Source organism: Mesoplodon mirus (assembly GCF_964341445.2).
Source record: "Mesoplodon mirus genome assembly, chromosome: 2".
Classification (NCBI taxonomy): domain Eukaryota; kingdom Metazoa; phylum Chordata; class Mammalia; order Artiodactyla; family Ziphiidae; genus Mesoplodon; species Mesoplodon mirus.
Window position 1 is genome coordinate 153465191 of NC_138977.1, and position 124952 is coordinate 153590142.

Here is a 124952-nt window from a genome sequence, read left to right on the forward strand (position 1 = left end):
TTGAGGCAACAGGTATAAATACTAAAAGCAGGTAATGATAGTGAAAAATTTGGAAAGTTGCTGTTGACAGAGATCAAGTGGTTCTAGAACTCTAGTTATACATTTTCTTACTGATCATTAGAAGCTACCACCTACATCTTTTGTGCTGCTGTCTCCAGCTCTAACAAATTAATAAGTATTTAAGGGGCTTCCCTGGTGGCGCAGTGGTTGAGAGTCTGCCTGCCAATGCAGAGGACACGGGTTCGAGCCCTGGTCTGGGAAGAGCCCACATGCCGCGGAGCAATTAGCCCCGTGAGCCACAATTACTGAGCCTGCGCGTCTGGAGCCTGTGCTCCGCAACAAGAGAGGCCACGATAGTGAGAGGCCTGCGCACCGCGATGAAGAGTGGCCCCCACTTGCCACAACTAGAGAAAGCCCTCGCACAGAAACGAAGACCCAACACAGCCATAAATAAATAAATAAATAATTTAAAAAAAAAATAAGTATTTAAAACTAATGTCGACATTCTACAGTGTATTTCTGCTTGGCTTAGCAGCTGCCAACAAATGTTAGAGAAATATCTCACTATAATATACAAAGGGTTATTCTTACAACACATGGGATATTTAATTACCATCTGAGATTTTTCAGTAGAAGCCTTATGATAGTTTCTCAAGGACCTCTTCCGTTTATAAGCTTCCTGCCTTTAAAAAATAGATAAAAACAAAAAAATGTTTTTCCCAGTTCTATCAAGGCACAGATAAGCTGCACAGTGTTGTCTCATACTAATATAGTCATGAATTTATATTCTCATTAATTTCTTTATCCAATGCATAAAACTTGATGAATAAATGACCAACATGTCCCAATGTATATGTCTAAGGTAGTGATTTTAATGTAAAAATGAAATTGAATATTTAGTCTGTCTTGATATTTGTGCATAATGCCTCTTAAAATTTTGACCCAGGGGTTTAGGGTTCTGCTCTTTGCCTCATCTTCATGTGTAAATTGCCTGGATTAGAAGCAGAAAAAACAAGGTCACCATAATGTAAATTAGTGCTATTAAAACAGTGGTCTCGGGCCTCCCTGGTGGCGCAGTGGTTGAGAGTCCGCCTGCTGATGCAGGGGATGCGGGTTCGTGCCCCGGTCTGGGAGGATCCCATGTGCCGTGGAGCGGCTGGGCCCGTGAGCCATGGCCGCTGGGCCTGCGCGTCCGGAGCCTGTGCTCCGCAACGGGGGAGGCCGCAACAGTGAGAGGCCCGCATACCGAAAAAAAAAAAAAAAAAAAAAAAAAAACAGTGGTCTCAGGAAAGGGCAAAATAATAACTATAATAATACCATTTAATTTTATGGTAAGCATTATGCTAAGTACTCTACATGCATTATTTCATGTAAAAATCACAACAGTCCTCTGACAACAGTAGTGTTTTTCTCCCCATTCTACAGATGAGGAAATTGAAGCTGAGAGAGATTAAGTAGTTTGAACAAGGTGATAAAGCTAGTTAAGTGACACAATGGGATTTGAATTCAGTTTTATTGACTTCAGAGACCATCTTCATAACCACTACATTCTGTATTGTCATTAAATATACCCACACCACCTCCTCTATCTGGAATCGGTGCATCTGAACTCTGAGAATGCAGCTGAGAAGAGTAAGGAAAAAAAGGATGCAACATGTCAAAAGTTTAAGGGCTGCGACTTCCCTGATGGCGCAGTGGTTAAGAATCCACCTGCCAATGCAGGGGACACAGGTTCGATCCCTGGTCCGGGAAGATCTCACATGCTGAGTAGCAACTAAGCCCATGCACCACAACTACTGAGCCCTCGTGCCACAACTACTGAAGCCCGCGTGCCCTAGAGCCCGTGCGCTGCAACTACTGAAGCCTGCACACCACAAGTACTGAAGCCCACATGCCTAGAGCTCATGCTCTGCAACAAGAGAAGCCACTGCAATGAGAAGCCCGCTTGCCACAACTAGAGAAAGCCCACACACAGCAACACAGCCAAAAATAAATAAATAAAAATAAATAAATCTCTATTAAAAAAAGTTTAAGGGCTAAAACTCAAGTACTTTACACAGGAAATGTACTTAATCTCTCCTTCAGTACTATACATGTACTTTTACTTTACTTATAGTGTTAACTTGCTTGGTAATCTGAACACCAAGTTTACAAAACAGAAGCAACAAGAAAGGTGATAGGGAGCATCTATGGAAGGTAATTGATAGAGCCATGAGAGCTGACAGCTTAAAAGTTCATAAAAGTAATAAAAAAAAACAGGTTAAAGTATTTGGACTCAAGTTCTAAGGATCTCTGTAAGCAGCAAAGAAGCTCTGACTGTCACAAAACTGTAGCATTATACTATGCCTGGTGTGTAATGAAGTTCTTACATCATCAAGAAAATGTGTAATTATGTGCAGGGTGTTTCATAGAGTGGTAGAAAGAGTGTTATCTTAAATTGATTTTTTTAAAAAAAGAATATTTGCTTTTTAAAGCAGCAAGGCCTTGATTACCTCAATACCTCAGTGGTAGAAATAAAACCTTAGTTTGTGTTGGTGCTGCTGTTACTTTAAGTTGTTTCATACAAAAGATGTCTCATTTTAGAGCTAAAGAAACCACGGTGCAAGCACCTGCCTCACTGTCCAAATGACTCCCTAAAATTCTGAATAATACAGTTTTACTATACTTTATTATTTTGTCAGGTGAGTGGTACAAATAAAAAATAAGAACCCAAATAATTCAGGCATTAATCTGGGATTGACAACTCTTAGTTTAGAACGCACTCTGAAGGCTTAATTGTTGAGTAAGGCACATCATAATTTTCCTTCTGGCCCACCAGAAATGGAAATTGAACTATGTTAGAGGGTCAAATATTCACTGTAGAGGAGAAAAAATAGGAAATGACTACCAGCTAGGAAATTTTCCTGTTTGGTAATTTATGTGCTTCCTACAGTCTCTGGTTCAGATAAGTGAGTGATTAACTAAGGATCCATGTCCATCACATTATTTTCCTACTGAGCTACGTTGTTGTAAGCATATACTACTAGCGACAGAAACCCTGTCAAGTTCCAAATGGGAAAGAACTCTGCTTCAGGCATGTCTGGAGTGAAACAGCTCAGGATGAAACAATGCAGAGAGTGTTTCTCATTTAAGGATTTTAAAAAAAGAAGAAAGAAAAAGTTAACAACAACAACAAAATCTTGCCTGTCACAGCTGCTTAAATTACCTAGATATTTTCCCTTTCTCCCAGCCTTTTTGTTGGTTTGTTTGTATGTCTTTAAATAATTTATTTAGTGTTTTTAACACATTTTCAGTGATCACACGATAGTCATTTATTCACATGAAGAGGATATCAGTTGGAAATCAAGGTTAATAGGTGGAACTGGAACCATACGGTTTCAAAAGAATAGAGTATGCTAAGCCTTCTATTAGGTGCTAGAAAAGAGGGCAGAATGCTCATGTTATGTAGCAGGTGACATTTAGTCAAATAGGATCACAATCAGGCATTGTGCACAATGAGACCATGAGATTTAGGAAATAAAAATATTTGATTTGCATGTTTTCCAAACTGAGTATCTTAGATGAAAATGCTCTTTTAAAAAAATAGATTCTTAAAGGAGGATATTTCTGGTAGAGACATGGGAGGCTCAGCAAAGGAAAATACTCTTTCAGGGTGACTTGCTAAGGAAACAAAGTGTGTTTTCTCTCTACTTTGACCAGGGAGACAGTGTTAGATCCTGATCAAGGACACAGGGTCCTAGTTTATGAGGTATCAGATTCACTGCACAGCTTGAAGATAACGGTTCAAAGATAATGCTATGTTATGGGCTATTGTGGTCTTATCACTGGAATCCTAAAAGAGGTGCTAAAATACAAAAATGTAATCTAAACACATAAAGCTTCCAAAATGTTCACTTTTGGAAGAAGAAAAAATATTCACACAAATATAATTTTCCCATCATTGGGAGAATTATGACTACATTTTTTCTGAGGTCAGTTCACTCATTAGAAATAAAAGACAGATCTTCTGATCCTCCAGGTTATCAACTATCAATTAAAGCAAAACTGAATACAGAAAAATCTGAATTAACTCCACCATAAAATCTTTACCAAAACTTCTAAGAAGTATCTACTTGAAATGGGCTTCAACTCCTTTTCATGCTGACTTCTGGTGTAACCAAAGTCCAAGGAGTTCAAGAGAAAGGAAAGAAAAGATAAGCAAAAGGACTAGTTAATGCATAAACTGAATAATTCAAAGCCCCAAACAATCCACAATTACAGTATTAGGTTGTGTAATTTGTAGTAACAATGTCTTGGCTGCAAGAATGATATTTAATTGGAACACTTTGTGAAATTTTACTTTATAACGTTAGAAAGATTTCAAATATGATTTTTTTTGTAAAGTAACAATAGCAAGCTTAGAAAATCACTTTGCTTCAACTCTAACATCCTCTTAAACTATAATTTATTACTTAACCAGGTGTAAAATAAAATGTTTATGTTTAATGCTGATTTTATTTAAATAATTAGAAGAAATTGATTGCTGTCCAAAATTAAAATAAATCAGGCAATTTGCTTACAATCTCATATGTTGAAAATAAGTAAAAATTCTGTTCAAACATACAAAGGGAGAATTTACCATTTTCATTAGAGAAAAAATTATGTGGGGGAAAGAATAGTAATGTCAGAAACAGAGAAGTCTCTTGGGTAATGTTTTAAAAATTAAATGCTTTCATTCAAAGATTTTTAAAGGAAACATAAGCCATCCAATTTGGAAGAAATCAGGTTCTAAGTTAGTACATTTTTCATTAATTTATCAAAATTCATTCTTCAAAATTACCAGCATGGACCACACCAATGATAAGTTAAATGCCTACCAATGTATTATATCAATAACAATAATTTTAATATTCTAATCATTTCATAAAATTGAGCTAAATGTTCTATCCAGATAAGAGAAATTACTTTATAACTGACCCAACCTGTATGATTGATTGTTTTAACCCCAAATATCTTCTGGGGCTGCAGGAAAAAAAAATCTGTCTGTATTGAATATTGAAGACAACACAGTTTACAAAGCACTACTTTTCCCATTTTGGTTTCTAATGAGTTACCCAGTGATTCTTCAGGTTACTTTTACTTGAAAATCTGCAGTGAGACTGCTTGAAGGAAGAAGCAAAAGCACAATACGTATTTGTCTCCGACGCTGAGTAGGTGATTAGTTGTAGAGATTGTAGAATGAAAATCTGTATTTTTTCCTCTACCTTTTGAAATGAAGTATGACTATCCATCAATAACAGTTTGTTCCTCTTGATCTTACTTTGAATTCCAGCTTTCACTGAGTCAGCTCCATTTGGTGTGGTGGATCCGGAGCTCTTTGTTGCCATAATGGATAAGCTGATGGGAGAGAATGGGACTTCTCAACTCCCCCAGCAATGGGCCATGCCCCATAGGAGGGGAGATGAAAGCTACACTTCATTCCCTGGTGACTAGAGCCTTTATCACTGGATGATGAAACACAGCATCCTTGTTCTGTGCCCATATACATCTGGGGCTCCTTTCTCCATGATGTTGGTTGCAATGACCCTATACAAGAGAAAAAAGACATTTCAGCATTCGTATCACTCACAATGTCCAGCAAGACAGACCCTAATAGTAGTGGCTGGAGAGTAGGCCTGAAATATGAGACACAAATGAACCCATTTTCAAACCATTCTGGACCCAATTTTTAAAAAATTAAAATAGTTTTGGTTAGTAAGATGATTCAAAGGACTGTGCTACCTGACATTGCTACTTAGCTTTCTCTGTGTACCTCCTCTGTCCCCATTTGGCCCATAAATGACTTGAGAACAGACCTCGGGTTTTAAATGCACTTGCATTCCTATCCCCTAGCTTGGTACTCTGCACTTAACTTGTACCAGTTGATGTTGGCTGAGGTCAATGAATATGGTTCTATGGAGGCACCACTAGTATAGCCTGTGGCTTAATGGGTTTTCCAGGGTAGAGAAAGAATTGGCTCAGAGCCAATCTTGATCTTTTATCTCATTTCCCACTCTACCTCCCCACTTCCAATCTCCACACGCACTTTCACAACAGGCATTTATGAGATGGCTGGACATGACTGCGGATATGATCACTCATATTGGGAGACAGGTATTATGAGTGGCTCATAGAGAATGGGTCAAACTGTTTGCAATAGAATGAGTAAAAAGAGAGAGATTCTAACTTATTCCTGAGTATTCAGCTAACTGAGTCCTTAGTTCTTGTCTGAGTTTAACCATACTCTTTTAATTGTGCTACTGAATATCTTACAAAATTACATTATATATACCTCTAAAGGGGATTATCTTCATAACGAAGAATTATTTGCTTTTAGCTCCTCAAGAAAAAGTACTATGTAAAACAAGATATTCCATTACATTCAAAAATGCTACTAATAACAACAAAAACCCAAACAACATTTGAAAATGCTAAATGCTTTCATTATCCCGATTAATAACACTTGTAATGATATATATACACATATATAATATTTATTGTAGTTTTAGTATTCAATTCTGAAGCATACCTTAATATCCAGAGCCTTCCTCAAATTAGGAAAGAAAGTTATACTGAATTTGGGTTACGTGGCAACACATGTATGAGAGGGGGATTTGGAGTGAGTTTTTCAAAACAAGAAGCCTATGTTCTCTCTACGAGGAAGTCTGAGGAGAAGAGAATGGTAATAAGCATATTTATGAAGGGCAAATATCAGAAAATATAAGTGGGGCTGAAGCACCTCTCATTAGCAGAGGAACTGGTTTTGTTGGCTCAAAGTTTCTCTGAACCTTTCTGAAGGTTTATGATACAAAAAGCATATTCAACCTCATCCTCTGAGTTAGGAAATACAACTATGATATCTGAGACCCAAGCCCAAGAAATTTATCTTAATACAACTCTTGACAAAAGTATTATGTCGAATCATACGTAACTCCATTTCTACTGGAAGCAGATTGAGTTCCAGAACAGCCTGAAAATGTGGGTTGATTTTACAGCCCCTCTCACAGGGGTCTGGCTGGATTTCATAGACGGCCAGGCATCTGGTTGAGGGCTAGCTCCTGATAAGACTTAAATACTCGCAAATCCCTAGGAGAACCCCCAGATCAACTTAAATTCACAAGAATCCTTCCTTCTAAAACATGGAACACATTTTCTTGGAGCCACTTGCAATTTCACTGGAACCATACCTACAGCTGCCAATATAGATCCCGAACCCCAAGAATGACCTCAAAACCCAATCTAAATCAAAATAAGGAGTGACTCGTTGTGTGCTTGCTTAAGGGGACCTAGCAGACTGCTATGTGACCAGAGTTTTCAGTGAACATGGTAACCTCAGGTAAACAGGAATCTAGTCTAAACATATTTCTCTAAAGTTCTATGGCATTCCAATACAGCCAGCTGCTCACACAGCTTATATAATTTCACTATTCACTGTTTCTGTGTGTAGATGAGACTTTTCACATTCAGGGAAACATTCAAGATCCAGGTAAAGATAATCATTCACCAGGCTCCAGGGAAGAAAACTGGCCAACATCTGCCACCAGGCCGTCCTTGAGGGCTACAGGTTGACTCCCATTGCTGAAGTTTTGATGTTCCTTTATAACCACAAACTGCAGCAAACAAAAGGGAGAGAGAGGACATTGTTAAAATCCATAAATTATCTCAACATACGTTAAATAAAATCTATGGCTTCATGTCCACCTATAGAAGGTAAAAGCCAAAAGAAAGGCCCTGTCAAATTTGTCTCTCTGGCTAACTAAAGATTCAGTTTTCAGTTAGAAAGCTTCTGTTACTCTCTGTTAAAGCAACTAGCACTACCCATACATGAATCCACAAGTGTTCTAAGCATTGTCCACAGGCCAGACGAATAATATCTCGCACATGTATGTGCTCCAACTTTTCAAATGTGTGTGTGTGCTTAATTAGGAAAATTCACTTAAACATGCCATCAAGTTCTGAATAATCTGGGCTCATTAGTGGGTAATAAGAACTAATAATGCAACTACTATTTTGCAGGGATCCATGAAATGTCTTTTCATGCTTGAACAGCTTGGGAACCAGAATTCTAAAAGGCAGTCTCAGAAAACAACATTATTTCTCTTTGGTCAACAAAATGATTATTTTTGTCATTGTTTGAACTGTCCACATTCGATTGGGCACTTGCAATGCAGGCTAACCAGAGTTCACTGGCTCACATTCACACCAGGTAGATTAGAGATTAAAGTAGATCAAAGATAAAAGGAGAGAAAAGAAGTGACCCCATGCCCCAGGATGAAGGATGCAGTTTGGTGAAGTCCTTCCTTGCCAATCAGTAACCCAGCAGAGAGACTGTCCCAAGGTTCTGAACCAATGCTCTACTGGTTCAGAAATGTACCCTCCACATAATGAGCCCATAGCTCAGAAATACAACGAGGAAGAGAGAATAGAAAAAAATCTCCTTGGTCATATTTCTCCTTGAGAAAAACATAGGAATTAAAATGAGTAGAGTCGATTAGGGAGAGAAATGTTGGTGAGAGAATGGTGGATCCTCTGAATACGTTTTCATTTTCTTATTTTCCACAACACTAATCACCCTTCTCCACCTCCTCCTCATTGATGGTCTCCCGCAGTAACTCATTGCAAAACTAATACATGATCCACTGTTTAAGGGCACATGACCATTTTTCTGGCTCAAGTTAAAATCCAGTCCACTGCACTGCCAGTTTTCCAACCACATGCCTCTCTGCCAGAAGAACATAGGTTCCAGGATTCTGGCCTGGGTTGGGGAAGGCAGCTGATGGAACCAAATTTGTTTCTGCTGCTTCTCCTCCTAGTTTGGGTGCTCAGCTCTCTCCCACTCACACTGATATCTGCAGCAGCAGTTGGTGTCAACGACAGTTCTGATGGCTGGGAGACTGAACCTCTTACCACAGCCCTGAGACAGCATGCTGCTCATGACAGCAGCAAGTGTTTTTGATTTTTAAAGAAATAAGATACAGATTGTGTTTCTCCTTCTCTCCCATGATTTAAATAAGATGAACTAAACTTGCTACCCAAAACCTGAAGGAAGTAATATACAGGCTGACAGTGAGATCTGGAAAATTAAAGAGTCCACAAGTCATGAAGGTTCAAAGAACTGAGGACATTCTGTAACTAAGTCCACCCAGAACCACATACTTAGGGAACCTCCAGAGACAGGAGGGATCTTAGAGCTCATGTAATCCAAACTCCTTGGAGTCCTGATGAAGAAACAGGGGTTCCGTGACTTGCTGAAAATTAGCCAACTGGTTAGAAGAGTAAAGCCAGAATTGACATTTCTTATTGTATTTCTGTACTCAAGTTCCACCAAAAAATAAGTATACACTGAATGCGTACAACAGGCAGAAACAGATGGTCACTTGTTAGTCAAAAGCATAGCCACAGGAAAGCTGTTCTCTGAAATATACATGAAGTAGAGGCTGGAGAGTGGGAGAAGTGATGTGGGAAGGACCCCAAATGATGCCTTTGCCCCTTGACAACCTCTCCCTAATAAACTTTTCCCTACGTGCCCACAGGTTTCAATTCCCCACGGACCTGCCATATAGTCCAGCCTCTTCCACAACATATACCACAAGTGATACCAACAACACACACTGAACCAGTCAAGTTATCTCTGACGGGATTCTGAAAATGGAAATTCCAGCAATTTCAAGAGAGCCTGTCCCAAGTCTGCCCTCTAGTGTTCTAAGATCAATTGCTGAAGTGGATGATCTATGAAGCATTTTGAACTTCGCAATTACTATGCTTTTTGGAAAATATACAGGGTTGCCAGATAAAATACAGGATACCCAGTAAAATTTGAATTTAAAATTGAACTTTCAGTATTAGCATGAATTTAACTAGGTGTCCTGTATTTTTATTTGCTAAATCTGGCAAATGTTTTGCTGCTGAAGTTTAAGGACTTAAAATGTGTGTGAGAAAAGAAATTTTAACAAAATTAGGAGCATAATCTTGGGTTTTTAAGACATCCATCTGAAAGGGATCGCCTAAAAATGGGGAAAGACTTTTCACAAACACATAAAAAGCCAAGTTATAGCAAGAAAGTACATGCTAGAAAAAAGATCCCATAAATGTCTCGTGCATTACATTATGGCACTAGTTTAGCTTATCTGATTACTTTAATTTAGGACACAGTTCCCCCACCCTCACTGCCCACCCAGGACCTCCCACTTGCTGTGGTGTTAGGTAACATTAACACCAGCTGGAAGCTATAATAGATTCCAGTCTCTCTGAACTCAGTGAAGAATGAGAAAAAAAAATGAACTGGGATTAACGTAAAGCTTTACTGCTTTACATTTCTTGCTTCATGTAGTTAATTTCTTGCTTCATGTACTGTGGTCACATTACCCAAGGTTGGGGGCAAGAGGACATCCCAGCCTCGTCATCTGAAGGCCTGATACTGCTCACATCTCTGCTCGACTCTTCATAAGGATTCTTTGGATTTTTCGATAGCAGCTTCTGAGTCCTGCCATAGAGCCAAAATATCAGACAATCTCAAAACAAAATAAAACAGTAGCCTACTCAGTGATGGTCAAGGACAACTACTTTTGCTACTGAAATTTAGGTACTTAAAATGCATGGGAGAGAAGAAGTATTAAGGAAACTAGGAGACTAATTTTGTGTTTTAAGGCATCCTTATCTGCATTACTTTCCAGATGATGCTTCACTCTTTCCAAGGTGCCGTGACAAGGGGTAGGAGGGCGTGGGGTGGGCGGGAAGCCATGCATTCATTCATTCATTTATTCATGGACATATTGATTGAGTACTAACTATATCCTAGGCCCTGTCCTAGTCCTGGAGACATAGGAATGGAAAAACAACACAACAAAATCTCTACCTAAACGGACTTAGAATTTGTGGGGAGGGGGCGCCCATGGAAATAGTGCCACAGCAATTGTGTGACACACACTATCTTAGCTTCATTTTACAAGTGAAGCCAGTGGGACTGGAAGATAGTAGTGATGAACCCAAGGCACACAGCTACCAAGGGCAGCCCAGGAGCTGGGTCACAATGCTGTGCCAACTACATATTGGCACCTGCCATCTACCTCTACAAGGATTATATCACGAGCTGCAGCAGCTGCTGACCTTCAACACCCACTGAAAGGAGTTCAGTGCGGAGATCAGGAATGAGGCACTCTGTGCTCTGCGAAAAACTGGCAGAACAGGTCTTTAGATAATTAGATATTCTCAGGAAAAGATTTTATGAGCCCAATTCTTGCATCTCCTTGTATCTAGCAAAGCACTAAGATCCTTCATGGTGACGTCACCTCCTCATGAGTAGCAGTAACCTTCACGAGACTAGCAGCAACCTTCCGCAAAAAATATGTGCTTGATTGCCTGTACTCCCCCTTCACCAAAGTCACATATATACCGACCTTGCCCCCTTCCTCTTTGGAGCAGTTTCTCAGAGCCATCTGAAATGCTGTCTTCTGGGCTATAGTACTCATTTTGCCCCAAATAAAACTTAACTCATAACTCTCACGTTGTGCTTTTTTTTTTTTTTCAGTCGACGGATGCAAAGCCTAGGCTCCTTCCAGGTTTATGCAAGGCATGATGTCATGCCCTGGGGGAGGGGGTGAAAGGGAGGGAGATCTAACGTGAAAGTGGGATCCCTGTCCTCAAGGCATAACCTTGAGAGGGAGAGAGACAGGTACATCACATACTGAGCAGTCATTTAAGGGAAACCAATGAAGGAAAGGTGGTGGGGAAGACCACCAGCCAGCCTCAAGATTCCAAAATAATGCTGCTATCCCGGAGCAGATGGCATCTTAATTCCCTCTAGGAGTGTAACCCTCAGTCAAACAGGCCTGTCTGACCATTGGAGGAAGGACAATAAGGAAGGTAGGGGCTGCTATGGAAGCCCCATCCCAGGAGCTGTGAGTTCCATGAGACAGATGGAACCCCATCAGGAAATAGTGTGGGTTATTATTTTTAATCAAAAGCATCAAGGAAAAAAATTGAAGTGGTTAATATAAACAGTTCCAAAGTTGCAAGTTATAGTTTGTGACATAATACTTCCTGTTGATTTTTTTACAAAGCAGTCCTTCCAAGAAATAGTTTTATTTTTATTTTTTACCTTCCAAGAAATCGTTTTATTTTTAAAGTCTTTTTTATTGAATTTGTTACAATATTGTTTCTGTTTTATGTTTTGGTTTTTTGGCCGCAAGGCATGTGGGATCTTAGCTCCCTGACCAGGGATCAAACCCGTATCCCCTGCATTGGAAGGCGAAGTCTTAGCCACTGGACGACCAAGGAAGTCCCCAAACAAGTTTTATGAAGTAATAATATTACAATACTTTTAAAATTATTTAGTTCCACAAACAATCTTTTCAGAGATACACAAGACAAATAGTGTCGGACAGTCAATCTAGACAAAACAGGTCAGACTGACACAAAGGGAGGAATAACTGATTTTAACTCTGTAAAGAAAATTGCTAAACACACCTAACTGATAAACCCAATTATAGATCTGTATTTATTGGTGTACATTAGTGACTTGGCAATATTTAAACTGGCAGTTTTAATTTGAACTTAGCAGCATATTACTTACTATGTCATAGTCCATAAAATAAGAAGAAAAAATACCTAATAATTACAGTACACTTGGACTTGTTTCTTCCTTCCATTTTTCTCTACATTATTTGCCAATCATCTACTTTCCTTTTGGCGTTCTGTCCAATGGGATGAAACGGTGATTATTCAATATTCTTCCTACAAATATCCAAGATATTGATTGAACACCAGGCTAAAAAGTACAATGGTTACTGATGAACCACTGAATTAAAATTTCAAGTTTTTGCCTGAGAATCCTGTGTCTCAAGATAGAAAAGGATTTGGAACGTGTGACTCCCTGGGGAAGATTACAGTTCATGGAAAATCATAACAATAACAAAAAGCATTTATTAAGTCATATATGCCAGACAAACTACAACGGTGCATAAAATGCTTTTCTGTATTGAGGATAGTGGAGGATGCTGTCTTACTTTTTAAGAAAGTGGAAAATGAGCAAACAGTGTGATGCCCATTCCTTCACCCTAATGTAGTGGGGTTTTTTTTTAATAGATGTGTAAATATTATCGTTCCACAGTTCTAAACTTTTAACTTGAAATGATTAAAAACATAAACTCCAAGGACCCGAAACTTCCTTCCAAGTTAGGGAAGATAACTGAGTTTCTTGAACAGAAGTTAATACTTTGTGGGAAATCAACTCAATGGATGGCACCCATGAAAAATTATAGTTATACAGGCTGGGGATGGTGTGAGAGGAAGCACATGATGCTAAAAGAAAAAAAGTGGAATATAAAAACGTGTGAGGTTAAATAACAACCCAGTAAACTACATAGGTTTATGGACAAAGACTGGAATGGAACAATAAATCCACTGATGTTTTAGAGCAATGAAATCCTGGACCATTTTTTGTTTTCTTTTACTGTTACTCCAGTTTTTAAATGAAATAAGTGTGTAGAAGCAGCTCATCTCAAGAAGCCCCTGGGAGGAGCTAGAAGGAGGTTGAAAGTTCCAATGGAAGCAAAGTCACCTGTATTTCTGAGCCCCGCACAGCCCCAGGAGCAGTAGTAGAAGCAGCACCACCGCGCAGGCAGCCACCGCGGTGATGCTCCGCTGCCGCCCGTGGCCGGCATGGCGCAGTTCCCACCACTTCAAGTCTCGGTGCTGACATCGCTCCCCGACGTAGCCAACGACACAGCTGTGACAACATACAAACAGAGGTCAGCAGTGAGTCAAGGCCGAAAGCGCTTATATTTTTGCACTCAATATCCAGCCGTCTCTCAACCTCTGCATTTCAGCTTCAGCTCTTTGGACATATGGAAAATCCATCAGGGGTCAGTTGAAAGCACTCTAATTTACAAGTTAATGCAACACAGACTTCCCCCATTGTTCTGTTGGCCCTGGGATTAATGGGGGATTATTTGCATACCGCCTCTATAAGGCACTGCAGAACATTGATTAAAGATCAATTTCTGTTAGGCTAAAATCCTGTGAAGCTTCCTCTAAGACCAACATAAAGCAACCCTGCCCGGAGAGCCAAGGGAGTTTTTGAACAAATGTTCAGCCAGACTGCAATGAGTATAGGTCAAAGGGAGGAAGAATTCAAGGCAGAGTCTTTCACTTGAGACCAGGTTGTAAAAGAATGTTGAGTAGTCTCTGAACTGGAAGCATAGACTAGTCTGCAGAGGAAATCATTTTTCCTTCTTTTTTAAAATCACAGACTCAAAAGGACTCGGTGGTGACACACAAGCATTTGCCTACTTCTTCAAGGGAGAAAAACTAAATGGAGGAAAAGAGGCATTCACCAACATCCTGCTGTTTCATTAGTGAAATTGTTACTGGAATTACCAGCGGGCAACACAGGCTGCGAACCCTTTAGATGAAAGTAAATGAAACAATGCTGCCATCTACTGGGAACACATGCTTCCAAAACTCTCAGGATCTTGGGTAGAACTATATTTATTATTCTTTGTAAGAGCATAAACTTTAAAAATATTCTATTAGAAATTTTGTGTTGCTCACTTGTTAGGAATTTCTTCACCTTGGCCCTGGATCTACTCTCTGTATGTATATCCATGTCCCTACTTTGTTCCAAAAGGAGGTAAAGGAATGAATACACAGAGGACTGATACCAGTCCCCATGGGGGGAAGAGGCAGCAAGGGAAAGGCGTTAGATGAAGCATGCATCATGGATGAAGTCATGGATGAAGGCCCAGCAGATCTCAAGTCTAGTCCTAGTTCTACCTGAGTTGGTTATAGGAGCTTTGGTGAGTCACTTTCAAAGACAGCAGGGAAAGTAACTAGTGTTTGTTATGCACCTTATGTTTCTGATATTGTACTAGGCACTTTTACTCATTTTATTTTTGATGGCATATTCCCATTTTATAGATGAGGAAAGTGAGATTCAAAGGAGTTAAGTAATTTTTCACACAGTTAGTGAATGGCAGGTTTGATTCAAATGGTTCTCTGATTTCAAAGTCTGTGTTCTTTCTACTACATTGGGCCACTTCCAAAAAGAGTTTTAAGTTCCATGCACCTCTGAAGAACTATTCTTCTAGAAGTGATCCTACCAGAGAATGCAGGATCTGAGTGTAGGAAGCATAAAGGACCATCAGGCTATTCCCGGCTTTCCTGGATGCTGTTTTAATGCTAGCTGTCCTTGGTTATAGATGTTTACTATCAATGTCTACCAGCCACTTTTAAATTGTTTAGATATTAATAGGCCACATCTCCAATCCTCTCATAGATCTTAGGGTCTCAAGGAATATGCCAAGCACGTGACAAGAGAACTGGGAGCCCAGGAGGCTGCAATATCAAAGCCTCTCAGCCTTATAAGGTCCAGAGCAATCAGCCAGCATTTCACAAGGGCAGGCCAGGCTCCACTAGTTCTTTAGGGTTTTTTTTTTTTTAAACATCTTTATTGGAGTATAATTGCTTTACAATGGTGTGTTAGTTTCTGCTGTATAACAAAGTGAATCAGCTATACATATACATATATCCCCTCCCTCTTGCGTCTCCCTCCCACTCTCCCTATCCCACCACTCTAGGTGGTCACAAAGCACCGAGCTGGTCTCCCTGTGCTATGCGGCTGCTTCCCACTAGCTATCTATTTTGCATTTGATAGTGTATATATGTCCATGCCACTCTCTCACTTTGTCCCAGCTTCCCCTTCCTCCTCCCTGTGTCCTCAAGTCCATTCTCTACATCTGAGTCTTTATTCCTGTCCTGCCCCAGGTTCATCAGAACCTTTTTTTTTTTTTTTTTTTTTAGATTCCATATATATGTGTTAGCATACGGTATTTGTTTTTCTCTTTCTGACTTACTTCACTCTGTTATGACAGACTTGAGGTCCATCCACTTCACTACAAATAACTCAATTTCATTTCTTTTTATGGCTAATATTCCATTGTATATACGTGCCACATCTTCTTTATCCATTCATCTGTCGATGTACACCTAGGTTGCTTCCATGTCCTGGCTATTGTAAATTGTGCTGCAATAAACATTGTGGTACATGACTCTTTTTGAATTATGGTTTTCTCAGGGTATATGCCCAGTAGTGGGATTGCTGGGTCGTATGGTAGTTCTATTTTTAGTTTTTTAAGGAACCTCCATACTGTTCTCCATAGTGGCTGTATCAATTTACATCCCCACCAACAATGCAAGAGGGTTTCCTTTTTTCCACATCCTCTTCAGCATTTATTGTTTGTAGATTCTCTGATGATGGCCATTCTGATCAGTGTGAGGTGATACCTCACTGTAGTTTTGATTTGCATTTCTCTAACGATTAGTGATGTTGAGCATCCTTTCATGTGTTTGTTGGCAGTTTGTATATCTTCTTTGGAGAAATGTCTATTTAGGTCTTCTGCCCATTCACAACCCTTTTTTCATGAAACATTTCACAGCACCGCTGTTGGGAGAACTTGGGCTGAAGAAGACTTGCCCCATAGGGTGTGGGTTGGTTCAAAGCCAAACCAGAATGAATGAGGACCTCTTCTGTGCTCAGGAGGTTTGGGGTCCTCTGAGAATCCCCAGAGCGGGGAATCTGTGAGGAGGACTTTGGGTGTGGAGACTTCCAGTTCTCACATCCTCTGCATCCCTGGGGCAGCCAGCGGGTCCTGCACCTGAGGGGAGCTTTCGTTGCCTCCAAACAAGGAAGGAAGCGCATTCCTTTATTAATGTGCTCACAATGTTAAGAACACTCTGTGTGGAATGATGCCTGTGAAGCGTTTCTAATAAAAGCTGGACTGGGAAGCACTCCTTAGAAATGTGTTATTATGGAATTAAAAAACTACAAGGTGAGGTCATTGGGGCGGGGAAGGAGGGAAGGGTTGGACATCTGATTAAACCACACTTTTATTAAATATAGAATTCAAAAACAAAGTTATGATCCAGATTAATGGGAACTCTGGTGATATTTTAGATGTTGCTTTTTGATTAAAGGTCCTTAAATTTAAGTGTTAGATCCCACTTAATTGTCATTTTGTAGCAACTCGTGTTTGAAACATTATTAGGGGAATATGATATATTCATCAGGATTTAATGACAGAAAGGAAAGCAGTCTGCTAAAGAGTTCACAAATCATTTAATGAATTGCTGCTATCAGGTCCAAATGAAATTAACGTGCTGACTGCAATAGGCAACCCTGCAGTACCCTTCTTCTTATTATAATGTCCTCTTTTTTTTTTAACATCTTTATTGGAGTATAATTGCTTTACAATGGTGTGTTAGTTTCTGCTTTATAACATAGTGAATCAGCTATACATATACATACATCCCCATACCTCCTCCCTCTTGCGTCTCCCTCCCACCCTCCCTGTCCCACCCCTCTAGGTGATCACAAAGCACCGAGCTGATCTCCCTGTGCTGTGTGGCTGCTTCCCACTAGCTATCTATTTTGCATTTGGTAGTGTATATACGTCCATGCCACTCTCTCGCTTCATCACAGCTTACCCTTCCCCGTCCCCATGTCCTCAAGTCCATTCTCTACATCTGAGTCTTTATTCCTGTCCTGCCCCAGGTTCATCAGAACCTTTTTTTTTTTTTTAGATTCCATATATATGTGTTAGCATATGGTATTTGTTTTTCTCTTTCTGACTTTCTTCACTTTGTATGACAGACTCTAGGTCTATAATGTCTTTAATAACCCAAAGTTAAAGTATCAGAGAGAAACACAAACCATTGCTAGGACACTTATTTTCATAATTTCATTATCTGTAACAACAAGAAACCATGAACAGGTAAAAACAATTTGATTCTTATTATCAAAATCAAGGATGATTAAGTACTAAATTTATCTTAGGTTAGAAAATCACAGCATGAAATATGAACATGAAAGCAGATTTCTATTAGAACTGAGTCAGTTTTGCTAATATTCATGAGCATTTTTCACTGTGTCTGTTTGTGTCAGGCTGATGTGATTTATAATGCAAGGCCATATACTTTGTCACAGAATATAACTTATTCTTCTTATAATTTAGACTATGTTTCTGCTGATTATTAGTGATAAAATAATCAAAGCCTCGAAGCTTATAGCATCTTTTCATGAGGATCGAAGTATTTCATCATTCCTTCACTAGGCACAGAGAAAATTATCAATGAGTCAGGAGTTCAGCCATAGGAGACCTATTCATTTTTCAGTATCTATCAATTCCCTCAGATTGCCTTCAAATTATGAAAGTAATTAAAAGTAAGATTTGATACAAAACTAGATCTTCTGGGTGTGGTTTTTACTAAAAACTGAGGGGCATGGTTTCTGAGTGAGTACGGTGGGAACACCTCAAAGTTCCAGGGCTTCCTTGAACCCTCTCTTCAGGTTGACACTTAGCCCATCGAAACCATCACGGGGACAAAAGCAGAGCAAAGGCAGCCATGGCTGCATCCAGCAGTTGTTACCAAACAACAAAAATGTAAATGCCAACTATTAGGAAGTAAAGAGGGAAAAAATGTGTTAGTTTTGAGCATTGAAGGCAAGAAGTCCAGTGTGAATATATATAACACTTTTCAAAATTCAGAAACATAGCATTGATGTGCTCTATCTATTTGGCAGAAAATAAATCAAAGTTTTAAGAAATTCTCTCAGTTTAATCCCCAGCCTATACCAGTAGTAACATCAAGTTATTTAAATAAGAGGGAAAATAACCAGTTCCTTACAATTAATATTTACCACTAGCACTGGGTTAGGGGCGGGGGGTGGTGAAACATGCAGGAAAGGTGTAATACACACACAGAATTTATGTATGTAAATATAGGGTTACATATATAAATTATATATTTTTCCCTATGGAAAAGCCTAATTATAGAAAAATCTCAATATAGGTTTTCTGAATCTGCTAAAAGTTATGGGCTGCAATATCATTTCTCTGTGCCATCAGAAAAATAGCTTGACTTACTTGCAGGCATAGCTGTCGACTGCTTCAACATACATACACACACCGCCATGGAGGCAGTACCCATCATGGGACGGGGGACATTCGGGGTAAATATTTCTCACAGGAGAGCGGCCATCCTCCCTGGGATGAGAGGGTGGAGTCGAGTCTAGAAGAAGCAAAGGCATTTCTTTTACTTTCTGAAGTGATTGGGGTCTTTCAGATATCAATATCAGGAAGTAGTTTCTGTGAACAATTTGTGAGATAGAACAATAGTTGTGATTTAGAACAACAGTTTCACTTTCTTAACCAGACCTCGTGTCCTTCACCATGGAGCCAGCCATTCTTTCCTTAGGTTCAGCATTATTTGACATAAAGCATGTTGGAAGCTGTAAGAGAATGGTCAATCCCAAGACCATATGAATTCCGAGTACAGATCTCATTATAAAAGCACATCCATCATCCAAAAACACACGCTGTGTGAAAAAGCAGTTAGCTTAAGAGTGCCTCACTGAACAACAGTATCTCTTTATAGCTTATAAACCACCTACCACTACACAGTCCACTACCCCTAGTTTCCTGGGAGTCTCAAAAATTTCTCCCACACGAGACTTTCTTCTAAAAACTATTTAAGTTGTAGGGGAGCCCTCCAAGACAAGACTAGCAACTTTGACAGAAAGGAAATGTTACCATAACAGAGGGGATGCCGAAGTGGGAAAGTCCGTTTTATTGAATGGTTTGCTGCTCTTTAAAGGGAAAACATTAGGGTGTATAGCTGATTATATAAATATTAGGAGTCTTTCAGTACCTTTAAGAAGAGCAAATTATTTGAGAAAATAATATGCTAAAAAAACAGAGACCCGGGCCTCCCTGGTGGCGCAGTGGTTGAGAGTCCGCCTGCCGATGCAGGGGATACGGGTTCGTGCCCCGGTCTGGGAGGATCCCATATGCCGCGGAGCGGCTGGGCCCGTGAGCCATGGCCGCTGGGCCTGCGCATCTGGAGCCTGTGCTCCGCAACGGGAGAGGCCACAACAGTGAGAGGCCCGCATACCGCAAAAAAAAAGAAAAAAACAAAAACAAAAAAAAAACAGAGACCCGAGCAAGTGCAGAACCTTCTTTCTCAGGATGTTTTCTGCTTGCAGAGCTGAGACAGGTAAATAGCTGGCAATGACTTAGCTGACCCTGGCTTCTATGGTCTATGAAGCCAGCTCCCCTTCTGGGTACTGATGGTAAGAAGATACTGCTGTTATGGGGGAGGGTTCAGGAAGCAGGAAGCGACAATTATTAACATTTTTTAAAGTTCTAATTCAGATCAAGAAATACTGACTTTTTTTATAAAATTAAATGCAGTTTTATTAAGAATTTCAAATTACATATGTCAAATTTCTAGAATGGAATAGAACCATTTTGAAACTGGAGAGATGGCATAGATGAACACTGATATTCCTTGAAACTCCAATTTTATTTAAAACAACAATTCCTCTGCAAACCATATTCCCTCTTATATAACAAGATGAAATAGTATCTACCTCTTCACTTAGGCAACAGCTATTTCCTAAAGGAATGGAAAAAAAAAAAGTAGTGATTTTGCTACTTCTTTAAGTTCATTAAAAATGGGATTCTATCTTTAGATTAAAAATTTTAAGTTCAGAAAAGGCTTATTTTAAAATCCTTGAAAGTGATTCAAAATGCTAAGAGTCCAGACATCCTCCTCAACCTGTCTAGCCCTGCAGAGCTTTTCCAGCAGCCCCCAAAATCAACACTACAAATCAGGACATTAGCTGCATAGTTAAAGAGAACCACCTGTGTTCCCACCTTTATTGAATTGTGAATAATAAAAAAGGATTTATTCCAGATGCTATTAAATTAAGAAAACTTGGGCCATTTCACATTCTCAACCACAGCATCAATCTAATCAGGAAAGTAAACTCACCAGCCTGATTGAACTGAATGATTTCTAGAAGCTCTAATGGAAATACAGTTGGGTACTGATTTTTTTCAGAATCAAGTCCCTCCCCTTGGATCTGGACCACCCACCAACCTACCAGGGCAAATCCGTCCAGGTTCAGACAAGTTGCCAGCACATGTGCAGGTGTAGTTTCCCTCCGTATTTGTACAGGCAGCATTTTCCCCACAGGTGTGCACACCCAGTTGGCACTCATCAATATCTGTCAGGAAAAGGGAGTAGGAAAGAGAAAAGTAGGGTGCAGAGGAGAACAGAGGGTGGTATAATTGGAAAACCCAATATTCTGGAAAGGGAGCATCTTCAACTTCTGTCATGCCACATGTTCTCAGAGCGCTATACATTTGTAGTTTCAAAAATTCTATTATAAATGTTGGAGAGAGAGATGGACTGGGCCCCTTGGCTGCATGCCCATGCAGGTAAACTCCTGACATGAGGCTGGAAGTTTTCCTACTGCTTGGAAGGAAAGGAAATTTCCCAGCCCATGTAGCTCAGTGGGAAAGTTGGAGATGGTAAACTATCTCCAGGTAAACATTTAGTAGTTCAGATCATATCAAATTCAACATTTTTGCCTTTTTTACATAAATATGAACAAAGTCATCACTTTTTTCCCAACCACCCATCTTTTATTTTCTCAGTTACCACCACCCTAACCTTTAGGTCCTTCTTCTCTTCAATTTTCCATTGCTGTAAGAGGAGCAGCCTTACAACATTCCCTGCATCCCATCTCTCCTCCGTTTCTCTCCTAAACACCAGTGTCACATTAATCTTCCCAGACCACATCTCCCGTCACTCCACCACTTGACTCAGATGCTGCCAGCAGTTGTCTGTTTCCTAGAGCTGTGCTGCCTAATATGTAGCCATCGCCATTTGTGGGTATTGAGCACCTGAACTGCAGCTAGTCCACACTGAAATGTACTGTAAGTGTAAAACACACGCCAGATTTTGTAGATGTAGTACCAACTATGAAAGAACATAAAATATATCAATAATTTTTATATTATAGATAACTAATGAGAACCAACTGTATAGCACAGGGAACTCTACTCAGGGCTCTGTGGTGGCCTAAATGGGAAGGAAATCCAAAAAAGAGGGGATATATGTATACATATAGCTGATTCACTTTGCTGTACAGCAGAAACTAACACAACACTGTAAAGCAACTATATTCCAATTAAAAAATAATGATGATACTAATAATTTTTATATTGATTATACATTAAGCTGTTAATATTTGGGATATATATTGAATTAAATAAAATATTATTAAAATTAATTTCACCTGTTTCTTTTTGCTTTTTGTAATGTAGCTACAAAAAATTTAAAATTACATATGTGACTGACATTATATTTCTCCTGGATGGTGCTGCTCTAGAGAAGTAAAACCCCAATGCCTGACTTTCAGATTCTAGTTTTCCACAAATATAACTCAATTTACCTGTTATGGACAGAATTGCATCTCCCCAAAATTCATATGTTGAAGCCCTAACCCCCAGAGTGACTATATTTGGAGACAGGACCTATGAGGAAGCAATCAAGCTTATATGAAGTCATAAGAGTGAGGCCCTAATCCAACAGGATTGATGTCCTTCTAAGAAGAGGAAGAGATACCAGAGGTATCTCTCTCTCCCTCTCTCACTCTCTCCACAAGCCACAGAGGAAAGGGCAGGTGAGTGTGGATCAAGAAGGGGGCTGTCTGCAAGCCAGGAAGAGTCCTCACCAGGAACCAAATCTGCCAGCACCTTAATCTGGGACTTCTGGCCTCCAGAACTCTAAGAAAATAAATGTCTGCTGTTTAGGCCACCCAGTCTACACAGTACTTTTTATGGTAGCCAGAGCAGATGGAGACACCACCTTGCCAGACTCAGTTTCTGTTCTCCTTCACACAGTATAGACACACAGTCTATACTTAAGGCTCTAGGCTTTTCTCTACCCGCCCCCCAAATAAGACCTGTGATATGTTCATGCCTGGGATGCTCCCCACTCCTTCACATTTCTGCATAAAAAAAATGTACTTATGCCCCCAGTTCCATCCAAAATGCTACTTCCTCCATGAAGTCTTTCCCAATACCTCAAACAGATATGTCTACCAGTTCTGAACTTCCACTTAGTTTTTACTTCTCTTATGATGCATACTTTTCTTCACCACTTATCACAGCCGCATTTCTTTTAGATCATATTCTCCACGTAAGCAAGGACTGCCTTCCTCATCTTGGTATTCCTCACAGATCCTAGCACTGTGTCTTGGCACTAATAGGGGTCAATTAAATATTTGCCACATTGAATCACTAACATGAATAGCCCAAAGGGAGTCTTTTTTTTTTTAACTGACATCCTACTGCAATCTCTATGAATTATCACCTTGAGAATGAGAGAGAAGCAAAAACAATGATGTACTGTTGGCCAAGAAACACAACTACTCTTAAGAATAACAACAACAGTTTTATATAGCACTTATTGTGTGCCAGGCATGGTTCAAAGCACTATATCTACTACATCTCTATATCTACTATATATACATGGGGCTGGGGGACAGTGTGGAGAACAAGAACAAGCTCAGGGCTTCCACGTGGCCCGAGACGCCATGCCAACCAGGCAGGCTGGGCCATGACACTCTGCTCCATGGAAGGAGATGGGTGAGTAACAGAGTGAGAATCCAGAGTATAATGAGTTTAAACATCCAAGAAAGTATACCTTCCTTTTTCTTCAAAGTAAATTAAATATAAAGCCTGTTTGTCTAAATTTTCTATGAGCCTGCTTAATTAGAGCAGTGACATTTTCCCAATTGACAGCCAAATATGTGCTTAAAAGAGCCTTTACAGATGTCTGTGGACTCCACAAAACTAATCTGATAAACGTCTGATTTAAACCAACCAGATCCAGAAAATTGGTAGTTATGACTGATATTTCATCTTTAACCTCAACATGTGGGAGAAAGCAATGCCATTTTAGTTTGTTATCAAGGCATCTGCCCCTCACAGTGAAAAGATTTTTATGTTTTCAGAAGGAAAGGAAAATACTGAAAGAGACATGTTAAAGCCCCATAAAACTTGAGATAACTATTTTACTGGGCCAAGATGGCTTCAGGCAGGTCTTCACTTGTAGGATGACGTTGTGTTACACCTGGAATAGTACTTGACATCCACTAAGTGAACTCCCAACCCAGCAAGCCACACCCAGACCTTGGCAGAGGATGGTGATTATGAAAGAGGTCTTAATCATTCCTTGCTTGATTCTAAATGTCAACGGCTTGAACTTATCAAGAGCCAGCTGTGAGCCCTTTCACAGAACCACTCCTCCTTCCCTTTACACACAGCCGTGACCTCCAACAAACCCACATCAGCTCTGCAGTTCACCATGGTTCAATTGCCAAATTCAGTGACAAAGAAAATGCTGTCCAGTTCCCCCCATGATGGCTCGAGGTGTGGAGTTATCGATGAGGCACTGATGTCACTCAACCCCCGGAGAAAGAATTAGAAATGCAGAGGGGAAAACAGCCTCTGCAGAGTGTAGAAGCTGACTAGTGTGGTCATGGCCAAAGGGCATGAAATTGACTATTTACCAAAAACTGAAATATGTCAGTTTGAACAGATCACACAACTCCTCTTTTAGTCTTAACGTGTGTGTCACCGCAATTCTCTCCTGTCTTTTCTCAGCCCACCACACCCAGTGTTTGGTGATTCTCCAAGGCCTGCCTTCACCCTTGGCCCTCTGCACACAGCTCTCTTACCGAGGCAGTGGATCCCATCTCCCTGGTAGCCTTCTGAGCACCGGCAGACATGGCCACCTTCAGTATTGATGCACTTGGAGGAGGTGGGAGGGCAAACTGAGATACCCATCTGACATTCATCTATATCTGTGGGCAAAATGATGAGCTAGTGAAATACACAGGCAATCCTGGTATAAAGGAAAAGAGTAGGAAAGGATAGTATAATCTTACATACAATCATCCAGCCATTTACAAGTACTGCTTGCAAATGTGATGCAAACCCTCCATCTTGGACTTAAAGTTCATTTCTGAATCAATTTTTACAGATTTCTCAGTGTTTCATTAGTGTAAGTAAATCACTTTGTGCCAGAGTTTCAGACCATAAGAACATTTGCAATAATGGCTATCAATGTAAAATAGTAACCCATCCAGCAAAACCTATTTAATAAACTAAAACTTATGACCTAAGCCTCTGGGGGGAAACACTGTGTTTTTATTGGAATTGGGGAGTTTATAAATTTGGCTTGAACTCAAATTCATGCTTTTAAAGCTAATTATAAATTCTTCTCCTTGGGGCTTCCCTGGTGGCGCAGTGGTTAAGAATCCATCTGCCAATGCAGGGGACACAGGTTTGAGCCCTGATTCGGGAAGATCCCACATGCCGTGGAGCAACTAAGCCCATGCGCCACAACTACTGAGCCTGTGCTCTATAGCCCACGAGCCACAACTACTGGGCCCACGTGCCACAACTACTGAAGCCCGCGTGCCTAGAGCCTGTGCTCCGCAGCAAGAGAAGCCACCGTGATGAGAAGCCCGTGCACCGCAATGAAGAGTAGCCCCAACTCGCAAAGACTAGAGAAAGCCTGCACGCAGCAACGAAGACCCAACACAGCCAAAAATAAAGTAAATGAAATAAATAAACTTTTTAAAAAAATCAATTATATTAAAAAAATTCTTCTCCTTAATGTCGATTGTCTATAGCATGGAATTTTAATATAACTCAATGTAATATAACAATATGTTATATGTTTCTTATTTTCTATTCATACACCCATTACCTTTCTAGCTAATATCAAATAATGTATTCAATCCTCAGGGTAACATAAATACTTCTGGAGATTTTGAATCAGTATGATCTGAGAGAATGTTTCTGATTCACTATTTTCCAGATATTATGTGTATTTGGATTTTGCTCTTACCAGAACACAGTTTTCCATCTCCGGCAAATCCTTTCAAACACCGACATGTCACATTCTCTCCCTCTGAAACACACCAAGCCTGTGCACTGCATCCCAAGGTACTACAGTCATCATCATCTGCAAACAGCGAGAACCCCACAGGATTATTTCCAGACCTCAGAGAAGAAAATGGACTTCAATGTTTTGCATTCTACCGAAAATTCCAGTACTTCCTTTCTCAAGTTCTGGGGCAGGTTAACCTCCAAATAGAAACACTGTGCTGATCTGTAAGCTCTATCTATATTAAAGGATCCACAAACCATATGTTTCTGTTTACATGCTCTCAACAAATCTTTAGTCTTAAAGAATTATGTGGTGTTCAAAGACCCCCGTGTGAACTTATTTATAATTTTTTAAAGCATTTGCAAATTTGAACTATACAATTGCTAGGACTAAATGGACTCAAACTTCACAAATTGTATTGCTTTATTTGAGAATTCCCAACCGTTGTGACATACAAAAGGGGTCAATATATTCTTGTCTCTCAAAGATAGGCAACTAATATGTAGCAAGTAGATCTGTGTACCAACATGGCAAAGAGATTTAATCATAAAAAGATTTATTGTCAATTTACTAAAATTATGTTTGATATGTAGTAGAATATGTATGTCAAAATGTATGTTTATTATCAAGATTTATGCCGTGACTTGCAAACCTCCAGGCACTTTTTTTTTTCAATTTTATTATTTTTGGCTGTGTTGGGTCTTTGTTACTGTGCGCGGGCTTTCTCTAGTTGCGGCGAGCGGGGGCTACTCTTCGTTGCGGTGCGCAGGCTTCTCGTTGCGGTGGCTTCTCTTGTTGTGGAGAATGGGCTCTAGGTGCACGGGCTTCAGTAGTTGTGGCTCATGGCCTCTAGAGCACAGGCTCAGTAGTTGTGGTGCATGGGCTTAGCTGCTCTGTGGCATGTGGGATCTTCCTGGACCAGGGCTCAAACCCGTGTCCCCTGCATTGGCAAGCGGATTCTTAACCACTGCACCACCAGGGAAGCCCCACCTCAAGGCCCTTTTACAGAGTCATGAACCATACAAACTAAATGCTGTAAATGGATCATTTCATTTCATACTCCAATGAAATGCAAATGCCCCAGAAGACAGAGTTGCCTTTTGAGCCATAAACATGAGCAAGTTTTTTTTTTTTTCCTTTGGCTACTTATGTATATAATCACTCTCCAAATGCCTCCTCTCTGTTGGAGTTGGGGGTACCTCACATACCACAGTAGGATATAAACTGTCTTCTGTCTTTTCACTGGTAAATTTGCTCATCTGAGTATAGAAGAGGACAAGAAACCCTCCAAAGTTGCCCATAAATTAAAGAAAGTTAAATGATCTAAATAGGAGTCAGGTGCCATGTGAATGCAGACATCGGGTAATTGCGTTTGATTTGCTTAGCTATTTGAGTGAGAAGATTTTTCTTGTGGGAACACAGGCCTTTCATGCTTGCTTGGTCACCTCCTGTCACTCATGACTCTTTGAGATGGATACGTTCAGACTAAATCAATTATCCATTGGATTCAGCATTTATTTGGAAGACTAGCTCCCAAATCACAAGGCTATTCAGAGTGTATGGTGGACAGTATCAAATTACCCAAGACATTTTAAATCACTTGCGGAATTATCTTAAATTAACATATGATTCAGGATTTATTTGGTAACTTGCAAACCCCAAGGCAGCTTTGCATAATGAAAAGCAATGGATGTGCAGTTGCAGGAGGGATGAGCCATAGCCAAAGCTCCTTCTGCCACAAACTAGCTCCAAAAGGAAGGCATGCTTATGCTTCACGTGCCTCTTCTCTAAAATGCAGATGACAGTTTCTGTTCAGTCTACTTCACATGGTTGTTGTAAGAACTTGAAGAAAAAGTGATTTTTAAAAGAATCTTTTGAGAACTATATTTTATTTACATATCTAGATAAGAATGATAAAGAAGAAGAGTATTGTGACAGCCTGAATCAGAATTAGCCTTATCACACTAGAAAAGACTCCGGGGTCTGTTTGTAAAATTAACAAAATTAATTCATTTTGAAGTACCTACTATGTGCCAGATCCTAATGAGGGCCAAAAATACGGTGGTGGAGAATATAGACAAGGGCTCTGTTTTCTTACATGATTATTTATTGAAGTATAGGTCTAATAAGCACAATCAAGAAAAAATATTGGGTTCCAAGAGAGCTGAAACAACTCTCGCCTCACCTAGTCAGGAGACTAGGAAAGGCTTGCTGAGAAAGAGCATATTAAGCTGAGATCTGAAGGATACACAGGACTTGGGGAGGTGGGGTTAGAAAGAGCACTGTAGGCCGAGAAAACAACACCTGCATGTTATAGGCAAGGCCCATGTAATGGGAGCAGGCCATAGAAAGCTGGGGATAGAAGGGCACAAATTGAGGCTGGTGAGGTGGGTACAGGCTAGTTTCTCCAGGGCTCAACAGGCTACGTTAAGAATTTTACATTTTATTCATGAATTTAGAAGAATTCGTGATTTTAGTGAATTTGACAATGAAACTTTTTAGGATTGAATCTCTTTGCCATGTTGTACACAGATCTGCTTGCTCCATATGACTCTGTGTCTTTGGAGAATAAAAAGATATGGACCTAAAGTCTAACATAAAGTTTTCAATTGTTTTTTTAGTATAGATACTTGTTTGAAATGAAATTTCACAACAAAATATAAATAAGACCCCTTAGCCTAACACAGGTAGAACTCAAACTTTACAGGCTAAGAAAAAATAGAACACAATCCAGGGAGGGAAAGATGAGGTAATCTTCACCAAGACAATCAATTTCATTTATTCCGCACGAGGCAGAATACAGTCTCCAGGCATGAAGCCAAACACAGCCTGTTATATATGTATTCCAAATCTTTAACCATTTTGTCACTCCCCCATGCCACCCACGTGGCCTAATTTACTGTCTGTCATTCACCTTGGTCTTTGAGTCCCCCAAACATTAGCCTTTCAAAATATCCTCTATGAACCTCTAGGGATCCCTAGTGACTTTGAAAAGGTTCTCTATACTGCTAATATATATTATGTATATTGTTTTATTCTACCACATTGTCTCCACATCTGACTATGATCTTGGAGGCTGGGGCTATATTTAGCTAAGTATGGTATCACCAGCATTTAGCACGGTGTATGGAAAATAAATAGTCACCAAATGAATAATATTCCTAACGTGACCATGTTTCCAGTAATTCTTTTCTTGATATGGATTAATTACTTGGTCATAATTTTCAAAATCTTTGGTCGAGTCACTAACTTCACATATCTTAGTTTTCAAATCTGTAGAATGATAGATTGTGATAAGGGTCAAATTAGAGGATATACTTAAAGGACCTGGTAAACTCTAAAGCTCCGTAAAAATTATTATTACTAAAAATATTCACCTCTTTGGATTTTATCAAAAATCACACTGATAAAATCCTATAAAGAGGGATAAGAGGTCCCAGGGCCTCGAAAATTGTAGTTTGCTGACCACAAAAGTTGTGGTTAAGTGTATATAATGCCCTAATGTGGAGTTCTCAGATTTACTTTTAGCCACATACAGTGTTAAAATTGTCTCACTCAGAAATATAAATAAATAAAATGCTTCAAAGCAGAGTTGCACTGATTGAAAGGCAGAGACTTAGCATGAAGAATAGGTGGGGTTTGCAGAAGCTTTAGGGCTGAGCTAAGCCCAGTTTGAAAACCACTGGCTTCATAAGTGAACACAGAGTATAAAAGAATTAGGTTCCCTAAAGTCGTTACATACTGAATAAATTATTTAGCATTTTGGTGATAAATGGGCAATATATTATAGAAGAAAAAAAAATCTAACATTTGCTGTTTGTGGACTTTCTGGAGCAGCTGAAGCAACCAGCCTATATTTGCTTATCAGCTACCATCTGCTTTTCACATTGACAGAAGTAAAGCTAAATGGGCCAAACACCAAAAATACTAGGCATGGATGGAGATACACCCAAATCTGTCCTGGCCTATTTTTCACTTTTTTTCCAAGTTAGAATTCTTCAAAAAAGATTCAGTCCAATGACCCTCAATGAGTAAAGTTCATGTCCAGTCTAATATGGAGCCATCTTCCTCAGATAAACCATTCAGAAGAGAAGGACCAAAGTTTGAGTCCAAAGTTTGTCTTCACTAGCTTTGTGTAGATTTAGTCAACATTAAGTTAGAGAGTTCATTCAGAATTTCTGATTAGTAGGATGGAAATTGTTGGAACCAAAGCTGTATTGGAGAACTCATTATTCATACCTGACACCATGATTTCAGCCACTAGCATATGTTGAGATTCTGTAATATTATCTTCAAGCTCTCTACTGCTGGGTAAGATGTCCAACGGTATCACTCCATTACTCAGATCTGCTCCACTACCTATTGAAGGCCAACGGATACAATTAATTTACCTTTTGTGATTCAAGAAATGTTTGAGTTCATTTATATTTATGGCTGTTTGTTGGTTTTGAGTTCAGACTCTTTCTCACAGTTGGAGGATTCAGAAAAACTGCCAGGGTCTTGGTGGCTTAGAAAACCTTCTCTGCTACACTACACCCTCTCAGCTTCACTCCATGCACTTATAATTGAGGGTGAGGAGAGCCAGTAGGGAAGAAAGACAGGACTCTTCTTGGTACTGGCAAAACCAATAAAAGTAGAATATCAAAATCCTTATGAACATAACCAGCTCATAATCACTGCTCGCCATTACTGAGGACAAATTAGTGAGATGATCTCCCCAACCTGCCTTTCATATATACCCCTTCTCCTTTAGGCTGCTTATAGCATTTATTTTAGCCTGATTTTGCCAGTATTTAGAAATGTGGAAGGGCATAAACAAGCTATAATTTAACATAGGCATGGGACCTATGCAACTCCCCAGAACATGGAAGAAATGGATCCCCTAAAACACTGTGTATTCTCTAAGTGTGGGCTATGGATCCCTGGGGTCTCACTGCATGGCATCTAGAAGGTCAAAACTATTTTCATAAAAGGCAAATAACTGTATTGTTATTTTCACTGTCAACATTGATAACTGATGGGGCAAAAGCAGACATGGGTGAAAGTGTGGTGCTTTAGCATGAATCAAGTCATGATACTAGTAGCATGTTCTCTACTGTGGTCATGTTCTTCACTGCCACACACACACACACACACACTCTAGTTTCACCTTTAAAAGCCCATGATGGAGCAGTAAAATTACTAATTTTTAAAAATCTTGACCATGGACTACCTGGCTCTTTAATCTTCTGCGTAATGAAATGGGAAGCAACACATAAAACACTGTGCACACACTGAAGTTATGATGGCTGTCTGGAGGAAAGGCACCTGTGAACTCTCAGAGATACGAGCTAAAACTAGGCTCTATTTTTATTCATTGAACATGATTTTTACCTGAAAGAATGTTTGATAAACTATGTCATTAACATTTGGGGATTTGATATTTTCTCAAAAATGAATGAAGTGATGCTGTCACTTCAAGGAAAATTAGCTCACAGTGCTTGTTGCCAGTAATAAAATTTAAGCTTTCAAGTGGAAAGTAGAATTCTGGAAAATTTTCCACAAAAAAATTTTAACAAAATCCAGACACTCAAAGACTTTTCTGATGAGTTTGATAATAATAATTAGTTAACATTATTGTAGGTACATTAATGTGATATTTGGCAGACTTGCGTAACTCAGTCAATCAGTATTTTTAAATGACCAAAACATGATGCAACAAAATCATGCATGGCAAAAGATCCATTCAAAGTGCAAAACAGAACACTGGGTTTTAACATAGCAGAGGACAAAAAGTTCATCAATATGGCTACAGATTCAACATTGCAACTAACTCTAAGAAACTACCACCTGTCTAGTTCTGATATATATAATATCAAAAGAAGATATACAAAAAAGTCCTCTGAAAAGGCTATTAAGCAATCTTCCCTTTTCCAGCTCCATGTGTGTCTGATTTTCTTCATAGGCTTCAAACAAAACAACACAGCAACAGCTTTAACAGAGGGGCAGATGGGAGAATCTGGCTGCCCTCTATTAAGTCAGATATTAAAGATATAAATGTAAAACAATGCCATTCTTCTTACTACATATTTTTGTTTTGAAAAATAGAGTTATTTCATTTATTTTCATAAAAACATGTTCACATATAATGGAATATTACTGTAACTTTAATAGAGATATTACAATTTTAGTCTTAATTTCTAATATCATAAATCTTGATAAATATAACCCACACAAACAAAGACAAGTTTTTCGATCATTTTTAAGAGTGTAAAAGGGTTCCGAAACCAAAAAGATTGAGAATTGTTATCCTAAGGCAACAATTGATAGAAAGTTCAGAAAATCCAAAATATCCAATTCTGGTGCATGGATAAATTAATCCATTTATTTGCTGTCAATGTCACCTAACATATCATGCCTATTGGATAAATATGAATTTTTAAAAAAACATCTAAAATAAAATTTAAGTTCTCTTTGGTATAAGATATCAAGAGATGAATCCAAATACACCTTACCTGTTTGGATGCACATTCAAGGGAAGTAAATCAGTACTACTGTTTACATGTCATATTAGATCTCTTCATCCTCAAAGTCACATTTAGTTTTTAAAAACGTGGATCACAAGCCTTGTTGGGCTGGATTCCCTACATCTGTTTGGTATCCTAAACTTATTTATTACAAAGGACTTTGCTTTTCATATAAAAACAGTCATGTAGGGCTTCCCTGGTGGCGCAGTGGTTGAGAGTCCGCCTGCCGATGCAGGGGACACGGGTTTGTGCCCCGGTCCGGGAGGATCCCACATGCTGTGGAGCGGCTGGGCCTGTGAGCCATGACCGCTGAGCCTGCGCGTCCAGAGCCTGTGCTCCACAACGGGAGAGGCCACAACAGTGAGAGGCCCGTTTACAGCAAAAAACAAACAAACAAAAAAAAGGCAATCATGTGGCAGGGGGTTTATATATGACTACCTCTAAAATTGAGGCCATAAAACTTCTAAACAAAATGTATTTGAACATTCCCTGAATTGGTAAAATACTGGCATTTATTTCCAAGGATGGGTTACTCCACCAAAAATGGGGGGCTGGAGCACTGGAACTTAAGACTTTGAATATTATCTTTTGTTCATTAATTTTACAGCTAGAAGAAGTCAATTGAATTTAGTTTGTAATGAGGAGGCCAAACTCATCAGAGGGGGGGAAAAAGATAGCTTGGCATCGCTAAAAGCAAGGGAGCTTTTAATAATACAAAATATTAAAAATTAGCACAAGCATAAAAATCAATGTAGAACAATATTCCTGAGCTAAAGTAAGATAATTTGGCCCCATAGTTTATCATATTACCTGCCAATATCTGATGGCCATTCAGAGCCAGACACGTTTTTCCATCTGGAGCTTTCACAAAACCTTCACGACACAAACACTGAGCAGTTCCAAACCTCTCTTCGCAAATATGTTCACAGCCTCCGTTTTGATGTAAGCAGGCATCTGTTCCTAGCAGAGAGGAGGTACATTCACAGATGGGCTTGGAGATGAAAAGGTGTAAAATCAGTGTACAGCTTTGGGGGAAAGAAACTATCTAAATGGAGCTGTTTATATCAAGAGCCATTTCAGAAGAGTTCCTATAAAGAGCCACTGGTTCTAAGATAAGCTCAGAATGTTATTACGTTAGGAGTATTTATTGAGTTTAGCCAGTACCTTTGTTCAAGAAGCTATTTGGGAAGATAGGACTCCTATTTCCTGACTTATAATCTAGTCAAACTGACAAAGCGTGATTCAGAAAGAAGAGTTACTGTGGGAAACTAAGTGGCTTTTCCATCTGCTTACCTACTCCTGGCTGAAGCTCACTCACTTGCATTCTCAGGAGGTGGGGAAAAGCCCAGTGTAGGCAGAAGCTTCCACTGCGGGTTTCTAAATCACTCCCCCCACACATCCCTGCCCCTGTCCTTAGTGCCTTTAACCCAAAAGTCTTTGAAAGGGAGCAAATAAGTAAAAGCTACTCAGGAGAAGAAAAGTTGAGGTTGGAGGGATAAAGCCCAAACTTATTACCAGACTATCTTAGTTTAAACGAAATCCAAATCTCAGGAGATCTTAACATCTACCCAAATTAGTGAGAAGTGCAACACACACCCCCTTCCCTGCCGTCAAACAATTAAAATAGTTGCAGATGCCAGTCAAAGAAAGACTGTGTCCAGTGTACCTGGTTTTGCCAATGGATGAACTACAACCAGTGATGAGGGCTTCAGCATGCTGCCTCGGAGACGTACCCTATTTTTGCCAGTCCTCTTGTTCACCCTTATTACCGATGGCATAGTCCAATCAGAGAACCACACATGATCCTCAAACACAGCCACAGCAAATGGGTGACCTGGAAGCAGTTGAGATCCATTATAAACATCTTGTCTTTGCCATGAATATTTTTAAAAGGACAAGGCCTGAAACATATACCCAATTCCTACACTAAATCAATTCTTTAATACAGCTGCTAAGCAATGTATGAGCCACTTCCTTGAGCCACCTACATCAAGGAGAACCCACATGATGAGGGAACCTCTTCTTAGAATGGGAGCCTGGTGGTATGAAGTCCTAGCAAAGCCCATGGTCATCCAGCATTCAGAGAGTGGGAGAATGTGGGTGATTGACATAATACCACCAATAAGAAGGAGACCAGGGCTTCCCTGGTGGCACAGTGGTTAAGAGTCCACCTGCTGATGCAGGGGACACAGGTTCGTGCCCTGGTCCGGGAAGATCCCACATGTCGCGGAGCGGCTGGGCCCGTGAGCCATGGCCGCTGAGCCTGCGCGTCTGGAGCCTGTGCTCCACAACGGGAGAGGCCACAACAGTGAGAGGCCCGCGTACTGCAAAAAAAAAAAAAAAAAAAAAAAAAAAAAAAAAGAAGGAGACCAGGGCAGGAATGTTTCCGTGTTCAGTGATTCTGTCACTATTTATAGACTAAACAACTTGACTGGGTAAGTTGGGTAAGTTATTTTACCCCTCTCTGCCTTAGGTTCTTTGTCTTTTGAATGGCAGTAATAAGTAGTAGACTAAATTTACAGGTTGCTGTAAATTGAGATTTTTACAACATTTAAAAAAATCTAAGGTAATTGAATAACAGCCTCCTCAAATCCCATCTCCACCAATATATTTCCTTTCCTATCTCTCCTCTTAACTAAAATTAGTCCATTGACTGTGCTCCTGCCTTCTCTAGGACTTTGTTCTGTCAATTACTCCTTTCATTTACATTAATTCTCTTCTATTCTCTTCATATTACCAGCTTCTTTCCCTTAGCTGAGTAATATATTCCGGTCTCTCCTATCTTAATTCCCTCATCCCCTTGACCCCTCTAACTTCTTTTTGTCTCTTTCCTTCCCTTCTCAGACAAGTTTTTTGGAAGTTATTTATTATCTGCTGCTTCCATTTTCATGTCTCCAATCAACCCCTAAGTGGCTTCTTCTGATCCTACCTCAACTAAACCCACCTCTCCATGCCACTGAAACTGCTCTGATAAGATATTCCAGTATTTAGGGAAATGTTTTAATATACTATCTCAAGTGGTTAGAGGCTAAAGCTAAGGACCCCTAGGTTTGGAAGCTTTTATCACATCCAGTCACATTCCCCAGGCCAGTCTTTTTGCTAATGAACAATGGATTTGGTGGATTAGGGTGAATGTCTCCCTCTACTGGCAGCAAACTCGAACGATTTTTCCAGGTGAAATGAATCTCCACCCATCATTATTGACCAGGGCCATTAAGATTCATTTGGGTCTCTAGCCGTTGTCCCAAATTAAAACCATAAAGGCAGGAAGGGAATTTTCTATATAGTTATTGTTTTGTTTTGTTTGTTGTGATAAAAAACACATAATACAAAATTTATCATCTAAGCCTAAGACTTAACCCACAGTTTCAGTCATGTTAAATACATTCACATTGTTGTGCAACCAATTTCCAGAAATTTTTTCATCTTGCAAAACTGAAAATCTATACCCATTAAACAACTTCCTGTTTCCCCCTCCCCCTAGGCCCTGGCAAATACTATACTACTTTCTGTTTCTGTAAGTGTGCCTATTCTAGATACCCTAAGTAAGTAGAATCATACAATATTGGTCTTCTGTGACTGGCTTATTTCATTTAGCAAAACGTCCTCAGGGTTCATCTATGTTGTAGTATGTGACAGAATTAGCTATTGTTTTTCAACACAAACCCCACATTAGATATAATCTTCCTTATTGTTTGTTTATAGGAGAGCCACAGTTGAAGTACCAGTAGATGGCACTGTAATGGTGAGAACGGTTATTTAGATGTTCACATAACAGATTATTTGTATTTGTATTTAATAGGAAGTTGCATTAGTCACAGATTATAGCAATACAAATTATTTACAAAATATCTCCTATGCTTTTTTGGTTTAGAATATGTTGTCTTTACATTCTAGTTAGGAATTTCCAAATCCCTTTATACCTCCAAATATCAAAACTATAACTTTACATTTATTTGGGAGATGTATTTTTTAACAATGTACGTCTCCCCTACTAGACTACATGACTTCACAGGAACCATAATTGTTTTACTCTCCACTGTACCTCCACTTCCTATAATGGCACATGGATGATAAAAGTCTACAATTGTACACAAGCTTATAATTTATTGTGAAGTATGTCAATTTTTAAAGAAGCTTGGAAGTATGTAAAATTTTTAATTATATTTCTCTTGATCTATTTAATGTATAATACAAATCTAGAAATTCATTACCAAAGAGAAAGGGCAAAATGAATACCTTACATGGATTATTAGTTTGTTAGCTTCTTCCTAAAAGAGAGAGACCATGTTTTTTCAGCTTCCCAACCAACCAGTTTCTAAGTTCCCAAAGCATCTCTAACATCACCCTGGCTTTCATTTCGACATCCAATCTGTTACCAAATCCTCTCGGTTTTTCATTCACAGTGATTTTTGTAATATTCTAATCCTCTATTCTACTTTTTAAATGGCAATCTTCTAGCTCAGGCCTTTATTAACTGTTGACTGAACAATTATCATAACCTCCTAACTCATTTCCTTCTCTCCAAATTCCAATCCAACACTTATACTGTTACCTAAGTGGTTATCCTGATATACCAATATTATCAGATACATTTCCTACTTAAGAATATGCAATGGCTCCCTAGTACGTTCAGAATTAATTTCAGTTAACATATTCTGGCAGTACTAACATACAAAGACCAATTTTTGCAGCCTTATCTCAAATGATAATGTTTTATCACCATCTATTTACCACATGGTCCAGTTCAAATACTGTCTTTGCAGATTCCCTGAGTCAAAATGAATCTCCTACTGCTATATAATGTCATAACAGTTTGTACTTCTCTTTTAACAGTTAGCATAGGCTACAGTGTTTCAAAACTCTTTATGAAAATACATGACACCCCATGCAAAATCTGAAAATATAATAGGAGGGAAAACTGTATTAACCTTTGCACATGAATGGCTAAAGGTGATACTATCACTTGTGAAAATGACATTTGAGAAAACATAAGAAATGATAGTAGCTGAACAAGTTCTTATTCTTAAAGAAGTTTTAAAATGGTTAATATTTTCATTCTGATTTTAAGAAACCTTGGCAAAGAGAAATGATTATGCATCACTATTTTTTATCCAATATTCCAGTGTTAAAGTAATCTTTGTAGCTCATAAATCTCTGGAGAAATCTGTTAGTTTGTTTGTCTGTATTCCTTTCTCACCATATGTTTAAGGGTGTGTGTGTGGGAGGGTGGTGAGTGTGTGTGTGTGTGTGTGTGTGTGTGTGTGTGTGTGTAAACACATTTTGTATTTAACACTCATCAACACTCAATCAAGTTGAAGAAATCACCCATTCCAAAGCCTCACCTACATCGTTCTGGGCAAGTCTTTGGCGTTTTGAACCATCCAGATTGGACATTTCAATCACAGACTGCTTGGCATCGCACCAGTACAACTTGTCAGTTAAGTAATCAATTGTTATTCCACTGGGCCAGACCAGATCCGAGCTAGCTATAACCAGTCGGCCAATGCCTTGAAGGGAAGAACTTTCAATTCGTGGATTAATCCCCATCTCAGTCCAGAATAGTCTCCTTTAATCAAGAAAGCATACCACAAATAAAACTTGCAAGGAAAAAAACTTCTTTTATTCTTTCATTATGAAAAAATCAATGTAAATCACTTTAGCATAAACTAAAGTGGTACACCAAGGAATACAGAAAGTATAGCACTGAATATTGGACACATAATTTTCAAAAGCAAAACATTACCTTCTCTATGTACAACTTGGACAGAAAATGCTGAATTAAGGCTCAGATGATTGGATAAAAAAGGAATTGTTAGCTTAAAAACTTGTAGTATATTACTAATCAAAGGTGTCTGAGTGCATATTCTTAAATCAGTGTTTCATGCTACAAAAGGCAATGGAATCTTGCTAGCCTGTCCCTCTGCTATGCATATGTAAAACTTTCTGTATGTGTAAAATTACAACGTAAAGGGAAGAGCATATTTATCAATTATCCTATTTTATACTATGTACTCAGTTAACTTGGTCAATTTTAAGTTCTGTAAATCAGGTGCTGAGGCACATTTTTTGAACTCAATATGGTTCAATATCTTTTCACTGGTTTGTTTAGAGATGGTTACATTCTCATTGTTTGAATCACGTGGCTGGCTCCAAATTAATTATCTATTTCTACCAGTTTATTATTTCCCACAGACCATCATAAAATTTCCATTATAAATAAAATAGAATGAGCTTTTATCCTTGATTTTTAACTAGGAAGGAATTAGTTATTCTCCTTAACTTAATTCTCTAAACTTAAACCAACATTTGTCACTAATTCACAATTAACAACATAGAGCCTCCTAATATTTCATGATTTCTCTTCCCTCTTCCCTAAATCTACGAATGACCTATCACTGGAACTCATGATTTTTCTAAATAGAATTCATAAGCCATGCAATCCAAATATCATCCTCTCTCAAGAAACAATATAGTTTTTAAAGAAAGTACATAGTGTAAGGGGCTTATGCCTCATTGATTACAACCCACTTCTTTTCAAAAAGAAATTGAATTTGCTTAAAATGAAAGGGTATCAAAACAATAAAGTTTTCTATGGGAAAAACAAATCAAAAGACATTAAAAGGATGAGAAATTTATGCTAGCCATACCATTTCTGAACATTTGAACAAATCTCATGGATTTTCTTGGTTTCTGATTCCACTGAGCACCTGAGGTCTTAAGACAAATTTTGGACACTAGCACATCAAACATAAACTGTCCTATGACTTCCACAGAAAGGGCCTTATTTTCACAAATACTTACTTGGCCATTGGATGAACAGCAAGTCCTCGTGGCTGAGAGATGTCCTCCTTAATGATTATTTCACGATACTTCCCATTTAAATCGCTCCCTTCAATGAGAGATTTCCTAAAATGCATGTAATATAAAGGGGCTTTTTATATCAACTTTACTTTTTTTTATCAAGTTTACTTTTTAAACAAAAATACTTGTTTTCCCTGTTGATTACTGAAAAGCAAAATACGCATTCTAAACTCCCCTATCACAGGTGTGCACATGAACACACACACGTCAGGAGTAACACTTACGCAAAGTCTATTGTTTTTTTTAACACAGTGTTTAAATTAGTTTCCCAATATTTATCCCAAGCAATTAAAATACACCGTGAAAGGGTAAGGTAAGGGGGGTCTGTGTCAGTGGCCTGGCAGGGATAAAGCCAGGAAGTGCAAATGCCACCATCCCTTTCTCTTCACAACCTCCCAGCTCCTGGCAGAACCAATAAAAGCCTCAGCCTGGTGTTCACAGATCACAGGGAGGAAGGAGAGTAGACCTCGAAGGGCCACAGAGACAACCAACACAAGGACAGTAGGAGAAGACTTACACTGACTTTAATTTTCTTCCATCTGATTCTAAGACAAATGGGAGTACTGAAATACTCTTTGCTACTCTTTACATTAAAAAATAATAATAACTCTTTGGAATCTGGCAAGGGAGAAAATTCTTGCTTTCTAATTTTTCCATTTATTTGTCAAACAAATCTTGATGATCAAATAGATACTTCCTCAGCACCTAGTGTGTGTCAGGGATTGACCTAAGCACTGGAGATACAATAGTAAACAAAACCCAGCTCTGTCCTTAAAGAGTTAGAGATCAGCTGGAGAGCAAAGGGGAGGGAGACCGAAGTGGGTGGGGAGGGAGGAGGATGGGCAGGGAAGAGAGGGAGAGGGAACTGCAATGCAGAGACTGTAAAGAATGCGACTGGCAGACTCAGTGCGGGTGGCTTGCCGGAGTGCACTGTGAGCCCCAGCAGGTTCCCTGAGCAGGCAGGACCACAACAGAGGAGATTAAAAAGAACCTCCCTGGGCTTCCCTGGTGGCGCAGTGGTTGAGAGTCCGCCTGCCAATGCAGGGGACACGGGTTGGTGCCCGGTCCGGGAAGATCCCACATGCCGCGGAGTGGCTGGGCCCCTGAGCCATGGCCGCTGAGCCTGCGCGTCCGGAGCCTGTGCTCCGCAACGGGAGAGGCCACAGCAGTGAGAGGCCCGTGTACCGCAAAAAAAAAAAAAGAACCTCCCTTCCCCACCTCGTTCCACCTGCCCAGAAACACAGGGCAAGACCAGTCCCTCCTCTCTGTGCTACAAAACGCTCAGGAGACCTTCTGCAGGTGGCTTGTTCAAGTGCCCTTTCTAGATGGGGGCCAGGGCTTGATCTTCCTCATGGACCATATGCAGGAGGGAGATAAAGGTAAAATTGGCTCAGGGCCTGAGCTGGGCCAAATACACTTTGCAAACTACCAACTTGGGGCAGTGGATAATTTGAAATCATTTATACTCCAGCACCACTTTTAAAAGATAATTTTATTCCCAGATGAAGTGGAAGGTATTTTTGAACTCCATGTGCCAAATTCACTCAGTCACAACTGTCACTGTGCCTGTTCCCTTGAGGGAAGGAATTCTGAAGCCACTTGCTTGTGACCAGGGGAAATAAAACTGTCAGTTCTGATCTCATTGTTACATCATCTCTAAATTCTTACTGTTCTGAGCAGGAGTAAGGTGATGAGAATTGAGACCGACATAAGCTCCTGACTCTGAAGCTGTCTCGGGCAGGATTGCTGGAATTTACTCTCAAAGCTCCCCAAGGGGGTCACCCAATAACACACTTCTATTTGATTCAGCCACAAAGCACATCTTGAACTCCAGTGTTGGTCATGAGACAGCAAGGACAAGGGCGGACATTCGGGTTCACGTGAGTTCAAGCATAACCCTTAATCTAGGAGCGTATCTTTCTCTTCATACTTGTTATCTAATTGGTCTCAGTGCCACCACTGGGATCCTCTAAACCCACCCTATTTCCAGGGCAAGAGTTGTCCATCCAGAACCCTAGGAGAGTGATTTTTTACCTCATGGTAGTTTTTGTTACCTCAAAAGGATGAGCAAACAGATATATTGTTTCCCTCTTGATTCTTTTTTACTAGGCGTTTGACTTTGGGAATCAGGATTCCTTAATACTAAATAATAGCACTGTCAGCGGAATTATCAATCTGCTTCCTTCCTAGAGTTAGATGTTAATTTGAATCTGTCTTTTCCTAAGCCAATGTAAACTGTAAGCATCCATTCTGGTTCTTTTACTTGGTTAAGAGTTACTATATAATCTAATATCACAAGCTTGGAATCCCAGTTATTTAAATCCAATTTCTAGCTAATATGAAGGTTTTCAAACTATAAACCTTTCATTTCCAGACAAATTAAAGGTTTTCTCTTAGCAGCTGCCGAGGACATGAGAAAGGCTTGTTATTACTCAAGTCAATGAACTAGAGAATTTGAGGTCTGATCCTCTGGGATACGGTGGTGCCTGTCTATCTCCTGAAGGCATTGCCTCAGCAGTAGGTACTAGGGTGCTATTCATCAAACACGTAAAATTAGAAGTGCCGTGCAAATGTGGGAAATATGGGGAGACCCGGCATGCTTAGAGGGGCCAAAAGTGCCAGACATCTGCTGTCCTAATCAACGTTTCCTAGAACAGCCGTGCACAAGCTCTGTTATTATGCGCAGCTAATATTTTAAATGTCCTTTTAAGTAGGTTCAAAACAGAGAAGGCCATTATTAAGATTTTTAGCATTGTTGTAACTGAAGTTGACTTTCATTTGTTATGTGACACTGGGTCGAGGACATTTAACTGACCCTGGTTGTAGAGGGCAGTACGTACTATGATTATTAAAAACACAAGCTTTGGAAATGGTCATCCTTGAGTTCATATTCCAGAACCAGTACTTGCTGGCTGCTTGAACTTAGGAAAGTTATTTTACCTCTTTGATTCTCAATTTTTTAATCTTTAAATTGGGGATAAGAAGACTTACCTTTTGGGGAGTCAATATGGATACAAAGCTCTTAGTGCAGTATCTGGTGCATTTCAGTTATTCAATAAATGAATAAATACCCAAAGGATAAAGTAATGGAATGAAGGTATGGTTAAATGAATGAACAAATGACTGAATGAATTATTTAAAATATACTCACTCTGGTTATAGAAATGCCATATTATTGATAACTGGGCACCACATCATGCATCTGGCTCATGTTTAAAAGTCTGTTTGTTTCCCATGGGTTATCCAGACCAAAAGAGATTTTCTGGGACATAGAAAGCCTACCCTCAAGCACATAAATCCGTTCCCTGGGACTTCTTCCTCTATGTTGGGACCACTGATTTCAGAGGTGAAACCCTAATTAATTCTCTCTTCTTTTACTTTAACAAGCTTGCAGAGGTGCCAGCAGTTTGGGTTGGCCACCAGGTCACTCCATAGCTTTAAGTTACTCTGAGAAAGTATCCCAGAGCATGGAATCTCTAACCTTCTTCTGTGAGGTACTCCATGGCTGGCTCCTTCTTGCTCAGAAGCAGGAAGTGGGCTCTCATTAGCACACACAAGGGATGCAGCCACTTCCTTCTTCCCCCTTCTCCTGCCCCATTCTTGGGGCTGACAAGGCCACACATGCACACACGCACACACACACAAACACACACCAAGTGCAGCCGTGCTTCCTGCAGCCCCAAGAGCAGTGTGCCCAGAGGACAGACACACCACAACTTCTCTCTGGTCCTGTTGTTGCCCATCAGAGGGAAACAGGCCATCTCTCCCACCCTGAGAGCCAACATGTGGGTTCTAGCAAGACTTGTCACTTAAATGTTGTGCAACCTTGAATAAATCACTTAGCCTTTCTGAGCCTTTGTTTCCCCACCTGTAAAATGAAGGGGAAGTTGATCCCTGAAGCCCCTTCCAGAGCCCCCTCTGGGAGTATCCATCCTTTATTTGGCAATTATTTATGCATGACCTTATGATATTTCTTGTACTGAGATTTAGACCAAGCATTTGTATTAGTTTTCCCTGTGTACATGTGTCTTATCTCCCTGGCTAAACTGTAAGGTGACTGGAAACATGGAGCGCTTCTCATGCTCCTGTGTATCTCCCATGCTACCTAGGAGAGAGCCTGATCCACAGCAGATGCTCAGAGAATGCTTGCTGATTATATCCAGACAGGTTTTGTGTTTCCCTGATTACAACCAATAGCCTGAAATGCAAAAACACATGCTGCTTTCTTGGTCCTCAAAACTTGCCCATGGATACAGACCTTGATGAAAGATAGAGTCTTGATTAAAAGGAGGAATGTCGGTTTTCCCTGGTGGCACAGTGGTTGAAGGTCCGGCTGCCGATGCAGGGGACGCGGGTTCGTGCCCCGGTCAGGGAAGATCCCACGTGCCGCGGAGCGGCTGGGCCGGTGAGCCATGGCCGCTGAGCCTGCGCGTCCGGAGCCTGTGCTCCGCAACAGGAGAGGCCACAACAGTGAGAGGCCCGTGTACCACCAAAAAAAAAAAAAAAAAAAAAGAGGAGGAATGTCCTGTTTGGTGGTGGGGAGGAGGTGGAGGGACTGTGGAAAGCACTGGGGGCATCTTTCCTCCGATCCCAGTCAGGTGCCCAGCGACATTTTCCTGTGTTCAAAGTGGAGGATGAAGCCAGCTGTATTACCTGTCCAATCACTCCCCTCCCATGTGGCTTAAAACTGAAAGAGGAAACCTACCCTCTGTCTGTCCAATAGAATTTACGGCCAATCCAGTCTACAGCAAGACCTTCTGGCACACCTACTTCTTCCTCAATAAGCCTTTCTCGCTGGGAACCATCCATATTTGCTCTCTCTATCCACTTTAGGGCTGTATGGGCAAAGTATATCTACAAAAGAGAACACAGGCATTTCAGTTTGATTTGTTTAAAAACTTAATGTGGAATATATACAAATGAGGTCAGTAAATCTTTATATTATACAGTACAATAGTTAAGAGCTGGGCTTTGGAGATAGACACACCTGGAACTGAACTCCACCTCGGTTGCTTCCCAGACATGTGTAAACTTAAGCAAGTTTATCAGGGTCTCAGAGGCTGTTTCCTCATTGGTAAAATGGGGATAATACTATGAAGCGCATTCGTTTTATATATATAAGTTCTTAGCCTTGTGCCTGGCACATATTTCTATTGCTATGGGTAATTTGCTTATCTTTGATCATTGGTCAATAACAAAGCCATCATACTTGAACTCTAACGGCTTCTACAGCCTGAAAGGGAACAAAGATGAGCAGTTTAATGGGGGCTGCAAGCTGAGCTTTAACTTCTACTGCTTGATCCACAGGATTCCACTTCGCTGCAAGTCAGGAGACACAGCTTCCTCTCCCAGTTTTGACACTTATTTGTTTGATTGCCTTGGTTAAAGCATTTTATTTATTTATTTATTTATTTTAAAATTGAAGTGTAGTTGATGTACAATATTATATAAGTTATAGGTATATAATATAGTGATTCACAATTTTTATAGTTTATGTTCCATTTATAGTTATTATAAAATACTGGCTATATTCCCTGTGTTGTACAATATACCCTTGTAGCTTATTTTTTACATAATAGTTTGTACCTCTTAATCCCCTCTGCCTATATTGCCCCTCCCCACTTCCTTTTCCCTACTGGTAACTACTAGTTTGTTCTCTATAACTCTGAGTCTGCTTCTTTCTTTTTATATTCACTAGTTTGTTGTATTTTTTGGATTACACATATAAGTGATAACATACAGTATTTGTCTTCCTCTGTCTGGCTTATTTCACTGAGTATAATACCCTCCAAGTCCATCCATGTTGCTTCAAATGGCAAAATTTGACTCTTTTTTATGGCTGAGTAGTATTCCATTGTGTGTATATGTGTGTGTGTGTGTGTGTGTGTAGGTACCATATCTTCTTTATCCATTCATCTGCTGATGGATACTTAGGTTGCTTCCATATCTTGGAAATTGTAGATAATCCTGCTATGAACATTTGAGTGCATGTATCTTTTTGAATTAGTGTTTTTGGTTTTTTTCTGATATATACCCAGGAGTGGAACTGCTGGGTTATATTGCTGGGTTTATTTTTAGTTTATTGAGAACCCTCCATACTGTTTTCCACAGTGGCTGCACCAATTTACGTTCCCAATAACAGTGTACATGGTTAAGCCATTTAATCTCAATTCTCTCAGCTATAAAAATGACAAAGTCAGACTAGGTATTTGCTAAAGTTCCTTTCATCTCTAACTGTAGATAATTCCATTTTAATTAATAGATTTTGTCCAACAGAACATACCCTGAAGATGCAAAGTTCTTTTTCAGTCTAGTATGCAGACTATCGAACAGGTACAAGAATAAAAAATTGCTATGGGTTAGCTGACAATTTAATGATAGCATATGTGGAATATTAACTGTGAGTACATATATGTACATAAACCTATCATCAATAATGAGAATATTCCTAAAATGGTAATTAAATAAAGGATTATCAGCTTTCTGGATAAAATAGAAAAGGTTCTATTCCATAATACAAAAATGGGCACTTATTATATTAAAAATTACTCTGCTAGTGCTCTGCTTCTCACTCAAATGTGTACACGAATCACCTGGGAATCTTGTTAAAATGCAGATTCTGATTCAGTGGTCGCAGTGGAGCCTGAGAATCTGCAGTTCTAACACGCTCCAGGTCATGTTGATGTCACTGGTCTAAGGACCACAGTTTGAGAAGCAAGCAAATGAGAACATTGACCAGAGAAATGAAAAACCATGAATAAGCCACATGACTTAAAGTTCATTTTAGGTTTCCTTATTCACCTAGTTGTAAAAAATACTGACTGTGTGGGAAAAAACTAATTTGGTAATAAATGAATCTTGAACTGATTCTATTAATTTTTTCCTGTTAATATAATTCTTCTATGGAGTCAAATAGATTCAGTTCATAGAAAAAAAAAAGAACTGTTTGCTAGTATTTAATTACAAAACTTCTATTTGCAAAAGTAGTTATATTTGGCTATCAATCCATACCAATTAAACACAGAATCAATTTGCTTCACTCTGTCTCTTTTGGCCATTTACCAGAATGTTTCAAATCAGGAAGAAACAAAAGCACAAGTTTTAAAATTCTAGGAATTAATGCACCATCTAGTAACAACTAAATCATTATGGAGGGAGATTAATAACTATGTAACTTCATAATTATTGGCTGATTCATCTCCAGAAGATACTGTAACATATCATTTCAAGCACATTCTAACCTAGCATAAAGATAACAAGAAATTAAAGACCAAATCGTCAGCTGATTGGGTTGATAATTTAGAAATTCTAATGTTTATACAAAAAAAACTTCATGTAAAATTATTATATAAATAATGTTGTGTTAGACTGCCATTCACACATGAGCTGTAAAACATGTTTCTTGGTTTTCATGGTTAGGAGGTCACTGAATTTCCTCCCTTAAGGACATGTATTAAATGCAAGTTAGTAATCCATACTTCCTATGCTGCACCTCAACCTCCTATTTCTCCCAAAACACAAATAAATAAAAACCTATTTATGGTGCTCTTCCTGTGTGTATGGCACTGTGCTAGCTTCCTATTCTTATTTCCAAAGAGGAAACTAAACTTCAGCTTCTGTTCAAATTATCCCCAATAAAATGGCTGAATCACAGCAAGGAACAGGGTAGGGTTATGATAACAGAAACATCCTTAAAACTTTCTCAAGTGATGTTTTAATATCTACATTTAAATTTTTCTTTGCCTAATTGTTCTGAGCTTAGCAGGGGATTTTCAAGTAACCCAGGTCATCTGTTAGGATAAAATCCTCTACTCTGTCCTTAAAGCACAGCCACATCTGTTCAAGCAGCAAAACCATACCTTATTTTCCACAGGGTCATGATCTAGGGCAAAAACCATTCCTATTTGCTGGCTGAGCAGGGTTCCATAATCTGTTCCATCAAAATGCATGTGTCGAATATCTTGAGAATTGGCAAACAGCAAAAACGGTGGTGGTCCTAATAACCAAATTTAAATATGGTTGCATTTAAAATATGCCTTGGAACCCAAAAGGCACTTCTGACCCTTCCCATTCATTGTACCCTCTTCCTTAATTTCTGCAGTACTTGTTTCTTAATTTCCCACCTGTACGGTGTAGGTTAAGACAGGCAAGAAGACTTCCTTTTCCATGAGGTGACTTATGGCCAGAATTTCATCACTGGTTTCCTCCCTGTCTAGGTGCCTGCTTTTAAAATGCAAATTACTTATAGAAGGAGACAGTGTTAAGTAACAAACATCTTAACTAAATGATGTAAGTCTTATGCTGTGTAATCTCCTTGATTCACACATATTGAAACATTATTAGCAGACTGTATTAATTCATGTCCAAAAAATACCCTCTCTGGTCTGGACAGTTTTAAAATGGAGGTATCATTATGTGAGTTAATAACTAGACCCCTGATAATTTTCAGAGCTCAGATTATGCTATATTAACTAAGGCCCTGAGAAGTTAAGGGTACGGGGGTCTAAGGCAAGCTCTGTAGGCTCATCACTATGTTATCCCAGGTTACAGGCATAATGAACCTCAGGAGAGATTAAATCAATTTGGCATAAATCTAGGATTTCCAAGGCTGTTGAAGGACATGAGATGTAATATCAGAAGATGAAAAAATAGTTGAAGCACACAACTTCATATTAAATTTTGTCATGAAAAGGACAGAACTTGTCAAAGTATTATGATTATTACATTTACCAGAGAGATAAAAATCAAATCAATCTACAAAGATTTATTAAATGCCCCTTAACTATAAAGTGTTTTAAGACTATTCTGGTTATGACTTTCACATATACTGGAATGCCATACCTGATGTTATAGTAAATCTTTGCTTAACACTAATTAACTTCAAAATGTTCCTCAAACACAGAATTATTATTTATTTAATGTTAATTTATGTTATTTATATTTATAATGTGATTTGTTTTCCATTTCTAAAAATTAAAAAAATCAGACTTTCTATGCAGAAGCCAAAAGCAATTTAACACTTTCTAAATAAAATGTTGTTTTTCACATAATCTTTTTTGCAGAGACACACTTTCAAATGTTCACAGCACTAACCTGAGGCTGTACAGCTCTTTTTGTCCAGTTGTAGGTCATACCCCGGAGTGCAGCCACATTCCCAGGATACTGGGCTAAGAGGGATGCAGAGCTGGCTACATCCACCATTATCGGGAGATGAACAACCTACAAAAAACAATTCCTTGGTAATGATGTTATGGTATTAAAAAAATATCAATTTTTCATCAAAATATTAAGGTGAACCAAATATATGTTGCTTTTTAAAACCATTTCCACAATCATTCATACTGTCACAATCAAGCTTATTTTTCAGAGATTAGGAGGAAAATGTCACCATACTCTACTTCCCTATAACCTGACATCTTCAGTGTTAATCCTTCACATCCCAATGACCCTTGTCTTCTTGTTCTATCACTGAATTTGTGAACAAGCACACTGGCAGCTGGCTGGAGTAAAAAATGCATTTTGATGAGTTTGGCAGCTGGTCTAATTCTTCCTAGTGATTAATATATTTTTTTCTCTCTCACATTTTTGGTCTCTTGACTTCTTTTGCTCTTTTTATTTAAAAAAATGTCACACATAACTCTTTGCTAATTTTGAGTTATAGCCTTCACTCTATATGCTTAAGTCTCTATGAAGATAAAAGTAGGGAGGTATTCATAGGTGCAAGGGACAGGCTAAGCACTCCACATCCACCATCTTGTTTAATGCTGGTCACAAATCCAGGAGGCAGGTATCATTAACCTCTACAGATGAGGAAACTGAGACCAAAAGAGGGCAAGTAACTAGTCCAAAACAACACTGCTAGTAACTGGTAATGCTATCTCAGGGCTGTCTAGCTTCAAAGCTCTTGCTCATACCCACTACACTATGGTATCTAAAAACAAAACACAAAAATCTTATTTAAATCCATATGTTAATCCATTATGTAAATATCTTTCAATGTGTAATGCTGGAAAATCTATTCTCCTTTGTCAGTAGATGGATTTTTAGGTGCCAGTTAGAAAATTAATGTTTTCAAACAAACGATAGATAAATAAACTTACCACTACAGGTTTTCCCATCTGTCTCAAGCACTGAGCCTTCAGGACAGAAACATATGGGACCGTCTGATGTCAGAACACAATCATGACTGCATTCAGACACATTGCTTGGGCAGGAAATTAATTCTAATTAATGAAAAATGAGGCCAAGATTAGTGTTAAATCAGATTTGTGGAAATTTGGTAAATTCAGTTGCTAACAAAAAAAATGATATCTTGAAAAGAATAAGTTAAATAAAGATTGAACATTTATGAATTGTTGTGGTAATGGAGATATAAAAATAAAGAAAAAGGTTCAAATCTAAAACAAATTAAAGAAGGACTTCTAATTTTGGAAAATGACTCTAGTTTCTTCAAAGTTTCTTCTCTGACAATTAATACTTTTTAAGTTATTAGTCATCAAAATTCCAAAATATTTTAAATGGAACTTGGGCAAATGATTCTCAAGTTCATCTGGAAAACAAATTACATGTGTAAGAAAACTAAAAACATTGTGTAACTATGGTTAGGTGTAAGAACAGAATGAGAGGCTCTAAAAAATATCAAAATGTATCACAAAGATGCAATAATTAAAACAGTGGGTAATGAGTACAGGAATAGACCAAGAGGATAATATCAATAGAACCAGACAGAAAGTTCATTTTATTTTTTTGCAATTTGTAAAATTTATTTTGTCACAATTTCAAATGAAATAAACAGTTTGCACTTAACTAACAAATTTACTTATCTAACAAACAGTTTCTCAATGGTTTGGTTTGTCAGGAACCTTGTAGATATCTGGTAACTCATTTGCTTATGGTTCTGCACAGCTATAGATAGAATTCAGATTGCCCCAGTCTAAATGTCAAGGTTTATATCAAGCACAACATTTTACAGTTTCTTTAACTTTTTAAATTAAGATATTATTTTCAAAGAACAAGGCCCCAGTTTACATCATTACCTTAAAAAAATGAAGATTTATTTCAATGGAAGATAATTATTGTGAAAGCATTTTTTTACTTGAAAATTATTTTATGTAAACTTACGTGGATTTTTTTTGCATCAAAATATTCCCTGATAGTATTAAAGCAGGTATTATAAGTTTTTCAGAATATACCTTATAAATGAAATACAGTTATAGGAAAGATTGGAAAGCTCATTTTAGAAAAGACTCAAGTACACATAAGAATATAGTATGTGATAAAGGTATTTTAAATCATTGAGCATGTGGAAGATCATCCAGTAAATGGTAGAGAAATAAATGAGTAATACTTTGAGGCAAAAGCTAAATCTCTACCATATACCACACATCAAAATAAATTCCAAGTAAATCAAATATTAAAATGTAAAATATATACCATAGAAGTTCTAGCAGTTTTGACAATCAAGTGAGATTCTGTGTGTCCTACTAGGCACATAATGGACTCTTTATCATCATGCACTTGAGAATATCTGCTCACAGATAAACCACATGGTATTAGAAGAAGGGCAAATTCCATAAACAGTCACAAAGGTAGTGGGTAATATCCAAGAACTTCATTACCATCCATCCATTTTTCTGTGCCTTGTTTCACAAGCACATATAACATCCAGACTAACATATTCTCCATCATCTGTGAAGCAGTACTAGACAATATACATGAGATTTTTTTTTTTTTTTTTGGCTGCACTGCATGGCTTGTGGGATCTTAGTTCACTGACAAGGGATTGAAACCTGGCCCCTGGCAGTGAGAGCACCAAGTCCTAACCACTAGACTGCCAAGGAATTCCCATATGATTTTAAACATTTGTTTCTACTTAGCTATGTTGGTAGATTCAATAAGAAACCCATAAGAAGGTATCTGAGTATGTAATCCTAAATTTGAATTGAGAATGTTCATATAAACTCATAATGTATTTCTCTTTTTAGAAAGTGTTTTCCTAAATCTGATGCCCTAAAACACTCAAAACAATAACTGACTTTGAAGCAGGTTATGTTTTCTAAATACTATTTCTCATAAAAAGGAAGCAGTGGCCTTGAGAGATTGCTGATTCTAGGTCTAGAACATGGAATGTACAAGACAAGCCTGGAAAATATGTCCTACCAGGTAAGAGAAAACTATCAAAGACTACTGGGGTCTGGAACCCATTTGAAGATTCTCCCACCAGCCAAAGAGGAGACAATCTGCTCATTGGTAAGAATAACAACTGCAATGGGTTGAAACATATAAAAAATGTTAAAAATCCAAGAGTTCATAATAATACTTACAAAAAACAAAAAACAAATCTCCCCAAATCATTGAAGTCACCATCACGCTGATGCCAAAACCAGACAAAGACATTACAGGCCAATATCTTTGATGAATTACAGGCCAATATCTTTAATGAATATAGATGCAAAATGCTCAAGAAAATATTAGCAAACCAGATCCAAAAGCACATAGAAAGGATCATACACCATGATCTCGCTGGATTCATTCCAGGGTCACAAGGATGGTTCAACATATGCAAATCAATCGATACGATACACCACATCAACAAAAGAAAGGACAAAAACTACATGATCATCTCGATAGATGAAGAGAAAGCATCTGATAAAATTCAACATCCATTTATGATAAAAACTCTTTCCAAAGTGGGTACAGAAGGAATATATCTCAATATAATAAAAGCCATTTATGACTAACCCACAGCCAATATAATACTCAATGGTGAAAAGCTGAAAGCCTTCCCATTAAAATCTGGATCAAGTCAAGGATGCCTACTTTCACCACTTCTATTTGACATAATATGGAATTAACAGATGCACACTACCATATATAAAATAAACAACAAGCACAGACAACTATATTCAATATCTCAATATCCAAAAAACTACAATGGAAAAGAATTTTTTTAAAAAGAATATAGATATATACATATATATGTGTATAACTGAATCACTTTGCTGTACACCTGAAACTAATGCAATATTACAAATCAACTATACTTCAATAAAAACTAAAATTAAAAAACCCCATTGGCTACCTTTGGAAGGTGTTAAAGAACCAACCCATTATCCTAAATATAAGTAAACAAAGAGAAAAAAATTCATCATTTATACTGCCTTAACTGTAAGAATTGTATCTTGAAGTCACCAAATAGTTAATGAGAGAACCTTCTTTTTATAAAGGTATTACAATTAATGATTAAAAAGAAATATTAGAACTAGATATCATCATTCAAATCCCCTGATGAAATAATGAATCTAGGAAATGAGTGTTAATGGCCACTACAACGATTCCCTGAAAGATGACTGGGCTCTTTCTTGTTCCCAGCAATCTTGGCAGCTGCTCTTGGTTGGAGGCAGTCCCACCCTAAGGCAGAAAAATGGTGGCCGAAAAGAAGACGAAAAAGTTGCTGGGCCTGATCGACTCTACGCTCCAACTCGTTATAGAAAGTGGAAAGTAAGTGCTGCAGGTACAAGCAGATTCTGGAAATGTTCAGACAAGGCAAAGAGAAACTGATCATCCTCACCAACAAATGCCCAGCCTTGTGGAAATCTGAAATAGAGTACTACACCATGTTGGCCGAAACTGATGGCCACCACTACAGTGGCAATAATATTGAATTGGGCACAACATGTGGAATATAATAGAGTATGTGTGTCACTGGCAAAGCCTACTGGGGTCCTCAGGAAAAATAAGATGGAATCTAGGTGATAAGATAAGGTCTAACCTCTTCTTTGGGCTTAGTCTCGTTTCAGTTGCATGTAGGGGGCCGTGTGCAGAGGCCTTGCGCCTAACACATGGGATCAGAGTTCCCAGCGCAGAACTGCTGCACCTGTTACTGCAGCTCGGTGGGCCGTATGCAGAAGCACTGTGCTCGACCCCTCAATTCAACATGGCAGCGACAGCCGTGTGCAGAGACCCTGCACCCAGCACTGCGATCTGGAGCCTGAGCAGCACGCTTGTGTGTGCGCAATGGGAACTCCGCCCCCTCCCAGCTGTGGAGAACCCTATAAAGCAGCCCTGCCCACGGCGTGTCAGGGGAGCAGGTACTATGGAGGTGAGCTCACATCTCTCCAATCTCTGGTCCAGTAATAAAGCTTTCCTTTGCTTCTGAACCAAACTCGGTCTCGTCCTATTGGCACTAGCGATGCAGAGCAGGAGGACCCTTGTGAGGACTGACTGGAAAGGGTCAGTAACATGCACACTGGCTATTATTATTATTTATTATTTTTTTTTTTTTTACTTTTTCGGTACGCGGGCCTCTCACCGCTGTGGCCCCTCCCGTTGCGGAGCACAGGCTCCGGACGCGCAGGCTCAGCAGCCATGGCTCACGGACCCAGCCGCTCCACGGCACGTGGGATCTTCCCAGACCGGGGCATGAACCCGTGTCCCCTGCATCAGCAGGCGGACCCTCAACCACTGCGCCACCAGGGAAGCCCACACACTGGCTATTATTGACCCAGGTGATTCTGACAGCATTAGAAAAATGCCAGAATGGACTGGTGAAAAGTAAATCATGCATATTTTTTCTTCAGTAAAACTGTCCAGAGTTTGTTTTTTAAAAAAAGAAGAAGAAAGACCATTGGGGAACTTTAGAACGGATGACAGAGGGGGAAACAACCAGATGTTAGGTGTCTCCTGATGGAAGTATAAACATACCAATGAAGTATTATTGTCAAAATTTCAAAGCCTAATCTGATCAAGCTTGCAGATCTAACTACAAGTTTGAGAAGGACAGGGACATCTTAGAAGTGTGTTCAGTAAAATCCAGAGTGTGAGAAACTCTGCAGGAAAAAAAGTTTCTTCAGCAAATACTTGCAAGGGAAAAAAAAGAGGAGAGGGAATCTGTAGGATAAGAGAGAGAGGTATCAGCTAATATCAGTATAACACACGGAGCTTGTTTGGATACCTAGTCAAACAAATCAACTGTTGAAAACTTTTTAAGATAATCTGAAAACTGACTAGATACTTGATGTTATTAGGGAATTATTATTAATTTTTTTAGTTGTGATAATGATATTGTGGTTATACCTGAAAACTGACTGAGTATTAGATATTAGGGAATTCGAGCTAGTTTTTTGGATGTAATATTGTATCATGATTATGTTTTTTACATGCTTACCTTTCAGAGGTATATAAACAGTAAAATATATAAATACATGTTTGTCGGAGGTTTTGATTTAACAGGACTGGGATAGAGTCTGGTCATTCGCATTTTAAAAAACAAACCAAAATAAAACTCCAAGTTACTCCTGATGTATACTATTGACCGAGGACCACCAACGCAGATCATAGCCACCTTAGAAACATCAGTGAAAATGAAGGAAATAATGCAATAAATACTTGTTGTGACTTACGGTGACACCGTTTCCCATCAGGAAGCAGAACAAATCCTACAGGGCATGTGCAATAATAGGATCCAGGGATGTTTTCACACCCAAGAGTACAGCCATGATTCCAAAAGGCACACTCGTTGACATCTACACCATAACAACAGTAAAACAGTCAGACGGTTATTTTTGAAAATAAATTGTAGTATCACTAATAAGTCAGCAAAAAGTAGGGTATCTCACACCTCTATCTGCTGTAACTGACCATGGCAAGACTGTTTTTGCTACTCTAACAAAGGGTGAAAGAAATTAGTTCAAATATCATGAAAGCCATGGTTTAAACTGTCACAGTTTATACTTTCAAATACAGATTTTCATATTCAAATTACTCTTGGGATAAAGTAGTACTATTTCACCTGAAAAGATATAGCCATTTAAGGCAAGGACCCTAGAAAGTTCTCGACAAGGACATGCCTCTGCTTTGCTCTTCAGCTTTCTCAATGCTGACAGGAGCCCTTCACCTGAACGTGGGAGCATTCCCTAGCAGTTTTACTCTGGCTGAAACCCAGCCTTCCAGATCACTGTTCTATGCTATGGCTGTCGCCCACTAGTCCCACATAAGCAGGGGGCTGCAGTTAACAGGCAGATGCCAGGTTTACCTGAAGTCTCACCCCAACTAATTCCACTGAATGTACATTGCAGCCATTGGATTCTTTTCATCAGTAACTCACTGGACGTCCCAGGAGAAAGGACACAGCATTTCTCCTTGGGTTAATTACATCGGACCTGGAGTCTCACAGTAGGACGAGCCCAAGTTAACCAGCCAAGGTGCAGTTTCTCAAGATTCCTACCAAACAGTTATGTGATAAGATGTGGGAGTCACATACCCTTTGAGGATCTTATGGGAGCTACGGAACTACTTTCCTAAAAAATCTGACAATACGGACATTTTGCACACCGTCAAACCCATAGAACTCCGTAGAGTCCACTCAGAGACTCCCTGCCTTATGTCAATCCCTGAGTAGCCTCTGAAAGTATCCGATCTGGGAACACAAGATATAAAGGAGACCTGAAAGTGTTACAAGTGCTTTAAAATTAGGGAAAAAATAAAATTGCTTTTCTGGGGGAACAAAGGAGGAAACTTGAAATTGGTTTCACATGGAGGTTCTGGATTGCCCACTGAAGACCAGCCACTGGCCAAGGTGGGCTGTGCTTGCTCACCACACATTACCTTCACAGTTCTTTCCATCTTGGCTTAAAGCATATCCCTCTGCACACATGCACACATGGGACTTAAGCTCTCGACCACACATGCTGCTTCTGCAGTTACCTTTCCTCAGTTTGCAGAGTTTCTGATCTAAAAGAGAAGGCGGTTAATTTGGAGTGGAGGTGTGTTTTGACAGGGGCAATGCACGATCCCCTCATGGCTCCTAAGAACTCTAATCTTCCCGTGACATCAGCAGGGATGTTGTCTCACGGAGGTGGCACTGCTCTAGGGTCAAACATTAGCCCAGATTACTCAGCCTTCTGAAGCCCATTTATTTCTCTAGTTGTATCTCTCCTACAGTAGCTCTCGGGATAGGACATACTAATTACCTGGAGATGTCATTCCTTGGGTTACAAACACTAAGCACAACTTAATAGCTTTTTCTTTTTGACCTGCTTTTATCAAAAGTATTTATTTATTTAAAAAATAAATAAGGCAATAAACAGAAATGCTGAAAATGAAATATCTGTTTAAGAAGCAAAAAAGGCTGCAAAATGAAGAACATCTCTTCTTAAGTATAATATTTATAGGTCAGATCTATATATTTATCTGTTTTTAGGATCATTATGTAAAGTACAACTACTTTCAGACAGTATATACCACTGCCACATGTCTTATCCCCAAGTTTCTGAGTTTACTGCTGCCGGCATTCCATGTGTGACAAAATAGCCCAGGGCGAATAGTAAAATCTGCTCAGTAAGGTAGGCGCTTGGATTAAATTAGCCAAATACATTGAACAACAAATGGCCAACTTGGTACCTTTGGTTTTCAAAGCCAGAGTCAAGGGCTAAACTAGTAACACATATAGCCCTGTTCGAATTTTGTTCCTTCTCAATTTTGCCAATTTTAATAATGACTTTGTGAAATGCTCTGGGAAATACAGAGGTAAGCTTGAATTTGAGGGCAGCTCTCAAGGTGCATGTAGTTATGGAGGCCAGAGCTCTGGCAATAGGTGACGGCAGGGGAAGAGGACCGGGGTCAGGCACCAGGAGACCTGGCATAGCAGAGATCAGCGAGAGCCTGTGAGTAAGGGGAGGAGCCCACTAAAAACACAGGCTTGCTGTGAAAGACACAAGAAACAAGCCAGCGAGAGCCTGAGCACAGTAGTGCACGAGGCTGAGACTGTCCCCCATGCAGGTCTGTTTCTCTGGTGTCTGTCTACTTAGAAAGGTGCCCCTCACTCTGACTCTACCCCTTTCCTTCTACTTCAAGTTACTAAACACTTTTCTTGACCGACAAAGCATCACATTAGAAACATATTCTTGCCCCCTTGAAAATGTTTCTAATGTACCTTGAGACCACCTGGAGGGCATGTCACCCTCTAGAGATTCTGATTTGATACATCAAGGGAAAGGCTCACTTACCGGAATCTGGAATGATTCTGATGCTGGAGTCTTTACACCACACTTTGAGAAACACTGACCTAAAGTACTAATGGAATATCCCACTTTCACCTCAGTTATGTACACCTCCTTTTAGCTAATCTGCGTTATTTCTTCAGTTATTTTAAACTTGTTTATTCAGATCTCTTGATAGAATTACATGCATAATTATTTAATACTGTTGCAATATTATCAACTAAGTTAAGATTTACAGTGAATAGTTTTATAATTAAAATAAATTTTTTAAAATTTATTTATTTTTGGCTGTGTTGGGTCTTCATTGCTGTGCGCAGGCTCTCTCTAGTTGTGGTGAGCAGGGGTTACTCTTCCCCGCGGTGCGCGGGCCCCTCACTGCGGCGGCCCCTCCCGTTGAGGATCACGGGTTCTAGGGGCACAGGCTTCAGTAGCTGTGGCTCGTGGCTCTAGAGTGCAGGCTCAGTAGTTGTGGCGCACTGGCCTAGCTGCTCCGTGGCTTGTGGGATCTTCCCGGACCAGGGAATGAACCCATATCCCCTGCACTGGCAGGAAGATTCTTATCCACTCTGCCACCAGGGAAGCCCTACACTGAATAGTTTTTGGATATTGATTCCAAAAATTTTGTTTCTTGTCCATGGTTTTTATGCCAATTATGCATGTTTAGTAACATTGTTTTTCATGTTCCTACACGCTTCATATATCAAAATTTTAATTAAGAAAATTAAAAACAAAATGACCCCAATTTTTAAAGCAAATGACTAAAGTCAGAAACTCACAAATGTACTGGAGACAAAATGTACCTAATTCAAATTTCTAAAAAAGAGTATGTGATTGTTTCAACTGTATTTTTTATAACATTCACAAATGAACAACAACAAAAATCCAGAAAGGCCTGATTAATAGCACCTTTTAATAGCACCAAAGTGCTACTACTTTCTTGAGGTAACCAAAAATTGAGAGATTATGCTTCCTGTAAATATCTCCTATAAAAATCTTTCCAAACCCAGTATGATAGACGACCACTGCATTAAGAATTGGGAAAACTGAGTTCTGTCTTCATCCTGCCTTTTACATAAAATCACTTTATCCCTTTGACTTCAGATTCCATGAAATAAAAGTGTTGAAGTAGATATTCTCTGAGATCCCTCACTTAAAAAAATTATGGTTCTATACAGAATCAAGTGTTTGTTGTAAATTCCTCTAAATTTATACCTATAAAGATTCTCACACCTTAATACTGGCTTATGATATGTTAACGGAGATTCAAACTGACTTACGGAGAAAACAATTAATGTCTAGGGTACAGGAAATTGCTCTGTTCTTCATCTAGATCCAATGTTATTTATCTTTTTTTTTTGTACTTTTCTACTACCTCTTACCTGTTCTTCTGTGTGTTCTTATTATCATCATCAACATCACCAACATCATCACAATTCTCTCTATATATGTATATATCTTTTTCATTAATCAGTAAGCTTTTGAGGATAAAACATGTATCCCATTCACGTTTATAGTCCCAATAGCACCTAACCTGGTGCCTTTTACAACACAGGGGTGCTACAAACATCTGGAACACATGCACAAAAACCTGTGATCATGAAACCTGCAACTTAGCTCCTTTATTTGGTTTCTCCTTGAATTTCCAGTCAACCTCAGAGTTAGAACTCAAATAGATGGTCAGTATTCTTTCCACTATACCATACTGATGATGGTTTTAATGATACTTATTAACAATATACATTACTATTCAATGATGAACATAGGCAGGAAAGCAATCACTATTCGTCTCTGAATGGCTGTGCTGATGATGTGACCTGAATTCAGACACTAAACACTTAAAAGGTCATTTTAGGAAGAGGCAAAACATAGGGGATTGAGGGCTGTATTTTGTTTAATCTCCTTAATCTGCTGTTCTTTAGCTTCAAATTAGGCTGAAGCTAGCACGCAGAATGCTGCTGCTGACCTCAGGTAACCCCCCTCCCAGAGCCCAGCAGTGGAACCTAATTACCTTTGAGCTCAAATTAAAGCTCCTAAATCATGGAGTTTAATGTCCACCACCAACTGCGCCTTCAATAACTGCCCAAATCACAAGCTCTCATGAGCTCTGCTATAGCCAAGCAAACTATAGATCTTACCCTGGCGCACTTATGAAACAACACACGTGGGATTCCCAAGCCTGCTTCTTTCCACTGATCACACATTTCTCTCCACCTCAAATTCAGTGTCAGACTCACCTCAACAACAAAGCCTTTCTAGTCTCTTCCATTTGAACCCATTCACTTGAATCATTCTTTTAACTAAACATTTAGCACCCCCAACAGTTAAAAATTTGAATAACATTTTATAAAGCATTTACATTATCACATGTAATTTTTATAACAAGCCCTTGAGTTATGCAGAGTAATTATTGTCTTCCATTTTACAGATTAGGAAATAGTATCTTAAGGATCACATATAGTTAATAAGGGGTAGGAGTGGGACTCGAGCTCAAGTCTTCAATGACAGACCTCATCTCTTTAATGTATATAATATGTGTGTTTGTGTATATGTATATACTTATGTATATATATAAAAAATATATATATATTTTATGGGGTTTTATAGAAATATATATATTTATATTATTAATATTATATATTGATATAGACCACTATATACTGATACATAATAAAGTTAATATATTAACATATTAATATGTTATGCTATATATTTTATGTATAATAAAATATATAAATTATATATACAATATATTTTTCTATAAATGTCTATGATTTTTGTTTTATTTATTTATTGTCTTTTTCATTAGTGAGTTCCCTGAATAAATGACTCCCTCACCTTCCCCAAAAAACTTCCCAAACTGTGTAATACAGAAGTTTATTCTTCTTTGTTAATAGAAAATAAGAAGGAAGAAACGAGAGTGGTTATTTTGTGCTATTGGAATTCCTAATTATAGTAAAAAAAAAAAAATCACTTAGCCAGAACTTAGCTACTTGGTATCCTTATCCATCTAAACCTAAGAATCAGAAAGTAAAGAAATCGGGACTTCCCTGGCAGTCCAGTGGTTAAGACTTCTCCTTCCAATGCAGGGGGTGTGGGTTTGATCCTGGTCAGGGAGCTAAGATCCCACATGCATCAGTAGCCAAAAAACCAACACATAAAACAGAAGCAATATGGTAACAAATTCAATAAAGATTTAAAAAAATGGACCACTTAAAAAAAATCTTAAAAACAAAAAGAAAGTAAACAAATCAACAGCCTCTGAGCAGTTAAAAAATAAATGCCTTTTACTCTCAGATGCACCCCTCAGGCGCACTCAGTCTTTCCTTATTTCAGACCTATTTCTGAGGAGCTTGGCCAGTCCACAGCATGAAGATGCAAACACAAGGTGTGAAGGTCTCCGCTCCCATTGCTACCACCCCCATCCACAGTGCATTCCCCACTAGCAGGAGTGGTTACATGATTCCGATGTTCTTTCTTGCTGAGCGCAGACACAGCCTCAGCCCAGCATTCTAGACCACCAAGGGTTAGTTACTGGTCATGTTTCCCACAGCTAGAAGCCTTATCTCAGGTCTCCTCCTGGAGAAAGACGGCATAATCTGAGTGTGAAAATGATAGTAACTGCAATGAATAAAAACATTTCAAATATTTTTTACATCCTTGAATTCATAAAGATGCTTTTTTTAAAAGAAGGTCACCTCTGGAGGATACACTAACCCTTTATTCTGAAAACAGATAAATTAAGGGAAAGATTAAATCAAGCATTTAATTTACCTTTCCTATAAAAGATGCTCCTCAGGGAAATCATAAAGCTGATGTGGAAAAGTTATTCAACAAATAAGCAGTGATAGAATTAGAATGTCATTACTTCAAACCTCTAATGAAAAAATGCCTCTAAGCAATGACAATTAATAGCTTGTAAAGCCATTACACAAAAGGCTGATAGGAAACTCTATAATGGACAGACCAGGCTGGTAACACCTGAACCACTGATGAATCTTGAACATCACAAAAAGAATGGAGACTCAGCCACTACGTGCCCTCTGGCATGGTCACTAGGAAGCATGCAGTACTACCCACAGTACCACCTATAAAGTACTCTTGCAAAAAATCTGAATCTGATAAGGCTTCTAGGCTAAAACTACCAGTGTATAGGAAAAACAGAATCATGTTAATGACACCACGGGGATAGAATCTGAAAAATCCAGAATGTGGGAAATTCTAAGGGACAAATGATCTGGGTTCCTCAACAAATGAATGGCAGGAAAAAGTCTCAGAAAATAAAGAGGCCACAGCCAGGCATATGGAAACCAGCAAGAAGCAAAAGACAACAGCAAGAAAGATAGAAAATTGATAAAGAGCCATTCCAAGTATTTAAAAGGCACTTCACATGGCAGCCATTTGGTGTCAGGGCAAACCTGCATTAAAAACACAGCTTTGGGCTTCCCTGGTGGCGCAGTGGTTAAGAATCTGCCCGCCAATGCATGGGACACGGGTTTGAGCCCTGGTCAGGGAAGATCCTACATGCCGCGGAGAAACTAAGCCCGTGCGCCACAACTACTGAGCCTGAGCTCTAGAGCCCGCAAGCCACAACTACTGAGCCCACGTGCCACAACTACTGAAGCCTGCATGCCTAGAGCCCGTGCTCCACAACAAGAGAAGCCACCACAGTGAGAAGCCTGAGCACCGCAACGAAGAGTAGCCCCCGCTCACCGCAACTAGAGAAAGCCCACGTGCAGCAACAAAGACCTAACGCAGCCAAAAATAATTAATTAATTAATTAATTTAAAAAAGAAAAAAAACCCAGCTTTGCCTCAAATCAGTCCTATTCTTGCCCCAATGACGTGTATCTTTGTAAATGTGACCCTCATCATTAAGAAAATGTCAATAACTATCTACAAATATGTTAGGAAGTACAGAAATCCATAATTTGCTAAGATTTCTGTAATTAAATAACAGAGCTTTGGGTGTTTGAACTGATCATTTAAACTATATGAAAACAGAATATAAGTGTAGATGAGGGTATGGAGAAATTGGAATCCTTGTGCACTGTTGCTGTAAATGTAAAATATTTTTTTACATTATACTGTTTTCCACAGCTTAAAAAAAATCTTAAAAACAAATCAACAGCCTCTGAGCAGTTTAAAAATAAATGCCGCTGTGGAAAACAATATAATTGACCTTCAAAAAATTAAAAGTAAAATTACCGTATGATCCAACAATTCACTTCTGAGTATACGTTCAAAAGAATTAAAAGCAGCATCTCAAAAAGATATTTGCAGACCCATGTTTGTAGCAGCATTATTCCCAATAGCTAAAACATGGAAGCAACCCAAGTGTTTATCAAAGGATAAACAGATAAGCAAAATGTGATATATACATGCAGTGGGATATTATTCAGCCTTAGAAAGAAAAGAAATCCTGACACATGCTACAAAACAGATGTATCTTGAGGTATTATGCTGAGTGAAATAAACCAGTCACAAAAAGAGGAATATTGTATGATTACACTTATATGAGGTCGTTAGAGTAGTAGTCACAATCACAGAGGCAGAAAGGAGAATGGTGGTTGCCAGGGGCTGAGGAGAGGCAGAAATGGGGAGTTCTCATTTAGTGGGTGTAGAGTTTCAGTTTTACAAGATAAGATTTATGGAGATTAATGGTGGTGATGGTGGCACAAAAACTGTGAATGTACTTAATGCCCCCTAACTGTACACTTAAAAATGGCTAAGATGATAAATTTTATGTTATGTGTACTTTACCACAATATTTACATTTTAGGAAAAAATTATGTGAACGAAATAGTCATATATCTAGGATGATTCTTTTCTAGAGGTATCAAAAAAACCAAGGTTTTACAGTAGAAACCCCAGCAATGACATAATCAAAGTGAATTAGAGTCCCACCTGGGCAGTTTTAGCTACACTAGTCACTTCCATAAGCAGGTACATTTCTAGGTGGAGACAGTTCTCCTTCAGGAACTCTCAGAGTTAAAGAAATTCAGCAACATTTTTCTGCATGAAATGAATGCAAAGTATTTTAAACAGTGTTGATGACAGATGTGCTTCATTTTCCAAAGAAGGCGCTTTTGAAATTCTCTTATGAGCTTAAAACTGGAATCTACATTTTAAAGAATCACAGAAGAAAGCAAAATTGTTTGCACCTTTTACAAAAGAACATCTGTGAGCAGTAAAACTATAGTTGCAAATTCTCTAAATGTTGAGCTTGAAATAATGCCATCAACACTGTATACAAAGAAGTTCCCACACTGGCTCTGAGATTCATATACAGTCTGTCCTTTGTATTCATGAGTTCCACACCACATCTGCATATTCAACCAACCGTGGATCAAAAATATTCTTTAAAAAAATTCCAGAAAGTTTCAAAAAACAAAATTTGAATTTGCCTTGTGCCAGAGACTGTTTACATAGTATTTACAACTATTTACATAGTATTTATATTGTGTTAGGTATGATAAGTAATCTAGAGATGATTTAAAGTATAAGGAAGGACATTAGGTAATATGCAAATACTACACTATTTTGTAAGGGACTAGTGCATCCTCAGATTTTGGTATTGGCCAGAGTCCAAACAAATCCCCGTGGATACTGAGGGACAACTCTAACAGCATAGGTGTCAGGGCAGCCAGGAGAACACTGTTGCCTAATAAGTTTAATCATGACAACAAAAATGTGAGATCAACTCTGTGTCTCTTTTCAGAGCACCAGAGGAGGAGAGAGAGAGAGAGAGAGAGAGAGAGAGAGAGAGAGTGTGTGTGTGTGTGTGTGTGTGTGTGTGTGTGTCAATGAGAGAGAGAGAGACAAAGAGAGAGACAGAGAGAGAAAGATTGATTTTCTGAGTTCCTGAAGTGGAAAAAAATTTTTAAAGAGAAAGAAAATAAGGTTTGGGCCCCATAATCTGTTCAAACTGAAGCCTTTAACCACCAGCAGGCCATGGATAGACAAGAATATGCCAAATGACAGGTTATCCCAAAACAATTAAGGCAAACCTAAGATAGGAAACTATAGACAATAGTGAGAGGGTAGCTGGGAGGAAGCATGGTGTCAGTCTGCCTGGGTTCAAATCTCAGGTCTACCCCAGTGTGAACTTGAACAAGCAATTGTGACACCTCTGAACCTCAGCTTTGTAATCTATAAAATGGTACTAATAATCACACTTAATTTGTAGGGTTGTTGTGGAGATTAAATGAGATAATGTAGGAGAAGCCCAGACCAGATCATTCTGCACCCAGTCAATGGTCATGACTATTATTTCTAAGAGCAATACAACCTGTGCCATTTTTCTATTTCCTACACAGCAGCCCATGTGACTCCCAAATCTATTACTTCTAGCCCAGACCTTTTTCCTGAAAGCTAGACCACTTAATGAAAAGAAAGAAGAAAAAGACTGAAGCATAAAAGAGTCTAAAAAACCCTTAAAAAGACTCTCACTAGAGTTAAGCTGCAAAGATCTGCTGCAGAGAAAACTGATTTAAAACACCGGGATTTATTCATAACTATACAAAAGGAAGCAGGCTCGCTGAAGACTGTCTGGCCAAGGGCAGGGGCTTACAACAGGGAAGAAAGGCAACACGTATTCAGATATTAAATATCTTTAGAACTTGTTCCTCGTGGCATTATTTAGCAGGGAGAGGGTACCAAAGGGTGTTTTTCTCAGTCTTTTTTTTTTCCAACTATGGTTTATTAAATGTCCTCTAGGCACTGAGAGTACAATGGAGAGTTGTATTCTGTGTCCTCATAGGACAAAGGAAGTTGAGGAAGACAGACGATTACAGCAAAACATGATAAGTGCCCTGTGACAGGGGAAATCTGCTATTTTCTGCAAATAGCTACTGAGGCTCTGAGTGAAGAGGTCAGGGAAAGTGTTCCTGAAAGAAGTGATATTGGAGCTGTTTCTCAGAGGATGAAGAGTAAGCCACTGCCGAGAATTAGAAAGAGTGCTCCCAGGGAGTTCCCTGGTGGCCTTGTGGTTAGGATTCAGGGCTTTCACCGCCATGGCCCAGGTTCAATCCCTGGTCTGGGAACTGAGAGCCACAAGCCATGCAGCCAAAAAGGAAGGAAGGAAGGAAGGAAGGAAGGAAGGAAGGAAGGAAGGAAGGAAGGAAGGAAAGAAAGAAAGAAAGAAAGAAAGAAAGAAAGAAAGAAAGAAAGAATGTTCCAGAACATGCCAAAAGGCTGGAGGAGAGAGCAAGCATGCCTCCCTGGAGGAAATCAAATCTTTGAGGATGGCTGCAGCCCAGACTTTAATGCAGAAAATAGTGAGAGTGGAAGCTGAGAAATGAACGGGGTACCCCGTGAACCAGTTAGATAAAAAGACTGGGTTTTATTATTGGCAATTTAGAGTTGACAACTGATTTTAACCCAGGAATGACACAATTGGGTTCTTCATTTTGAAGGGTGATACTCCCTGCAGCACGGAAAAGGGAGGTGGTGGACATGAATTAAGTGGACACAAATTAAGTGGACACCAGGGATGGAGGACTCTGAGAGGGGCCCAAGTGGTTAGATGGTAGGTAGTAGAATTGTCAGGAGATGGAGATTGATTTCATGGTGTTGGAATGAGAAAGAGGGAGTTAAGGGCAACTCCTAGATTTCTGCCTGTCGAGGTGGAGGTAAAATGCTACTCACCAAAGTAGGGACACTGGAGGGAGAGAAACTGGGGAGAAGGGAGGGGAAAGTGAGTGGGTCAGTTATTTCCTTTGTTCCTGAAGCATTTGCAAGAAATCCAAGTAGAAATGCTCAGAAGGCAGGTAAACATGTGGGCCTTGCGAAGAAAACTTGTGCTGAGCCTGAATGTGTACCTCCGATGTGGCCCCAGCAGGACCCTGATCCTGGAGGAAGCAGACAGCAAGAGAAGGCACCAGAGTGACTACTCTCAGGAAATAGGTCAGAATCATCAGAAAACCAGCCTGATGCCGAAATTGTGGCTCTACTACCTCGACTTGGGCTCATCAATCTGCTGCATCGACCTCCTCTATAACCAGCCAATCCTAATGGACAAGCCGTGGACAAACAAGGACTTGTTTAAACTGATACATTACTCTTCCTTGTGGAGCTCTGTGGCTTTGCCTTTGTTAGCCCCACCCTTGCCCTTGGTCTTCATCAGGGCTGCTCCCTTTTGTATATTATGAATAAATCCCCAATGTTTGAAATCACTTTTTTCTGCAGCTTAGCTCTCGCTATGCCTCAGGTCCCCCCACCCCACCCCTTCATTTGTCTATATCTCAAGAAAGAGGTCTGGACTAAAAATAATATAGTCAGGAGTCAAACAGGCTACTGCATAGGAAATAAAATAGAAAAATGCCACAGGTTATACAGCCATTAGAGATCAACAGTGCACATAACCGTCTGAGTGGTTCTGAGAAATCACTTGAGAAAAAAACAACCTACTTAACTTTATTTAACCCAGTCTGTCTAAATCATCTGACCCTAAAATGTTTCTTCCTTCTAAATAACCCTTACAGAACTAGTGTTTGGAGAACATTTTGATAAATGATAGTTTAGGCATTTTTCATGAGGTAAGTTTGTTGGTCCTCTTATTTGTATAAGTACATATACTTTATAACAAAAATAATATCAACCAAGTTACATGATGTTTCTCAGCTATCTCCTCACTGAAGTAGTCTCACTACTAAATGCCTTGCAAACCAAGGTACTACTACTATTCACTTTGCCAGAAGAGCTACAACTGTAAGCCTATTCTTCAGCAGGAATTAACCAGCCTCCAGAGAAGTACATCTAAATGTGAAGGCTATCAGGTACTTTGAGAACCTGATGGAAGTTAGGTACCATCTCCCTAGAGGCACAATTGCATATCTTCATCTAACATATACAATCAAGGGCTTCACAACCCTAAATCTCAGGTGAAGAATTTCTGCTGTACATGGCACTAAAACAATTTAAACCTATCTGATGATAGCCAAAGTAACAGTGCTCTTGAAATCAAAAGTCCTTTGCACTTGGACCTCGTATGAAGCCCATCCTTTGATCAATAACTAAAGCCAGTATCTCCGGTGACAACTGCCTTCTAGATTCCAGGTTTGCCTGTAGCTCTACAGCTGGCACCGTCTTTCCCATCAAATTCTATTATTTGTCACATTGTTCTATAGTGCATCATGGTAGATTTTCTCCTGAAATTCATGCTTTCAATATCCTATTTGAACTTCCCATCAAAGAGGCCAAGTAATACTGAAGGACTCTGAAGAGCTTACCTGTTTATGGTAGAAAGAACACTAAACTGACAGACAGGAATTTTTTCCAGAATCCATCATTTACAAGGTGTGTAATCCTGGAAAAGTCACTCTATTTCTCTAGGCTTCATATTTTTCAATTATGAAATGAGTACAATAATTGAGGACCTTTCTGTCTCACAATGTTGCTGTGACAAACCAATATGATAATGCCCAAGAAAATACTTTGGAAATTATGAGGTTACATATAAGTGTAAGAGATAGTGATGATGATGATGATGATGATATCTCTAACTACTGTGAATGAGACCAATAATTATTTATTCATAGTATTATAGTTGTTGGTTCTAATTTTATTGTGAGTCATCACCACTTGGACAATAAGTTGTATTTGAGCTTGAGTCGAAATTTCCCATGTAAGGTAACTGGCAGTATATCAGATTCACTGCCTTTATGTGTGGAATATGGTCACCATCTATTTTATAGTCTTGCTACTTGGTTGTTGTTCTTTAATGTTGTGCTCAAGCCACAGTTGAATTGTTTACCACAACTCTTGCTTTTTAAATTCAAATAAGTGAATTAAAAAAAAATAACTTGCCTGAACAAATGTTTCATCTCTAGGAATTTGTCCTTGCAGTTTTTCATCTCTTGCATTGAAAGTATAGTCATTACACAAGTTAAATTATAGTTTCTATCTAAGTTTTTTAAAGAAATAGATGAAAAGCATTTGTATTATTAGTAACTTGCCTGAGGATATAAGAAATAAGAATGTCAATTCCCCCTAGATTCTAACCTCCCTTTGACAATCTCATGCCTGTTCTCTGTTCAGTCCCTACAGCTCTCTTCAGGATCTATGTCCAGGGTGGGTACAAACCCATTTATACACTAATTGTGGGAGGCACTCATAGCCCCTACCATGTCCCACATTGTTACCAAATCCTAGTGGCATCCAACAGGTAGAAAGAAAACAAACAATTCCATCTTTATTTTGGAAACTCACAAGGCTAGTTGCAGATGAAATTAAATATATTTTAAAGCCCTCTTGAAATAAAATTTTTACATAAAGGCAGATGTTAGTGTAACATAATTTATGTGGTATATAAGCCATATCAAGACAGCCTACTTTAAAAAAAAGATTATATGTGAAGGAATTTGTATGCCTGTTAGCATAACTGACATTATCTTGGGCCCTTACAGTTTCTCCTGTCCTTCTGCTGGCCCTTCCCAGGACTGTGCTGTGCAGCGAACCACTTCTCTGTCATCAAGGGCTTTGTAGGTAATAATCATAAGGACCAGGTAGCCTCTACACTCTTTTAGTCCCAAAACCATGATGAAAACCTTCCCTGACATATTCCGGGCACCCATGAGTCTAGTGACCCATTCATAAACATTGTTTCCAAGCACGTACCCCCATACCCCAGGTTAACTATAAAATTGTCCCAGTGGCCCCTCGGCAGTGCGGAGTACAGCTGTGAATGCTTCCAGATCATTGTCTGCCCAGTTGCAATCCCACCCTGTAAGTTACTCTATAATAAATCAATCCACTGATTATACGGAGATGCCTGCCTCATTTTTCGGTCTTAAGATGCTTCCTCAGTTCAATGGGCACTTTTCGTTCCCTTCGTCCTTCAACAGAATTCAGAGAAGACTACATTTGAAAGTAGAAATTTGGAACTATGACTAGATTCAGTTAATCCATTTATTTTACTAATTCTTTATAAATAAATAAATAACCACTGAATATAGGGTGGTTTACATCAATCTGTCCATCCATCCATCTGTCAGATATGGTCCCTGCATGCATGGCATTTATAAACAAGTGGGAGAGAAAATCAAAAACAAAGCAAAGTGGTATGTAATTCCACGTTTGATGAGTTCAGTGACTATCTATCGAGAGAAAGATAGGAGGTCAAGGGGCCTACTTTGCTCAGATGACCAGAGAAGGCCTACCTGAGGACATGACAGTTAAGCTCAGAGCTGGAGAGAAGTCTAGGCAGAGAGAAGAGTGACTGCAAAAACCCGAAGGTATGAAGGAGCTTGGCATGTCTGAAGAACTACACGAAGACTTGTGTTAGAGTCCAGTGAGGGGAGGAGGAAAAGATGCTGGATCAAATTGGTCAAATATCGATAGGCCTGGTTAAATGTTAAATTTTGATCTAAATGCAAAGGAAAGCTTTTGAAAGATTTTAAGCAGTGGGGGTTAACAGATCAGATTTACTATTTAAAGGCAAGAGGCGAAAATGGAAAGATGAATTAAGTAGCTGCTACAATAGGCCAGACAAGATATGCTGGCTGGGGCTTCCCTGGTGGCGCAGTGGTTGAGAGTCTGCCTGCCGATGCAGGGGACACGGGTTCGTGCCCCAGTCCGGGGTGATTCCACATGCCGCAGAGCGGCTGGGCCCGTGAACCATGGCCGCTGAGCCTGTGCATCTGGAGCCTGTGCTCCACAACGGGAGAGGCCACAACAGTGAGAGGCCCGCGTACCGCAAAAAAAAAAAAAAGATATGCTGGCTGTTTGGACTATGGTGGTGGCAGCTGGGGGGGGGGGCGCGGGGAGTGGACATTTGAGATGTATTTAGGAGGTAGAATGTAAAGGATTTGGCAGTACATTGGAAATTGAGGGTGAGGCAGTGGGAGAAATCAATCATACTCCTAAGTATCTATCTTGAGCAAGTAGGCAGGTGGGGACTATGCCTGACCCTGTTTGAGGTCAAAGATGACTCACCAGGTGCCCAAGGATCACCCTCTGCCTTGGGCTGTACGAGTGGATGCACTACTTTAATTCCACCAGGTGGTACAAATGATGGACTGAGGTTAATTTTAACCATATCCTTCCCAGTGTGCTTGTTAGCTATCCAAATTGTCTTCTTTTTCCATGTTGAATAGAAAATATGATCACCAAAAAGGGACATCGCAAAAAAATTGTGCCTAAAAACAACAGGGAAAACACATAAAGAATGGCAGAACATTTCTTCTGGGCTTATTAAAGTTTCACTTCATTTCAATTTATTGTCTGGATTTTAATCACCTACATTTTCAATTGTTTCTCATTTAGGGTTAAAAACAGATATTAAGTTTAATTTTTTCTTTATGTAGACAGAGTCTGAATTAATAGGATACGATTTTTAGCTCCAGATCCATTCTCATTATTTTGCCTCTCAGCACATAAGTGTGGTGAAAATAAAATAGGGAAGAAAACAGGAACAGGATAAGAGTGGACTTCAGGTTGTGTCAATTTTGCACACCTAATTGCTGCCTCCTGCCACAAGCTAGAGTCAGTTGCTGGCAAGATAGCAAATCAAATGAAAGACAGATGCTTCACAAAACATATGACATAGTAATTCCAAAAAAGAATAACTATAACCAGCATGTGAAAATTTATTATATGCCAAATACTCTGTTAATTATTTTTATTTGTGTTTCTTTACTTAATCTTCACAATAATCCCAAGAAATAAGTCCTATTATTATCCCCACTGTATGGCTCTCAGCATAACTGATGCCATCTTGGGCCCATACAATTCTTCCTATCCTTCCGCTGACCCTACCCAGGACTGTACTGTGTAGTAAATAACTTCTCTGTTGTCAAGGGCTTTGTAAATAATAGATATTGTTTAATAATCATTAGGATCGGGTGGCCTCTATCCTCTCTTAGTCCCCATAAAATGATGAAGACCTTCACTGCCGTATTTCCAGCACCCACAAGACTTAGGAATAAATCTTAACTGAGGAATGCACTTCCTGTTTCCAAGCACATATCCCCATACCCTAGGTTAACTGTAAAATTGTCTCAGTGGCCCCTTGGGAGTGTGGAGTGAAACTACAAATGCTCTGGATTGCTGCCCACCCAATCCCACCCTCTGAGAAAGTTACCCTATAATATACTGATCCATTGCTTGTATGGAGCTGCCTGCCTTGTTCTTCAGTCTCAAAATACCATTTCAGTTCAGTGGGCACTTTTTGTTCCCTCCCTAATCCGACACCCACATTAAAGGAAACAGGATGAGAGAAGTGGTGTAACCTGCCCAAGTCACTCACCTAATAAATAGTAAATCTGGGACTTGAGCTCAAGTTTTTGGACTCCAAAATCTGTACTAAACCACTACACCAGTTTAGCTGACAAAAGTAAAATTCATTTATCACATAAACTTCAAATGGCAATTGTGTTATTTTATACCAAAAGCAAATCTTACTGTGTGCGATGTTTGTTAAAATGGACAGAACCTCCATCGTAATCACAGGAACAAATATGAGAACTGCTTCTTTCTCTATGGTACTGAATCCAAAAAAGCCGTTTATCAAGCATATCCAATGACACAGCTGTTATTTTCTCTGATGTCTCTAACAGAAGCTTCACTTCCACACCACCGAGATCTGCTCTGTGAAGGCTGCCCGCCACCTCTGAAGACCAAAACATAAACCTGAGGGCAAACACATCATGTAGACACATAATTGAATGTAAGGTCACTGAAATGGCTGACTTCTCTCAGTTTTTCAGTAATCCCCAGATGTCTGCACAGGACAAGTTTGACTATTTTGAATGAAAATTCAATTCAACAAATATTTATTGCCCTGTTATGGCAATTCCGTGTGATTTCAACTTAGAAGGAGAATTACGCTTCTCTAGCAGGAAACCATGATAGTCAAGAGTGCTACTGGTAGAGCGAGCCTGCCTTAGTTCAAACCCAGGCAAACACCCTATTGAAAATGGTGTTTGTGCATTGTAAAAGAGAGTCTTGGCCTCAATCAGGAGGTCTCTTTAAGTCAAAATGTTATGATTCCATGAATTTCAGATTTTGAAATATATTTCAATGTCCAAAACCAGCAGAATTTACCTTTCTACTGGATCAACTGCTATATTTGCAGGATATTTTAAGGCGCTTAAGAGAACACGGGAATTGTTTCCTTTCATATCTGTTACTGTAATGATTCCTTCCTGTTGATTTGACCAAATAAGTTCTTCATTGATCCAATTTATTGCCATTCCTGAAACATTTTTCTCTATCTTGCAGATTTTCTGTAAAATCAAATTTTAAAATTGTTATTAATATTTCCCCATTCACAACAAAATTGTTTTTATTGTTATGTATCAAAGTTTATTCTTTTAAGTTCTTATCATTTTTGTGCATTCCCAAAATTTAAATGATAAACTAGTCATAGATACCATGCCATTATTCAGATGCAGCAATATTCATCCTCCCATGTGAATATTTCTGGGCATAGTATTTATATCACAGCTTTGAGATGAAAATTTATTCTATATTTATTGAAATTAGGCAATCAGCCATAAAGTATTAATAGTTTCAACTATACTAACAGTGGAATTTCCATGCTACATTAAGGTTAGTTTTTTCAATTCCATTTGCTAACGGATTTTTCCAGGTTCTCACCTGAACCCAATTCCAAGCTTTGCTAAATTCTGGCAAGATTCCCTTGGAGTTTGTGCATAGGGGCATGAAGTAGATTAATTTCTTCTGGCCCCTCTTCCTCCCTTTATAAAGGGACCTTCCAGGTCCCTCCCTTTCTAAAAGTCCTCAGTGCCTTCAGACTCTGTCCCCAGGATCTGAATAGCAGGGCTTTTCTTTATGCTCTCTCATGATAAAAACAACTTAACCAAACCTCAGTTATCTCCTAGTTCCAGCATGTGCAGGTAAACCGGTCCTCTAGGTGTGTGGAGGGTGAGAGATTGGAGGAAGCCCTGATTTGTACCATGGCAGATTCCTGTGGTGGAAATATTCCCACAATCACTGATTTTCAGCTACCAATGTGAAATCAGCAAACACAGAGTTGGGCAGAAATCAGTCTCAGGAGTCTGTGCTATTCCTACATCCCATACAAAGTAATCTAGCCAATCCATTTAACTAATTGCTAATATATTAGTTCACCCCGGTAAATTGTTTGCCTTTTAATGGTTGTCCTTTTTAAACAATGTTTTAACCCAAAGCAGGGACTAATACTAGTGGATTTTAGGCTTCAGGCCAATCCTTTCCTAATGACTTGCCACAAATTCCACAACTATTTAATGTTTCTTCCTGTTCTCTGACAGGAAACCCTCCAAATTCTTAAACTCACGATTTTGAAACTAGTCTACAGATGGCTGGAGAGTAATGAGTAGCCATCTTTGTTAAAAGTGAGATTAGTAAGTATTAGAGATGTGATAAAACAGATTAGTGCCTAATTGAAGGCTTTAAGAATAATTGGAGGGAGAAAGTTGTGTTTAAAAAAAAAAAAAACCCAAAAAACAAACAGCAGGCACTTTGTGTTGGGAATAAATGCTTAAGGTTTCTCTGGCCACCTGCTCTCTGTAATCCACCTCCCAGGAGAGACCATTCCTGCTGGGACTCATTTAAGGGTTCTACTAATTAAGAAGAAAGATAAAAGATCTTTTGTATGTGATTGAAGCAAAATATTTTATATCTATCACCTGCTTTATTATTTTTTTTCCAGAGTGCGAACACCTTGAGGATAAAAAAAAAAAGATTTTCTTCCTAAATATTAGGTGCAAAAACCCATGACAGAGATTTTAAACAGATGAGACAGGGTTTCTCAACCTCAGCACGACGGACATTGGGGGCCTGGTAATTCTTTGTTGTGGGGGACTGTCCTACATATTGTAGGATGATTAGCAGAATCCCTGGCCTCTAGCACATCTTCTCTTTTCCCCAGTCCAGTTGTGACAATCAAAAATATTTCTTGACACTGCCAAATGTCCCCTGAGGGGCAAAATTGCCACCAGCTGAGAACCACTGGAGTAGAAAATAATCATGTAAATAATCTGTTTTAACCATAAAATGGTGATCTGGCTTAATAAACTTACATCTTTTCAAAATTACATTGACATCCTCCTCACTTTCTCCTGTTGGGGACTTCTGAATATCAACACCACATGCATGGGCTTGTTCAGTAACATGATACCACAGATGCAGATTAAATAAATACCTACATATGCCAGATGGGTATTTGCAATGTAATGTAATTTTCACTTATCTATATGTTATGAATTTGCTATATCATATTTGACAGCCTGTTCAAAAATCCCTCAAATGCCATGGGAAATGGTACTTTACCTCTTGGCTTGTCCCATTCAGAAAAACTCTTTGCAAAAGTTGTCTTTCTAGATCGACCCAATAGATTCTTTCTTCATTGTAATGAAAATCCATGATCATGGACACGCCAGCATCTGCCACCAATTGCTCATGATTAGTTCCTTCTAAGTCAATCCTAAAGATCCTGTTTCCATGCGAGAAAATTAAGAAGGGTGCAGGACCTGCATGGGAAGAAAGAAACCAAACAGTATATTTTCAACGATATTTTATCTGATTAAGACAAAATACTTCCCCATGACAAATAGCACAAGCAGAATTAATTTTTTATTTTTTTTTTTGTTTGCACAAATTTTTTTGGTTGTGCTGCATGGCATGGCATGTAGGATCTTATTTCCCCAACCAGGTATCAAACCCATGCCCCCTGCTTTGGAAGTTTGGAGTCTTAAACACTGGACTGCCAGAGAAGTCCCCACAATTAATTTTTTAAGTCCTGCTTTTACATTTTAAATAAATACCATTGTTTAGATAATAAAGACTTCCTGTAGGTGTTCACAATTAATTTTGTAAATAATTTTCTCCACAAATTGATTGTAAGAAATGAACACTGACAAATTATGAAAAAAGAAATATTTGAAGAGAAAGACACTTTCTAGCTTAATGTTATTTTTATGTTCAAAAAGAAACTACCTACTGTATTCTATTGTAAAGAGGGTCTGTATGAATGTCAAATTTCATTATGTAAATTGGAAATAAAATTTCAGATATTACCGTTTTGGAAATGGATCTCCCTCCTCTAGTCTTACCTTATGAACACAGCATCCAGGTTACTGACAAAGAAGAACATGGTGAAACCTAGAGGTCTTGAGCGGAATCAGGAAAAATTGAAATGCTGTCCATGAAAGCTCTGAAATATTTTGTCCCTGTTAACATTGCCACATAAAATTTACGACTCCCAGTTAAATTTGAATTGCATGTATATTGAATGGGACATCCTTTACCCTAAAAAAGTATTCACTGTTTACCTGAAATTCAAAATTCAAGTAACTGAGTGCCCTAAACTTTTATTTGCCAAATCGGAGTAGTGGACCTCAGTGGATCTCTTGATTCCTACAAGGCCTTGCCCTGTATCCTAACCCTATGCTTGGGGTCCTGTCCTGTTCCAGGTGATGACCATCTACCCACTCAGACTCCCAAGTACTCAACACCTGCTTGGGAAGCTGATACCTCTCTTTGGAAATCTCAGCAGAAATTATTGGCCATCCACATGGAGCTTGCCTCCAATGCTCCAAGACGATGTCAGGGCACCGTGTCATACTCTGCAGCCACGGTTAGCAAGGGTTAGTTTCCTTGGTCTTTCCGGACTGAGGATGAAGAGGCTTCTGCCACTCTGCCTTTAGATAACTATTCCAGTTAACCACTGGGATGAGTGGGGAATTGCAGAAGAATTCTAACACATTCTCACTGCCCTGCTGGGCTGACTCCATTCTGTTTTAATATTAAACCGTAATAACTTAATGTGACATAATAAATGTGTTTACTGTTCTAAGGATTTCAAATGATGATGAATTAACATCCTCTTACTTGGGGATTATGTTCTAGAGTCAGAAACACTAGCTCCACTTTAGAGAATATATTGGAATAGAGATACAAGAGAAGGGAGAAGTGTAAGATCATGAGAGTTTTGAAATAGGTGCCTTTATAAATGTCTAAAAGAATTGGCTCAAATCACTCTTCCCATATCTTTTCCACAGCACAAGACCCCGGGCAGAGATGTGTAGGACAGCCCATTCTCTATTGCCATTCTAGCTGTAGAATCAGAGGTATCACAGGAGAAATGGAAAGGGCATTAAACTGAGAGCCAGGAGGCCTGGTTTCCAGCCCTGGCTCACTAGTTTCTCTGGACATCTCACAGGACCTCCCCAGCCCATATCAGAGGACTACTGGGGAAAGAAAATGAAATTATAGATATGAAACTATTTCATTATTTGTGAAGCACTACACAAATATGATTTGCCATTACTTATTCCCACAACCAAGGTCTCACTACGTAGGGTTGTACCACTGTTCAGGTTTGAACCCGTGGACTGGAATGTCGCTATAACTCATTTCTCTTATAGCAATGTATCACGGAGAAAAGGAAGGCATAGGAAAAGACACCCTAAATAGACAGCTACTAATCTGTGGGTCACAGATTGCTGCGGGCCTGTGGATTTGTTGCCAGGAGTCCTCTCTTTGAAATGTGTATCATGCATGCTGTGTAAACTGAATAGATGTGTCAATACATGTTATTAATTTTCTAATGCATTGATACATTGATGAGATCGATAAAACATTTGATTCATTCCAAAGTACTATTAAATAGGTTTCCAGGTAAAAAAAGGAGAAAGGAAAAGCACTCTAAACATTTTAGACAGAACATAGCATAATGCTTTGTACATAGTAAGTACTCAAAATTTTTTCCTAAATCAATAAATTAATGAAGAAATAATTGTATTTTTAATTTGTCTGGGCTTTTTACCAATATGAATGAAAACATAGACACTAGCAAATCTACCAAATTAATAAAAGCAGAATCTATTCTATGTTGACATTTTACTAACAACAACAAGAATAATAATAACAGACTTTCACATCCTGGTCTCATTTATTCTTAATATAACACCACAGGCTAGATGGGCCAGATATTACAGTCAATGAATCAAAGAGAAAAAATAAATCTGAAAAACACTTAGATCCATAAGGCACAGACCATAGCATTAACTTCAATAGCTTTTCAAAAAACAAATATTTATGAAAATACTAAGTATGAATAATGAATAAATTTTATCTTCAGATTTTTCTCATTCACGGGTGAATCCTAGCATCCAGTGTTTTATCATAGCTCTCAGAACTAGAAGACCCTACACATTACCTAGTTCAGTGTTTCCCAAAACTGTTTGTTCAAAACAATCACACAGGGTTTCCCAAAACTGTTTGTTCAAAACAATCACACAGGGTGCTCTGTGTGCACACATGTGTGTGTGTGTGTATATGTGTATTTGTGTGTGTGTGTGTGTATCTTTTGCAGATCCCTTCTCTGGAAATTCCATTTCAGTAAGGCTGGGCTGAGGACTAGGAATCTGTTTTCTGAATAGACAATCCAGGTGATACTTATATCTTGGTGAATTTGGAAATTGTAGATCTAGTTCAGATGAGGAAATTCAGCGACGCTTCCCGGAGTCCCACCTACAGTTGATGGTAGAGCTGGAATTAGAACCCATGTACTATCCTCTCAACACAGTACTCTTTCCTGCATTGCTCTGGGTTATGTGTCAAGACATTACAATCTTCATTTTACTTCTGTAACAGATTTGTATTCCACCTCCCTCAAAACACCATTCCTACATTGTCAGCATCATTTTGTGTAAACCAGGGCCTGGGATGAATATCTGTGAAAATGAATTGTAATATGATTTAAGAGAGAGTTAAAGACTTTGAGCATTAGGCCTGGTGAAATAGTCATTAGACTGTAGGACACTGGAAATGATAAATAAGTTAGTGTTTTTTCAAACCTGTCAAAGACTCTATAAACACTGGTATGTGGTACAATGTGTGGATTTGTCAGCAGGGTGTGCACGTTTGAACAGCTAAACTTTCCCATGTCAAAACCCGCAGCATTTATTTTGGGTGCAGTTCAGTGAGAAGGAAGTGCATAGAAAATCAAACATCACGTCTAAGGAATACAAACCCAAAAACAGCAAACAGGTCACAGCAAATCAATTGGAACCTCTGACTTCTCAACCTGGGGATTAGTAGGGGATCTTCAGGAATTAGAAAGGAGTCCAGAATGTTTGGAGCACATTGAAGATCTGGGGCCTCCATAGCACAGAGATCAATTATAAAAAGAAGTTTTTGATTGAAAGGGGTGGGGATGTGGGTGGCAGAAACAGAATACTTCACAACCATCACCCCTTCATCTGCTCTGAGTCTGGAGAAGCAGCCCCACCCAGGGAATTGAGAAGAGAAATTGACTGTCTTCTTTGGGGCTTGGGGGCAAAAGCTCGTGGGACCTGGTTTACAAATCAAGGATACTGGCAGGCATGTTAGCAAGACATGCCAACACTTAGTCTTCTCAGGCCAACACTGCCACCTGCCCTCACCGCCACAGGTTTCCTGCTCTAAATCTGGAAGCAGACTGAAGAAGGCTCACAGGACAAAAGACAAAATGGAACTCTGGATTTTCAGGATTCAATGACACTATGAGAAAAGAATGTAGATTTAAACTGACGGGCCTGATGTAAGAAAGCCTGACACCTCCTCACCTGCTCCTACCTAAGCCCCTGATAGGAGTCATTTATTCCTAACTCCCAAGGGGCTGACTTGAATAATATCTGGGTTTTATGAAGTGCAGAAAGTTTTATTTCACTCTAAAAGGCTATCCTCATCTTCTTTTTTTCAATTCCTTTTCCTTTTCCTAAAAGGGCACACATTTACTTTTTGAGAAATCATGGCTTTCTTCTCAGCTTACTCATTAGGGTCAAAATTCAGGACAGATGAGATAGAAGCCAGGTGATTCAGAAATAATACATTGAATACAAACAGCTTATACAACTCAATAACAAAACAACCCAATCAAAAAATGGGCAGAAGATCTAAATAGATATTTCTCCAAAAAAGACATATAGATGGCCAAAAAGCACATGAAAAATGCTCAACATCACTAATTATTAGAGAAATGCAAATCAAACCTACAGTGATGTATCACCTCACACCGGTCAGAATGACCATCATCAAAAAATCTAAACAATAAATGCTGGAGAGGGTGTGGAGAAAAGGGAACCCTCTTGCACTGTTGGTGGGAATGTAAATTGATACAGCCAGTATGCAGAACAGTATGTAGGGTCCTTTAAAAACTAAAAACAGAACTACCGTATAACCCAGCCATCCCACTACTGGGCATACACCGAGAAAACCATAATTCAAAAAGTCATGTACCACAATGTTCATTGCAGCTCTATTTACAATAGCCAGGACATGGAAGCAACCTAAGTATCCATCAACAGATGAATGGATAAAGAAGATGTGGCACATATATACAATGGAATATTACTCAGCCATAAAAAAAAGAAACGGACTTTATTTGTAGTGAGGTGGATGGACCTAGAGTCTGTCATACAGAGTGAAGTAAGTCAGAAAGAGAAAAACAAATACCATATGCTAACACATATATATGGAATCTAAAAAAACAAACAAACAAAAAAGGTTCTGAAGAACCTAGGGGCAGGACAGGAATAAAGATGCAGATGTAGAGAATGGACTTGAGGGGAAGGGTAAGCTGGGACAAAGTGAGAGAGTGGCATGGACTTATATACACTACCAAATGTAAAATAGATAGCTAGTGGAAGCAGCCACATAGCACAGGGAGATCAGCTTGGTGCTTTGTGACCACCTAGAGGGGTGGGATAGGGAGGGTTGGAGTGAGACACAAGAGGGAGGAGATATGGGGATATATGTATATGTATAGCTGATTCACTTTGTTATAAAGCAGAAACTAAAATAAAAAAGTCTGCAAATAACAAATTCTGGAGAGGGTATGGAGAAAAGGCAATCCTCCTACACTGGTGGTGGGAATGTAAGTTGGTGCAGCCACTATGGAGAACAGTATGGAGGTTCCTCAGAAAACTAAAAATAGAATTACCATATGATGCAGCAATCCCACTCCTGGGCATATATCCACACAAGACTATAACTCAAAAACCTACATGCACCCCTATGTTCATAGCAGCACTATTCACAATAACCAAGACATGGAAACAACCTAAATGTCTATCAACAGATAAATGGATAAAGAAGATGTGGTACATATATACAATGGAATATTAGCCATAAAAAAATGAAATCATGCCATTTGCAGCAACATGGATGAACCCAGAGACTATCATACTAAGCAAAGTAAGTCCGAAAGAGAAAGACAAATACCATATGATATCACTTATATGTGGAATCTAAAATACTACACAAATGAACATATCTATGAAACAGAAACAGACTCACAGAGATAGAGAACAGGCTTGTGGTTGCCAAGGGGCAGGGGGCCAGGCAGGAGGGAACAATTGGGAGTTTGGGATTAACAGATGCAAACTATATATATACAGGATGGATAAACAACAGGGTCCTACTGTATAGCACAGGGAACTATATTCAATATCCTGTGGTAAACCATAATGGAAAAGAATATGAAAAAATATATATATGTATAAGTGAATCACTTTGCTGTACAGCAGAAATTAACACAACATTGTAAATCGACTCTATGTCAATAAAATTTTTTTAATAAGAAATAATACATCTAGAAAGGTGAGCCAGGAGATGTGAACTTAAACTGCTACCAAACCAAAATTGGGTCCTCTTACCTGTGCACAGTAAAGCCATTCTACAGACACCAGGTTGTGATTTGAAGGAAAGTGCAGCGTTTATTGTAGGGAGTCATACAAGGAGTCCAGGACAGCCAGTACTCAGAAACCTTGGACTCCCCCATGGGTTACAGCAAAGCATTCCGGATGCGCAGGCTCAGCGGCCATCGCTCACGGGCCCAGCCGCTCCGCGGCATGTGGGATCTTCTCGGACAAGGGCACGAACCCGTGTCCCCCGCATCGGCAGGTGGACTCTCAACCACTGCGCCACCAGCAAAGCATTTTTAAAGGAAGGTGAGGGAATGGCATCCCAGGCTGTGTGATCAGCTCGCGCACAATTCTCTGATTGGTTGATGGCGAGGTAACAGGGCGGCGTCACAGGGGTTAACTATATTCATCCTTAAGCTCCAACAGGTGTGTGCTGGGGGCAGTGCTGTGTGCTCACGGTCATCAAGTAGTTAATTTCTTCCATTTGGTGGGGGTATTAGCATCTGTAAAACAACTCAGGAAATGTGCATCCAATACTGTTATCTAGGTCCTACAAAGAGGAGCTGAAGCAGAGAGGAGGGGGGAGGGGTCTGTCGTGGGACGGCCCCATAGGGTCCTGCTCAGTTACAAAATCTTAATTCTGCAAGGAAAGCTCTGAAAAATGTGAAGATTGCCACGCTAGTCCTTGAGTGGTGGTAGAAATGAGTCATCTGGAGCAAAAAATAGCCCCTTCCTGACCCTCAGCCACATTCTCATTATCAAGCTAAAGAGAATCCATTACCAGGTGCTCAGGATAGTAACTGAGGCTAGCAAGTTCTAGAAAATTAAACTTGTTCTTTTCAACAGAGCCACTCAGAATCTTTAATGTGCTATTACACACTTTGATTCTCCAAGAAGGTGGGTGGTAAATACCATCAGAATAGTAACAGCCAACATTTTGAGTGTTCTCTGGGGTAGCACATTAAATGCATTATTTGATTTAATTGGGTAACGTTAGGAGGTAGATGCTCCCAGCATCTTCATTTTACAGAAAAAGAAACTGAAGTTTAGAGCCATTAACTTGCTACAAGTCACATGTCCAATACATAACCAACTGGGGGTTTAAAGCCATGTCTTTCTGATCACAGATTTAGCTTTTAAACATCATGCTTATCCCAAACTGAATTCATCAGGAACTCATTGTTTAGCGTCTTGTAGTTCAGCTCCGTCAAGGAACCCACTTCAGGAAGCTGACCAAAAGGCTGGATTCTCTGCATCCATCCATGTTCCAGGAACTAATTAGAAAGTGGGTCTCTTTCAGTGGATTCCTATAACTACATCACCTGGATATTTTTAAATCTAATTCTATAATATGTTGCATCCCATATATAATGTATTCCCTGGGTTCCTTGACTCATGGCCCCTTTTTCTTCATCTTCAAAGCCAGCAGTGTATCATCTTCAAATGTCTCTCTGTTTCCATCGTCTTCTTTCTCCTTTGACATTCTGGCCTCCCTCTCTTAAGGATGCTGGTGAGTACATTTAGGATTCACCTAGATAATCCAGGATAATCACCCCGTTTCAAGATCACATATGTGAAGTCCCTTTTGCCATGTAAGGTCACATTCACAAGTTCCAGGAATTAAGACATAGATATATTTGGGGGCCATATTCAGCCTAAAACAGTTAACAATGGTGAACATCTTTTCATGGATTTATTTATTATCCTTATATCCTTTTGTTGAATGTATCTGTTTAAATCCTTTGCCCATTTTAAACTGGTTATTTATTTTCTTATTATTGTATTTGAAAGGTTTTTAAAAAATATATGTTGGATACAAGTCCTTTGTCAGATACCTGTTTTGCAAATGTTTTCTTCCAGCACACAGCTTGTGTTTCCATCCTCTTGACATTGTCTATGGCAGAGCAAAAGTTTCCATTTTGTTGAGGTACAATTTATAATTTTTTTCCTTTGTATATCATGTTTTTGGTGTCATTTCTAAGAACTCAACTCCAGGACATAAAGATTTCTATGTTTTCTCCTAAAAGCTTTAAACTTTTACATCTTAAATTTAGATCTATAATCTATTTTGAGTTAATCTTTGTATAAGGTGTGTGGTTTAGGTTGAGATTATTTTGCTCGTGGATGTCTAATTTATCCAACATCATACGTTGAAAAGACTATCCTTTCTCTATTGAATTGCTTCTGCACTATGTCAAAGATCAAATGAACATATTTATGTAAGTCTATTTCTGGACTTTCTTGTCTGTTCCATTAATTTATGTGTCTATCACTCAGCTTATACCACAGCTCACTATCACTTTTTTTTTTTGGCCGTGCTGCACTTGGGACCTTAGTTCCCTGACCAGGCATCGAACCCGTGCCCTCTGCAGTGAAAGTGCAGAGTCCACTGGACTGCCAGGGAATTCCTCACTATAACTTTTTAAAAACTCATAATAATGCAGTTTTGCAGAACAGTGAATGCTGGCAGAAGGTTCCTGTGCTGTAGGTAATCCTTCATCTTAAGTAAGCATGTTTATCCCTCAGCTTGTCAGCATAAATTATGCTCAATTTTATTTAAAGATTAATGTTACCATACTAAAATGCATTCCCCAACATTAAAATTTTTTTCCAGATGTTTCTCACAAACACACACACACACACACACACACACACACACATGGAAATCACTATCTTGAACTGTCCTCTGAGTTTTGCCTCTGTGTTTTCTACTTTCTGCTGGACATTTCCAGTTGCAGATGTCACACAGCCTCAAAAGTCCCTCTGCATGTTAAAAACTGAGTTTATGCAGGGACTTCCCTGGTGGCGCAGTGGTTGAAAGTCCGCCTGCCGTTGCAGGGGACACGGGTTCGTGCCCCGGTCCGGGAAGATCCCACATGCCGCGGAGCGGTTGGGCCCGTGAGCCATGGCCGCTGAGCTTGCGCGTCCGGAGCCTGTGCTCCGCAACGGGAGAGGCCACAGCAGTGAGAGGCCCGCGTACCGCAAAAAAAAAAAAAAAAAAATGAGTTTATGCAACATTCATTTGCATCTATTGAAAAGATTGAATTTAATATAGGAGTTAAAATTTTGGTTTAAAGTTCAATATGTTTTGATATTTAGTCTTTGATAACTGTCACAGACAAAATAGATATTTCACAATTGTATCTATATCAAATACAAGAAATGCTTCATTGGCTATATTTACAAAATCACAAAATATGTTTTTTAATTACATCTATCAATTATTCACAAATTTTATTGAATTAGACTAGCAAATTTCTGCCTTCCTGTATTTTAATCAGTAAATGCAAACTAACCAGGTGTTGCATTTTATATTTTTAGCAAGTGGAATTGAAAGGACAAAAATTCTTAATTTATAAGTTTTAAAAACAGTTGGGAAAACTCTGTTTACAGGATTTTTTTTTAAGAATGCAGACATGAGAGGTTTTTTGTTTTGTTTTGTTTTTTTGTTTCTTCAGAGTAAATCAGTAAATTGCACCGTGTACCAGAGGTCAGATGGGTGTCACAGAAGAAAAAAAGAAAGAAAAAGAAAAAGAGGGGTGGGCAGTAACAGGATGGGTGGAGCAGGTTAGAACTGTGGTCAGAGAAGGTCTCATGGGGGAAGTGACATTGAGAAAAGACAGAAGAGCAGGGTGGGCCAAGTAGATATGTGGGGTAAGAGCCTTCCAACCAGAAAGAAGAGCCAGTGCAAAGGCCCTGAGGTAGATAAGAGAGAGTTTTTAATAAGTGACATACTGACATTGATTCAACAACCAAATCACATGACAATAGAAACATTTCCAACATCATCAGTTTTCAAACCACTCTCTTCATCATAAATTTCCTACAATCAGCAAGTCACTTTCTCACTCGTTGTTAGAATGTCATCTTTAACTGAAAGGGATAAAGTTCTGTTGTTTTAGTTACTTTTTGAGTAGCATACCACTGACACCAATTTATCATCACAGAAAAGGTAAAAAAAATTGAAATACTTCTCCCTTTTTAAAAAGAAAAATATGTAACATTTGATCATTGTCATAAGTGCTTTGCTTCCAGATACTCTGCAGGAAGCATGTGGGACAAATATTTTCATGGTTACTCCCCATTCAACACAAAGCATTACAAAGAATCTAGTTTAGTCTTGTTTTTATAGAAATAATGACATCAGTGATGCCCCACTGCACTTTGTGCAATTCCAGTTTCAGTGATTTTGCTGCCCTGATTCCCTGTGAAACTGTGGAGATTATACTGTAGGGTCTGCTGTCATCTCACCCAAGAATGCTTTTTGTTGATGTTCCAGTAAATGCAGTGGCTCCATTGCCACTGAGTACATGCGTACTATTTTTTTTCACAATATATTTGTTAATATATAAAGAAGTCATTGACTACTGAGAAAATTTCTTCTCTGATGCATCTTTCTTTTATTGGCTTATAAAAAAGTATCTCAGTTCTTTGTGCATTTCATTGTTGAAACAGAGAGGCAAGTACAAGAGTGGCTAAGATCCCTGGCACTGGAGACAGAATACCCATGTTGACTCTTTATTGGCTCCACTATTAGTTATAATAGCTGTGTGACTTTCAGCTCATTACTTAACCTCTCTGTGAATAGGTTCCTTCATCTTGGAAATGGAAATGATAATAGTACTTTATAGGATTATTATGAAGACTAAATAAATTCATGCCAAGACCTTAGAATTTTCCCTTACATATAGTGAGTTCTCAGTAAATGTTCACTCTTAGTCTCTAGAAAATACCATAAGCTGAGATATAGCAGAAACGCCTTTACTCTCACTCAAACTGTATAATTTTTCTAATACTTACTTCTTTAAAATTTCAGTAATGCCTTCTGTGAAGTTTTCAGTAGTATTTGCTGACAAAAGAACACATTTAATCTGTTGCCATGTGGTTTTCCATGTATTACTTTAGGCATGTTCTACCACAGCAAGGAGGAGGAAGACAAGTATTTCACTAATAGTGTGAGGCTTTACCTTTTTTTTTGGCAGTCCAGACTTGTGAGGGGAGTTTATTTTTACATTGATGATTATAACTCCTGTTTCCAGAGACCACATTAGCCCTAATGACTGAAAAACTTAGGCAACAGTCACAAAAATTTTGTTATTGCATATTTCAACTTATAGAGGCTTTACCATTTTTGCTGTAATGTCAGAAACCTCAAGGGAGCCTTCTAACTTTTTATCAGTAAGCTTACGGTATGTAGTCTTGCATATCATAACTTTGAACACAACTGTGAAAATCATAAAGAGTTAATCTTCACATTCTGGATACTTATTCTTAAACATCTTGCTTGTCCTGATGGCTTCATTAGCTAACATTTTGAGGCAAATTTTCACTTGTTTTGAGATTTATCACTAATAATAGTAGTAAGCATAAATCCATTTTTCAGGCTTCCTTCTTGTTAATTTCTCCTTTTTGTCAAATCTAAATGTTTTTATCCCTTATGCAGCCAACAAAGAGCTCATTCTAAGAATAAGGGGTCAGTGCTGTTCTTTCCTCATTATCTTCTTGGGCTTGCATTATTAGCATTGTCTGCCATCTTTACCTCCTTTGCAGGAGGGTTTTTAAGTCACTTGTTAGATTTTGTAAGAGTTAGCTTTGATAAAACCAACTAATATGGTCCATAAGGCATCAGGTAAACTGTGGCCCACCCACACCTCGCCCTCTAAGCTGAGAACCTCACTGTCCCTCAGGATACCCTGGGCATCTGGATCAGTGATGTCATCACTGTCAGTCCAAACACATAACTGATGTTCAATAAATATTTGTTGAATTGATTTGAATTAATTCATTGGTATAATTGGTGTATTTATAAAAGGAAATCTCAGTCCTGCTTTCAAAGCGCTTTCAACATAGAGAGCTAGTAAGAGACTTTCCTTACACTAACTTAACATTATTAATACTTTTCAATCGAAAGAAGTAATAAAATCATTACATTGATGGGTTTTCAACATCAATTGTGGGAGGTAACATGTGCTTGGTATATATTGTAAAATGAGTTGAGGGTCCTGAATTCCAGTTCTCTTAGGAACCTGGTGAGTTAGTTCATCCCTCTGGATTTCAACCTCTCATCTGTAACATGAGGCAGTTGGGCTGGATGATTTATGAAGGTCCTTTCTAATCTAACATTTATCAATTCCTAACCTGCCTGTCTTACAGAATTCAATAGTTTCATTGTTTGCTGCATTTTTGAAAGAATCCTAAGCTTGTGGTAAATTCATAAATAGATGTTATTCATCTTAACCCCTATTTTCTGTGAAATGCTTCCATCTCTCTGCTTCTCTAAACTTAAAATACCAAATCAATAATGTGTCATTATGAGCTATAATAAAGGAAATAAAACAATAACCTAAAGCAAAAAACCTGCCCCAAGTGACACCAAAAGCTCAACTCCTGAAAGAAGTCTACAAAATTAATCAATTGATTAAATCTGTAAAAAAATTTTTAATGTACAAAATTTGGTGTTGGTCTCATTTATAACCAACACAATTATCTTCTCCTTTTCCTACCTTTACAATCATGTTCCTCATATTGCAAGGCTAAACAAATATTTGCCTATAGATACTGAATTCTGAATGTTTCTAGATGAACAGACAGAAAGAAAAGAAAATGAAGAAGTGTTGGAACTTAGATGTTTCCTGAGTTCAATTCCATTGTTCTTATTATACCACCCTGACCAGTGCTAATTTCTGGGCCCTAGCTGTAGGCATTGCTATATAAATACAGAGAAAAATACTTCATATAAGTTTCTTGGAATGTTGAAGGCAAATGTGACAAACTCTAAGAATAATTACTTAGAAAAATTAATTAATTGGGGATTTTGTACCCTACTTTATCATCAAGGATAGTAACAAATCACAGAGAATACCCTAGATGATTGTTAGGACTTGGCTCATGCCAAGAAACCAACTTCAGGTTTCTCTAAGAACTGTTGAAAATCTGAAGAAACAGGTATTAGAAAAATTACACAAAGCAAAGGTGTTTCTAATATGTCTTAGCTATGGTATTTGGTAGAGTAATAGCTAATATTTATTGAGAACTCACTGTGTGTCAGGCAAGATCCTAAGCACCTTATACGAATAAATTTATTTAGTCTTCGTAACAATCCTGTGAGGTAAGTATTAGCAGCTCATATCAGCTACATAACTGGACTTTGTCCATTTCAACAGCTAAGGCCTATCAGAACCTGCCAGACATAGTGCACTGACTAGGCGTGAGAGGACTCCACGCAAAGCAAGGCAACAAGGAAGTGCGACACTGGAACCACCACCTCTCCAAAACAGCTCCAGTTTTTCCTGGGACAAGATCAATCCACTCGTGTAAAGCACCAACCACAATTCACTCTGTCTAAAAATATATCCTCTGTTTGAAAAATGGCATTTTATTCGTCTATTGGAAGGAATAAAACCTGGTCATTTTATATGCATCAACACAGTCTGCATTAAAGAGGGATATCCATGCAAAAGGTGCTTCTATTTAGCTTTCTGTTCCAGAAGATAACACATCAATGTTGAAAGACAGTCTCCAATCATCCTCTGATGAGCATTACTGGGTACTTTACAAATGCATTAAGATTCACAATGGAAAGTTTTCTTCACATACCTTATTTTTTTCCTCTTAGGTGAAATTTTTGCCATGATTCATTAGAATAGCCAAGAAATATAAAACTTTCAGAAATTTTTCAAATGTTTCCCAAAACATAATAAGACTTTTGATCCACTTAGAGCTTTTAAAATTCTCAACAACATTGCCTCAATCTAAAAGATATACATTTCCACACACCGGGTAAATTAACATTAATGATAGTAACATTTGCAATTTCCTTGCAAACCAAGGAAAGATTAAATTCCTGTAGTAAACAGAACAATTGCATGCTTCAGGGGGAAGGGAAAAAAACACCAGAAGATCCCTGGTAGCTTCTATCTCTAGGCATGTTTTGAAACCTCATAAGGGAAGGACCCCAAATGCAGAGGATTCGTGTCAACAGCCATATGTCATGACAGTGTTGTGTTTGATGGGGTCTTCCATCTTTGACCTGTTTATACAAGGATAGCTCATGGAAGAAGAAAGATCCTTCTTCAAGCTTCTGAAATTTTAACCAGAAAAGCATTGAAGTGAACAAAATAAAATACTATTTCTCAACAGACACACCATGTGCTAAAGAACAAGACAGCTGCCATGAAGTTGTTAGGACTGTCTGTGTATCCTAGCAACGAACTACCCACAAAAAGAACCACCCCATGAATGAAATCCACTTACTACACACAAAGCTAATCCGTAGCACCCTGATAGGTGTCTCAGAATGGAGGAAGAAGGTAGTGCCTTTCTCTGAAAGGTTTCGTCTATCCTACACTGGAGGGTACTTTGCAAATAAATCAGTGCCCACCATGAATCACTGCCATTCTCACACAAACTCCAGTGTACTAAGTATCCTGGGAAATACTTGGGAAATCCAGACACTGAGCAACATTAGCATGGCCAGGCTTGGGAGAACATGAAAATCAAGGTCATAAGTGAAAAGAGATGCACACAACAATTCAAACTTCGGACTTAGAAAGGTCAAGAGGTGATGAGAGCAGAAGTTCCTGCCTTGCATTTGGCTAAAATGACTGAAGTTTCTATACATTAATTTCCAGCATCAAAGGAAAGTTTTGAATGATAACGTTAAGGAAAAGATCTCCTAAAGAAAGACATACATGTATTTACATGTATTATTCCACAACTGCCCTCAGAGGTTAGTTACATTGGCCATATAAAATACAATGTGTTTTCAGATATGGCTAGATCTTTCAAGAAGTATAAAGGTCTTCTGTTTAATGTAATTTTTTCTTCTATACCTGACAAAAACATTACACATCCTTTCAGGCCTGGATCTCAGTCATCTTCTTGTTGTGGGTCCCAGCAAATGGGACAGCTGGGGACATGACTGGAGTGATGGTATGCAAAGCTAATATTTTGTTTGTTTGTTTGTTTGTTTTTGTGGTACGCAGGCCTCTCACTGTTGTGGCCTCTCCCGTTGCGGAGCACAAGCTCCAGACCCGCAGGCTCAGCAGCCACGGCTCACGGGCCTAGCTGCTCCGCAGCAGGTGGGATCTTCCCGGACCGGGGCACGAACCCGTGTCCCCTGCATCGGCAGGCGGACTCTCAACCACTGTGCCACCAGGGAAGCCCCAAAGCTAATATTTGTATTAACATTATTGTTAATAAAGAATCCTTACAAAATAATTCTGCATTCTTGGTTCACCTAATATCCAGGTAATACTCCCTTCATGGTGAGTAGTTTTAGCGTTCTGGATGAAAGTATTCACCTGTAGGCAAGAAGTAAATAGATAGTGGGTACAGTTATGTTTCAATGCTCAAGGTTTTCTTTGTTGCTGTTGTTGTTTTTGTTCCTGGTTCTTTCTTAAAGTTAATTCTAACATTAGAAACTATAACACAGTGAAACTAACATTTTGTTCCCTAGCTCTAGGATTGCTCAAATTTGGAGTTATTACTAAAACTTAACTAAACACTAAACTGCTTTGTGGAATTTGAGAATTTCTTGAAAAATACTGAGAAATTCCTTGAAAGAAAGTACATTGTTTAAAACTGACCTGGACATTCTGGAAAAGTTCTCCAGCTATTGCGGCTAGCTACTGAGTCTTTAATTTTTTTCCTCAGAACAGGTTTGCAAAACTATTTCATTAAAGTAATTGCTGAAATATCTTAGATCAGGCAATTTACACATATTGGAAAGTCACTAGTTTCTTTTTGATTTTTCTCCACTATAATCAAAGTGACTAAAAGGTTAAGAATGTTGAATAGATTTTAGAAGACGAGTTTCCCAGGTAAGGAATTTCTGTTTCCTTTCATCTGAGGTCTAATGTTTGATTTTTTAACCGTCTGGATTAAGAGACAATATATAAATTAATCTAAATAAATTAGTACAATAGAATCTACGGGTCAATGATAAAAATAAGAGAGGAGACATCGTAATTGCTTTGTAATCCAAACAATTTGATTCTCCTAATAACAGACCACTGACTGGGGAATATTCTGCCTCTCTCATCTTCACCCACTGGTGGCTCTCATCCGTCCTCCTCCCATTCCGGCCACATCACTGAGGAGTCACAGTGCTTGTGGAAGACAGTCCCTCCTACCTGCCACTCATTCTACTATTTCACCTGAAACGTGGGACTGGCCTTTTGCTCATTTTCCTCAGCCCAAGGGAGATCAATCTTTAACTTTTAATCAGATCTTCTTTAATGACTAGTGATTAATAGAAAAGAAGAACAACCCACCTTACAATGGCTGGCCAAGACCAGACTTATGAAGGTCTCTTTTCAAGGCAGTGCCCTACCTCACTTCTGACCTGTGTCCACCGGGCCAGAGAAAGGGCTCCCCTAACCCTGGAACTCTGCAGCCCTGAGAGTTCAGGAAAAGTCTCCGCTTCACGTGGCATTCCCACCACCTGGTCTTCTCTTCTGTCTCAAACTTAACACTCCCCCATTGTGGAAAGACAAGCAAAAAGATTGGTTTAACCTGTGGCCAGAATTTCTCTTCTGAGAAACAACTGTTTTGTTTTTACTAAAACACTCCAGTGTACTATTTAGAAATTTTTTAAGGTTTTTAAATTATTATTTATAAAGAGAGGCCTAGGATATGATCAAGCAAACAGAATTGGAGGAGGAATAAATCTACAATGGTTGCCTGAAACAGATGAAGGAGGCCGAGAAAAAGAGGACTAGGTGTAGATCAAGGTCACTGAGAGAGAAACAGGGGTGGCTAAATGTGGCGAGAAGCTGGCGCTCAAGAGAGGATGGTGGGTAAGGCTTTTCCACACAAAACAATTATTTAACTTTTAAGTACAAGAATGAAAAACATTTTGTTCTAGTTGTTTGATGTGCTGGATCAGGACGTGACCATGACGTTTTTGGGTTTTTTTTGTTTTTTTTTTGTTTTTGCGGTACGCGGGCCTCTCACTGTTGTGGCTTCTGCCGTTGCGGAGCACAGGCTCCGGACGCGCAGGCTCAGCGGCCATGGCTCACGGGCCCAGCCGCTCTGCGGCATGTGGGATCTTCCCGGACCAGGGCACGAACCCGTGTCCCCTGCATTGGCAGGCGGACTCTCAACCACTGTGCCACCAGGGAAGCCCCAACCATCACTTTTTTTTTTGCCCCAAGCCTTCAGTTAAAGTTTGTACCCTCACAGCCCAAGGCACTGGCTTTTCTGAGAAGTGAAACAGGGTGGTGTGGGTGTGAGGTAATGGAGTGTGGGAAAGGGACAGCGCGTGAGGGAAGCAAGGCACACAGTAGTCAATAATTCAGTGGAAGGACCAAGTGGACACAGAGCCTTTCCTTCCATATCACCGTCCCCGCCCAGCAATCCTCCAGGATAGAGGAGGGAGACAATGAGTTCCTCCAGAACATGAGATGGAGACACAGACCATTTTTATTTTAAAATCCTAAGATACTATGACCCCAGCAGGCCATAGAGCTTTGGAATTTATGAAACTCCAACCCATTCTTAGGGATGTGGTCTGTTCTTCTGGCCCTTATGGCAGAATTTCAGTGCAACCCTACTTCAGGAGGGATCCTGGGGCGTTAAGTTAACCAACTGGGGAGATCAATTTTTATTTCTACAATTACATATTCTGAAAAAACTCATTCACTATAAATAATTCCCCTTTACTTTAAAAAAAACTTAGCAACCTTTTTGCTTTTCTCTTCATGCTTAAGTGAAAGGAGCTGAGCTAATAAGGAAGAAGGATGAAGCATTTATTCCATCATTTTACTAGTTCTCTGAAACAGTCTCTCCCAAGTAGGATGTGTAACCACTTAGAGATTGTAAGATGGTTCATTATTGTGTGGAAAGAAAATGTTCGAAATGTTATGTGTTGTATAATGTTCATAATATCAGTATATATATTATGTAAGTAACTGATAAATAAACATGTTTTGGGAGCATATGTCCACATTTTAACTTTTTTTTTTACAGATGGAAGGGAGTTTGGAGACTACTGATGTTTAAAAAAAAAAAGCCCAACCATTTATTCTACACAAGGAATTATTTCAAATGGATTTTTTATGAAGGCAAATTTGTAGATGATAAAGTAAGATTCTGAATTTACTTAAGCCAAATTACTAGTCCATTTACTTTTGATGGGAAACAATTATTTGCTCTACTCTGAAATAAGCAAATAAGTCTCACCTTCCAATTTCTAAATTGAATGTCAAATAAAATGGACAACCCCCAACTAGCCCAAAAAAGTAAATTTCATTTGAAGAACTAATTTATCATTCCTTTATATGCCCTCAACAACTTTACAAATCTTAGGGAAATTGGTTCCAAACATAAGGAAAAATACATAAGAAATTTAAATACTTTCAAGTGGCTTGTTTTTTGCTGTTGTTAAAATCACTACTGGTAAGAAATCTAACAAGCAGACTTACTTTGCACACAGTGGAATTTTTTATCAGTTGATGTCACAGAAAGGCAAATATTGGAGCTGCAGTTCCACAAGGGCACTCACTCAAACCAGTTTGATACAGTTCTGTGTTTTTAATAAACATTTCTTTTGAGCACAGAAATACAAGTTATGTATGTTGAAATTATTTTGACTACAAATTGTAATGTTATAAAACTGTCATTGGGTTTTTTCAATGTGGCATTTTTCCATGTGTAAAAGAAATTCTATTATTATAGAAGAAACTAAGCCATATTTAGAAGATACTACTACTATTCCCACCAATAAAATAATGTTAACAACAATAAAAATATTAATAGCAGCTAAGACTTATTGAGTGCTTATTACATGCCAGGCTCTGTTTTGTGCACTTTACATGTATTAACTCAGTGGCCCTAAACCCAGGCTGCCCATTATGCCTGTTGAAATCACCAAGGGAGAGTAACAGAAAAAAATGCCCAGGTTCCACCTCCAGAAGGGACTCTGACTCACTCACACCAACCGGATGCTAACCCCATTGGTGGTTCTAATGTACGGCCAGCATTGAAAACAAACACTTTAACACAATCCTGACAACAATCCTTGGAGGAGGGGGTAGTTATCTTTAGTTGATACTGAGGAAAATGACACACAGTTCACAAGCAGCAGAACTGGGATTTGAACGCAGGCAGGCAGTTTCCAAAATTTAAGCTCTTTACCACTAAGCTCTACTACCCCTCAAAGACCACAAACCACTGAGTATTTAGGTGATGCTTTTTTTCACATGGTATGCATAAAAGATCATTCCTGTAATTTCTTTGCAGTTAGATTTTTTTGAAAAAGCTTTTGCATTAACTCTGGCTGAAAAAACAAACAAGATTTTGATCATGGAGTTCCTCTGGTTTGCACTTGACTGGGAAGCTGACCAAGCCTTAACCTGTGCTGAAATTAGTGATTTCACTGTTTGCTGCTAGAAGTGATCTCCCCACTTGCCTAACTAGTGCCCTAGGATCCAGCCTGCAGCCAGCTCTCTGAGGCTTGACCTGTACTTCTTCTTCACTCTGTTTACCAGGAAAGTTCGTATAAATAACGCAGGTACAGATATAAAACAGGAACAGTTCCTTTTCAACTGCTATTTCTCCTCCAGGGCAAATAGGCTTGAAAGTCCAGAAGCCACTGGCCAGCAGTTTTCCTTACTGCTCTCCTTATGTACTGTAGTTCAAACAGAAGCTAACAGAATACACAGTTGATTTAAAAAAAAAAAAAAAAAAAAAGCAGGAGGTGTAGGGGAGGGAAGAAATGAAGAAAACCCAGTTCTGTGTTGTTATCACTTGTTTTCTCTGGTTCACAGTCACATGCAAGACTACGTTGCATAAAGTTACCTGAATCAGACCACAAAGCATTCTTCCTGCTGGGTCAGGCTGGCTACAGGTGGTCTGTCTCAATGCCAGGGGCAAGGAATAAGGCAAGTAGAACTTAATTAGAGGAAAAATAGATGATGGCACCATATCTATTTAGAGAGGAGAAATACTATCCTCTGAAATGCATGGGGCATAGGGTGTGACCCAGGCAGTTATCAGCTAACAGGAGACGTGGAGTATCAAGTAGGGGCTTTAAACCTGTGACTTGCAAGGAACAAGGGAGCAAAGAGACAGAGTCACAAAGTGGCATCCAGACATTCCACCCTCCGTGGGGTCTGTGCCATGTCACTGCAGTGTTCAAGTAAGGCATTTTGTGATAGGATTTGATCAAAGAGATTTAGCCAAGATATGGAGCCCAGAGGAATTTTATTGAGCACAATCTGCTAGCCTCCGTGGCAGGTGCATTTCCCGTGTTATCTCATGGAATCCACACAATTCTGAAAGGGGGCATTATTATTTTTCAGCAATATTCCACTGTAGCTCAAGTATTAAGTAGGTAGCATGGATTTGAAATGAGGTATGTTTGCTTCTAAAACCTCTGTTCCTTCCACTCCGTGACACAGTCCCCCTAACTCATTGTCTCTATCCTGGGCTTCAAGTTTATTTCTTCAACCAGCCTCAGTGAAGGCACTTCTGAGCCACTGGCAGCGGGGGGGCAAGAAGCCTGAGGTGCAGACTCACTTGCTAGCAGGGATTGGGGTGTTCCCTGAGACTCTAAAGCCATGAGTAAAAGTTCATTTTCATACTATTTTTGCTCTCTCAGGTTCTGCTTCTTGAGAGGCTCCCACTATCTCTCCTCATCCCATGCAGATGGCAGTGCCTGACTCTGATCACTTGCCAACTACTTCCACCCCAAAGCGGTCCAGTCCACTCGACATGACTATGTGGAAAGCTATGTCTCCAACAGCTGTGTAACAGGCTCATGAGGTCATTTTTGTCTTTTGTCATTCCCTTTTCATTACTATTCTTCAGGGCCTTGATTAGCAGACCAGGGAAACACACTCTATTCATTCAGCAAGAATTTATTGAGCATATACTATGAGAGCAGAAATGTTCTAGGTGCTGAGGACATGGAGATAACTAGAACGCAGTCTTTCCTTCCAGTACCCTAGGGCTCTGCTCACCTGTTCCAGTAAATGCTGCCTGGTGACAGGGCCCTGACTTCCTCACTGGTAACTTCCTTTACGGGACGGCCAGGACAGGAGCCCAACAACAGCTGTTTGCCTCAGAAGTGTTCCCTTTATTCCCACTATTTCATGCTATATTCCAGAGGCTTCTCTTCTGGAAAATTTACTGTATTTCCTTCAAACTACCTCTTTTTGGGAGCTAGCCCTCTTCTCAGAAGGGCAAAATGCCAAGAAAGGAATATCAGGGCAGTTCATGGTCTGTAATGGATGGAAATGTCTAACTTGTTTGAGCAGCAGGTTGGAGACCCACCCAAGGATTAAATTAAATGAATCGAGGAGGGGGCGGGGGAAGAGACATTTTTTCAGCCAAAGTCCTTACTCAGGATTGCTATTTTACATTCAGTAGAATTCCCACTGACTCTTGATTAAAAACTCATTTAATATGGGAGGGGTTGTGGCATATTAGCATTTCTTAGCAGTTCCCAAAATTACAATGCACCTGTTACTAAAAACTGGAGCTGCGTCAGAGCTTCAGAAACAGCAGTGAGGGAGGATGGGAGGAGGTTTAACTTGAAACTTAGCTTAACTTTGACAATGATAGAATCATTTTTGTGCCCAATTCCCTTCCCATTTTTCACTGGGTGTTAGCAGCCTCTGAGTTCTTAAACAAATTTATCCGAAGGAGGATAAAAAAAAAAAAATCCATCTGTTTCCGCAGTTTCCCGTATAAAGCTAATCAACTAAGTATTTAATCACTCCTCGTGTCAGAATCAAGACGGAGGTTTATGTGAAATGCTCAGCTAGTTAAAAATAAGACCTATTCACTCACACACAGAAGAACAATTTGAGAGCCGTGAATTTTTATAGTTAGTAGCAGATTAGCTCTAACAGCCAGCATTAGAAAACAAAAAGGAAGCAAATATACACACCCAAAGACAAACCAAAAAAACAAAAAAAATGTCCAAGTATGCAAGACGGAATGAACAGGTATCTGAGGGCAGTTCCCGGGAAGACGGAACTCCTTTTGATGGAGTTACTTACCCACACAAGTAGAATTCCCATTTCCCGAGGGAGAGCCTTCAGGACAGCTCCAGCGCTGCAGTGCTGAGAGGCTAACAAAACTAAATTTAAAAACTACCGGCAACAGAAGGATAAGGAACAGCAGCATAATCTTGACGGGCTTGAACTCTCAATAGAAAATAAGTTGACTCTGCTTGAGCATAGCCCGAGCAAGGTGGGTATGTCTGACCCCCAGCGCGTCCACCCGGGTTGGCCTGCAGCCCTGGGGCATCTTTTCCTCTGCTGCCCTGTTGCCCTCGAGCTCCTTCTCCTTCAACTCAAGACAGCGTCAAAATGCAGCCTGAAGGGGACACTCCAGGGAAAGATTTCTTTATCTAAGTTTTTGGGAAGCCGGTAAGAAATACCTGACACCCTTATGACAAATTTCGCAGAGTTTAACAGCCATGCACTGGAGGCCTGCCGCGGACTTCACTGTGACAGGCAAAGCAGCAGGGCCAAGGCTAGAGAGAGGGAAAAAAAAAAAAAGGAAAGAATTGGTGGAAAGTTCCAACCACGACCCTTCATGAGGCTGAAAGAAGAAATATGGACATACGATTCCTCCCCAAACACGGTTTCTCTTTTGGAAAAGTAGAGTGACTCCCCTTTCCTTTTTAAAGCTTTTCGGCTCCACCCCTCTCCTTTAGCAACACTTGAGTGAGCCTCTGTTTGCAAATGCGAATGTGGGCAATTCCAGCTACAGGAAAGCATGGACGGTTGCCAAGGAGGAGATAGCTGGCTATTCACCATAAACATTCCGGGCAGAACCAGGGGAAGAGCAAGGAGGGGGCTGGGGAGTTGCTCGTGATGTCTTGGAGGTACCTGCTGAATATTGGCTACGTTTGAATATCTGGAAGGATGGAGACAAAGTTAAACCACGTTGCATAAATCAGTGGTGAACAGCACTGCTGATAATGCAGAGTTTAGAGCAATTGATCACTCACCTGAGCAATATTAAAGAAAAATGACCTTCAGCTCATTATTTGAATGAATGTCAACACCAGTGCACATTCCTGGAGCTTAATCTTTCTCCCTCCTGTATATTTTATAGCGGAATTTGAAAGATTATTCTTTCCAAATCAAAGGGAAATCCCTGACGCCAGACGAAGAGCTACAGTATGCACAGACACCTTTTCTTTCAGCAGGACCATAATAAAACATCGTGAGGGGCCAGGAGTGCAGGGAAAGGAGGGGATTGTTATCATAGAGCAGTGTTGGAAAAAATAAGCTAATAGCACAAAATCTGGGAAGCATTGGAAATCCAGCATAGCTGAATGCTGTTCCTTCTCAGATAGTTTAGGCTATCTTTTCACATCTCAGTGATAGAAAATAAAAGCTGCAAGTGTGGAATAGCTGTCTCCTTGACCACTTTCTACTTGGAACAGCAGCAGTTATTTCTTCAGGAGTGCACCCAGGACCCAGAAATATCCATCTCAGGCAAACCATTTACACCAGATTTGATGAACAATGGAAATTTCTGCCAATTTATTTCATCCTGGAAAACAAGCTTTCATTTAAGTTGCCCAGAGGTAGTGTTCCCAGTGCTAGTCAAAATGTAGATAAAGCGATAGTCACAAAAATAACAGTCACGCTGGTGAACACCCCTTATGGAGAACGGGAACGACTCCAAGCCTTTTACTCATGTTTAATTATGTTCTCGTCATTTTCAAATACTGGGTCACTTTTCTGAAACAGCTAAAGTCAGGATTCCTCTGATTTCAGCCAGCCTCTGCCAGGCAGCTCTGACCCCTTACAGGAGAAACAGACCCTAGGGGGCAGCAGAAGTCACGGGGTTGGGGTGGGGGGAATACGTGGAATATTCCATTGTTTTCTGGACTCAGACTCAAGACTCAGAATGAATGTCCTACAAATACCCTGCACTGAGTTACTAACCTTGTTAATGAGCTTCCCCTCCAGCAAATGCATTGCGGGTGTCGCAGGTGACAGCAGTAGAAGGAGCTTGCTTAAAGGACAGTCTATGTTAGTGGAGAAGAGAGAGGAGAATAACATGAACACAAATATGAAATAACCCACAAATATATTCTATTTGGATTTTGAATCTCTCATATTATTTTTATTGTAAAAAATCTTGCTTTCTGAATTACATGTCACTTGGGCTAATGTGGTCATTAACGTTGAGCATAAGCCCCTTAGGAAATGGTGGAGTCAACATGGGTATGGTAGATGCTGAGATTAGTGACTCATGTTAAAGGTCAATCCCAGCTCATTCAGAGACAACCTAGGGTTGCCCAGATGGCAAATACATAGGACAGGGGCTACCACCTAGAAAGGACATCCAGAGATATTTAATAAGTCCATATTCTTATTTCTAAATAAAACTAGACCTCTCCTGGACAAATGAACAACCTCCTTATTTTAAAGCTGCCTAGAAATCTATTGTAGCTTTATGGGTTTGAGCTGCCTAATACCTTTTAGTTTCTGGGATTGAGTCAAATTAACTAATTCATTGATTAATTAAAGAGCTCTATGTGATAGGCCACTGTAGGGAATACAAGAAATAGAACTCTTGGTCCCTAAGTTCAAGACCTTGCTGAGGTTGATTAACCACCACAACAAAGAAGAGTCTATGAGTAGGAACTAACGAATGACCAGTCACCAAGTATTCTGAGGGTGTCAGGAAAGAAGGGGAATTGCACAAACTATGTGGACCAGAGTATGCAGCAAAGCTTTCTGGATTAATTAGGAAGCCTCAGACGGGCCTGGAGAAGGAGGAAGGCCATGCTGACAACAGGATTTGTGACAGGACAAAGAAAAAACTGTTTATTTATTAGATCTGTAGATCCTGAGGTGATGCAGTTGGATGGGAGGACCTGCTGGTAGGTCCATGAGAGAGCTAGATGTTAATGGCAAGGGGACAGCTCTGAATGCTTTTAAACATGAGTGGACATCAATAGGAGAAGGGAGGCTATTGGGAGATATGTTTATGTGTGCTGGTCATCAGTCTAACTCTTCAGATAAAATTTCCCTATTGAAGCACAAAGCACTTAATTCTCCTGGCTGTACACACAGCTGTTATTAATCATCACCACCACTACCCCATCAACAGATTGCTTCCAATATGTCAGGCATAGAGGAAATACAGATGCTTTATTCACATTGCTTCCATTCCTCAACACCATCTTTCAAGGTGGGTATTATTGCCCCATTTCACAAGTGAGGACATTGAAGATCAGAAAGGCTGAGAATTTTTTCCAATATTACACACATTTACGGAGAATATGAATTCTGAAATCATGATTCTCTCCTCACTAGATGGTGTTTTAGATCAGAATAAACAGGCTGGGATATCATCAAAAGAAAGATGTATATGATCACAGGAACCAGAAGTGACAAGGCAGTGCATTTTGGTAGGAGTGACTATTAAATATCCATCCACAGAAAGAGTACACAGATTATTTCACGGTCCACTTCTATCAATAAGTGTCAATTGTATCAGGACAGTTCCTACAAGATTTGAAAACATTTTCTTTTTCTTCAAAAAGAAAGTTGTTGACATCTGTCTGGCATTCTTAGCAATTCGTACATGGCAGAAATTGAAATAGTATTAAGGACAAGAAATTAGGATCCCAGGCACAGGAGTTAGCTATCAAGGGCAAATTACAATTTATCAAGATATGAATACCAGATATAAAAATTGTATTGAAGAAGAAGGGCAACTGTGCTCCTTGGTTTTTACCAAAATGAGTTGAAAACTTATATCCACAAAAAACCCTACACACGAATATTTACTGCAGTCTTATTCATAATTTCCAAATTTTGGAAAATGTCCTTCAGTAGGTGAATGGATAAACAAAATGTGGTACATCCATACAATGGAATATTACTCAGGAATAAAACAAAATGAACCATCAAGCCACTAAAGACATGAGGGAATCATAAACTCATATCGCTAAGTGAAAGAAGTCAATTTGAAAGGCTACATACTGTAGGAATTCAACTATATGACGTTCCAGAAAAGGCAAAACTATGGAGACAATAAAAATATCAGTGATTGCCAGGGTTTGGGATGGAGGAGAGATGAATAGGGGGAGAACAAAGGATTTTTAGGACAGTGAAACTATTCTGTATGATCTGATAATGGTGGATACAGGCCATTATACATTTATCATGACCCACAGAATGTACAACAACAGGAGTGAACCCTAATGTAAACTATGGACTTTAGTTGATAATAATGCATCAGTATTGGCTCATCAATTATAGCAAATGGACCACATTAATGCAAGGTATTAATAGTAAGGCAACCTGGAGGGAGGGGGAGGGAAGGCAATATATGGGAATTCTCTGTACTCTGCACAATTTTTTTTATAAACCTAAACCTGCTTTTAAGAAAAATAGTTTATTTTTTTAAAAAAAAAAGAATACTATGCTTAATGCACAGATTAAGTAATACCATGCTTCTAATGAAAGAAATCAGATTTTTAAAAGTACTTGGTAAACAAGAAGGAAAAGAGAAGTCCTACCCATGCTCCATCTTTCAGCTAAGTCCACCCCAATCACCTAGAAAGGTTCCTCTGACCAAGAGGAAGAAACAAGCCTTCAGAAACTGGGTATTTATTTTTAAAAGAGCCATAATAATCCATAATATAGAATTCCTAATTCTGTGAAGCAGCAACAAAATTTAAAAAAAAAAAAAAAAAAAAAAAAGCTCATTTTAGACTGTGATCCCAGCATGCCTATTGGTTTGCAACCTCAGGAGTTCCTGGGTGAAAATCGAAACTGGCCTCTGAACACAGAGGGCAGAAGAGAACTAAGAAAGAGGCAGACTACTCCTGATTGGTACGTGGCAGGTTTAATAAGTAAGGGAACTTATTTACAAGGCTTGTCTTGGGCACTCACAAAATGAGTAAATCTTCACACTAACCCCCTAAAATCTTCAATTTTTCTGTAAAGGCCTTAACTGAGTTCAGTCATGTATTCCATCCAGATGATCTCAACAACACATTGTTCTCTCAAGGCCGAGTCCTTGAAATGGCTCCGAGAACGGTGGGCAGAACATACATTCCAAGGGCAGGGGAGGGGAGGGGATGAAGAGCCTCAGGTCAACTGGTGGTCACGTCCTCTTGATGACCTCCCCCAACAATCCCTCCTTCATTGTTCTGTCAGGTATTTTAACTTCTAAAAATATCAAAAGTTAATGGAAAGAACTCTGACTTTTCTATCATCCACAATTCTGTTGTCCCTTGGTATCTGCAAGGGACTGGTTCCAGGACCCCCTCAGATACCAAAATCCAAGGATGCTCCAGCCCCTTATATAAAATGGCTTCATATTTGCATATGACCTACACACATCCTTTCCTATACTTTAAATCATATCTAGATTACTTATAATACCTAATACAATGTAAATGCTATGTAAATAGCTGCTATCATGTGGCAAGTTCAAGTTTGGCTTTTTGGAACTTTCTGGAATTTTTTTCCAAAAATTTTCCATGAATGGTTGGTTGAATATGCAGATGTGGAAGCCAGAGATATGGAGGGTCGACTGTACAATCTTTCCCCTGACCTTCAATTCTACTGAATCTATAGAAAGCATAGTTCCATTAAGTATAGAACATCTGAAGTCTTGACAAGAGTACTACAGATGCTATAAATTATATATAATTTCATATAATTAAAACTACTTGCTGGAAACTCATGAAAATGCAAACCATATTTTCAGCTCTTCCTTTGCTTTTATTATATTTATTAAACTGTGAAGTAGTATCTTCTCTCCATTCCTCTACCTTCAGACAGAAATTGTGTGAAAATAATCATGGTTTACAACTTAAAATTGGAAAGATGTATAAAATAGATGGTGGAGAGAAAATATTTGAGTAAATGATATATTTTTAAAGTTTCAAATACCAGACAAACAAAATAAATTAAGTTGCTTTCATTTGGTTTCCCAGCCTGACTTCCAGTTGAGATGCATTCACGTTTTATTTTATTAAAGTAAAATTTATACAAAGTGAACAGATTTTAAGTATAAAATCTGATGAATTTTGGTAAGTGTATACACACATTAAACCAACACCTCAACCAAGACAAAACGTTTCCATTACTGCTGAAATTTCCCTGTGCTCCCTCCAGTCAACCCCACCCACGTCCACAGGCAACCATTGTTCTGATTTCTATCATCATAGGTTAGTTTTGTCTGTTCTTGAACTTTATAGAAATGCAGTCATACAGTAGGTTTGCTTTTGTGTCTGACTTCTTTTGTTCACCATAATGCTTTTGCTATTTATCCATGTTGTTGTGTGTATCGACACTTCATTCTTTTTTTATCTCTGGGAAGTATTCTTTTGTATGAATAGATCAAAATTTGTTTATCCATTCTCCTGTTGATGGACATTTGGATTGTTTCCAGGTTTGGCTCAATGCATGTTTTCATTTCTTTTCAGTTAATACCTAATTACAGGTTCATAGGGTAGGTATATGTTTAACTTCATAAGAAGCGGCCAAATATTTTTCCAAAGTGGCTGCTCCAGTTTATATTCTCACAAGCAATATGTGTGAGTTCCAGTTGTTCCACATCCTCACCTACATTTGGTATTGGCAGTCTTTTTAATTTTAAACATTTTAGTAGGTGTAACATAATATCACATTGCAATTTTAATTTGCCTTTCCCTGATGAATATTGGTGTTGACCATCTTTTCAGAAGTTAATTGATCATTCATGTATCTTCTTTTGTGAGATGTCTATTCACATCTTTTGCCCATTTCTTTATTGTGTTTTAAATATTTTTATTGATTTGTAGAAGTTCTTTGCATATATCCTGGATACAAATCTGATCTATATATTACAAATATGTAAATATGTACATCAGATCTATGTATTACAAATATGTAAATATGTACATCAGATCTATGTATTACAAATATGTAAATATGTACATCAGATCTATGTATTACAAATAATTTATCCCAGTCTATGCCTTATCTATTCATTTTCTTAACAATATCTTTTGATGAGCAAAAAATTTTAGTTTTGATGAAGTCCAGTTTATCATTTTTTTCCTTTACAGTTATATTTTTGTCTGTGTTATCTCTAATAAATTATTGCCTACTCCAAGATCTCAATATATTCTCCTATTTTTTTCTAGGCACTTTTAGGGTTTAAGCTTTTATGTTGGAGTTTGTGATTCATCTTTATTAACATTTGTATATTATATGAGGTTGGAGTTGAAGTTTATTTTTCTCCACATATATATTCACTGAATATATAGTTAAATTGGGGAAGAGCTTACATTTTTACAATATTAAGCCTCCCAGTCTCAAATATTCTATATTTCTCCATTTATTTAGGTCTCCTTTAATTTCTCTCATCAATGTTTTTGACTTCTCAGTGTAGAGCTTTACACATCTTTTGTTAAATTTATTTGTATTTTACATTTTTTGAATGCTCTTACAAATGAATAGTCCTCTGATTTTATTTTCTAGTTGTTCGTTGCTCTTTTATAGAGATAAAATTGAGTTTTATATATGGACTTTGTATCCTGCAACCTTGCTAAACATTTCCTATACGAGTATTTTTTTCATTGAGCCTAAAGCCTAATGTTTTGCTTACAATACCAGATGTAAAATTAAAAATATGATACAAAATCATGGGGTTTTTTTCCTCAAACATCAACTATCTTTACTTGCCATCAGTCAGGAGCCATCATCAGGAATAAGATGAAGAAGAAAATCTTCCATTTAGTCCTTATGAAAAGTAGACATTAACTCCATTTTATAGAAGGTAACTATGAGGTTAGAGAAGTTAAGGATCTTGCCCAATGTGTCAGAGCTATTAAGTGATGGAGATGGACACAAACACCATGTCTGTCTGACTCTAGAGTATGTGCCTAAACCACTACTCTCTAGGGCCTCTTTTATTTCACTAATAATGTGATGTGTGCCCATCCCCCATGCCAGCTCCTGAGACCAGGGCATCAACAGGAAAATATGGGTTACCACAGCCACCTTCTGTTCTCTTGTTGTCAACTTCTTTGGTGTCTCCTTATGTTTAAAATTCTACCCATTAAGGTCTCTCTGGCTGCTGGTGAATGCCATAATTTGTGTTGTTTGGAAAATGAAGTAGCCTTTTCCAGTGATCCATAAAGTTGTGCCTGGAGATAATAAGAAAAAGAGGCAGCCATTAAATTAAATAAATAGATGTCCGGATTTTCACGGAAGTTTGAAGCAGTGCTCAAGACAGGGAAGTGAAATGTGATTATAAGAAAACAAGCCCAAGAATGAATGCAAGTGAGTATCTTGTTTGTGGAATAATCAATAAGGTGGTGTTATTCCAAATTCTACACAAAGACTTTAAGTACATTGGAGAAAGAAGAGAGGAAGGAATTTAGCCACTTTGGCTGAGACCAAGACATTCTGGGGCAATTAAAACACTGAATCTCGGATCCTGTGACAGCTCACCTGAATTAAATCTATGTCAAGGAAAAGATTCATTCTGTCATAGGTCACCTGTGGTTCCAGTTTCCCTGGGTGCATTCATGTGTTCATTTTAAACCTTTCATGAAATGTATCTGCTAAACCAAGAATAACAAAATTATGCAACTCTGGCATTGTGCAGATGAAACCTCTTATGTGCAGTATTTTAAAACTATACATCAGAATCTGACTGCCTTTTTTATTCAAAGGAAATTTACATTGTTTCCACAGAGTTTGAGAACCAGCTATAATCTTCATTCTTCATTCCCTCAAATGAAGGTGATTACCATGTGTATATACAAGTAAACGTTACAGCCTCAGTCCTCCCATGTGTGCTGAGGCAAAAAGAAGAATGAGATTATCATACCTGGGTCTTAGGCCACAGCTTGTCCAAAATGTAACTTCCAGCAGGGAATCTACTCTACAATTATGACCAAAATGAACAGAACTGAAGTTTTTGATAACCTAGCCCATTCACAATATGACAGACTTTGGCATGATTCCTAGATTATACTCTTGTTCTATATGTTGAGAAATGATATGCTTAGTTTCCCCCCAGTTGGTAAATGGTCAGTTTTATATTACACATATGTTGATCTGGTATTAAAATAAGTCTGACCTTTAGGAGCCGCCTCGCATTTGGTGCAACCTTGTTAGCAAGCCATTTGGCAACACATTTCAGAGCTGTAAAAATATTCATAGGCGTTGACCATGTAATCTCACTCCTGGCAATCTCTCCCTAAAGGAATAATCTCTCCACTAAAAAAAAAGAAGTTATAATTATACAAATAGGTATTGTTAGTCATGATAGCAAAAATTAGAAACAGCTTTCATTTACAACAGAAATAGTTAAGAAATTATTACGAGAATGTGATGTAGTCATTAAAAGGGAAGTGTTTACCACAAAATTAATAGAAAAAATACAAACTCTTATCTATCCTACAATTACAGTATTTATTATTTTGTATAACAGATAAGAAACACAGAAAAATTGAAAATAGTTTATTTGAATAGGCAGTGACATTATGGGGGGGAACCCCCCATAATCTTAAAGTTAAGATTGTGTTGTTTAAAGCTGTAATTTTAAAGGCAACTTAAGTAAAATATCCACTGACTTCAGATGAAGAGCATTATGTTCAGTTCTTTTATAACCTGAAAATCCTGCCCTCAGGTCTGCTGCCTCTGATAGTGCTCTCCTTCTGACCGCCTTGTTTATTAAAAGGAAAACCACATTTAGAATGCAATTCCCTTAGAATGTTTCCCTACCTCCAGCGGGGCCACACTTAAACTACTCCAAATTCCATCTGGAATTCAACACTTCATAGGTAAGGATCATATATCTAGTCTTGGTAGTTCATGTCAAGAATGTTTGGGAGTCCAAAACATACCCTCTGTTTAAAAGTTGAGATTAAATTAAGATACAGTAATTCTCCAAAGCATGCTTAGTGTAAAATTTCAAATCTCCATATTGTTAGAAAATTAATTTCAATCCATCATATTATATATCTCCAGCTTTGGAAGAGAAACACAAAGCCTCAATGCTACAGTTTTTCTCTGACAATTTTTAATAAACTAGATGTTTACTTGACAAAATTATTGAAGCAGGCATATGTGGGTAGAAACATGAGCCTAATCAGTACTGTTTTATATGATGTTTATATTTCTACCGTACTAACCTAGTTTTCCTTCAGTCTATTTTTTGATGTAGATGTACAGATTTACTAAAGCATTTCCTTCAAGATTCCTTCTAAGGATATGTGGAGTTGGCCCTCCACTGTGTTTCTTCAAGATGAGACATTTCATTACTTCCTATCAAGCTTGTCTGTTTAATAGTGTTAAATGTTTCTCTTTTCTTCAAATAAATGTTAAAGTAATAATGTAATGTGGTTATGAATTTTTAAAACAAGTTTCCATGTGGAATGTTTCATCTGTAGCAAGTATTACATATACAGTAATCTTTACCCACATCTGAGACTTCAATGAGAACAGTTGGTCTCATGATTCACCCTTCTTTGAGAAAAACATAAATACTTAGAATAAGAAGCATAGCCCACAAGAGGGTAGTCAAATATGGATTATTTTGGCCTAGGGATTAAAAGACAAAGGCAGGGCTTTGGGCTGTAAATTGAAGATTTTTTTCATTTGTGGGGAAGAGCATAGTTTTTTATTTCCCACATTTACTGAGAGGAGTACCAAAAGCATAGAATCAAATCAAAAGTTAGGAATCATTCTTAATGGATCAATGATAATTCATGTATGAAAGTTTATAGGGTCTTCTGGATTTGCAGTATATTTATAATGGGCTTGGCATTTATCTGAAGGGATTGGTGTAGTTTGAGTTGTTCTTGCAGTAATACAGGAATCAGGTTCTACTTCCTAAGCCAACGGACTCCTTTACTCTGAAGAAAACATCAATGACATTAATTAACTCATGATCACACAACTAAGAAAGCTTGAACTAGGAATAGTATCTGGATATTATAAATTTCCCATTTCGTTTTATGATTCTAAAATTATTACTGCTTGGTGACTGGCTTATTTTTATTTAAAGTTATCTCAGAGGGAGCTACTCCAAGTCTCCTACCAGATTCCTAAGTCATATGACCAGCCATACATCTTGTCAATACAGAGATAGTGCCTGGCACAGAGCAGGCACTCGGTATATCTTTGTCAATTGAAGAAATAGATGACTAGCAGGTTAAAAGTAAAAAGAATAGGAAAACATCTTGCTCTGTGTGTCTTTTTTTGAGACCCTCAAAAATCTATGCATAGGCAAATAGGTTCCAAAAACCCAATAATAGCAAAATCTTCCATGGTCCTGATAGTTTTGGCTTTCCCTCATGGAAGTGATTCCCCAAATATAGCATCAATCTAAGGTAAAAACCTGCCTGATCATTTGGAATATTCTGAGGAACTCTTAAGGGGAGCGGAGATGTATCACTTCTACCCTAGAAGGAAATGAGGCCAATGGGAAGGGGGAGCAATGCACCCATGTGAGAAGCCCTGTGACCCCACGCAACCTCCCAGCTGCCCAGGGAGAAAAGCCAGCATGTTGATCTCAACCTTAAATGCCACAATGAGAGAGAGAATCTAGTGTGTGGCATCTGAGTCCCATAGCCAGAGACACACCCTGTTTTCTATCACAGCTGTCCATGCTGTTCTTGGATGGCGACAAGGAGAAGGCTGACGGAGAGCAAAGTCGGAGGGCATAGGGGTGACTTTAGTGCCTGGATTCACTTAATATTTGAACAAGTTGATCTTTGGTAGAATTAATCCATTTAAAAGCGGAACTTCATTTGATGGCTCTGTTCCTATTTTTTCCAGCATGCTACAGGGCTTGGAGCAATTCACACTTATTGACTCTGTACCTAACATTCACCTGGAAGTTACTGATAAAAACAATAAACAAATCAAGAGTCTGAGAGCACCGAGCTCACCAAAAGTCAATAATAGGCCTTTTACTTAGTTTCCTGTAAACATGCCATTTATTCTAAAATGAATAAAGGAAAACCTTCAGCACCTAGCAATCTATTTCATGCTTTTTTAAGGTTACTGAACACCCAGTTAATCGCATTCCAGAGAAGGGTGACATTTCTGGGGCACAGAAAGAATGGTATTCACAGCTATTTCCCCAATCACATTTACTACCTTGAGTCAAGAACATCCAGTTGATTGCTTAAGGGAATGTATCTCACCTGAAATCCCCTTGGGTTGCATGCATTTGTTTTATGCCGATGATGTTGAGTCAAATTCTACTGGACATTTAGTCCAGCAACTCTTAACCAAATTCTGTTCTCCTAGTTTAATATCTGGCTTCAGGTAATTCACCTGCATGAAAGTGAGGAAACGTGGGTACCAATAATGGCTCTGACCTTGGATAAAATGCTTATCCTTCTGGGTACTAGTTTCCTTCTCTGTAAATTAAGAGGGTTGTACCAGACAACTTCTAAGGTGTCTTTTGGCTCAAAGATAGTATGTGCTGTGACTGGCAGTGTAAGGGACTACCAGTTACTACCATCGTTCATCCACTGAAAGGAAGAAATCACAGCATTTTATAAGGAATCATGGAGAGCCAACTCCAATATCCTCTGTTACCAAAATAAGGAAAATGAGGCCAATAGAAAAAAAAAAAAAGGTGTCCCAGCTAGATAGTGGTAGAACAGGCTGAGACCCAAATCTCTTGTGATGTTGTTGGGTACTTCTTCTATAAGACGCTGCCAAGCACAGTTCTTAAATCTCGTACTGAAAGTGGAAGTCCGACATCAGCTAAGGAGTGGAACCAAATTCCTCTTCTCTCTGTTCTTATTGCTCTTTGCTAATATCTCTTTCAGCATTTACCACATTGCACTGTAATTAGTTAGGCGTAGGTGTGAACAACAGACACATACATACGCTCACCCCCAAAGGCACTTATGCACACTTTAGACTGTGAGTTCTTTGAGGGCTTTGTCAACTCTAAGGAGTTTTACACATAGTGGGCACCCCATAAATGTTTGCTGGATATCACTGCATGAAGTGCTTCTAGAAGAATGTATGAGAGGCTGGGAGTACCAATATTTACCCCTCCTCTGCTCCATCTTCTAATCCCCATCCAGATTTTGCTCCAGTAGCTTATAAACACAAACCCCTGACACCTACATGGAGATCACAGTGACAGCCTTATTATTGGAGGCTCAGTAAATCTCAGCGTACAGGATGCCCTGGTGAAGGTAGATTAGCAAACACCAGTTGCACTCAAGCCAAAAAGAGGCTTTATGCTTCCTCCCTTCTAGCCTTGGGAGCCATCCAGACAAAGAACTGGATCCACAAAGAAACTGAGCTTGCAGAAGACCACAAGCTGCCTCAGCAGCCACCCAGGCACCCACAGAGCAGACAAGGAGACCTGTCTTCTGTCCCAGCCTGGGTATGAGCATCACATGAGACCAGACACCATGTAAGACATCTGGTCCTGACCAATCCACGAGGTGTGCTGGGCTGGGGGTTGGAGGTGCTCAGGTTTATGAGGCTGCTGCCTGGGCCCAGGACCAACTGATGCCTGACTTTCACCAGTCATGTTAGCAGCTCCTCTTCCTTTGAAGAAAAGGCTTGAAGAAGGGGGGAGAGAAAAAAATACAAAGAAAACAACAACAAAAGTGCTCACCAAGGGCTTCCCTGGTGGCGCAGTGGTTGAGAGTCTGCCTGACGATTCAGGGGACGCGGGTTCGTGTCCTGGTCTGGGAGGATCCCACATGCCGCGGAGCGGCTGGACCCGTGAGCCATGGCCGCTGGGCCTGCGCGTCCGGAGCCTGTGCTCCGCAACGGAAGAGGCCACAACAGTGAGGCCTGCGTACCGCAAAAAAAAAAAAAAAAAAAAAAAAGAGCTCACCAAAATACCTCCTTGCACAAAAATATCAAGATGGAAAACTAGATTCTCCCCCCTTGAGAAACCATTATTAAGAAGAAAAAGAATTTAAATCAAATAAAATGTTTAAAATAAAATCCTTTTTAAAAGAGTGCTACTTAAATGGCTGTATTGGTTTTACAAAATGAAAGTTATTAAGAATATCTGGCTGATTATATGAGTCCATTATGAATTTTTAATTAGTTTAAATATATATTATTTTTCCTTTATAGAAGTAATACATGATTATTGTAGAAAACTTAGAAAATAGAAAAAAACAGCAAGAGGGGAAAAATTAATTGCCCAAAGTCCCAACCATCATATAACCATACAACCATCTTATATAAGACAACAACTTATATTACAAATGCATTCTTTCTGAATATATTTTTACAGAGTTGTAATCATATGATATAAACGTAAATTTTATTTAAAAAATAACATGTATGTTTTCTGATGATAAAAGTAGTATGTATTCACTGTAAAAAAATTCTTTACAAATACAGAAAATAAAAATCACTCTAAAATCCACAATTAGCATATTACTTTATAAAAAGGAAAATGAAAAATGACCACATCTGGGACTTCCCTGGTGGCACAGTGGATAAGACTCCAAGCTCCCAATGCAGGGGGCCGGGGTTCGATCCCTGGTCAGGGAACTAGATCCTACATGCATGCCACAACTAAAGGCCCACCTGCCACAACTAAGGGGCCCACCTGCCATAACTAATGCCCAGCGCAACCAACACCCAGTGCAACCAAATACATAAATAAATATTTTTTTAAATGACCACATTTGTGCCAAAGTTTTGCTTTACAAAGCTCTCACAAATATCTCTGATTTTGAATCTGCAACGAAATCATAGTAGCAAGTTATACTTCTAAGGTAAGCTTCTATAGTTACACTTCTAAGGTAAGTTGATAATTTCTAAAGTAAATTCCCTCTCTTGTGGGAAATTATTCTGAAAACTTTTTAGCACATCACTTTTTCAGATTTCTAAAATCCATTGTCTACATGATGCACCTAGAAGGAAATAAAGATTATATCCAACCCAATGCCAAGTCCTAGTGATTCCTCTGGGCTGTAATCTAAACTGATTATATAATCTGAACGGATTATAGCCCAGAGACGTGAAGCCTTTAGAACTAAACTTTAGAGACACAACTTTACTTGAATCATGGCTAACCTTTTAGCAAATAATATCAGTTAGGCATCATTAAGAAGCTCTAACCTCAGCTGTGCATTGTGTAATCACCTGGGGAGCTTTTAAAATCCCAAATATGTAGGCCCAGACCAGGGAAATCAAAATCTCTGGGGTCTGGTATCAGTGCATTTAAAAGCAGGTGATTCCAATGTGCATTCAATGTTGGGAACTCAGCTCTAGGGAAAAAGCATCACACACACACCCCACCCCCAGTAGTGCTTAGAATATATAGAATGTCTTTCACCTCAATGGCAAAACATCTCTGGTACACTTGTCCCCCAGTGTAGATTAGAGATAACCAGAAACAAAGTGTATTTTTTATTTTCCAATTATATTCTTTTTTCCTAATTTTTATTATAAATATATTTCAAATATATATAGTCTGATTCTCTTATTGTAAAGTTTCAAGAAATATTCTTAAAATTTTCAAAACTAAGTTAATTTTAACTCATTGATAGTTTGTATCATATCTGCTCTCCACTCCACATCATACATACATTAAAATTGTATATAAATTTAAAACTTCAAAGTAAAATACAACTATAATAAGTGCAGAAGAACGTTTGGAGAATATATATGCAATTTGGGGATGGGAGGGCCTTTTTAAGCAATATGTAAGTGTGAATATGACTGATTTAACTATACAACAAACCTCTCTATGAAAAACACCATAAATAAAGCTAAAATACATATAAAAAGCAAGGGAAGAATATTTGTGATATATGTAGCAGAGGTACAATTAATATCCTTAAAATTTAAATATTCCTACAAATTAAAAAGGCAGACCACCAGTCCACATTAGAAAAATGTGAAAAGTCCAAAAATAAGCTATTCACAAAAGAAACATAAACAACCAAAATATAAAAGCAGATGTTCAATCTCAGCAAGGAAAAAATTAATTCAAATTGAAATAATAAAGAAATATTTGACCACTTACAGGACTGTAAGGAGACCTTGATTCTCTTGGTGGGAAAATAACTCCAAAATATCCTTTATCCAGATTCACCAGTTGTTAACATTTTGCTGCATGTGCATCATTAATCTCTTGCTCTCTTGAAATACATATTGAAGAATAGGTTGCATACATCATAATACATCACGCTCCTCCTCTCCTCAGTATTATTACATGTGCATATTTTATTATCCTTTGTAAGGACTTTGTTTATTGCCATTGAGTAAAGAGATAATAATCTAGCTCACACTTATTAAATATATTAGTGGATATCAAAATCATAAAATTATTCTCCAAAAGAATTTCCTTGATCATCATAACACATATTAAACACCTGGAAAATGGACTGACATAGTTGTTTCCTTCTCAGAGTTTGGCTCCTAAAACATGACCACAGTGAAGAAACTTGTAGCCATACATCAAGAACTTTATTTGAATTCCAAGACAGTACCGGAGGGCCAGTTTATCCAGGAGCAGATTGTCATGCGTGCACATAAGCACGAACACACAGATGCACCCGCATGTTTAAAGAAGCCAAGAAGCTGGGATACACCCCTTGAGCAATGCTTTGAAAACTAAAACCCTAGGTGTCCAATTTTACAAATGTGCAAATTGCAAAAGTGAAATAAGATTCTGCTAAGGGTAAAATGATATCAGGATTGGCAGGAGTGTGTGGGGAGGGAGGTGAAGGACTACTAAGGAAAGAGAATTCGATGAATGTTGACTTTGTAAGTATTTCCCTGGGATAAGGAAACTACTCCATTTGTCCAGAAGAAAGAGAATCAGCTGCTGTGTTTGCACCCTGGCTATAGATATGGTGTGTTTGGACATATGGCAAAGATCATGTTTAAACAAATACCAAAAATGCCTGCCCAAAGCAGTCATATTCTAATAATACACATGCACTGTTCGATTCTGTCTAGAGATGCATCTTAATTGCATTAATATCAGAGTCAATTTTCTTTTCTTTTAATATTTATTTATTTATTTATTATTTATTTATTTTGGCTGCGCTGGGTCTTAGTCGTGGCACACGGGATCTTCATTGCGGTATGCAGGATCTTTTAGTTGCGGCATGTGGGCTTCTTAGTTGCGGCATACTTGAGGGCTCTAGTTTCCCATCCAGGGATCGAACCCGGGCCCCCTGCATTGGGAGCACGGAGGAGTCTCACCCACTGGACCACCACGGAAGTCCCATCAGAGTCAATTTTCAGTTTTCACTACTTCTCCTTAAATGTTAGTCTTTTCTTAACAAGCTGAGGAACCTGATCTAATCACTTATGTTCATTGAAATTTTGGTGTTTTTTCCAATGCAGGTTGGACATATGAAAAAGGATGATAATCATAAACTCTGTCAAGCTGAAAAAAATAGTTTCATAACAGATTTCTATCTGTAATTCAGAAGTGGGTTTTTAGTTGGGTTTCTATTTCCTACCTTCATTCTGATCTTTGATCTACTGGCCTGTATACTTTTTTCTTTTTTTTACTTTGAAACAATGTCAAACTCACAAAAAGATTGCAACTGAACTCCAAAATGTGCTTTATCCACATTCACCAGTTGCTGACATTTTGCTACATTTGCATTACCAATCTCTTGTTCTCTCCAAGTACATATTGAAGTTTGGGCTGCATATATCATAATACATCACACCTCTTTACTCTTCAGTAGTATATATGCATCTCCTAAGAACATAAATATTGACTTTATTCTCTTATATAATCTCAGTACAGCTATTAAACTCAAAGAATTTAATATTAATATTATACTTTTACATTATCAATCACCCTTATCCCAATTTCATCAATTATCTCAATAATGTCCTTTATCCTTTTTTTCTCTTCAGAGTCCAGGATCCAGTCCAGGATAACATATTGTATTTAGTTGTTATTTAGTCTTTGTTCTCATTTAATCTGGAACAATTCTTACTTTATCCTTAATGACATACTTTTAAAGAATACAGGCCAGTTATTTTTTAGAGTGTTCCTCAATTTGGGTTTATCTGCTGTTTTCTCATGAATAGATTCATTCTATTGCATCCCCAGCCAGAATACTAAGTAAGGGATATTGTGTCCTTCTCAGGAAATGACATATTGAGGCAGGTTATGTCTGTTGTCTCCCATCAGTGATGTTCATTTTGCTATCCAGTCAAAGGATTGTTCTGCTCATCCACTGTACAGTAACCATTTTTTCCCATTGCAGCAGTGAGCAATCTGTGGGGAGACATTTAGAGACCATGCAAATATCCTGAACCTTCTCAAATTTTTCACCTGGATTTATCATTTATTGATAATTCTCACCCAAACCAATCTTTAATGATTACAAAATGGTGACCCTTGATTTATCAATCAGCTTTCTGCTATAAGGAAGTGCTTTCACTTCATATCTATCTACCTGTTTGTCTACCTATCTATCTATATATCTATCTACCTACTTACCTACCTACCTACCATCTACTATATATTATCAGTAATGACTCATGGATTTCTATTTTATTCAGTGAGTTATAAACTATTACTGTCTTTATTTATTTTTATGATTAAATTTTCCCAGATTGAGCCAGAAGGAGAACCTTCAAGCTGGATTCATTGCCCTATAATTTTTTTTGAGCACTTCCTTATATTCTGGCACAAGAAAATGTTACCTTCCCTATCACAGTCTTGAAATCAGCTATTTCTCCAAGGAAACTTGGGTTCCTCTTAGTGTGGCATGGTATTTAGAAGGTAAGGTTTGGGTGCTAGGTGTGCTCATTACTATTGGAGTGTGATTGCTTCTAGCTGTTCAAAAGGTAGAGCTAAGAGAGGAAAAACATATGTACATAGATAGATGATAAAGACAGATAGATAGACAGATGGACAGACAGACAGACAGATATGAAATAGTTCATATCTTCAATTCCAAATTCCAATCCACCCCACAAGGTTTTTTCCTTGCCTTTCCCTATCCCATATTTGTATCTTCCTGCACAGTAAAAATCCTGGTTTCCAAGCATATCAATCCATTCACTCATTTACTTATTCCTACAATGCATAAGAAATAATTTTAGAACTGCTACACCTATAATACTACAAAAAACAAATCTAAAAAAAAAAAAGAGTTCAAGCTTCATTTGTGGGTTAATTTCTCCCCCTAGACTGAGAGTATATAGTAAAGGACTGTATTCAAAAGATATTTGAGGAAAACTTCCACTTCTAGTAAGATAGGATAAACATACTTTTCTTTATTTCTTCTGTTCAGTACAACTAAAAACCCTGGACTTTATATGTAAAACAAATATAAGAAGACTGAAAGGTGGAGAGAAGGCAGAGCAGCCAGGGACCTCAACACCTGAGGAACGACATGATGGTGAATTCCCTGGGTTTTCTTTTTGCTTCCTGTATCCCACACTTGGAACTGAAGGAGCTGGCAATCCAGAAATTTCAATAGGCATAGATAACCACAAAACAACAAAAGCCTGTTCTCTCTAGCCAAATCGTAGCCTAGCAAGATGGAAATCTTTTGGACAATAACTAACTGCTCTACTCTAACCAAATATCACAGAAAAACCTGGGTCCCAACCCCACCCCATGCCAGCAAAAGCCAACTGGGGATCCTAGACTTTCACCCTTGCTGGGCTGTAATGAGGTATCCCCACCCTTCCCCAATTACAACTGCATGTAAATCTACAATTATCTCAAAATAAAAATTTTAATTAAAAACAAGAATAAATTATTTGGATTACTTCTTCCTTCTCCCCTTCAATGTGGATAGGTTATAAATTAGAAATGGTTGGGATTTGTTTTTGCTTACATTTAGTTTTATTTTCCCATACTTGAGGTTTTCATCTTAATTTTTGAATATGTAGAACATTAATATGCTTCCAAAAGGAAAAAAAATAACTATACAAAAAGGCATAGTCGGGCATCCCTGGTGGCTCAGTGGTTGAGAATCTGCCAACCAATGCAGGGGACACTGGTTCGAGCCCTTGTCCGGGAAGATCCCACGTGCCGCAGAGCAACTAAGCCCTTGAGCCACAACTACTGAGCCTGCGCTCTAGAGCCCATGAGCCACCACTACTGAGCCCGTGAGCCACAACTACTGAAGCCCATGCATCTACAGCCCATGCTCTGCAACAGAAGAAGCCACCGCAGTGAGAAGCCTGTGCACTGCAACAGAGTAACCCCTGCTCACAGCAACTAAAAAGAAGGCCTGAAAGCAGCAACAAAGATCCAATGCAGCCATAAATAAATAAATAAATAAATAAATTTATTTTTTAAAAAAGGCATACTCAGAGAAGTGTCCTCTTTCCCCTATTTTCTCCACATTAATCTCCTCTTCCTTCTTGCCTTCCACCTCCACACCCCTTCAGGCAATCTATTTCACTGCTTTCTGGTTAAACCTTCCTATGTTTCCTTTTGCAAGAGTAAGCAGATATATGTATGTATGTTTTATTATTTCCCTTTCTTTCTAACTAGGTGTCTAGCTCCAGAAAAATAAAAGTTTATTGGTATTTTTATTGGGATAATTTTTTTTAATTGAAGTATAGTTGATTTATAACATTGTGTTAGTTTCAGGTGTATAGCAAAGTGATTCAATTATAGTTATTTATATTCTTTTCCATTATGGTTTACTATAGGATATTGAATATAATTCCCAGTGCTATACAGTAGGACCTTGTTGTTTATCTATTTTTTATATAGTAGTTTTTATCTGTTAATCTTTATTGGGATAATATTAAATTTATAAATTAACTTTGACAGAAATTATATTTTGATGATGTTGGAACAATCTAATCAAGATTAAAGACTGTCTCTCTGTTCGAATTTAGTTTTATATTTTTCAGGAGTGATTTTTTCCTCATATAGATTTTAAATGCTTCACATTTCATTTATTTCTAAGTATTTTCGATTTCTTGCTATTGTAAACAGGGTTTTCTTTTCCAAAATATCTTCTAGTAGTTATTATTTGCTTATATGAAAGTTATTAAGTTTGGTGTGTTAATTTTATTAACCTTGCCACCTTGCTGATTTCTTTTAGAGTTGTTTTTATCACTAATTCTCCAGGTTTTCTAACATTACTATTATGTCATCCTCAAACAGAGTTAGTTTTAATTATTTTTCTGTTCCAGTTTTTATACCTTTGTTTTCTCTTGTCTAATTGAGTTGGTTAATACCTCCAGTAATATGTTAAATAATAGTGGAGATAGTAGGCATTCTTGTTTTGTTCTGGCCTTGATGGGTATGCCTCTGTTTTCACATTAGGTAGAATGTTGGCTTTATATATGAATGTGTGTGAATATATACATACATATGTATATACACATACACATATGTGTATGCGTATATACATCAATATGTGTATATGTCTACCTTAATCATATCAATGGTATTTGACATTTCCTAATCAATGATCTGTGCTATTTGAATATTACCCATAAAGGAATTCACCAATTTTTATTTTCTTCAAAGTTTTTATTAGGCATGAGTGTTAAATTTTTTCAAAGGCTTTTTCAGAGCTATTAATACATTAATATATTAGTTTATATTAATAGATTTTCTAACATTTAATCATCCTTGCATTTCTTTATAAACCCTTCTTGGTCATGATGTTTTCTTAACGTGGTATTGAAGTTTCTTAACTAAAATTTTATTTTGGATTTTTTGCATCAATATTCATAAATGATATTTATCTGGAATTTTCTCCTTTTTAAACTATATAATATTTAGATATTAGTGTTATACTCCCTTTGTAAGAAGAATTTGGAAGTTTTCCTTCATTTTCTCTGAAGCAATTTAAGTAGCACTAAGACTATCTGGTCTCTTTTGCAGGATTCCCCTATATCATCTGAGCCTAATGACTTTTGCAGGATAGTTTCTTAATAACTTCCTTTAATTCTGTTATAACTGCTCTGCTTATGTTTCTATCAACACTTGGGCCCATTTTGGTAAATTGTATTTTCCTATGCATTTCATCTAGGTTTTCTAATTTCTTCACATACAGTTATGCAAAGTAGTCCTTCATGGCTTTTTAAATTTTTCTGTGTAGCAATAGTTATTTCTCTCTTGTCATTTCATGCTGTATATTTGTGCTTTTTCCCTTTTTAAAATTAAATTTGTTAGTGGTTCATCTCTTTTGTTGATTAAAAAAACAGGATTTTGATTTAATCTCCTGTTTTTCTATTTTCTGCCTCATTAATGTCTATTTCTACCTTCATTATTTACTTCCTTGAGGTTTCTTTTTATTTACTTTCTTGTTCTTTTTCTAGGTCTATTTTTTTTTTTTTTTTTTTTTTTTTTTTTTTTGCTGTATGCAGGCCTCTCGCTGTTGTGGCCTCTCGCGTTGCAGAGCACAGGCTCCGGACGCGCAGGCTCAGCGGCCATGGCTCACGGGCCCAGCTGCTCCGCGGCATGTGGGATCTTCCCGGATCGGGGCACGAACCCGTGTCCCCTGCATCAGCAGGCGGACTCTCAACCACTGCGCCACCAGGGAAGCCCAGGTCTATTTTTTTATTTAGATATTTAATTCACTTATTTTTCTTTCTATTCATTTTCATTTTTATGTACTTGCCACATACGTACTTGCCACTATGAATTTTCTGCTGATCGCTACTTTAAAAGTATCTCATTAATTTTTATTTATAGATTTTAGAATTATCACTATTTTTCAGAAATTCTGAAATTTATGCTTAGATTTTAGCTTTCACACAAGCGTTAACTAATGAAAGATCTTTTTAAAATTTCTTAGTGGGAGGTTCTACTTGGTGGATTGATGATGGCCATACATTTTTTACATACTTCCACTGAGAGGTGGGGTCTATTTACCTTCCTGCTTGATTCTGGACTGGACTATTACTACTTAGATCAACAGAATATGTTGCTCTGGATGTATCTTATGAGGACTGTCAGTTACTGCTTTGGTGTCTTGAATCCCTGTACCACCACATAGGAGTCTGATGATTCAACTAGAGAGACCATGTGCAGAGCCCTGAAACTACAGAGGAGGGAAGGGAATGCAGTTAAACCCAGCCTTCCATGTCCCAGTTCCTACCAAGGCACTGGATATGTGGGTAGAGAAGTCATCTTGGAAGTGTATCCTCCAACCAAGTCACCCCAGTTGACACCATAGAATCAGAAATAGACTACCCAGTAGAGCTCTTTCCAAATTCCTCACCCACAAAATCATGTGCAAAATATAATGTTTTAAACCACTACATTTCAAGCCACTAAGTTTAAACCACTTAGGAAAAAGAGAAAATAGCTTTTTATCTCTTATAGCCTCAAAAGGCAGCATAAATGTATAGAAAATTTTTGGCTTGCATTTTCTTTCCCTGAATTTTCTGAAAATGCACCTCTGCTGTACCTTGTTTTTTATGTGGCTTTTTAGAAGTCTGATGGCAGCCTGATTTCCTTAACCTTATAACTAATTCGATCTTTTTGCCTGGAGGCCCTGAGGATGTTTTTCTTTGTCTTTAAAGAGTAATAGTTTTAATATTTCTGTATTTGGTGGCTTGCTTGCTTTTTTTTTTCTTTTAATTTCCCTTGGTTTTTAAGGAAGGCCTGCATTTTGTTTTTGTTTTAAAGGGTCTTTCAAAATGCCTTTAAATCGTTTTTTTCCTACTTAACATTTTACTATCTGCTCTATAATTCTTAAATGGTATCCTTTGACTCCCACATATTACTTATATAGCAGGCAATTATCTTTTCTACTCTTTTTTTCTCTTCCTTCTCCTCTCATTTTTTAGTTGCATTCTTTCTACTCTGTCAGTACGTACAATGCTCACATACTATCCTTCCACCCATATACCCACTCTTGTCTCAGTCTTTGTTCTACAATTAAATGTATTAAATGATGAACGTTAGTGCATTTACCTTAATTTCCCCCTTCTTGCTTCTTTCCTCTTATTGCCATATCTTTGAAGGGTACCACACTTTTCTGACTCCTTTTCCCCTAGAAGCAATGCTTTTCCAAAGCTTCCAATTCTGGTCCCACTCACTTTCAAGGCCCTTCCCTGTAGCTCATGTTATGAACTACCAAGTCCCAAACCTCAGGTCAGTATATTTGTACTAGTTTGTCTTTTATTTTCTGGGTGTGATTTTTGTCTCGGCTTCACATGTATTCTCAGCTCTCCTCTTTCTTAAGCCTTCCTTCTCTTACTCTCCATACCCCCAGGCTTGTGGCAATGGCAAGACTCTGTTGGAATTTGATGTTTATTTCTCTTACAAGCAATGTGAGGTTCATGGTATTCTCTATCTCCTACTAATGCTAAAAATGTGGTCATGTGTGGTTTTTAAAAATTTTTTGTTAAACTAATAGGTTCTTTGGGGAGGGACGAATGCATGAAGATAATAGGATACAGGTGGCCACCATTATCCTCCAGACTTGCTATCTTGCTTTTTTGAGATGTTTTCTCTCAAAATTCTTCTGTACTCTTACCCTTCTTTCTTTGCTCCTAGGAACCACAGAGAATATGATAAGGAATTCAGCATCAATGGAAATCTATGTAACTACAATACTTCAAGAATTTAACTCCTTACTACTGTCACAATGTTAAACACTTGGGAAATTCCTTAAGATAAAAACAACTAGCACACTTAATAAATGGTGTATTAAAATAATGGCAATGATAGGAAAATTGCTACCTTTCTGTAAGGACTTAACTGTATATATAAATTATATCAAAATAATACATAAAAAACATTGGGGTTTTTTTTCCCCGAATAGTTAAGGAATGAGTCATCAGTGTTATAACCTATAGCAAGGAGAAGAAAAATTATAATGACTCCCTCATTCAACCACTTAGTTGAAATTAATTGTATAAAAAGAGGACAACACAAACTTATCCAATAGTTTATAGCCTAATTTTTCCACTATTTAAACAAATCAAGACTCATATGTTTACATACAAAATCAATTTTATTATAATTAAACAAAAAGAGGTTACTTAATACAAATATTAGCATTCTCTTTCCACTGAAACCAAAAGATACAATTTTATTAATTTTCATTTCTTTCTGCTATAGTCCAAATGATTGAACTTTTAGTCTACAATGTCCTTCAGTGTGTCTTTGCATCATTCCTGACTTCTGGAATATCCATGAACATCCTGAGTAATATTATAATAATATGTCTTACTCCACTGTTTTCTAACTCTGGTTGTTGGCAAAAAAGAAGTTGTTTGTTTTTAATGTGGAGCCATTCTGCTTCTTTGTAATTGCAATATTGCTTCTGTATCCATTGCATAGAACAGTGTTTCTCAAAGTCATTACATCACCTGCATCATTCCCCTGGGTTGAGTGTCAAATTGTGGTTTCCAAGGCCCCAGGCTGCTGAATTTGAATTTCTACCTGTAGAACCCAGTAGCCTCCATTTTAACAACCTAAGCAGCCGCTCCTAAGCATAGTCCTCCAGGGCAAGAGTTAGTGCCTTGTGCTACACTAAGCTAGTCTGGTCTCCCCACAGCCTGCTCCAGTCCTTAACCCTTTCTTGAGTGATAGAATTTCCAGATGCTTGGTGATCTTAGGTACCTTCCTATGGATAGTCCATAGTTGTTATCAAGGTCCATAATTATTTAAATTTGGCACCCAAAATTAAACCTGATCCTGTAGAAATGGTCTGTTAATGTAGAATACAGCAGAACTCTTACCTTCCTTGATCTATTACTTATATTGAAGTAACTTAACACTAGCATCTTTAGCAATTACTGTACATAACTCTATTGGTTCATAGAATGACTGTAATCAACTAAAGTCACAGATTTTTTTTTTACTTGAACGCCCATATTTATTCTAATACAAACACAAAATTTTCATTTATCCCTGTTAGCTTTAATATGCCATCTTATTAAGATAATTTTCAAGATTTGGTTTCTTCACCTATCATATAAATATGTTCACTGATGGTTTCATACTGCATGAAATAGTCTCTAATAGAAAGCCACAGGTCTCTGTCCTTTACCCTATTTTTTTTAATATAATTCAGTTCTTATATGCAAATTCAAATATCCTCAAATATGTCCTTTACCCTATTCTATCTGGTTTTTATAATTGACTTGGGTGAAGATAAGGAGAGTACCTCTGGGGTACTCTGTATCAAGATGTTCAAAGGCACAGAAATGTCAATTTTCCCTAAAGAAATGAGAGAGGGAGAATTATTTTATTTTTTCAAAAATTATGCCATAGAATGCAAATTCACATGGTTTTTAATTAAGACAGAATAATTCACAGAAATATCTCTCTTCTGCCAGACACTTAGGACAATTTCCCTGGTCTCTCCAGACATACAGTTTTACTTTCCCCTTCAATTAGGAATATTCCAAGGAAAAGTTTGAGAAGCACCAAAATAAGATACCCTGTTTATTTTCACGTCCTCTGCAGAGTCGAGAAGCCTATGTTCATCCAGTCACTTATAAAAATGCTGAATTGGATAGGGTAAGGGCATTCTACTAGAGAATTTTTCATAATATATAAAGCCATTTCTAGACATTATTGAGAGGAGGCAACCTATATTACTCCAACAAGTCAAAACAAACACCAGTAACTAGCTGCTATTCGATTTTCAAGCAGTCCTTTATCTATCAGCTTAGTAACCTAAAAATAAACCATCTTAGTTTATCAAACCTTTTCCTAGGTTGACATTTGTTGGCTCCTAATGGCCATAACATTCATTTCTGCATGCTCAAAAACAAGCCTTTTAACAACCTATTGTCAAATCTGTAAACATGAACCAAGTTATCTATAATTTCCAGAATCCACCCTAGTCCCCTCTTTAAAAATAAAGATGAAACTTACCCATCTGTGGTCTTGCAGTATTTCTCCTATTTGTCATGACTTTTCAAATACTTTTCAAAAACAGTAGCTCTGAGGTTATGGCTGAAAATTCTGTTACCACCCTGCTACCTAATATATCTGGCCTTATTTTAAATACCTTGGAGTTAGTTTACTAATCCCTTATCTATCTTGGGCTGAAATTCCCACTTCTCATAATTTGTTCTCCATATTCAGCTTAAAAACCCATCTAGAAAAGGGAAGGAAAGAGGGAAACAAAGGAATGGGAAAGAGAGAAGGAAAAATAGGAGTTAAATGATTCTGCTACTTCTCTGATATACCTTCTGTTATCATCTTTAAGCAGGAGACTTATTATTTCCTTGTTATTTTTGACTAAAAAAAAACAAGCCTTATAGTTCCTTCTGGTCAACTTTACCATTTTTTTTTTTGGCCTTGATTTATTTGGGGACTTAATTTATGACAATTTTATAATAAACTTGCTAATTTCTATGCTCAGCCTTGGCCACTCTTCCTTCTTTATACCTTTTATATATATCATTTGAAATCTGAGATTACTAAATAGCCATTCAACTTTCCTAAGCTTTCTTCCATTTTATTAGAATTATTTCATAATTATTCAGCAGTTTGTGTGTGTGTGTGTGTGTGTGTGTGTGTGTGTGTGTGTTTAAATCTCTCTTTGTTAGCCATAATCCCTTTTTGAGACTCAAGTCCCTGGGTCAAAATTTTTTTTCTTTGAACTTTTTGAAAAAGTTTCCCAAGGCACCTGTCTGACTATTTAGGGTTTGCTTTTCTGGCCATTATACACTATTTGCCTGGAGTTCTCAACATCTTTTATGTTATAGCACATCACTGATGATAGCCTCACATGTGACACACCCTCACCATGTATCCTGAGTTTTACAACCTCAAATATATTTTGTCTGAAAGTAAAATATTGTAATCATATTTAATTACCACATCTATTGCTATCTATCATTTATGAGTGCTCTTCACAATGCATATGGTGACACTGATAAACAGGCTGTTGCTTATGTAGAATTCCATGCCACTTGCTATAACGTCAACCTTTCTCTCCCACTCAAGGAAGCATACTGTAAGAACATAAGAGCAATGATATCATCAGGATAACCTTGACTACGTTCAAACATATGTATTTTTAGAAAGTAGATGATTTATAATTTAATTTATCTTACTATGAGTAACAAATTACTTGCAACTCACCTCGTGTGCCAAGTCCAAGTTGAGGATGACAAAGGTGCTTTCTCCTGCTGTTCCTATCCCTTTCACACTACCAATTACCTTTTCCTCACTAGGCAAAATTAAGTCCAGGCTTCACTTGACTTCAATTATGAGAGCAGTCAGTAATTTATC

General features: G+C 38.6%; 1 protein-coding gene and 1 pseudogene across 2 annotated transcripts; one reads left to right on the forward strand and one right to left on the reverse strand.

The window, feature by feature from the left end:
• Positions 1-4530: 4530 nt before the first annotated feature.
• Positions 4531-97388, reverse strand: EGF (epidermal growth factor). Its single transcript, XM_082629735.1, has 24 exons — positions 96836-97388; positions 74470-74669; positions 72238-72419; positions 71596-71823; positions 70129-70331; positions 55803-55928; positions 54599-54721; positions 49298-49420; positions 48291-48416; positions 47057-47193; positions 43903-44051; positions 39138-39242; positions 37679-37902; positions 34000-34167; positions 33144-33293; positions 30067-30186; positions 25786-25902; positions 24608-24733; positions 20960-21082; positions 18939-19083; positions 13577-13744; positions 10384-10501; positions 7523-7628; positions 4531-5565 (listed from the first exon to the last, which is right to left on the reverse strand). The coding sequence occupies exons 1-24, from the start codon at positions 96960-96962 to the stop codon at positions 5315-5317; spliced, it is 3645 nt and encodes a 1214-aa protein (XP_082485861.1). The 5' UTR covers positions 96963-97388; the 3' UTR covers positions 4531-5314.
• On the forward strand, positions 52527-53836 carry LOC309793587 (large ribosomal subunit protein eL30-like; annotated as a pseudogene). Its single transcript has 2 exons — positions 52527-52895; positions 53683-53836. The product of its transcript is annotated as a large ribosomal subunit protein eL30-like (transcript).
• Positions 97389-124952: the final 27564 nt, after the last annotated feature.

Excerpts from the sequence above, each read along its gene's own strand:
- EGF (XM_082629735.1), bottom strand. The coding sequence starts at position 96,962 with ATGCTGCTGTTCCTTATCCTTCTGTTGCCGGTAGTTTTTAAATTTAGT. Across the intron at positions 47,194-48,290 it reads AAAGAGCTGTACAGCCTCAG|GACCACCACCGTTTTTGCTG; the intron begins GTTAGTGCTGTG and ends TTTGGTTATTAG. Across the intron at positions 37,903-39,137 it reads GCTGTTCATCCAATGGCCAA|GAGACTATTCTGGACTGAGA; the intron begins GTAAGTATTTGT and ends TCTTGATTAAAG.